Raw genomic sequence first — 140,207 nt, 5'->3', positions numbered from 1 at the left:
TGTAAATACTTTACAGTACTAAAGCACTGGATCAACTCCTATATTCCATGCATACATGAATGGTCCGAACATGACTAGCCTTTATACTTTACTTGGGTGACTGCCAACAGATTATCAAAGAAGTTAATAATATCCTCAAGTACTGGTCAGTTTTTCAAACAGGCACCAACTTTCCGAGCATTGCTCCGCGACAAACACAACATATTAAATGTGCAGGATGAAGTAACTTCCTCAAAACGTAGTGGTACTGTAGGTGAGGTGTGTGTGTTTGTCTGGAAGTGGGGGATGACAGAGGAGAGAGAAGATAAAGGAATCAGTCCCTTTATTTGACTTGGACGATCTCAGGGCTTGAGGCGTAACTATGGTCAATCCATGCTCTGTACCAGGCTGTGCAGAGGGGGGAGGGGTGTGTGTGTGATGTGGTTACAGGTCATTGTTGCCCCACAGATGAACTAAGTGACAATAATTGAGTTAAGAGGGGAAACAAATTATGTCATGAGCGCATGAAGTGGAAGGAGACGACTGATTTATTTTCCAAAACATTACATGCCAGAGCAAATCAGTTTCGTCTGTGGTAGGGGGACGGGACTGAGGTCTAACTGTACACTGAGGAGTCTCTTGCCCTTCTCAGTGAACTCAGAGGACTTGACTGTGCGTTTGCCAAATCGGAGCAGAACAAGACAAGTTTTCATCAGGAGGTGTTGTGAATTCGGTGACTCGACGGTTTGCTTGGTTCCTCGACTCCAACACTGTGTCATGTGTGGACTGTGCTGGACGATGACTCGTGCCTTTTGATCTGTGATGGAGAAGGTAACTCAACACGCCAATCAGATGTTACCATGACATCAAACAGCACAGGATGCTTCATGTATCACAATGCCAAATAGGTCACAGAGCCTCAAGTCAAATTTGCCCTCCGATCATAAAACCTTAACCAAAACCAAACGCTAAACCAAAGTGTTAATCTGCACCATGAGAATGCTACAAGATCTGTTAGTGGAAGTGAAACGTGTTGGTGGCTGTCCTCAATGTTGCTGTCGGTACAGTAAGAACACTGGCTATGTTCAGCCATCTTGTTTTCCTGGCTCATCTGCCTCAGTGTGACCTGGTACACACAGTTTGTGGTGCCAGTGGAAATAAAGCCACAAACGTAGTTGGTATTGATTATGTCACTTCCAGTGTGACACGGGAGAGGGGGGGGGGGGGGGGGGGCTGCAGTGGTGGGGGCTCATCACGGGACTACTTTATTAAAAGAGCTGAAGGACAATGTTATTGTTGACATTGTCGTTGACACACAACTGTTAGGTATTACTTTCCCATTTGGATGGCAAAAGACAAAAAAAAGACGCACGATTAAAGTAACAAAAGGTTCCATTTGCTCCTGTCCTTTATCCAATGGAGGACTTCAGAGAAGAGACTATAATTGCTCGGAGATGAAAGTGGACACAATTATTTCCCTGTGATGACACAGATGCACCCATTTCAAAGAGAGGCTGCAACTTCAGATGAAGTTTACTTGATTAAGCGTAAGTGGAGCAGGCACGAGTGTGGGTGTGTTTGTATATTTGTATGGGTGTGTGTGTATGTGTGTGTATGTATATGTGTGTGTATGTGTGTGTGTGTGTGAATAAGTATACATGTGCTAGCAACATAACGTATCATATTTATAAGGCAACACATGACTCCTCCTACTGGGTTTCTGCCGCCACCATCTGTCACTCCGACGGTCCGGTCAACCAATCAGCCGCTGCTTTAATTCGATCACCATTTGCTCGTCAGCTGTCAAGGAGCTTGATTTTCCCCTCGTCAAGTGTTTTTTTGAGGTCGGTCTCTTTCGTCGGCACATCTGTTTTACATAAGATGTCCTGTTGCACTGTGGGAAAGTGTCCCAGTTTTTACTGTATGGTGTGACTTGTGAAGACCGGGCTTGCTGAGGTTGTCATTTTACAGTTTTTAAAAAAAGTTTCCCTCTCTGTAGGTGTGTGGTTAACCAAGATTAACGTTTATATCTGTTCAGGATGAGTCATGAGGCTGGATGACTCATGTGGGGCTGGTTGAAGTTGTATTGATTGTTCAAAGTTCTGATTCCCACAGGTGAGAGAAGAATTGTGTTTTCTAATGCTCAGTTCTAGAGTTTGTTTTCAACCTTAACATTCCGTGGTCTTTGGAGCAGTGGTGTTCTGAGACTTTGCTGGGTTTGGCTCCCAGGCACAGAAATAAGAGAGGATGTTTAATATGCATTTACTGAAATACATTATGAAACTGGCTAAAGGGATATTGTAGCTGTGCATATCATTGCCAATGAAGTACATTGGATGTGGGCTTTGCCTTGAGCTAACCATAGAATTAGAATTCAATTTTCACTTTACTTTGACTAATGCATTTGGCTACATTAAAAAGTCCAAAATCTAATTTGAAAACTAGGCTGTGTTGTTGTAACTCAGAGCAGAGCTTCATACTTGAGTTGTGCAAAACAACACATTACCTGATGTTGACTATAACAGACAGTCAAAAGCATAGCATTGATAAAACTAACATTTGTGATTGCAAGACTCATACCATCAAGCCAGCTCAACACTTAGATTCCGTTCATGTTTTTCATTATACTGCAGTGCATTGTGGGAAGAGGATGGACTGACGTCCTGATTGCTTGTTATGGTAAGCATTTCTATTGTTCCCCGCAACCCAATTATAGAACAAAGGCATACCTATTGAAAGTGTTTGAGCTGGGGGGGAAAACACACGACCGAAAAGGAAACACAACAAAAACGTCTGCTGCATTTTCAATTGTGTTTGACCTGAGAGAACACATCTCCCTTCATATAACATGAGAGCACATATTGTGTATGTTTGCACTTTTGAAATACCTTTGGGAAAGTGCATTTTCTGGGTCACGGGCTAGGGAAATGCATAGCCTCCGATGAAGAAGTCATGCGTTTTAGTCACCAATAGACAGTAGCAGACATTTGCTTTGGAAGGCACGGGCTGCTTAAGGATGTAAGCTGGTGCTTTTATCTAGTTTGGTGGTTGTTTCTGGATACAGGCCTCCCTGAGACACACGTTGTGTAACGCTTCAGGCTCCCACTTCTGGTTTGCTGTGGTTGTTTTTACTGCATCAGAGAACCGATGCATTCCTCTGAATATTTCCTAACGTGCAATGGAGCCTCCAACAAACCCAGTACTATGCCTCGTATAACATAGACAAAGTAGAACATGTTTGTTCAGCAGAGACTTTTATCCTAAGGGACGTAGATGGGGGGGATTTGAACCTGCGACCTCTTGATCTGCAGTCAAATAATCCACTACTGAGCTACATCCTGCACTTACGCAGGCTTGGTATAATTTAATGTTTTGCAAAATATAATTTGGCTGAAACTCATGCTTTCTAGACATGTTTTCTATGTGGAAATGTGTTTAACTGTTGAGAGGAGGGGAGACGTAGGGTACCATAAAAATACTGTCTAGTATAGATACTCCGGTTTGAGACCCCTTTGTAATGGGTGTTTCATCTTCTGTTGGATTCCAAAGTCCTAATGCTACTTGAAAGAGATGATTCCACTGGTGTTTCTAGGTCAATGGCTTTCATCCAACGTAATGGGAACTGTAAATTATGAATGGAGAAGCACTCGAGGACGAGTGGACGAGGATGACGAGGATGACGAGGATTATTCTGGCTCGCCTTCATCCTCCGTTGGACGAGCGAAGGGATTTCACACCCGTGGATGAGGGCAGAATTAGCCACAAGTGGTAGATGAGCAGATTGTGGTTGTGGGCTCGTCCTACAAGAGACTGGATGCGTGGAGAAAGAGGGCGGTGACGGAAGGAAGGCAGAGGGCAATAATGATGATGATAAAAAATGACGTTGATGATGATGACGATGTGAAGATCTTGGAACCCTTTACGTGACACTGTGATTGCTTTATCAATCTTCGTAAGAGTGGCACCAATGACTTGCCGAGAAAAACTGTTGGTTCATACAAAGCCATGATAATGATGGTGGGGTGTGAATGGGATGTGGGGATTGTTGTTCTGGCTGGCTAATGGTGACCATCAGAGATGATGCTCCATAACTGTACAGGGGAAACTCTTAATTTGGTATAATCTTCCCTGTATGTATTTGCAGGATGTTGTTCAATCCAAGTTTCTCAGTTTCTAAGCTGTGGTTCCTTGATTGCTGAAAGGAATGGGAGGCTGTAGGAGTGAGCTGGGAGGAACAACAAACAACCCCTTCGATGGATCCTCCAGTTAGAGAATCAGTCTCCCTCTGTCTCGGGTCCATCACTGAACCAGCTCCATGTCTCAGATAGCTCAGCATGACCGGGCAGGGGAGGAACAAGGAGAAGGAGGAAGGAGGAGGGAGAGTAGAAAGGATGCTGAGAGGGGTCTACCTCCGGCATTAAAGTAAATTCAAATGCATAATTCATGTCCGTCTGTGTCAAAATATCATTTACGTGTGCTGTGTTGACTTTCGGCTCGTAAAATGAGAGGGACATGATAAAAAAACGAAGGAAAACGAAGGGGGGATAAACAAGTCAGGAGCTTTTCTCTTCATGGCCTGAAAAGGAGGGCTAGCCTATGACATGCCCCCTTCGACTTATTGGCTATCAATTATTTATTGTCAGAAATGCTATTCTTTATCTGTGTGTTAAGTAGGCTCCGTGTCAGTGAAATATCCCATCCATCTTCAAAGTCAGGTAGCTGTTAAAGGATTTGAAGGTGCCATTCACCATACCAGACGTATAAACGAAAGCATAATCTATTCTGAGAAAGAGAGTTCTCGGGCGTGTTCTGGTGTAGGTAAGATTGTTTTCTATCCTAATTATGCAGGGAAATACTGTTCTGTGGACATCTCAAAATCATCTCAAAAACCCTAACAATTATTTTAAATTGTAACGTAACGTTAGATACCATGTAGTTAATTTGCTTTTCAAAATACTTTATAAAGACTATCCTTTGATAATAAGCTTCACTGTCGGCGTGAAGCCTTCCAACTCTCCAGTTTGGGATTGGATGTCGTGATTGTCACATTAGCACAACAGCAGCCCCTAGTGGTTTGCTGAGGTAATGACTCTCCAACCTGGCCACATCCTTCTCTGTTTATATTCCTGAGGATCTGTGGTCTCTCCGTGTGTAGATAGTAATGGCTGATGAGGCCTTAAGGGCAACATCTTACACCGAGTCGGAGATATCCTCAGGGCAACATTTAGATGATGAAGCTTCTCTGGTCTCCTTGGACAGCACATTCATACACATTACATTAGCTGTAATTTAGGGTCAGAGGGAAGACATGCAGACATATTTTAGACTATTGCTGCGCAAATCTTCAAGGTAATTACATAAGTTCCCAAAAATATTTAAATGTCTGCATGTCTTTTCAGCCATTGGTTTATTCACACGTTGATTTTAAAACATGAACATGAATCGTACTACAGGGAGAACGCCATAATTTTTTTAATCCAGTATTTTTCAGTTTTAGAAGGAACCACCTTTCTTTTCATTTTTTTTTTGAATCTTTGTGCCATCAGAGGGCATGCTCTCGGATTTAGTAGTGTAATAGATAGGATCTTTCCCCAAAACTCCCTTCGTGTCTACACCCCATATCTGTATGCATAGAGAGAGGGGGAGGAGGAGGAGGAGGAGGAGGAGGAGGAGGAGGGGGAGAAGGCACATATGACCTGCTCCACTTTTATTTTGATTTATAGGGCTTGTGGAGAGCATCATCACAGAATCGCTTCATCTTCTCAGCTTTATTACACCACATTTGTTTTCATTGTACTCCCAAGGCCTGGACTGAATACATTAGAGATTTCCCAGGAGGCTTCTTGTCTCCCCATCAGCCGTCAAAGACAAAGGAATGATGTATTTTTTTTTTAGTTTTTTTTTTTTAAATTGTTCAAAAAGTATTAGATGCTACCATTATGGCCTTCCTAATATGTGATTACTGTACCATCATTAAGGAAGAATTGCTTGCCATGATGAATTGAGTTAATTTAACTATTCTGCTGGGAATAATGAAAAGCAAATGGAGAATGACTCAGTGACAAACAGTGGAAGTTCAACTGTCCAATAATAAGGAGATACACATTGAAATGCAAACACATCCCAAATACATTTGGCCGAACCATGACGACATCATCTTCCGTTAAATCTCACACTCGAGTCTCCCTCAACAACACCGTTCTTCACAACCCCAGAACTGGATTCCTTCTCTCTCTCTCTCTCTCTCTCTCTCTCTCTCTCTCTCTCTCTCTCTCTCTCTCTCTCTCTCTCTCTCTCTCTCTCTCTCTCTCTCTCTCTCTCTCTCTCTCCTCTCTCTCTCTCTCAAACCTGAACATCTCCTTCCAGGTGGCTCCCTCCCTCCTCGCTTCGCCAGCTTCTGGAGATTTATCTGACAAGGCCTTTACCCTTTCAAGTGCCTAACAGTCGTTTGGAAGAGCCTCGAGGCGATCTCGGCTCCAAAATCGGATTCCTTCTTTGCAAGATGACTAGGATCTGATCATCAGGCTGAAGATAAAGCCCCAATTGGGTTTAGCATAGAGGGGTCAGTGCAGGGGCAAGGTACAGTATCATCCATCACTGGCTAGGATGATTTGGAGTGGGATGGGGGTGGGGTCTGTTTTAAAAGTTCAAAGGTCAAATTGACAGACATGTTTTGGGGTTTGTCTGGACACAATGGGTCCATAAAGGAACCTATAAAACCAGAATGGTTTGAGCATTCGTCTTGATGCTATCAGAAGACTCAAGGATTCTGTCCCACAACATGGAAGGACTGTTGAAAATCCTGCACACACAGTACCTACATATGGTACATTCATAACAGGGTTTTTTATTTTTTGGGATGGAATTGCAGAACAGGGAAGATCAAGCAGCAAACCTCAGATGCGAATTTGCATTTAATCTCAGCTTGCAGATATTTTCTTTTATTGCTGTATCTTATCAACTATATTTCCACCACATTCTGATAGCGTAGTTATCGTACCACTCCTCTATTGTTTTCTGGCGTCTCTAAGGGCTGGCTGTTTAGATAGAGCTACCGTGAGGCTGAAAAGACCCTGATTGCTCTCATCGCAGATAACGATCTCATAAACTCCGCCAATCTTCACATTGTCGAACTCCTTTTAACTTTTACGTATTAATCTGCCTGAATTGTAATTGCCGTTGGCCCCTCACGTCGACCACCACACTGGGGAACGAACGTTTGTCCTTGTGCTATGCAAAAAATACTAAACATTCCACTCGTGTCCTGAACATCCAAAAGCTGAGTGTGAGAAAGCTATCATCTTACTTCAAGGACAGACATCCAGTTAGGCTTGCTCTGCTACAGTACATACATGCACTGGAGAAGGAGTCTCAGAGATACCCTGTGATTGAATTCCCAAGGACAGCGAAAAGAAGTGTGCGTGTAGGTGTGTGTGTGTGATAATATTGAAGGTAACAAAAGAAGAATGAAATGCTTTGCATACCATACTGTGATACCTAGTACTATGGTATACATACTGCACGGTTGAAGTGAATATAAATTATTGAAACTTTAGTGTGGTTGATAGACATCAGAAATAGAGGAGCCCATTCTGACAACATGCATGACGAGGATTCTTGGCATTGGATGTCTATGGTTTTTCTTGAACAGAAAGCCACCAGCTTTGTATTGGTCACTAATTGAGCTCAGCAACAATGCAGTCCTACATGTCCCTTTTAAATTACATGGTCTTTTCTTTCCTGGAGGTTGAATAATATCTCTCCCAGAACCCCCTGTATAATAATGCCCTGGATTCTCTATGGGGACCTGGGATATGTGTCAATCAAACTCAGCACAGACAGCATATATTTACATAGTCAACATCCAGACATATTGGGTTTCCTTTGAAATCTGCATGCTTATTTCACACAAAAAACGTAACAAACACAAAAGAAGTGTGTGATTCTCAACAACAAAAAAACTCGATATAAGAATTTTTCAATGAGTTGTCCTTATTTGGAGGGGCGCTTTTGTTTACGTAATTTGAGTTTAGTACTCCCAGGCGTAGTGGGAGAAGGTGAAGCCATGTTCCTGCTGGGGCTCCATGTTCAGGCAAAGAGCTCTCCCCGAAGGAAAGCCGTGGTACTACATGCCCAGATGCAACATCCAATATATTTATGCATTTCTATCAAAATGGAAATGCTACGTTTGATACAAGACAGGAGAGGAATAGACTCTGGCTAACATTATTGATTCTGCTTCTTTGTATGCTGTGTGCCTTGCGTTTGAGCGCAGTTCTGGACCTGTTTCACAGTGACACTGCATGAACACACTTAAAGATTAATATTTATATCCAATCAGGAGTGTCATACACTACATAATATGAAAAAGCACAGACAGACCTAAAGGAAAATGAAACAGGAAAATAAATAACTATCTGTATTTTATGTACAAATATGTTTTGATTATGGGCACAATCACTGTTATCTTATCATCTGTTATCTTAGTGTCAGTTGAAAACACAGTGTTTGTTCTAACATGGCATTTTAACAATAACTTCATGACAAGGTTAGGTGTATTCCCATTGTTCGAAATCCGTGCAGAAAGTGTGAACAAATGACAATATTGCTCTCTCTCTATCCCTATCTCAATCCCTCTCTCTCCCTTTTTCTCTCTGTCTCCCTCTCTCTCCCTTTTTCTCTCTGTCTCCCTCCCTCTCCTTCTCCCTCTTTCTCTCTCTCTCTCTCTCTCTCTCTCTCAGAAAGTGTGAACAAATGACAATATTGCTCTCTATCTATCCCTATCTCAATCCCTCTCTCTCCCTCTTTCTCTCTCTCCCTCCCTCTCCTTCTCTCTCTTTCTCTCTCTCTACAGCACTGAAAAAAGATATATTGTCTCTGTTTTCATAGCGCATGCATGTGATGCTAAGATGGAGGTTTCTCCATGGAGGGGGGCACCATGACAGAGTGCAGTAGATTGCCTCAGCAGGGTCTACTTTAAATCAAGATCAGAAGGGTGAATCAGAGAGACAGGCCAATCTCACCGCTAAGACTACCGGGCCCCACTCTCATCTGAAATCCAATATCATGCAAACCTGGTGTAATCCCTCACAGAGAAGTGACATCAGACCTCCATTTTATGTCGGGTAGGGGGTTCTCACAGGGGTATAAATGTTGTAGTTGTGTTGAATTTCTCTCCACACAGAAGATGTCACCACAGAGATGTTTACGCTGTTCAGAGGCTCCTCCCACATACAGTGGCAATTTGAATTTTATTTAGGGGAAACGTAAATTGCGGGATGGGATTTTGTGTTAGGGGTAAATTATTTGGTAAGCAATTTGAGATTCAAATGTGAAATGGAAGACACATTTGTCATTGTAGTTATAAAATCCGAACGTGTCTTTCTTTCTTTCTTTCTTCTGTTTGTGTCTACCATACATGGCTGATGAGTGTAAAGGTCAAGTGCGGACTAGAACACTGCAGTGGATGGAAGTCTGGCTGACCTAAAGTCTTATTATTCTGTAAGCAACTGGTACGTATCTGGTCTTATTGTGCTTGTGTGTTGAAAGTTATTTTCTGCTTTTTTGACTGTTTAAATGTGCATTGTAGACTAACATAGGACTTAATATAAAACAACTTATTGAACAGGACTTGGGTATAATTCTGATCATTTACAGTCAACATTAAGGAACACCGTAGAGCAAAGAGACAATCCCACAGATTTAGATACTCATACTGAAGTGTTATGCTGGCAGACCATGATTACAGTAACTGAATGTGACTTGAGGGGCGCGTGAAAGGGAAAGTAAAATGAGCGGCGCAGGGACCCAGCAAGCGCAGATGGGCCCTGTCGTAAGTGCGTGCACGCGCATCCTCGTTGTATTGGAATATTTGTCCAAACAAGTACAGTCTTGAGCCCGACGCGAGGACAGCATGGAGATGCATTCGTCAGCGATTTGTGGGGTTATTGTTGTGTTTTTAGCGTTTGTACATTTCAGTACTGTTTGTACCGCAGAATCCGAAATGAATTTTACAGGTGGGTTTTGCTAAGGCTGTAGCTAATTAGTACATGTTGTATACACGAAAGAAAGTTATTATCTTGATCATTATCAACTTTGAGGTAAGCCTAATTATTCATGTATTTTTTGTTTAATTATTGACAGATTTCTCTAGCGATCAAGATCTTGTGAAGCGTATCCAATGCTTAAATTAGGACAAAATAACTTAGTGTCTTAGACCAAGTGCTTCTAACAAACAATGTTTCTTTTGTTCTTTTTTTTGTCATTCTGTGATTCATATTTGTGATTGTCAACATGATTTCAGTTCGCCTGAGTTCACTAAAGAGATTCCTCTCTCTCTCTCTCTCTCTCTCTCTCTCTCTCTCTCTCTCTCTCTCTCTCTCTCTCTCTCTCTCTCTCTCTCTCTCTCTCTCACTCTCACTCTCACTCTCTGTCTCTGTCTCACACTGCCAGTGACTCTCCCCAAGGCTGGTCACTGTCCACGGCGTCTGAACGTGGTCCCATCTAAGAGGGCATGTGACTGTGACGACGATTGTCCAGGAGGCCACAAATGTTGCGTCTTCGACTGCGGTGCTGTTTGTGTCCCTCCTGTCTTCAGTAAGAAAGACAAACAATAAGCATGAATTTAATGGCTGCATAAAGCATGAAGTTATTTGGGGCTTTAGTGCGGAGGCAACATGCCTAAGATAATAGACCATAAAAAACTGCAATTGAATAAAAAAATGTTTAACAATTATTGCTCTCAAAATCCTAGTGTAATTTAACATTTTCTGAAAGTCTAGATGAAGCATTTAAATCTTAATGACCTGAGCTCACAGTATGATGTACCTGACACTGATGGTGGTACTGGTGCGCCTAAGAGATGGCCGGGCCGACGAGAGCTCCGCAAAAACCTAGCTTTTTGTTTGTCATTTTAGTGTTCGTTACTTGTCTTGTCAATGTTATATTGTCGTTTATTCAGTACGACCGGCAGACACTTCTGGACATTAAGTTGTCACTTGGCAAGGATTATTTTAAGGATTTGACTTGAACTGACACGTTGTGTGTTTCCAAAGGGAAGCCAGGAGTGTGTCCTCGCCGGAGATGGGGAGCAGGAATGTGTGCGGAGTTCTGCTCCGATGACAGTGACTGTCCCAACAACGAGAAATGCTGTCATAACGGCTGTGGGCATGAATGCATCGCCCCCTACACAGGTAAACATAAGGGGCTGAGGGGTTTGATGTGGGTGACACTGGGTAATTGCGCTTACCATGTAGGGTGAGGCCTTACAGCAGCTCCCCAGGTTTGAATCCGGCTCGCAACATTTCTGTAAGGCCCTCAAAGAATCCTTAAATAATCTTTTGTAAGAGAGGGTTTTGCCGGAACTTAGGATCTTCTCCCTGTTGCCATAGTGAAGCCAGGCCGCTGTGCCCAGCCCAAGGGGACACCCATGTGTGCAGAGTACTGTTACCACGACGGCCAGTGTCCAGAAGAGCAGAAGTGTTGCCGGACAACTTGTGGCCACTCCTGCAGCGAGCCATGCTGATTGGTTAGGAGGTCAAACATTCTGAGTTTGAGGTTTTTAAAGTACTGTATGTCGTTGGTTCATCTGAAAGCAAAGGAGTGCCTGATTTTATGAAGCAGGCTTACATGTTTTTGTAGGCTATGAGGTAGTGAATGTTTTTTATTGTTTGTACTGTTATCACCAAAATAAAACTTTCAACGTAAAACTTTCATTCCTCTTCTTGTTCCTGAGTGCGCTGCCAGAGACCCTGTCTGGTGTGCTTCCAGAGATGCATCTTAAATGGTCCGGCTTTGCTGCAAAAACAGATGATGAAACAATCCAAGAATGAGAACTGCTCAAGTACACGTTCTCCTGGAGATCTGGCCCAGACTTTGTCTGCCTCTAGTTGAGGCAGGGCTGAAATGTCCCACTGCTCTCACTCCTAACCTCACCCCCACTCCCTGCCCCACCCCAGCCTCACCTGCACTCCCTGATTCACCCCAGCCTCACCTCCACTCCTAACCTCACCTCCACACCTAGCCTCACCTCCACTCTCAGCCTCACCCCCATCCTCACTCCCACCCCCCCCCTCCTACTCCCAGCTCCATGCAAAGCTGTTATGTTTAGTCCAGCAGTTGTTCCCACATCCTTTCATAAACGGACAGTTAAGCTAACTGCTAGTCCGGACGTGGCCAGCGTTCATGTGGAATGTAGAGGGATCTTTTTTTCTTCTTCTTCTTGCTCCACAGTGCAGTGCCAAACACGTGCGAGAGAAAAAGGGGGGGATTGCTGACTCGCCAAAGAATGAAACCTCAGTTTCTTTCCAAACTTGGCAGGAATCAAGTTTGTTTACTGAGAAAAGTAGGTACTCACGCCTGGGATGTCCTTGGCTTAACACACACACACACTACAGCTGCCCTTATGTTAGTTTCCTCCAGGTTCACAATGACTCTTATTGAGAGACTTGTTGCTCTTAATGGTTAGTTTTAACGGATTTAAACTTTTGTACTTGCTGTGGAATATTTTACTGTTGATTGTTCTTCTACAGGTACACTCTTGCACTTTTTGGGTTTCATGTTGTTAAATTGTACTTGCACTTTTTTGAGTTTCATAATTGTAACTTGTTTAACTACATACTCTTATGGTTCTTCCCTTTGGCACTTATTTGGTTTTTCACAATGTATGCTTCATGTTTTGGCTGCTTGCAATGGTTGGGGCTACCTCGTTGTTATGATCAGGGACCTATGCTCTTTTGTAAAGCTCTCTCTTGGAAGTCGCTTTGGATGAAAGCGTCTGCTAAATGCATAAATGTAAATGAGTCAAGAGGGATTGAACTGATCCTACTCTGAGGAAACTTTGATCAAGTTCTCATACTGGACCGATAGAAATAACAAACAAGGTCATTCCCACCCACACAAAACACATAAAATGCACACATCTTGATATTGGCATGTGTAAACCAAACAACACGTGTTCTTTTTATATATTTATTGAAAAGACAATAATAAATATCCCATGTATCCCTCACATATTCACACATTCACCTTCCTCTTGGTACAATCCACTCATTATATAGACCAGAGTTTTACTACTGCAATAGTGTCTTGCACAGAAAACACAAGTGAAGACATCAAAGTTACCATTTGATGTAGTTGGTAGTTAGTAAGAATGTATGAAATGTCATAATCTTGAAGATAAGTGTTAATATAAATGCAATGCAATTTTCAATTTTCCCCAAAATCAGGGGCACTGTTTTCAACAAAAATGCATCAACTGGTTCTTTGAGTAACAAGTAGTTGAACCCCTTCCAACATTTTAAAAACAACCATGTTTCAACTATTTATGAAACATTGTGTCAGTCAGTGCATCAAACATTTCAACATGCATTTATCGATAGAATTAAAAATACTTTTTGTTTATATACAGGAGAAGGAAATGAGACAATCATTCATACTGAATTATATCAGTTACAGTTAATGATAGTGACTATAGGCTAACCATATGGATTAATTGGCAGGCATTTCACCATAGATCAATCCAACTCTACTGGGGTAATATAGAAATTGCTCGAATCAGAATAAGAGAACACAAAATAACAGAACACTGAAAAGCTCATGTGCGCCCCCATGTGGACAGAAATGGAATGGCTTGAAGAGGACTACATCATCATCCTAAGTAAGGTTTATGGTGAGAGGTTAACTTCCATACTAGGCCAATTAAGTATCCAGGAAACTGTCTATTTGTGGCTAGAAAAAGCTCAATAAGAATGATTAAACATAAACTTAGCTGCAAGTGATGCGTGGGCATCATCTCGCAGTTTCTTCTTTCTTTTCTCTGCTCCTGACTCCTGCTGTCTTTTCGAGGACATTTCCCCCAAAAATTTGACTTTTAGCCTAGTCAAACTTGTCAAATGTCGTCAGGCGCAATCCAACAGATCATAGGGAAGGGTACCCATGAGGAGCTTGGGAAGTTGAGTGTGTTTGGGTTAGTTACTTTCTTTAATGGGGAGTCAGCTGGCTCAGCGGTTAGGGAATCGGGTTAGTAATCAGAAGGTTCCCGGATCGATTCCTGTCTGTGCCAAATGGCGTTGTGTCCTTGGGCAAGGCACTTCACCCTACTTGCCTCGGGGGCATGTCCCTGTACTTACTGTAAGTCGCTCTGAATAAGAGCGTCTGCTAAATGACTAAATGTAAATACATCTCTTTAATATATCTCATGTTCTGGCTGTATTGTGATATACATGCCTAAAAAGTGCATAATATTTCAATACTGAAACAACATCGGCATTATAATTATTATGACTATGATGATTTTTCATTAGGATATTTTGGGTTCCCCTCTCAGCACTTGGTGCCCCACGCAGAGTGTGATGCGCCTGGTGGTAGCGGCCAGTGGCGTGTTCAGGGAGTGGCCTAGGGTGGCACGGGCCACCCCTGAAATCTGATTGGCCACCCCAATATCTTAAAATATGATTGGCTATATGCCCAGTCAGAGGCGGGCCAACCCTGGTGCCACACCTATCAAAAATGTCTGGACACGCCCCTGGTAGCAGCGGCACTGTTCAGTAGGCTATAATGCAAGAGTGTATGGCTGCAGCCTGCAGCCTCCCGCGACGGTTGAGGTTAGGATTAGTTTAAGGCCAGGAGTCGTAGCAGAGGTCGAGATTAAGGTTGGGCACAACCACGACGGTTGGGGGACAATGATGGTCGGTACAGCACACCGTGCATTTTGTCATCTGCGGTGTGTTCTTTTTTTTAAAGACACTGATGTGTACCTTAAGGAAAATCCCAAAAAGAAACCATCAAAGTCTGCAACCATAAATTGCTCTAGGTAACGTTAGCTAATATTCGCTAACAAATGTCAGCATAAAACGCTGAAGCAGTCATTGCAGGTTTCATTAAATATACGTTAACATCAGTGAAAACATCCAGAAATCAGCAAACTATATGGATAAAAAAGTAACATTTTAAGTTTTTCAATTTATTGCAACAAACGTGCTCACAAATTTACCTTTAATTCCATCCGTACAATATTTCGCGATTTTGTATTTTTGACCCTCTGCATTTGCCGTTGGACAGCTTGGGCATGAGACGGGAGGGCATGAGACGGGAGGCTGCAGGCTGCAGCCATACCCGTCTCCTATAATGTGCAGACACACGTATGTGATTTCCTTCTCTGCTGACTCCAGCAGGCCCCGCATTCACAATCTAATGAAGTCACCAGAGGCGTTTTCAGACATAACACTCTACTGGGGCACAGGTCCCTAATCTATATCCCTTTTTTTCTATCAAACTTGCTGCACACAATTCAATATAGAAACTCCCCTTGCTTAAAGTCCATATGGCAGGTTAATTTATCCAACGAATTCGCGCCATTTGCTTGTTGGTAATAAATAAACTGTTATCCATTGTATTTGATGTTGTTGGCTGTCACAAAACGCAATATAATACTTTATATATGTAATATAATCTTTCCCCCACAATGCATTGCATGACGTCACGTTGGGGAGACAACAGACAAGTCTGCTTTGAAAGCTGACCATTGAAATCGATTAGAAAAAACAGTAGGCTAGTACCAGAGAATGTCTAATATGGGCTCTGCTAGTACCATCAAAACTTGGGACATCTAATTGGAAAGGTTTTTACGTTGTCGGGGAAAATATTTAATTTGGGAGGATCTAGGGGGGATTTTACAGGTGGGACTGGCAAGTTAGCCCATAGCTAGCCCCTAGCATGATGTCTTCTAGATCTAGATAGAGCTACGTTTACCCGGTAGTCTATCTGAACTACAACGACATGATTGTCCGGGACAAGTGGATTTGTAGGGCAAGTGGAAGAGAATGTACTTGCCCCACTGGACAAGTTTAAACTCAAACAAAATAAAATGGCATGTTACTTGCACTGGCCAGCTTACAAATACTTAGGATAGCCTACCGAAGTTGAGTTAGCCAATGTTGTTAGCGATGCTAGCTAACGTTAGTTTGCTAGCTGTATATAACATTTCACATTTCACTTGCAGCTGTTTGATTGACTGCAATTATTAATCAGGGCTCTCAGGTGTCACGCATTGAGAGTGACAGTCACTCATTTCGGTCTTTTGTCACGCCCTCCCGCCACACATTGGCTGTTTATCAATCCACATTTTTTTCCGTTCTTGTGTTCTTGCGAACTCGTTTGACGTAATCTTTTATTGCCCAAGTACGGTTCCAATCCAAAGAACACAAGTCACCAAGAACGCCAAAAATACCCGGAAATGTTCCTGATCCGCCCCTTTTATCGAGTATGCATCGGATGCATAGAGTTAATATAACTAGAGTAAGCTACTTTTGTCTTCCAAGATGGCGTCCCCATTCATTTCTATGAAAAGTGCTCAGTGGCGCAGTGAAGCAAGCGAGAGCGCGAGACTGGACACGGCTATCTTTCCACTTCCGTGTCTTCCTGTCTAGCTTTAAACAGTGGCTCTTTTTTTCCCTAGCTCCAAGAGCTCATGTAAATCGGCTATCGGCCAATGTGAACTTTTGTGCTCGTGCCCTGTTAGTATACGCGGGCACATTTGCAGGCAACTTTCATTGACTAAGGAAATAAATGGGTTGCTAGTTTACCCATTTCGGATTGGTTTCAAACCTAGCAAAAATTGGGAAAAATAAACAAAAAGTAATGTCAGGCACTGAATGATCACTAGATATAAAGAATACGTTAACTTCCACTCGGTGCTATTCACCGACAGTAAAAATTAATTGTATATGTGCACTGCTGTTCGTAAACAAGCTCTAGAGGTCGTTGCTGCGTTGCTAAATTATAGCAACTCACCAGGAAGACACTTCATCAACTCTCCACTCATTCTCCGAGTCCTCGGTACAATGAACCGTTTAATAAATAAATCATTTAATAAATGATATATGAATCATTTATTTGGCTTTGACGGCCGGCTGCGGGCCATCATATGCATAAGTGGTTCTTGCCACCTCTTCTTCATCCCGGTCAGTCGCCATAGTTCTAGTACTAGACTGAGGCTACTCTGCTCCACGACTCCCCAACGAGACGTCATCATCAAATTGCGCTGATATGCTAATGCTAACACAAAAAATGACAAAAACTGGTCTTAAACACCATTTTGAGACACCATTTGGAGATTTCTTGTATAATATACATATATTGAGTGCTTTATGTACCTTTATGTGTGGGAGTCAGATGGCTGACCGGTGAGGGAGTCGGGCTAGTAATCAGAAGGTTGCCGGATCGATTCCTCGCCATGCAAAATGACGCTGTGTCCTTGGGCAAGGCACTTCACCCTACTTGCCTCGGGGGGAATGTCCCTGTACTTACTGTAAGTCGCTCTGGATAAGAGCGTCTGCTAAATGACTAAATGTAAATGTAAATGTACCCATTAATCGACAGTGGTGGTTAACCTGCCATATGGATTTTTTTTTTTTTTTCATTTGAACTCAACTTTGTTCTGATGTGTTCATGAAGCCGTTCCCCCTGTGCTGCTACCTTGTCGTGGTGGGGAATTGTCGTCTCTGTGACCCGGATAGCTATACCGACGGGGGCTAGCCCCCAGCAGGTTCAACCATGTCGGGCAGGTATTCCCGACATGGGTCCAGACAAAAAACAGCACCTGGTCCTCCAGGTTGGGGGTTGGGCGTGGGGTCAACAACCCCACCCTGTAAAAAGACATAATGTTACGGAAACTTCTACGAATACTACTACCACGGACCTCGCAGTAGACTCAAGCCAACCTATTGGCAGTATGACCGCCCCTGATGAAAGCCTCCAGCAGGAAGTCAGGAGCGCGATAGGTAGCCTACTGGGGCCCAAAACTACCATCCGCCTGGGTGCATGGAATGTCCGCACTATGTTCGAGACATCCAAAACAGCCCAAGTCACGAATGAAATGAGAAGATGCAGGCTGGACATCCTGGGAATAAGCGAATGCCGATGGACCGGTTCTGGACGCCAGGCGATGAGCGATGGCACAGTTATCCTGCACTCTGGGCACTACGATCAACTGATGCGCGGCGTGGCCCTCATAGTCTCAAAGGAAAAGGGCAACACCCTGCTGGACTGGAAACCCCTCGGTGACAGGCTGATCAGAGCCCGCTTCAACTCCATGCACTGCAAGCTCACCATCATTCAGTGCTATGCACCAACTAATGAAGCGAAGCAGGAGGAAAAAGACCAGTGGTATGAGGAGCTACAACAGGCAGTCTCTAAAGTTCCCCAGCATGACATGATAGTGATCATGGGTGACATCAATGCCAAGGTGGGAGCTGATAACACAGACTGTGAGAAAGCTATGGGGAAGCACGGGTGCGGTGTGATGAACGACAATGGTGAGCGTCTTGATGACTTCTGCCTTATCAACAACTATGTCATCGGTGGCACCATCTTTTCACACAAATCAATCCATAAACTCACATGGAAGTCACCTGACGTTTCCACCACCAACCAGATCAATCACATCTTGATCAACGGAAAGTGGCGCAGGTCTCTCCAAGATGTTCGAGTTTACCGTTTACCACTACCTCGTAACAGCCATTATCAAGCTGAAACTAAGGAAAGTGGAAAAACTGAGTCAACATAGGAAACATCTTGATGTAGCCAAACTAAGATACCCTAAAACCAACAAAGAGTTCTGCCTGGAACTAAGGAACCGCTTCAGCGCTCTGGCCAACCCTGCGGACAAAGACTTGGATACCCAAGACAAGTGGGAGAACATCAAATAGTCCTTCGTAGGGGCAGCCACCAAAGTATTGGGCTATAGAAAGAGGGGTTATAAAGAATAGTTAACACCTGGCACCTGGGAAAGAATAGAAGAAAGGAAAAAGCTGAAAGCCAAGATGCTTAGCACCAAATCGCCCAGGCTCCATGAGCAGGTCCACAAAGCCTGCAAGGAAAAGGATAGAGAGGTAAAGAAGAGTGCGAGGAGTGACAAGAGGGCCTTTGTCGAGGACTTGGCAGAGAAAGCTGAACGTGCAGCTGCGCAGGGCGAGTTGAGTACAATTTATAAGATCACAAAGCAACTCACAGGCAAGTACACCAGCCAGCCGGCCCCTGTCAAAGACAAGCAAGGCAACATCCTCACCACTGAGAGTGACCAGATTGCGAGATGGGTTGAGCATTTCCGTAAGGTACTCAACTGCCCAGAGCCAGACGACCTTGCCAACCCTCCACCAGCAGAAACTGTCCTTGACATCAAAACCAGCCCCCCAAGTAAGGAAGAGGTCAAACTCGCCATCAAAGCCTTGAAGAATGGGATAGCCGCCGGCATAGACTCTGTCCATGCAGAGATGCTGAAAGCTGACCTTAACACCTCGGTCAGGGTGCTTACTGATCTCTTTAAAGACATCTGGGAGAGGGAAGTAATACCCCAAGACTGGGACAAGGGCCTGATTGTCAAACTCCCCAAGAAAGGAAACCTCCAAAATTGTGACAACTGGAGGGGCATCACCCTGCTGTCAGTACCATCTAAGGCCTTCTGCAGGATTCTACTGGACAGAATTGACGCCGCTATTGACCGGACGCTACGGCAAGAACAGGCAGGGTTCAGGAGAGGAAGGGGCTGCATAGACCAGATCTTTGCTCTGAGGAACATTATTGAGCAGTGCGTAGAATGGAACACCCCACTGCACATCAATTTCATCGACTTTCGCAAAACCTTTGACAGCCTACATCGTGACACCCTATGGAAGATTGTTAGGGCCTATGGAGTCCCCCCAAAACTGGTCACTCTCATAGGGCTGTTCTATCGTCACTTTGAATGCAGCGTCATTGTTAGTGGTGAGCCATCCACATGGTTCACTGTGGAGTCTGGTGTGCGGCAAGGGTGTACTATTTCCCCCATTCTCTTCCTGATTGCCATAGACTGGGTCATGCGGAATACACTTGACAGACCCAGGGGTATCCAGTGGGATTTGTTCTCCAAACTTGAAGACCTAGATTTTGCCGATGATCTTGCTGTCCTTGCACCAAAGCACATTCACCTGCAGGAGAAAACTGAAAGACTGAACAAATTTGCCCAACAGGTAGGGCTGAACATAAATGCACCCAAAACCCAAGTGATGTGCATCAATGCCACCCCAGATGCACCAATCACAGTGAACGGGCACGCTCTTGACTATGCTGAGGAATTTACATACTTGGGAAGCCTCGTCAGCAAAGACAAGTCTGCACAAAAAGATATTAGAGCAAGACTCGGAAAGGCACAGGGTGCTTTTGCTAGGCTACACTCCATCTGGAATCTAAGCAATACAGCTTAAGAACAAAGGTCCGACTCTACAACAGTAACGTAAAATCTGTGTTGTTGTACGGCTCGGAATGCTGGCGAGTAGCATCTTACGACATGAAAAAAGTCGAAGCCTTCCATAATGGATGCCTCAGGAAACTTTGTCGAATCTTCTGGCCTGAGAAAATAACCAATGCACATCTATACAAGAAGACTAAGTGCAACAGTGTGGTGCTAGAGATCAAACGCCGCCGACTCAAATGGCTCGGACACATTCTCAGGATGGACCAGGACCGCATCCCCAAGATCGCCCTACGATGGACTCCACCTGGGAAAAGGAAGCAAGGCCGGCCTAAGAACACCTGGGGGCGAACGGTGACAGCGGAGCTGAAGGAGATGAACCTAACCTGGAGCGAGGCACAGCATGCGGCACAAGACAGGTCCAGATGAAGGCAGATCGTCGAAGCCTTATTTCCCATTAGGGAATAAGAGGATTAGTAGTAGTAGTAGTTCATGAAGCCCTAGGCCTTGTTTAAGAAAATTGACCTTTGATGTCAGACATGCCAAGACTTCCGAAAGTTGGTATATTTCTACATATATAAAAAAAAAAAAGATCCCTCCAACAACAACAAAAAGATCCCTCTGCATTCCACATGAACGCAGGCCACGTCGGGACTAGCAGCTAGCTTAACTGTCCGTTTATGATAGGATGTGGGAACAACTGCTGGCCTAAACATAACAGCTTTGCATGGAGCTGGGAGTAGGAGGGGGGGGGTGGGAGTGAGGATGGGGGTGAGGCTGAGAGTGGAGATTGGGGTGAGGCTGGAAGTGGAGGTGAGGCTGGGGTGAGGTTAGGAGTGAGAGCAGTGGGACATTGCAGCCCTGTCTCAACCAGAGGCAGACAGACAGAGTTTGCGTTTTTGCTGCAACGCCGGACCATATAAGGTGCATCTCTGGAAGCACACCAGACAGGGTCTCTGGCAGCGGACTCAGGAACAAGAAGAGGAATGAAAGTTTTACGTTGAAAGTTTTATTTTGGTTAGAACAGTACATAGGCAGTATTAAATCAGGCACTCCTTTGCATTCAGATGAACCAACGACTTACAGTACTATAAAAACCTCAACCTCAGAATGTTTGACATCCTAACCAATCAGCATGGCTCGCTGCAGGAGTGGCCACAGGTTGTCCGGCAGCACTTCTGCTCTCCTGGACACTGGCCGTCCAGGACAAAACTCCTCAGTTCATGACAGGGCAGATGCAATGGTGCCCACAGCCGTTAGAACAGCATCTCTCGTTGTTGGGACAGTCACAGTCACTGTAGCACAACTCCAAGCACATCCCTGCTCCGAACATCCTGCGAGGACACACTCCTGGCTTCCCTTTGGAAACACACATATCAGGTACATCATACTGTGAGCTCAGAGGGGTATTCCAGAAAGCAGGTTATGCAACATAAGCAGGTAAATTAACCCAACAGCTGTTTCACAATGTTGCAGCAACCTACTGGAAATGTTGCTACAACGCTAGGTGTCAGCTGGGGAGTTAACTTACCCGGGTATGTCACATAACCTGCTTTTTGATCTGGAATACCCCCCAGGTCATGAACGCTTCATCTAGACCAGGGGTGTCAAACATACGGCCCGCGGGCCGGAACCGGCCCCCAAGGAGGTTCGATCAGGCCCGCAGGATAATTTGAAAGTGGAAAAAATGCATAAAAGACATGGAATTAATATTTTTAAATCGCTGTAATTCATGGATTTTCCGCTAAGGGGCGCACTCTTTCCATCAGAGTAGAAGACAAGCCGCATCACTGAGACAGACTGAAAACAGCAGACGGTATCAATTAATACCTTGGTCTCTACTAGGGATGGGCGAACGATGCCTTGTGAAGCTTTGGTGGTTTCTTCCGGATTGTGCCGGCCCAAAGAGCCGAACTATCGGCGCTTTGAAAATGAACAGCGTCATCTAGCAGCCGTTTAAACTGGCTGAATGAGGCGTAGTGGTTGTCTCCGACGGTAGACTACCCTACGTTATTCAATATTTAATTAAGGCTACATGTGTTCATTTTGATCTGATATTAGTGCTCACACATTAAAATGTTGTGATACATCCGTAGGCCTTTAGAATTATGTCATTTTCTCACAGTAAAAGTTAAAGAATATCGTACGAGATTCACTGGACTGGGGCGCGAACTTGGGATCCCAGATTCGTATTAACAATATGTAACCGTACAACGCTTTAACCAACTACACCACCGAAGAGATCATTACTTGTTAAAGCGGTTGGACGGACTTTATACGATATGGTCTTTATATCAATTAAACTAGATAACACAGAAGAAAGACATGATATTTTGGTTATTTATAGCAGAGTATGGTATAATTTTAATGGTCCGGCCCACTTGACATCTCCCTAGGCCGTATGTGGCCCACGATGCGAAATGAGTTTGACACCCCTGATCTAGACTCTCAGAAAACGTAAGATTACACTAGGATTTTGAGAGCAATAATTGTTAAAAAATGTTGAATTCAATGGCAGTTTTTTCATGGTCAATTATCTTAAGGATTCTTTGGGGGGCTTTTCTTAACAGTTGAGATTGACAGGAGAATCAAAGGAGAGAAAACATGTAGAACTGTTGCGAGCCGGATTCAAACCTGGGGAGCTGCTGTAAGGCTCACCCTACATGGTAAGCGCAATTACCCAGTGTAATTTTACATTAAACCCCTCAGCTCCTGATGTTTACCTTTGTAGGGGGCGATGCATTGATGCCCACAGCCGTTAGAACAGCATTTCAGGTTGGTGGGACAGTCGCTGTCACAGGAGCAGAACTTCACACACATCCCTGCTGGCCGTTCTCCCCATCGCCCGCAAGGACACACTCCTGGCTTTTCTTTGGAAACAAACATATCAGGTACATCATACTGTGAGCTCAGGGGGGTATTCCAGGAAGCAGGTTATGCAACATAAATGGGTATGTTAACCCACCAGCTGATTCACAATGTTGCAGCAACCTACTGGAAATGTTGCTACAAAACTGGGTGTCAGCTGGGGAGTTAACATACCCGGATATGTCACATAACCTAATTTCTGGAATACCCCATGAAAGCTTAATCTAGACTGTCAGAAAACGTAAGATTACACTAAGATTTTGAGAGCAATAATTGTTAAAAAATTGTTACTTCAATGGCAGTTTTTTAATGGTCTATTAAGGGTTCCTTGGGGGGATTTTCTTAACAGTTGAGATTGACAGGAGATTCACAGGAGAATCAAAGGGGGGAAAACATGTAGAAATGTTGTGAGCCGGATTCAAACCTGGGGAGCTGCTGTAAGGCCTCACCCTACATGGTAAGCACAATTACCCAGTGTAATTTTACATTAAACCCCTCAACCCCTGATGTTTACCTTTGTAAGGGGCGATGCATTGATGCCCACAGCCGCTAGAACAGCATTTATCGTTGTTGGGACAGTCGCAGTCACGGGAGCAGGAATCCTTACACAACCCAATTGGCTGTGTTCCCCATTTTATGCAAGGGCACACTCCTGGCTTCTCTTTGGAAACAAACATATCAGGTACATCATACTGTGACCTCAGGGGGGTATTCCAGGAAGCAGGTTATGCAACATAAGCGGGTAAGTTAACCCACCAGCTGATTCACAATGTTGCAGCAACCTAGTAGAAATGTTGCTACAACGCTGGGTGTCAGCTGGGGAGTTAACTTACCCGGATATGTCACATAACCTGCTTTCTGGAATACCCCATGAACGCTTCATCTAGACTTTCAGAAAACGTAAGATTACACTAAGATTTTGAGAGCAATAATTGTTTACAAAATGTTACTTCAGTGGCAGTTTTTTTATGGTCATTAAGGATTCCTTGGGGGGATTTTCTTAACAGTTGAGATTGACAGGAGATTCGCGGGAGAATCAAAGGGGGGAAAACATGTAGAAATGTTGTGAGCCGGATTCAAACCTGGGGAGCTGCTGTAAGGCCTCACCCTACATGGTAAGCGCAATTACCCAGTGTAATTTTACATTAAACCCCTCAGCCCCTGATGTTTACCTTTGTAGGGGGCGATGCATTGATGCCCACAGCTGCTAGAACAGCATTTATCGTTGTTGGGACAGTCGCAGTCACGGGAGCAGGAATCCTTACACAACCCAATTGGCCGTGGTCCCCATTTTATGCAAGGGCACACTCCTGGCTTCTCTTTGGAAACAAACATATCAGGTACATCTTACTGTGAGCTCAGGGGGGTATTCCAGGAAGCAGGTTATGCAACATAAGCGGGTAAGTTAACCCACCAGCTCATTCACAATGTTGCAGCAACCTAGTGGAAATGTTGTTACAACGCTGGGTGTCAGCTGGGGAGTTAACATACCCGGATATGTCACATAACCTGCTTTCTGGAATACCCCATAAACGCTTCATCTAGACTTTCAGAAAACGTAAGATTATACTAGGATTTTGAGAGCAATAATTGTTTAAAAAATGTTACTTCAATGGCAGTTTTTTAATGGTCAATTAAGGATTCCTTGGGGGGATTTTCTTAACAGTTGAGATTGACAGGAGATTCACGGGACAATCAAAGGAGAAAAAACATGTAGAAATGTTGTGAGCCGGATTCAAACCTAGGGAACTGCTGTAAGGCCTCACCCTACATGGTAAGCGCAATTACCCAGTGTAATTTAACATTAAACCCCTCAGCTCCTGATGTTTACCTGTGTAGGGGGCGATGCATTGACGCCCACAGCTGGTAGAACAGCATTTATCGTTGTTGGGACAGTCGCAGTCACGGGAGCAGGAATCCTTACACAACCCAATTGGCCGTGGTCCCCATTTCATGCAAGGGCACACTCCTAGCTTCCCTTTGGAAACAAACGTATCAGGTACATCATACTGTGAGCTCAGGGGGGTATTCCAGAAAGCAGGTTATGCAACATAAGTGGGTAAGTTAACCCACCAGTTGATTCACAATGTTGCAGCAACCTAGTGGAAATGTTGCTACAATGCTGGGTGTCAGCTGGGGAGTTAACTTACCCGGGTATGTCACATAACCTGCTTTCTGGTCTGGAATACCCCCCAGGTCATGAAGGTTTCATCTAGATTTTCAGAAAACGTAAGATTACACTAGGATTTTGAGAGCAATAATTGTTTAAAAATGTTACTTCAATGGCAGTGTTTTCATGGTCAATTATCTTTAGGATTCTTTGGGGGGATTTTTTAACAGTTGAGATTGACAGGAGATTCAGGGGAGAATCAAAGGGGGGAAGACATGTAGAAATGTTGTGAGCCGGATTCAAACCTGGGGAGCTGCTGTAAGGCTTCACCCTACATGGTAAGCGCAATTACCCAGTGTAATTTTACATTAAACCCCTCAGCTTCTGATGTTTACCTGTGTAGGGGGCGACGCATTGATGCCCACAGCTGGTAGAACAGCATTTGTGGTTGTCGGGACAGTCGCAGTCACGGGAGCATAACTCCCCACATGGCCGTGGTCCCCATCCAATGCAAGGACACACTCCTGGCTTCTCTTTGGAAACAAACATATCAGGTACATCATACTGTGAGCTCAGGGGGGTATTCCAGAAAGCAGGTTATGCAACATAAACGGGTAAGTTAACCCACCAGCTGATTCACAATGTTGCAGCAACCTACTGGCAATGTTGCTACAACGCTGGGTGTCAGCTGGGGAGTTAACTTACCCGGATATGTCACATAACCTGCTTTCTGGAATACCCCATGAACGCTTCATCTAGACTTTCAGAAAACGTAAGATTACACTAAGATTTTGAGAGCAATAATGGTTTAAAAATTTTTACTTTAATGGCAGTTTTTTAATGGTCAATTAAGGATTCCTTGGGGGGATTTTCTTAACAGTTGAGATTGACAGGAGATTCACGGGAGAATCAAAGGAGAAAAAACATGTAGAAATGTTGTGAGCCGGATTCAAACCTGGGGAGCTGCTGTAAGGCCTCACCCTACATGGTAAGCGCAATTACCCAGTGTAATTTTACATTAAACCCCTCAGCCCCCGATGTTTACCTTTGTAGGGGGCGATGCATTGACGCCCACAGCCGCTAGAACAGCATTTATCGTTGTTGAGACAGTCGCTGTCACAGGAGCAGGAATCCTTACACAACCCAATTGGGGGTGGTCCCCATTTTATGCAAGGGCACACTCCTGGCTTCTCTTTGGAAACAAACATATCAGGTACATCTTCCTGTGAGCTCAGGGGGGTATTCCAGAAAGCAGGTTATGCAACAGAAACGGGTAAGTTAACCCACCAGCTGATACATAATGTTGCAGCAACCTACTGGAAATGTTGCTACAATACTGGGTGTCAGCTGGGGAGTTAACATACCCGGGTATGTCACATAACCTGCTTTCTGGAATACCCCATGAAGGCTTCATCTAGACTTTCAGAAATTGTAAGATTACACTAGGATTTTGAGAGCAATAATTGTTTAAAAATGTTACTTCAATGGCAGTGTTTTCATGGTCAATTATCTTAAGGATTCTTTGGGGGGATTTTTTTAACAGTTGAGATTGACAGGAGATTCAGGGGAGAATCAAAGGAGAGAAAACATGTAGAAATGTTGTGAGCCGGATTCAAACCTGGGGAGCTGCTGTAAGGCCTCTCCCTACATGGTAAGCGCAATTACCCAGTGTAATTTAACATTAAACCCCTCAGCTTCTGATGTTTACCTGTGTAGGGAGCGATGCATTGATGCCCACAGCTGGTAGAACAGCATTTATCGTTGTCGGGACAGTCGCAGTCACGGGAGCATAACTCCCCACATGGCCGTGGTCCCCATCCAATGCAAGGGCACACTCCTGGCTTCTTTTTGGAAACAAACATATCAGGTACATCTTACTGTGAGCTCAGGGGGGTATTCCAGAAAGCAGGTTATGCAACATAAACGGGTATGTTAACCCACCAGCTGATTCACAATGTTGCAGCAACCTACTGGCAATGTTGCTACAACACTGGGTGTCAGCTGGGGAGTTAACATACCCGGGTATGTCACATAACCTGCTTTCTGGAATACCCCATGAAAGCTTCATCTAAACTCTCAGAAAACGTAAAATTACACTAGGATTTTGAGAGCAATAATTGTTTAAAAAATGTTACTTAAGTGGCAGTTTTTTAATGGTCAATTAAGGATTCCTTGGGGGGATTCTCTTAACAGTCGAGATTGACAGGAGATTCACGGGAGAATCAAAGGGGGGAAAACATGTAGAAATGTTGTGAGCCGGATTCAAACCTGGGGAGCTGCTGTAAGGCCTCACCCTACATGGTAAGCACAATTACCCAGTGTAATTTTACATTAAACCCCTCAGCCCCTGATGTTTACCTGTGTAGGGGGCGATGCATTGATGCCCACAGCTGGTAGAACAGCATTTGTGGTTGTCGGGACAGTCGCAGTCACGGGAGCAGGAATCCTTACACAACCCAATTGGGGGTGGTCCCCAATTTAAGCAAGGGCACACTCCTGGCTTCTCTTTGGAAACAAACATATCAGGTACATCATACTGTGAGCTCAGGGGGGTATTCCAGAAAGCAGGTTATGCAACATAAGCGGGTAAGTTAACCCACCAGTCGATTCACAATGTTGCAGCAACCTAGTGGAAATGTTGCTACAACGCTGGGTGTCAGCTGGGGAGTTAACTTACCCGGATATGTCACATAACCTGCTTTCTGGAATACCCCATGAACGCTTCATTTAGACTTTCAGAAAACGTAAGATTACATTAAGATTTTGAGAGCAATAATTGTTTAACAAATGTTACTTCAGTGGCAGTTATTTCATGGTCAATTAAGGATTCCTTGGGGGGATTTTCTTAACAGTTGAGATTGACAGGAGATTCACAGGAGAATCAAAGGGGGGAAGACATGTAGAAATGTTGCGAGCCGGATTCAAACCTGGGGAGCTGCTGTAAGGCCTCACCCTACATGGTAAGCACAATTACCCAGTGTAATTTTACATTAAACCCCTCAGCCCCTGATGTTTACCTGTGTAGGGGGCGACGCATTGATGCCCACAGCTGGTAGAACAGCATTTGTGGTTGTCGGGACAGTCGCAGTCACGGGAGCAGGAATCCTTACACAACCCAATTGGCCGTGGTCCCCAATTTAAGCAAGGGCACACTCCTGGCTTCTCTTTGGAAACAAACATATCAGGTACATCTTACTGTGAGCTCAGGGGGGTATTCCAGGAAGCAGGTTATGCAACATAAGCGGGTAAGTTAACCCACCAGCTCATTCACAATGTTGCAGCAACCTAGTGGAAATGTTGTTACAACGCTGGGTGTCAGCTGGGGAGTTAACATACCCGGATATGTCACATAACCTGCTTTCTGGAATACCCCATAAACGCTTCATCTAGACTTTCAGAAAACGTAAGATTATACTAGGATTTTGAGAGCAATAATTGTTTAAAATGTTACTTCAATGGCAGTGTTTTCATGGTCAATTATCTTAAGGATTCTTTGGGGGGATTTTTTTAACAGTTGAGATTGACAGGAGATTCAGGGGAGAATCAAAGGAGAGAAAACATGTAGAAATGTTGTGAGCCGGATTCAAACCTGGGGAGCTGCTGTAAGGCCTCACCCTACATGGTAAGCACAATTACCCAGTGTAATTTTACATTAAACCCCTCAGCTACTATCGTTTACCTTTGTAGGGGGCGATGCATTGATGCCCACAGCTGGTAGAACAGCATTTATGGTTGTCGGGACAGTCGCAGTCACGGGAGCATAACTCCCCACAATGCCGTGGTCCCCATCCAATGCAAGGACACACTCCTGGCTTCTCTTTGGAAACAAACATATCAGGTACATCATACTGTGAGCTCGGGGGGATATTCCAGGAAGCAGGTTATGCAACATAAGCGGGTAAGTTAACCCACCAGCTGATACATAATGTTGCAGCAACCTACTGGAAATGTTACTACAACGCTGGGTGTCAGTTGGGGAGTTAACTTACCCGGGTATGTCACATAACCTGCTTTCTGGAATACCCCATGAAGGCTTCATCTAGACTTTCAGAAATTGTAAGATTACACTAGGATTTTGAGAGCAATAATTGTTTAAAATGTTACTTCAATGGCAGTGTTTTCATGGTCAATTATCTTAAGGATTCTTTGGGGGGATTTTTTTAACAGTTGAGATTGACAGGAGATTCAGGGGAGAATCAAAGGAGAGAAAACATGTAGAAATGTCGTGAGCCGGATTCAAACCTGGGGAGCTGCTGTAAGGCCTCACCCTACATGGTAAGCGCAATTACCCAGTGTAATTTAACATTAAACCCCTCAGCCCCTGATGTTTACCTGTGTAGGGGGCGATGCATTGACGCCAACGGCCGTCAGAACAGCATTTCAGGTTGGTGGGACAGTCGCTGTCACGGGAGCAGAACTTCACACACTTCCCTACTGGAGGTTCTCCCAATAGCCCGCAAGGACACACTCCTGGCTTCTCTTTGGAAACAAACATATCAGGTACATCATACTGTGAGCTCAGGGGGGTATTCCAGAAAGCAGGTTATGCAACATAAGCGGGTAAGTTAACCCACCAGCTGATACATAATGTTGCAGCAACCTACTGGAAATGTTGCTACAACGCTGGGTGTCAGCTGGGGAGTTAACTTACCCGGATATGTCACATAACCTGCTTTCTGGAATACCCCATAAACGCTTCATCTAGACTTTCAGAAAACGTAAAATTACACTAAGATTTTGAGAGCAATAATTGTTTAAAAAATGTTAATTCAATGGCAGTTTTTTAATGGTCAATTATCGTAGGAATGTGGCCTCTGCACAAAAGCCCCAAATAACTTCATGCTTACAGTAATGCAGCAATCAAGTTCATGCGTATTGGGTTTTTTTCTTAGAGAGAGAGAGAGAGAGAAAGAGAGAGAGAGAGAGAGAGAGAGAGAGAGAGAGAGAGAGAGAGAGAGAGAGAGAGAGAGAGAGAGAGAGAGAGAGATCCATTAAGTGAACTTAGGCGAACTGAATCACAAATGTCAATCACAGAATGACAATTAAAAAGACATTGTTTGCAAAAAGAACCTGGTCTAAGAAACTAAGTCTGTTTGTCCTCATTTAAGCATTAAATACTATTTATACGATGTTGATCGCTAGAGAAATTCAACCAAAAAAAGTAAGCAATTCAACAAAAAATACATGAATAATTAGATTTACCTCAAAGTAAACAATGATGAAGATAATAACATTCTTTTGTGTATAAAACGTGTACTAATTAGCAACAGCCTATGCAAAACTCACCTTTAATAGGTATGTTGTTTTTTGCGGTACAAGTACTGAAATCTACAAACGTTAAAAATAGAATAAACCCCCAAATCGCGGACGAATGCATCTCCATGCTGTCTTCGCATCGGGCTCAAGACTGTAATTGTTCGGACAAGTATTCCGTATTCCAATATAAAGAGGGAGCGCGTGCACGCACTCACGCACGGGGCCATCTCTGCTCTTGCTGGTTCCCTGCGCCGCTCAATTTACATTCCCGTTCACGCGCCCCTCAGGTCATATTTAGTAACCGTAATCATGGCCTGCCAGTTTCCAGATTGTCTTTGGTGCAAGAAGTCAGCTTGTCACAATATTCAGTGCAGATTGATTTAAGACGGTAAGGGAAGCTGGGCTTCCGCTAAAATGTCAACAAATGAATGGTCAAATATTTACTATTGTGTCAACATTTTAAATGCGTTACTTAGAACACGTTCATCTCGAAGTCGAGTTCGTTCAGAATCAGCCACACATAGCAGGTCGACTCAGAGGCTTTGTTAGACATAAAACTCGACTGTGGCACAGGCCCCTACTCATATCCCTTTTTCTTACATGCTCGCTGCGCATAATGCACTAGGCCCACTCCAAAAAATGTGAGCGTCAGTATTTGGAGAGTTACAGTTTTTTACAATCGCTATGACAGTTTTTTCAATAGGCTACCAAGTTTTCTAAACTCTTAACGCTAGGGTGACCAGACGTCCTCTTTTACCCGGACATGTCCTCTTTTTGAGACCTAAACAATGCGTCCGGCAGGGATTCCAAAATCGTCCGGTATTTTGCCTCGTTGGATATTTGTGTTTCTCTGGGTCTTTCACAAACTAATGATTACGCCCGGCCTTACAAGTTTTGGAAGGGTATCTCCCTTACGTTCCCCCTTCTTGCCCAAGCTCTGACCGTATGAACTGTCATTGGTCAACCTTTTCAGTGTTGCCAGAAGCACGATAATCTCCAAATACGTTGATTGTGAGCCTTTGGTATGATACCATTTCCAATCTGGCAACAATGTGAGCACCTTGTAGCAACCGATAATGTAATAACGGCCAATAATGGAATAACGGCCAATAACGTAATAATTTAAATGTAATACTTGTAACAATAACGTAATAAATTGCCAATAATGTAATAAAGTTGTTGAGCCAATAACTTAATAACGTTTTGCCAATAATGAAATAACTTATTACTTGGTTATTACGTTATTGGCCTTGCATTAGAAAAAAAACGTTGAAATTGTAATAACACAGCCAAAAATGTAATAACTGAGATATCAGGAAAGAAAGTGTCACTCTTAGCTTTAATATTGCATCTTGCAACACTTTAAATATCTGACCTTACAGATGCCCCTCCACCCTCAAACCCTTCTCCACAGGAGGCCTTAAAGGAGCAATTAAGTGTCCATTTGGATTTATATCTCACTCTTAGGGTTCCATTATAGTACTCTGTGTATCCAACTCTTTGACCATGCAAGCACTTTGATGGAATCGTGAGTCTTTCTAAGTTCTGTGTTGCAGTTTTCAGTATGGTTTTGCAATTCACCGCCGGAGCGCTAGGGGCTGCGGGAAAGAGTCGTTATCTGACCAATGACAGCCCCACGGTCTCCATAGGTATCAGTCGCCTCGACTGGTAAAATTTTTTGGAGGTACTTTTACTCTGGGATTCTTGAATCGGCCAAAACAGTGTTAGGGCCAGTCTGATCTACAAAGCAACATTCAATTGCTTGCAGATTTGGCTGAAAATGAAATAACTGAGACGATAATGTATAATATGTAAATATGACTGCAGCCCCCTCATTCAATAATGCAATATCATACTGCTTTAATCACCGGTATTTAAAAGATAAATGTTTTTCTGATGCATATAATCTAGATGCTGCTCCTAAACTGATTTAATGCACTCATTCATCCACATATGCAAAACCATGCGGTTCTTGAATTAAAGAAATCCGTGAATTCCATAAAGATTATTTCACTGTAATGTACCGGGCACCTCTCTCTTTCTTAGGGCTAGCTTATTTGTATTTTATCATTTGGGTCTTAAGTCATTACAATTCTTACAGATATTGTTGTATAAATAGACAGTTGCTCATAATGGTGTATGTATGTAAAGCCACAGTTATTCTTCACAGTTATGTTTTTCAACTTTGAACACAGGATATTATAAGTTGTGGGGTATACTACAAAGAGAGATTAGTGGGTTAGCGAAGTATGTTGTGCTCAAAGCAAGGGTATGTGGTGACACAAAAGTGGCTTTTTAACCTGGCTTTCATTTTTTCATGCTGCAAACTTAACCTGGAACAGGTTATGTCTGAGGTTAGAGCGCAAAACATGTAATAGAACGGCCTACTGACCAATCTTGAAGTTACTTCATGTGAGAAATGTATAAGGGGAGCTCCTCCTATCCAAACATTTAATGTACCTAGATGTGTAGAGTGCTAACATGTGCAGATATGAATGCCTGCTGTGTTTGGCCCTTGAGGGCCTCAAAATGGGAGAAAAAATGTGTTTGATCAAACATTCAGGCAACAATCTCATACTCATTTTAAATGAACCAGTATATTACACATAGTTCTGAATGGCCTGGTTTGACAGGTAAATATACTATGAACTCAAACCTTCAGGGTTTGCAGAGCTAACTCAAAGATTTCCAAGTGTCACTTTCTTTGTAATATACCCCACTGGCATATATAACTGAGAATTTTTAATTAATAGCAATACACAGTCAATATTCTATTGCAAAACATGCTGAATAACTCAGAAGGTTAGTTCATATTATTCTCTAATCAGTTATTTTGTCATTAAGTTTAATTTTGATATCAGGCTTAGCTAACACAATTAAATTCCTTAATCTACACTGTTATGGAGCTAAATCAGGGCCAAATGTTTTGTTCATTCGAAAAAAAAATATTTAGTCGAAAAACTACAGTTAAACATTGAAAATGTACGTTTTGGTCGAAAACTTGAAAAATAAACTATGTATTCAAAGAAAAAATAAGTGTACCAATTTTTTTTCCAGGTTGAATAAAATGTCGATAAGATTTTTGAACAATTTTGAATAAGTTATTAATTTTCTCCCAATTTTCTCTGAAGCAATGGAACTCAGAGTCTGATGCAAAGGTTTATTCCAACACATGGTAAAAAAGTGAGTGAGCTCCGAAGAGCAGACTGGCAAGTTCTCAACATCCTCTTATATACTGTATTTTCTGCCTATTATTTGTGTCATTTTTTGCTATTGGTACAACACTGTTGGTCACAGATACATTATGCATCCTCACATTATTGGTACCTTTCTGTTGATGACTTTTTCTACGCTTTGTCACCCAATTGGCCCCTATACTAGGGTTTCTGATTACAGAAGCTGTGTCACGTTGGCATCTCTATCCTTACATAAATCTGACCATGTCCAGGCTCGTGTTGGGTGCACACACATCTTAGACTTTCTTCTAGTTGGTATGGGATGCTTGTGCTTTATAAACATAGGAAACCCCTAGACACAGACCTAGGCCTGACCTGGGTGACAGCTTCAGACTTGGTTTGCAGGAGTTTTCGGACATATATATACGTTCTAATTTACGGCTAGGCCTCTGCATTCCTTTGAGTGGTACTTCCCCATCCTCCTTTGCTAAAACCAATGTCTCACACTTCTATTGTTTTTACTCAGTCACAGCTTAGCATCAAATTTCCCATAATACAACTTAGAGTATAATATAAGGAATAACTGAGATGTTCACTTTTCCTATAGTCCCCAAGGAGATGATTGTGGACTATAGGAGGCGGCGGGAGGAGGAGCATGCACCCCTATTCATCAATTGATCGGAAGTGGAGAAGGTCAGCTGCTTCAAGTTCCTCGGGGTGAACATCAGCAATGACCTCACCTGGTCTGTTCACACGGGCAAGGTGGTCAAAGCGGCCCGTAAGCGCCTCTTCTTCCTGAGGAGACTGAAGAAGTTTGGTATAGACTCAGTCATCCTCACTAACTTTTACAGATGCACTATAGAGAGCATTCTGACTGGTTGTTTCACAGTGTGGTATGGGAGCTGCACAGACCGGGACCGCAAGGCCCTACAAAGTGTGGTACGTTCTGCTGAGTTCATCATCGGCAGGAAGCTCCCAGCCCTACAGGACACCTACCACACACATTGCCTAAGGAAAGCCATCAGGATTCTAAGAGACTGTTCCCACCCATCCTTCAGTCTCTTTACCCCGTTGCCTTCTGGCAGGCGTTACCGCAGCATCCGGTCGCGCACACGCAGACTAGACAACAGTTTCTACCCAAGGGTCATCAGGCTTCTCAATGGACACTGATATGGACATTTTTACTGCACACTAGTCACTTATACACTGTCACTTTCAGCTACTGGTTGCTCTTTCAGTAACATTGCACTACTGTACCTCACTGTACCTCGCCACCAGGCTCCTGTTTGGTCATTGACATAGTCACTGATCTGCAAATTTGCACTATTGCACTGTACTCCACTTAGGTTAGAATAGGTTATAGGGTTGAAACAGGTTTTTTGTGCATTAGGGTTTGTGCATTAGGGTTAGTATATAGTAATATATTTCAGCAGGGTGACGTAATGTTCTTCATCATCTTCCTCTTCCTCTCCCTTGTCCTGGTACTTGTCTTCCTCTCCCTCTCCCTTGTCCCACTCCTCTCCCTTGTCCTGGTACTTGTCTTCCTCTTCCTTGTGCAGGCATAACTGTATTCTTACTGTCTTCGTGTTGCTCTATATTGTTCTTTTTCCACACAAGATCAGTCCAGAGGTTGTCTTTACTGTCTTTACCATTTGGTCATGTGATTGAAAGAGCCTCAACATCTGAGTGTTTCCTAGTTGGGAATAAGCTGTGATTTACAGTGTTTGCATAACTTCAACCAGCTTTTTCTTAGTAGCAATAGAATAAAATACAGGGGATATATCTGTGTTTCATTTCTCAATATGAACAGCTGTTCACTTTGACTTTAGCCAATAAGTTAGGTTTTGACATGATGTTATCTGTTCTGACACATAGTGTGAAAGCATTGGTAAATGAGTCCCTAAAAATCGATTGTTTTGGTCTTGGTTGAGCTTGTGTGTAAAAGAAGTTCAAGCATTTTAAATTAGTGTTTACTCTATGCATTTTGTGTCAAAGCAACAAGAAATGTGTTAATTATATCAGGGCCGGTGCCACCACCGGCCCAAGGCATAAGAGAACTAAGCGGCTGCTTGAGGCCCCCATCGCGACCAGGGGGCCCCCAAGAGCACATTAAGATACAGCTTAATTTTAAAATTATATAATGTCAATGGTATCTATACAAATTTGCAATAAACTCAATATTATGTTGACTGGCTGGCAAGGAAGATAATAGCATACTACTACTGGTTTAATAAATTATCTTGGGGGCCTGCCTTTGTCAGCACCCATACAGCAACAACGTTGTCAATTGTTCGAGAACAGAAAAGATCAGTCGGCAATCGCAATCTGACACGGCAAAAAGCAATGTCACAAAAAAGGACATATTTCTCTGGTGCACAGAAAATCAGGGGAAAAGACAAAACAGCAAGATCAAGGTATGTTTGCATGATTAATTACAATTACACCTAGGCGAATGCATACTAGCCAAATATATTTCAAAATATATTTCGATTGCCATTGAACTTTGCTGTAAGGTAGGTTTGCTAACTAGGCTACATTGTGAGCTAACATAAGCTGGCTAGTTGACAGTTAAGCTCGCTAACAAAGCTAGCCTAGAGTAGCTTGCTTAGATCCTACCCTTTTGGGGTAATTGTTATAATATTCTAATATCATTATGCCTCAATTTGCTAGTTCTAGATTAGGAGTTGTGGTTTCAAGTGTACATATGGCTTGCTGCTGTGTAAAATAATTTAAGTTGTTAAATTAATATTCTGATCCGTCTATTATGTACTCATATGAATCTTTCCTAGGAGCACTGTTAAAATATTTTGGAGCTGGGTCACAACCAATGCCTCCTGCCCCAAGTGCAAGTGCTACAGTTGATGATACAGCAGGTCCGTTTTCAACAATCCCAGATCAGTATATATTGTAGGTATTTAATTTAATATCAGTTTTGTAAGTAATACGAAAATACTGTTTATCTAAGTTATTTGGAGTTTAATGTTTTGCACTTTTGCACATTGCTAGTTAAAACCATAAGCTATTAAAGTGGTTAACTTTTGTACAATAGATGCATTGTCTGGTTTGTTTAGCTACTTTTCATTACACCAAATTAAGTACACCACTTACCACTGTAAGACTTTAATACTTAAAAGTTCAAATCATCACCTGACCAATCTTGTTGGTTTGCTTCTGTTAAAATTATAAACTGTATAAGGGTGAAATCAATTTTATGATGTAAGCAACGCAACTAATAACATTGCTAATTAGTGCATTAGATTAATAGTGTGTAATTAATAGCAAGCAAATAATAATTAATTAATAAGTAATATTAATTAATTAATTAATAAAAAAATAAAGAAATAATCAATAATATTTGCGTCACAGGGGGGCCCCTAAATCAATTCTGCTTAAGGCCCCACAAAGGCTTGGGCAAGCTCTGAATTGTATAGCCAACACAGGCGGATGTTGTGCTAACTGTGTCAAGAGTTTAGTCAAACTTGATAAAGGTATTGAAAAAAGTGTCATAGCGATTGTTAAAAACTGTAACTTACCCAATGTCGGTTATGTCACATAACCTGTTCTCTGGAATACCCTTCTTGGGTGTCCTTGGCTTAACCCTTGTGCTGCCTTTGGGTCACAATAACCGAAAGGTTCACAATGACCCATCGTTGTTTTGCGACAACTGTACCCAATACAAAAACAAAGTGGAGCATTTTCTGTTAACCTTCGCACTGTGGGGCGTTCTGAGACAGCGCAACGCTGAAAAGAAAAAGCTTCACTTTGCTTTTGTATTGGGTAAAGTTGACGCAACACGACGGTGGGTCACAATAACTGAAGGGTCACAATGATCTTAAGGTTACACACACAGACACACACAGCTGAGTCAATAGAAATTGAACTGATCCTTCTCTTAGGAAACTGTGATAAAGTTCTCATACTGGACAAATAATTTAACATACAAGGTCATTCTTGCCCACACAACACATAATATGCACACATCTTGATAATGGCATGTGTAAACCAAACAACAAATATGTGTTGTTATTATATATTTATTGAAAAGACAATAATAAATATCCCAGGTATCCCTCACATATTCACACATTCACCTTCCTCTTGGTACAATCCACTCATTATATCAGGGACGGACTGGGAGTAAAAATAGGCCCTGGACTTTGATTCCAGACCAGCCTACCAGAACCGGTCCCATATACGCCACCACAGCGAGCGCCCTGCTAATGCATGCACATTCTGTGCCTGGTGTGATGCTTTAGGACTTCCACGCTTAATGCGAGCGCGCGAGCGAATTATTTTGGCTGATTTGAGCGAAAAGTAGTTTTTTGAGCTTGATGTAAAACAAACAAACATAGCCGTTTGTCCAATTGGTAAAACATTGTCTAGTGAAGGTAATTACGTTTACGTTTCTTAACCTGGTTTTCCATCTTTATATTGTCTCTATACTTTCGAACTGTCAGTGTCACTGTTAAGCGGCACTAAGGGCTGCATAGACAATCATTTGGAATAGACCAACCGGCCTGGGGGAAAGGGGCCGGCAAACCGTGTTGCTCAATCTTCTTCCAACATTTTTATTAGTAGTAAAACATTATGGGTCGGAGGGCCGGCGGCCCTCCCAGCGGCCCACCGGCCCAAAAGTGCTTCGGCCCATCGGGAATTCTCCCGATTCTCCCGATGGCCAGTCCGCTACTGCATTATATAGACCAGAGTTTTACTACTGCAATAGAGGATTTTCATCCACGTCACGTGGGTGAAACGTGGTAACTCCGATGCGCGGCCATATTGGAGGCACTCGGTGTAAACAACTAAACGGAGTACAACCAAAGAACGTATATTCTATACTCTTTGGTTACAACTGTAGCCATGTCTAAACGACCGAAATGGTCATCAAAACGCGTCCAAGATCCAAAGGCATACAGGGAAGGACTTGGGCCACAAGAAAAGGGTCGATATTTTGAGAAATTAGGATTTATTGGCGGTGCAGATCCCTACCAGTTAGCTCCATCTAACCTAGCGTCACTGTGTCCAATCCCGACCGCTGTAAACTACTATTGTCAAAAACCGAACAGTTTCCTGTCTTTTTGCCACCATTTTCTTTTGCAATCGCTAACAAAGTGTAAGTAATATTATTTTAAGCATACCAAACAATCTACGTGTCAAATTTCATAAACATATATGGACGTTTACATATCTAAATAATTTAGGAAAGTTACATTGATGAGAGAAAGCCGAAAGACCACTCAGGCGACGCTCGGGCGACGTTCTCTACTCTGACATGAGAAGAGTTCAACAAAACATCCAGCAGGTGGTGGTAAACAGTCAAATTGAGATTTTATCGCATAGTTTTGAGATGTTGAAGCGTGATATCTTATTGTCCCCGGATATATTGACAGCATTATGGTCAGTTTGGTGACCCTGGATCAAGTTAATATCCCCGTAAAAACAGCAGCAGCGAGTGTTTACTACAAGTATAAGTGTAGTCGGGTTTGGACAAGGGTAGCGCACGGCTAATTTACCGGCGCCAGCGTCTTTCTACCGGCTCTAGTAAAGGATAAGCTAACTCTATTTTTTTTTACAATATTTAGCTCGAAAGGTAGGAAGTTAAAGCTTAACGTGAAATCAGTAAATCAGCTGAAAACGTGATACAATCATTTTTATCAATATTTGAAGTGGCATTTTCTCAGAATGTTAGCTAATAACCGGTCGGGATTGGACACAGTGACGTTACTTAGATCCGTGACGACCCGGTGATTCTGCCTTCAGTTGGATATCTCGATATTGTTAACTACCTGGTTTTCTCGCCGAACCCATACATTTGCAGTAGTTTGATATGAATTATATTATGTCAACGTCAGCTTTACAGTAAAATAAGCGCACAGTAAAAACAATAAAAGCAGTAATTGTTTTTACTATTTACTATTAAAAATATTATCATTACAATAGAAAATTTGTTTTGAGCCGCTGAAATAAACATTTCACAATACCTGACAAGAAATGTGCCAAACAAATCCGTATGTTGTCCAGATTTTTCCCTCGTAGATCTTGGTTGAGCTATGCCAACCAAGCGCCCCCTTTCCTCTGACAATCTCTGGCATTCCTTTCCCTGGTTTTTACTAACTTTTGGAAGTCGATAATATACCAAATGTTTTTCACGATCTGTCCTATTTGTACAACCTGAAACACGGCAATAATTCAAAAATTTCCTTGACGACGTTCGGGGTATACCTACTTCAGTGCCAGTGCTTTGTTGTGATGCGGAGTGCCTCCAAGATGGCGACTTTCGGTCTGATGACACGTCGGTGAAAACCCTTTATAGTGTCTTGCACAGAAAACACAAGTGAAGACATCAAAGTTACCATTTGATGTAGTTGGTAGTTAGTAAAAATGTATGAAATGTCATAATACTTTATCTTGAAGATAAGTGTTTACATAAATGCAATGCAATTTTTCAGGGGCATAGTTTTCAACAAAAATGCATCAACTGGTTCTTTGAGTAACAAGTAATTGAACCCCTTCCAAACCAACCAAAGGCAAATATTTATGATGTGTCAGTCATTGCATCAAACATTTAAACATGCATTCATCGATTGAATTAAAAAGCTCAGATACTGTAGAAGAAAATGAAACAATCATTCATACTGAATTATATCAGTTACAGTTAATGATAGTGACTATAGGCTAACCATATGGATTAATTGGCAGGCATTTCACCATAGATAAATCCAACTCTACTGGGGTAATATAGAAATTGCTCGAATCAGAATAACAGAACACTGATAAGCTCGTGTGCGCCCCCATGTGGACAGAGATGGAATGGCTTGAAGAGGACTACATGATTTAGTACGGTCTTCTCTGGGAAGGTTTTCATGGTGAGATGTTAACTTCCATACTAAGCCAATTAAGTATCCAGGAAACTGCGTTTCGTGGCTAGAAAAAGCTCAATAAGAATGATTAAACATAGACTTAGCTGCAAGTGATGCGTGGGCATCATCTCGCAGTTTCTTCTTCTGTCTTTTCTCTGCTCCTGACTCCTGCTGTCTTTTCGAGGACATTTCCCCCCCAAAATTGACTTATAGCCTAGTCAAAGCCCCAGGCAGAGCTTGATGTGCCAGGTGGAGTGGCGGCACTGTTCACTAGGGTTATGATTTGCAGACACACGTATGTGATTTCCCTCTCTGCTGATTCCAGCAGGCCCCGCATTCACAATCTAATGAAGTCACCAGAGGCGTTTTTAGACATAACACTCTACTGGGGCACAGGCCCCTAATTTATATCCCTTTTTTTTCTTTCAAGCTTGCTGCACAAAATTCAATAATAATTCCCCTTGTTTAACCCTCTATATAACAGGTCAGGGACTCAAGTTTAATACCAGCTTTGGAAGGGACATCGATAGTCAAAATAAGACGATCGGTAGGCCTATCATATAGAAACTATCTTTAGTTTTCTTATGTTTTCTTAGCCTACCTAGCCTAAGTTAACTCCCCAGCTGACACCTGACATTGCAACATTGTGAATCAGCTGGTGGGTTAACTGAACTGGTTATGTTGCATATAGGTTATAACCTGCTTTCTGGACAACCCCCTTGGACTGCTGTTTCGGTGCTGCAGTGGCTATTTGGCAAGCTCAGATGAGCGTGCTAACATGGAATTCTGCGTGCATGTAGGTTTGGGTTTTTGCTTAAACACTTTTACAAGCGCTAATTGGGATTAACTGCGTTAATTTTCCGGGATTATCAATCTAAAAGAATGCACTGACTCAGGGGCGGTTTTAGGCACAGGCAGACTGGGGAATTGGCATATTGGCGCCCCCTTCAGGCAGCTGCAGGCACCCCTGCTTGCTGAGACGGTGCTGCTTGGGCGTCGCCGCAATGTAACTTGGGGGGGGTCAGGTCCCCCCCACTTAAAAAAAAGTTGTTTGGACCCCCCCACATTTGCGATCAAAATATTAGTGCATGACTGGTCTACTAGTCCAGCGATCTTTCCATTGCTTCACAATCAAATCCGTTCCACTTTAGCTCCATCTTGTGACTCCACTAATAAGCTAATACCAATCACTTGTGTAAGTGACTGAGTGGGCGCGTGTCTGTGTGGTTGCCATGGCGCAGCTGTGACGAGCTGGGCAGAGAGAATAACAGAAATTTGTATTTCTATATTTTCCGAGACCCAAAACTCTGCCGAAAGCGGAGATATTCTTTATATGTCTGTGCGGTCAGAAATATAACTTTCTGCTTTCTCTGAGAAATTTGTCACCAGATTTGCATTGGTCTCTATGAGGAGAGAGTTGGACTTTGTCTCGCTCTTGTGGGGCTCTGATCAAATGTGCAAGTCTGTTGGATTCCACAGACAACTGTCTACAACATTTCGTATCTATTAATCCAAAAACGAAGCATGAAGAGTGAAAATTGTGGCAATTCTGGCAAACTACAAATATTTCAACGAGATTCCGAAGCTCCTTCACTCTAAGCATTTCAGTCAGCACTCTAGGCTCTCATATACACATATACATACACTCTAGGCTCTCATATATATATATATATATATATATATATATATATATATATATATACAGTGCCCTCCAAAAGTATTGGAACAGTGAGGCCAATTCCTTTATTTTTGCTGTAGACTGAAAACATTTGGGCTTGACATCAAACGATGAATGTGAAACCAGAGATCAACGTTTCAGCTTTTATTTCCAGGTATTTACATCAGGATCTGATGCACAAATTAGAAAATATCACCTTTTTGTTCGAACCCACCCATTTGTCACGTGAGCAAAAGTATTGGAACATATGACTGACAGGTGTGTTTTGTTGCCCAGGTGTGTCCTATTACATACATTATTCAATCAATAAATACCACTGAATGTCTACACTCAGGTTCAGATTGGGTAAGATAGGTTTTGTCTATGCAGACTGTATTCAGAGGTGAAAACAACATGAAAACCGGAGCGCTGTCTTTGGGTGAAAAACAAGCAATTGTGAGTTTTAGAGAAGATGGAAAATCAATCAGAGCCATTGCAGAAACATTGGCCATAGCCAGTACAACCATTTGGAATGTCCTGAAGAAGAAGAAAACTACTGGTGTACTAAGTAACAGACGTCGAACAGGTAGACCAAGGAAAACATCAGCAGTTGATGACAGAAACATTGTGAGAGCTGTAAAGAAAGACCCTAAAACAACTGTTAGTGAGATCAGCAACAACCTCCAGATGGCAGGAGTGAAGGTATCACTATCTACTGTTCGCAGAAGACTTCATGAACAAAAGTACAAGGGCTACACCAGAAGATGCAAACCACTCATTAGCAAGAAGAATAGGAAGGCCAGGCTGGAATTTGCCAAAAAGTACAGAGATGAACCTCAAAAATTCTGGGACAAAGTTTTATGGACTGATGAGACAAAGATTAACTTTTACCAAAGTGATGGAAAGGCTAAAGTTTGGAGAAAGAAAGGAACTGCTCATGATCCCAAACACACAAGCTCATCTGTGAAACACGGTGGAGGTAATGTCATGGCTTGGGCTTGCATGGCTTCTTCTAGGACGGGCTCATTAATCTTCATTGAGGATGTAACACATGATGGCAGCAGCAAAATGAACTCGGAAGTCTACAGAAACATTTTGTCTGCCAATTTAAGGAAAGATGCAACCAAACTGATTGGCAGAGCCTTCATCATGCAGCAAGATAACGACCCAAAACACACTGCCAAAACAACAAAGGAGTTCATCAGGGGCAAGAAATGGAAGGTATTAGACTGGCCAAGTCAATCTCCAGACTTAAACCCTATAGAGCATGCATTTTACCTGCTTAAGAGGAGACTGAAGGGAGGAACCCCACAAAACAAACAACAACTGAAAGAGGCTGCAGTGAAAGCCTGGGAAAGCATCAAAAAGGAAGAATGCAAAAGTTTGGTGACGTCAATGGGTCACAGACTTGCTGCAGTTATTGAAAGCAAAGGATTTGCAACTAAATATTAAGTCTTATTCACTTAAATATGTTTTAAGTATATCTGTTCCAATACTTTTGCTCACATGACAAATGGGTGGATTCAAACAAAATGTGATATTTTCTTAGTTGTGCATCAGATCCTGATGTAAATACCTGGAAATAAAAGCTGAAACGTTGATCTCTGGTCTCACGTTCATTATTTGATGTCAAGCCCAAATGTTTTCAGTCTACAGCAAAAATAAAGGAATTCGCCTCACTGTTCCAATACTTTTGGAGGGCACTGTATATATATATATATATACATACATACACACCCATGTAAATCTCAGAAACGGTTTGAAAAACTCATGAAACATAATCAGTGATATTGAAAAAAGTTTAATAGATATCAAAAAGCTGAATTTTCTCAAATAGTTTAGGGTTTTGTTAAAATTTTGAAGTTTAAATGGTAGCCATTTAAACCATAGGGGATTTCGTTGCTACATGTTAGGCTTAGTCTGTAACATGAAGGCAAAACTGATTCAACCATTAAAACCATATATCATCAGAAAGCTTATACCCTCAGGATGTTATCTAATGAGACAAGAGACACGTCCTTCTCTCCATATTAATATGCTGCCCATGCATAATAAATTGGGTATTGGTAAATAGAGTAGGGGAGAATGGAGTGATTTGTGCCAGCGGGGAAGTTGTGCCACCCCCCGTTTCTAGGGAACCACAAAAGAAATTGGTCATGTGGCCACACATTTTTGAAGAGTCATTTTACTCATCCTGTAAAGAACAGAGCCTCATTGCATGAGAGATAAACACATTTAAGTTAAAAAAAAATGTTTTGCCTTCCAAAGTAAAATTTATATGATCAAGGTTATAGACAAGTTTGAAAACATTTCACACGTGTTTTAGTGCTTTAGTAAGCTACACAATGAGTCTATTTGGGACAGTTGCATGATTTTAGCTCAAAACTGCTGGATGATGCATTTTTTTCCAAAAACGTGGGATTGGGGTGATTTGTGCCAAAGGGCCTGGGGTAAATTGTGCCAGATCTGTGAAGAGAATTGCAGTAAATTTAGTCTTCATTTGAATTTCATTTTGTTCTGAACATGTGTTTATGTAAATTGCCTTTAAATAGAATAGTTTTTTTTCTCCATTTGAACTCAACTTTGTTCTGTTCTGATTTGTTCATGAACCCCTAGGTCTTGTTTAAGAAAATTGACCATTGATGTCAGACATTCCAAGTCTCCCGGAAGTTGGTATATTTCTACATATTTCTACCAACAAAAATAAAGACCCCTCTGCATTCCACATGAACGCTGGTCACGTCCGGACTAGCAGCAAGCTTAACTGTCCGTTTATGAAAGGATGCGGGAACAACTGCTGGACTAAACATAACAGCTTTGCATGGAGCTGGGAGTGGGGAGTGAGGATGGGGGTGAGGCTGAGAGTGGAGGTGAGGCTAGGTGTGGAGGTGAGGTTAGGAGTGGGGAGTGAGGATGGGGGTGAGGCTGAGAGTGGAGGTGAGGCTAGGTGTGGAGGTGAGGTTAGGAGTGGGGAGTGAGGATGGGGGTGAGGCTGAGAGTGGAGGTGAGGCTAGGTGTGGAGGTGAGGTTAGGAGTGGGGAGTGAGGATGGGGGTGAGGCTGAGAGTGGAGGTGAGGCTAGGTGTGGAGGTGAGGTTAGGAGTGGGGAGTGAGGATGGGGGTGAGGCTGAGAGTGGAGGTGAGGCTAGGTGTGGAGGTGAGGTTAGGAGTGGGGAGTGAGGACGGGGGTGAGGCTGAGAGTGGAGGTGAGGCTAGGTGTGGAGGTGAGGTTAGGAGTGGAGGTGAGGCTGGGGTGAATCAGGGAGTGCAGGTGAGGCTGGGGTGGGGCAGGGAGTGGGGGTGAGGTTAGGAGTGAGAGCAGTGGGACATTTCAGCCCTGCCTCAACTAGAGGCAGACAAAGTCTGGGCCAGATCTCCAGGAGAACGTGTACTTGAGCAGTTCTCATTCTTGGATTGTTTCATCATCTGTTTTTGCAGCAAAGCCGGACCATTTAAGATGCATCTCTGGAAGCACACCAGACAGGGTCTCTGGCAGCGCACTCAGGAACAAGAAGAGGAATGAAAGTTTTACGTTGAAAGTTTTATTTTGGTTAGAACAGTACATACATAGTATTAAATCAGGCACTCCTTTGCCTTCAGATGAACCAATGACATACAGTACTTTAAAAACCTCAACCTCAGAATGTTTGACATCCTAACCAATCAGCATGGCTCGCTGCAGGAGTGGCCACAGGTTGTCCGGCAGCACTTCTAGTCTCCTAGACACAAGATGCAATGGTGCCCACAGCCGTTAGAACAGCATCTCTCGTTGTTGGGACAGTCGCAGTCACTGGAGCACAACTCCACGCAAGACCCTGCTCCGACCCTCGTGCGAGGACAAATGCCTGGCTTCCCTTTGGAAACACACATATCAGGTATATCATATGTGAGCCCAGAGGGGTATTCCAGAAAGCAGGTTATGCAGCATAAGCAGGTAAGTTAACCGACCAGCTGTTTCACAATGTTGCAGCAACCTATTGGAAATGTTGCTACAACGCATAACCTGTATGTCACATAACCTTCTTTCTGGTCTGGAATACCCCCCAGGTCATGAACGCTTCATCTAGACTGTCAGAAAACGTAAGATTACACTAGGAATTTGAGAGCAATAATTGTTAAAATTGGCAGTTTTCTCATGGTCAATTATCTTAAGGATTCTTTGGGGGGCTTTTCTTAACAGTTGAGATTGACAGGAGAATCAAAGGGGGGAAGACATGTAGAAATGTTGTGAGCCGGATTCAAACCTGGGGAGCTGCTGTAAGGCCTCACCCTACATGGTAAGCACAATTACCCAGTGTAATTTAACATTAAACCCCTCAGCCCCTGATGTTTACCTTTGTAGGGGGCGATGCATTGACGCCCACAGCGGCTAGAACAGCATTTATCGTTGTTGGGACAGTCGCAGTCACGGGAGCAGGAATCCTTACACAACCCAATTGGCCGTGGTCCCCATCCAATGCAAGGGCACACTCCTGGCTTCTCTTTGGAAACAAACATATCAGGTACATCATACTGTGAGCTCAGGGGGGTATTCCAGAAAGCAGGTTATGCAACATAAGCGGGTAAGTTAACCCACCAGCTGATACATAATGTTGCAGCAACCTAGTGGAAATGTTGCTACAACGCTGGGTGTCAACTGGGGAGTTAACATACCCGGATATGTCACATAACCTGCTTTCTGGAATACCCCATAAACGCTTCATTTAGACTTTCAGAAAACGTAAGATAACACTAAGATTTTGAAAGCAATAATTGTTTAACAAATGTTACTTCAGTGGCAGTTATTTCATGGTCAATTAAGGATTCCTTGGGGGGATTTTCTTAACAGTTGAGATTGACAGGAGATTCACAGGAGAATCAAAGGGGGGAAGACATGTAGAAATGTTGCGAGCCGGATTCAAACCTGGGGAGCTGCTGTAAGGCCTCACCCTACATGGTAAGCACAATTACCCAGTGTAATTTTACATTAAACCCCTCAGCTACTATCGTTTACCTTTGTAGGGGGCGATGCATTGATGCCCACAGCTGGTAGAACAGCATTTGTGGTTGTCGGGACAGTCGCAGTCACGGGAGCATAACTCCCCACAATGCCGTGGTCCCCATCCAATGCAAGGGCACACTCCTGGCTTCTCTTTGGAAACAAACATATCAGGTACATCATACTGTGAGCTCGGGGGGATATTCCAGGAAGCAGGTTATGCAACATAAGCGGGTAAGTTAACCCACCAGCTGATTCACAATGTTGCAGCAACCTACTGGAAATGTTGCTACAACGCTGGGTGTCAGCTGGGGAGTTAACTTACCCGGGTATGTCACATAACCTGCTTTCTGGAATACCCCATGAACGCTTCATCTAGACTCACAGAAAACGTAAGATTACACTAAGATTTTGAGAGCAATAATTGTTTAAAAATGTTACGTCAATGGCAGTGTTTTCATGGTCAATTATCTTAAGGATTCCTTGGGGGGATTTTTTTAACAGTTGAGATTGACAGGAGATTCACAGGAGAATCAAAGGGGGGAAGACATGTAGAAATGTTGCGAGCCGGATTCAAACCTGGGGAGCTGCTGTAAGGCCTCACCCTACATGGTAAGCACAATTACCCAGTGTAATTTTACATTAAACCCCTCAGCCCCTGATGTTTACCTGTGTAGGGGGCGATGCATTGATGCCCACAGCGGCTAGAACAGCATTTGTGGTTGTCGGGACAGTCGCAGTCACGGGAGCAGGAATCCTTACACAACCCAATTGGCCGTGGTCCCCAATTTAAGCAAGGGCACACTCCTGGCTTCTCTTTGGAAACAAACATATCAGGTACATCATACTGTGAGCTCAGGGGGGTATTCCAGAAAGCAGGTTATGCAACATAAGCGGGTAAGTTAACCCACCAGTTGATTCACAATGTTGCAGCAACCTAGTGGAAATGTTGCTACAACGCTGGGTGTCAGCTGGGGAGTTAACTTACCCGGATATGTCACATAACCTGCTTTCTGGAATACCCCATGAACGCTTCATTTAGACTTTCAGAAAACGTAAGATTACATTAAGATTTTGAGAGCAATAATTGTTTAACAAATGTTACTTCAGTGGCAGTTATTTCATGGTCAATTAAGGGTTCCTTGGGGGGATTTTCTTAACAGTTGAGATTGACAGGAGATTCACAGGAGAATCAAAGGGGGGAAGACATGTAGAAATGTTGCGAGCCGGATTCAAACCTGGGGAGCTGCTGTAAGGCCTCACCCTACATGGTAAGCGCAATTACCCAGTGTAATTTTACATTAAACCCCTCAGCCCCTGATGTTTACCTGTGTAGGGGGCGATGCATTGATGCCCACAGCTGGTAGAACAGCATTTGTGGTTGTCGGGACAGTCGCAGTCACGGGAGCAGGAATCCTTACACAACCCAATTGGCCGTGGTCCCCAATTTAAGCAAGGGCACACTCCTGGCTTCTCTTTGGAAACAAACATATCAGGTACATCATACTGTGAGCTCGGGGGGATATTCCAGGAAGCAGGTTATGCAACATAAGCGGGTAAGTTAACCCACCAGTTGATTCACAATGTTGCAGCAACCTACTGGCAATGTTACTACAACGCTGGGTGTCAGCTGGGGAGTTAACATACCCGGGTATGTCACACAACCTGCTTTCTGGAATACCCCATGAAAGCTTCATCTAGACTCACAGAAAACGTAAAATTACACTAGGATTTTGAGAGCAATAATTGTTTAAAAATGTTACGTCAATGGCAGTGTTTTCATGGTCAATTATCTTAAGGATTCTTTGGGGGGATTTTTTTAACAGTTGAGATTGACAGGAGATTCACGGGAGAATCAAAGGGGGGAAGACATGTAGAAATGTTGCGAGCCGGATTCAAACCTGGGGAGCTGCTGTAAGGCCTCACCCTACATGGTAAGCGCAATTACCCAGTGTAATTTAACATTAAACCCCTCAGCCCCTGATGTTTACCTGTGTAGGGGGCGATGCATTGACGCCCACAGCGGCTAGAACAGCATTTATCGTTGTTGGGACAGTCGCAGTCACGGGAGCAGGAATCCTTACACAACCCAATTGGCCGTGGTCCCCATCCAATGCAAGGGCACACTCCTGGCTTCTCTTTGGAAACAAACATATCAGGTACATCATACTGTGAGCTCAGGGGGGTATTCCAGAAAGCAGGTTATGCAACATAAGCGGGTAAGTTAACCCACCAGTTGATTCACAATGTTGCAGCAACCTACTGGAAATGTTGCTACAACGCTGGGTGTCAGCTGGGGAGTTAACTTACCCGGATATGTCACATAACCTGCTTTCTGGAATACCCCATGAACGCTTCATTTAGACTTTCAGAAAACGTAAGATTACATTAAGATTTTGAGAGCAATAATTGTTTAACAAATGTTACTTCAGTGGCAGTTATTTCATGGTCAATTAAGGATTCCTTGGGGGGATTTTCTTAACAGTTGAGATTGACAGGAGATTCACAGGAGAATCAAAGGGGGGAAGACATGTAGAAATGTTGCGAGCCGGATTCAAACCTGGGGAGCTGCTGTAAGGCCTCACCCTACATGGTAAGCGCAATTACCCAGTGTAATTTTACATTAAACCCCTCAGCTACTATCGTTTACCTTTGTAGGGGGCGATGCATTGATGCCCACAGCTGGTAGAACAGCATTTGTGGTTGTCGGGACAGTCGCAGTCACGGGAGCAGGAATCCTTACACAACCCAATTGGGGGTGGTCCCCATCCAATGCAAGGGCACACTCCTGGCTTCTCTTTGGAAACAAACATATCAGGTACATCATACTGTGAGCTCGGGGGGATATTCCAGGAAGCAGGTTATGCAACATAAGCGGGTAAGTTAACCCACCAGCTGATTCACAATGTTGCAGCAACCTACTGGAAATGTTGCTACAACGCTGGGTGTCAGCTGGGGAGTTAACTTACCCGGGTATGTCACATAACCTGCTTTCTGGAATACCCCATGAACGCTTCATCTAGACTCACAGAAAACGTAAGATTACACTAAGATTTTGAGAGCAATAATTGTTTAAAAATGTTACGTCAATGGCAGTGTTTTCATGGTCAATTATCTTAAGGATTCTTTGGGGGGATTTTTTTAACAGTTGAGATTGACAGGAGATTCACGGGAGAATCAAAGGGGGGAAGACATGTAGAAATGTTGCGAGCCGGATTCAAACCTGGGGAGCTGCTGTAAGGCCTCACCCTACATGGTAAGCGCAATTACCCAGTGTAATTTAACATTAAACCCCTCAGCCCCTGATGTTTACCTTTGTAGGGGGCGATGCATTGATGCCCACATCTGGTAGAACAGCATTTGTGGTTGTCGGGACAGTCGCAGTCACGGGAGCAGGAATCCTTACACAACCCAATTGGGGGTGGTCCCCATCCAATGCAAGGGCACACTCCTGGCTTCTCTTTGGAAACAAACACATCAGGTACATCATACTGTGAGCTCAGGGGGGTATTCCAGAAAGCAGGTTATGCAACATAAGCGGGTAAGTTAACCCACCAGTTGATTCACAATGTTGCAGCAACCTAGTGGAAATGTTGCTACAAAACTGGGTGTCAGCTGGGGAGTTAACATACCCGGGTATGTCACATAACCTGCTTTCTGGAATACCCCATGAAAGCTTCATCTAGACTCTCAGAAAACGTAAAATTACACTAGGATTTTGAGAGCAATAATTGTTTAAAAATGTTACGTCAATGGCAGTGTTTTCATGGTCAATTATCTTAAGGATTCTTTGGGGGGATTTTTTTAACAGTTGAGATTGACAGGAGATTCACGGGAGAATCAAAGGGGGGAAGACATGTAGAAATGTTGCGAGCCGGATTCAAACCTGGGGAGCTGCTGTAAGGCCTCACCCTACATGGTAAGCGCAATTACCCAGTGTAATTTAACATTAAACCCCTCAGCCCCTGATGTTTACCTTTGTAGGGGGCGATGCATTGATGCCCACATCTGGTAGAACAGCATTTGTGGTTGTCGGGACAGTCGCAGTCACGGGAGCAGGAATCCTTACACAACCCAATTGGGGGTGGTCCCCATCCAATGCAAGGGCACACTCCTGGCTTCTCTTTGGAAACAAACACATCAGGTACATCATACTGTGAGCTCAGGGGGGTATTCCAGAAAGCAGGTTATGCAACATAAGCGGGTAAGTTAACCCACCAGTTGATTCACAATGTTGCAGCAACCTAGTGGAAATGTTGCTACAAAACTGGGTGTCAGCTGGGGAGTTAACATACCCGGGTATGTCACATAACCTGCTTTCTGGAATACCCCATGAAAGCTTCATCTAGACTCTCAGAAAACGTAAAATTACACTAGGATTTTGAGAGCAATAATTGTTTAAAAATGTTACGTCAATGGCAGTGTTTTCATGGTCAATTATCTTAAGGATTCTTTGGGGGGATTTTTTTAACAGTTGAGATTGACAGGAGATTCAGGGGAGAATCAAAGGAGAGAAAACATGTAGAAATGTTGTGAGCCGGATTCAAACCTGGGGAGCTGCTGTAAGGCTTCACCCTACATGGTAAGCGCAATTACCCAGTGTAATTTTACATTAAACCCCTCAGCTTCTGATGTTTACCTGTGTAGGGGGCGACGCATTGATGCCCACAGCTGGTAGAACAGCATTTGTGGTTGTCGGGACAGTCGCAGTCACGGGAGCATAACTCCCCACATGGCCGTGGTCCCCATCCAATGCAAGGACACACTCCTGGCTTCTCTTTGGAAACAAACATATCAGGTACATCATACTGTGAGCTCAGGGGGGTATTCCAGAAAGCAGGTTATGCAACATAAGCGGGTAAGTTAACCCACCAGTTGATTCACAATGTTGCAGCAACCTAGTGGAAATGTTGCTACAACGCTGGGTGTCAGCTGGGGAGTTAACTTACCCGGATATGTCACATAACCTGCTTTCTGGAATACCCCATGAACGCTTCATTTAGACTTTCAGAAAACGTAAGATTACATTAAGATTTTGAGAGCAATAATTGTTTAACAAATGTTACTTCAGTGGCAGTTATTTCATGGTCAATTAAGGGTTCCTTGGGGGGATTTTCTTAACAGTTGAGATTGACAGGAGATTCACAGGAGAATCAAAGGGGGGAAGACATGTAGAAATGTTGCGAGCCGGATTCAAACCTGGGGAGCTGCTGTAAGGCCTCACCCTACATGGTAAGCGCAATTACCCAGTGTAATTTTACATTAAACCCCTCAGCCCCTGATGTTTACCTGTGTAGGGGGCGATGCATTGATGCCCACAGCTGGTGGAACAGCATTTGTGGTTGTCGGGACAGTCGCAGTCACGGGAGCAGGAATCCTTACACAACCCAATTGGCCGTGGTCCCCAATTTAAGCAAGGGCACACTCCTGGCTTCTCTTTGGAAACAAACATATCAGGTACATCATACTGTGAGCTCGGGGGGATATTCCAGGAAGCAGGTTATGCAACATAAGCGGGTAAGTTAACCCACCAGTTGATTCACAATGTTGCAGCAACCTACTGGCAATGTTGCTACAACGCTGGGTGTCAGCTGGGGAGTTAACATACCCGGGTATGTCACACAACCTGCTTTCTGGAATACCCCATGAAAGCTTCATCTAGACTCACAGAAAACGTAAAATTACACTAGGATTTTGAGAGCAATAATTGTTTAAAAATGTTACGTCAATGGCAGTGTTTTCATGGTCAATTATCTTAAGGATTCTTTGGGGGGATTTTTTTAACAGTTGAGATTGACAGGAGATTCACGGGAGAATCAAAGGGGGGAAGACATGTAGAAATGTTGCGAGCTGGATTCAAACCTGGGGAGCTGCTGTAAGGCCTCACCCTACATGGTAAGCGCAATTACCCAGTGTAATTTAACATTAAACCCCTCAGCCCCTGATGTTTACCTGTGTAGGGGGCGATGCATTGACGCCCACAGCCGCTAGAACAGCATTTATGGTTGTTGGGACAGTCGCAGTCACGGGAGCAGGAATCCTTACACAACCCAATTGGGGGTGGTCCCCATTTTATGCAAGGGCACACTCCTGGCTTCTCTTTGGAAACAAACATATCAGGTACATCTTCCTGTGAGCTCAGGGGGGTATTCCAGGAAGCAGGTTATGCAACATAAGCGGGTAAGTTTACCCACCAGTTGATTCACAATGTTGCAGCAACCTACTGGCAATGTTGCTACAACGCTGGGTGTCAGCTGGGGAGTTAACATACCCAGGTATGTCACATAACCTGCTTTCTGGAATACCCCATGAAAGCTGATGACTCTCAGAAAACGTAAAATTACACTAGGATTTTGAGAGCAATAATTGTTTAAAAATGTTACGTCAATGGCAGTGTTTTCATGGTCAATTATCTTAGTAATGGGGCCTTTGCACAAAAGCCCCAAATAACTTCATGCTTACAGTAATGCAGCAATCAAGTTCATGCATATTGTTAGAGAGAGAGAGAGAGAGAGAGAGAGAGAGAGAGAGAGAGAGAGAGAGAGAGAGAGAGAGAGAGAGAGAGAGAGAGAGAGAATATATTAAGTGAACTTAGGCGAAATGAAATCATGTTGACAATCACAAATGTCAATCACAGAATGACAATACATTGACTTTAAAGAGAGCTTCTTGCAAACATTGTTTGCAGGAAGCACCTGGTCTAAGAAACTAAGTCGGTTTGTCCTAATTGAAGCATTAAATACTTTTTACAAGATGTTGATCGCTAGAGAAATTCAACAAAAAAAAGTAATCAATTCAACAAACAATACATGAATAAATATAGCTGCAAGCAGCGATGCGGGTTCCTCCGCAAAACGGCATAATATCATAAACTTGCATACTGCAGAAGATCGAGGCTTGGACAACACGAGAGCAAAACGACTTCATGTTTGTCCAAAATCAATTCCAGACTCTGTCATTGCACAACAAACTAAAGTCACGTGGGAAACTGGGCTAGTGCGGCGTTCATCTTCAGCTCCTTGCAAGAAAAGCCTGTGAGGTTTGGCAGCCGACTCTCTCGTCCCATTAAACTACACAACATGCACAATCAGGGTGACCAACAAGATTATATTAACTAACCAACAATAACATTACAAACATCTAACTGAACGAACACAACAACTGAAATCCCTCGCAAGGCTGTTGTAACCAAACTATTTTCCACAAGTCTTTGCGTAATTGGACATGCCGCACTGCATGCTGGGTACCCAAGGGTGCTGACGCTGATTATCTAGCAGTGCTCCGACTGCGTGATATGAGTATTAGTTTTTTCTCAGCTTTGGGACAAAGGTTAAGAAACGGTTGACATTTCAAGGTTAAATTGCATGAAATTGTGCATGGTATTTCAGAATGATGTCTGCCTGTTTAACTAAACGAGTAATCAAAATCATGACAGGCCAAAAGACTGTGCCTGGATTTGAACCTGTGACCTTATGCTTTACAGTACAACGTTTCAACCCATTGAGCTACCCGTAAAGCTGAGAAATTCTTGTCAGTTTCTGTAAAAAAAAAAAAGATGTATATCCTGTAGCATGGCTTGTTCGATTCGGCCAAAGCTTAAACAGCTCAAATTCAATGATCTTTTGACATATCAAGGTGAAATTGCGCATGGTATTTCAAAACAATGTCATCCTGTTTAACTAAACATATATTCAAATTTAAGACAGACTCAGTGAGGCTGGATTTGAACCTACGACCTTACACTTTGCAGGTCACCCTTCCAGCTCGTTGAGCTATTATGGGTGTTGAGTATTATCATGTTCAGTTACTCTACAAAAAAAAAGCTTTTTCTCCAATGGTGAGCATTGTCAGATTTGGTCCAAGTTCAAACAGCTGTAATTCAGTCATATTTTGACATATCAAGGTGAAATTGTTATGGTTCTTCAGAGGCATGTCACCTTAAAGTCTATTAGGTTTGAAAACCTATCATTCAAAATGACATTTGATTTAGTGACACAAACATATTGAGGCAATGTGGACATTTATATAAATACACCCCTTTCAGCCATTTTGTATTTTATTCAATTGCTATAAGTAACGTTTTTAAATATGTCAATGATACATATCTGTACAAAATCTCAAGTTAATTTGACCTTTGGTTCAAGAGAAGAGGTATTTTGAAGGTTCTCCCAAATTATCATTGTACAGGAAAATAGATCAGGCGGACCTTATGGTTCCTTGAGGCTTTTTTGGTAGCCATGAGAAATAAGACATGCACACCAGGTTTCAGAAGAATTGGAGCAATGGGGTGGAAATGCTATCACTTTGAAAATCAGACTTTTGGGCGTTTCCTGTGGTGCCCCCTATGGTCTGATGTGGGCCAGTTTGTGTTTGGGCCGTAGTTGTGGCATGTTGTATCAATATGCCAAATTTCAAAACTTTTTACCAATGTGTTCATGAGATAAATTACTAGAATAATAATAATAATAATACCAACAAACACAATAGGGTCCTCCTGACGGAGGAACCCTAATTAGATTTAACTCAAAGTTGACTATGATCAAGATAATAACATTCTTTCGTGTATAAAACGTGTACTAATTAGCACCAGCCAATGCAAAACTCACCTTTAATATGTTGCGTTTTTTCTTCGGTACAAGTAGGCCTACTGTAATCTACAAACGTTAAAAATACAAGAATAAACCCCCAAATCGCTGACGAATGCATCTCCATGCTTTCTTTCTCATCAGACTCAAGACTGTAATTGTAGTATTCCAATATAAAGAGGGAGCGCGTGCACGCACTCACGCACGGGGCCATCTCCGCTCTTGCTGGGTCCCTGTGCCGCTCAATTTACATTCCCGTTCACGTGCCCCTCAGGTCACATTTAGTAACTGTAATCATGGCCTGCCAGTTTCCAGATTGACTTCAGTGCAAGAAGTCAGCTTGTCACAATATTCAGTGCAGATTGATTTAAGACGGTAAGGGAAGCTCGGCTTCCGCTAAAAATGTCAACAAATGAATGGTCAAATATTTACTATTGTGTCAACATTTTAAATGCGTTACTTAGAACACGTTGATCTCGAAGTCAGGTTCGTTCAGAATCAGCCACACATAGGAGGTCGACTCAGAGGCTTTGTTAGACATAAAACTCGACTGGGGTACAAGCCCCTACTCATTTCCCTTTTTCTTATTGCTGCGCATATTGCACTAGGCCCACTCCAAAAAATCTTTTTTGAGTGTCAGTATTTGGGGAGTTACAGTTTTTTACAATCGCTATGACAGTTTTTACGCACTAAAACAATTGGCAAAACCGTTAATTTCAAAATCACCCATTGTAAACTAAACTCAAACACTAATTGTCATAACACAAAAATACACATGACACCATGTGTACCAAACACTAACACACGTTCTCTTTTCACAGTAACATTTAATCGATCATAGCACAATGTCATAAAAAAACACTAACATCAGATGGAATTAGAGAAACTGTATTCATTTATGCAGGTATGTGTCAGGTCTCACAGTATATGGATTATAGATTGTGTTTGCAATGCAGTTTCTCTCTACATCTTTGTTTTGTTGGGTTTTGTAAATGCATGCATTTTGATTCTTTGCTGCAGAAATTCAGAACAAAAAATGAATTACCCATCTCAGAGTAGCTTTATAGAATGTACGGTTACTGTATTGAAAAAAAGAAGACATAAACATAAATGCTGCAGTAAAGGCTTCATTTGCAACAGGACATTACTGCAAGAAATATGCAATATAGCTGCCATTTACAGTATTACTCCTAGCTCTGGCCTTTCTCTGAGCGCCACCACACATTCTAACTCCTCTCCCTCTCCCTTGGCCTGGTACTTGTCTCCCTCTCCCTTGTCCTGGTACTTGTCTTCCTCTCCCTCTCCCTTGTCCCACTCCTCTCCCTTGTCCTGGTACTTGTCTTCCTCTCCCTCTCCCTTGTCCCACTCCTCTCCCTTGTCCTGGTACTTGTCTTCCTCTCCCTCTCCCTTGTCCCACTCCTCTCCCTTGTCCTGGTACTTGTCTTCCTCTCCCTCTCCCTTGTCCCACTCCTCTCCCTTGTCCTGGTACTTGTCTTCCTCTCCCTCTCCCTTGTCCCACTCCTCTCCCTTGTCCTGGTACTTGTCTTCCTCTCCCTCTCCCTTGTCCCACTCCTCTCCCTTGTCCTGGTACTTGTCTTCCTCTCCCTCTCCCTTGTCCCACTCCTCTCCCTTGTCCTGGTACTTGTCTTCCTCTCCCTCCTGCAGGCATAACTGTATTCTTACTGTCTTTGTGTTGCTCTATATTGTTCTTTTTCCACACAAGATCAGTCCAGAGGTTGTCTTTACTGTCTTTACCATTTGGTCATGTGGTTGAAAGAGCCTCAACATCTGAGTGTTTCCTAGTTGGGAATAAGCTGTGATTTACAGTGTTTGCATAACTTCAACCAGCTGTTTCTCAGTAGCAATAGAATAAAATACAGGGGATATATCTGTGTTTCATTTTTCAATATGAACAGCTGTTCACTTTGACTTTAGCCAATAAGTTAGGTTTTGAACATGATGTTATCTGTTCTGACACAGTGTGAAAGTATTGGTAAATTAGTCCCTAAAAATCGATTGTTTTGGTCTTGGTTGAGCTTGTGTGTAAAAGAAGTTCAAGCATTTTAAATTTGTGTTTACTCTATGCATTTTGTGTCAAAGCAACAAGAAATGTGTTAATTGTATAGCCAACACAGGCGGATGTTGTGCTAACTGTGTCAAGAGTTTAGTCAAACTTGATAAAGGTATTGAAAAAAGTGTCATAGCGATTGTTAAAAACTGTAACTTACCCAATGTCGGTTATGTCACATAACCTGTTCTCTGGAATACCCTTCTTGGGTGTCCTTGGCTTAACCCTTGTGCTGCCTTTGGGTCACAATAACCGAAAGGTTTACAATGACCCATCGTTGTTTTGCGACAACTGTACCCAATACAAAAACAAAGTGGAGCATTTTCTGTTAACCTTCGCACTGTGGGGCGTTCTGAGACAGCGCAACGCTGAAAAGAAAAAGCTTCACTTTGCTTTTGTATTGGGTAAAGTTGACGCAACACGACGGTGGGTCACAATAACTGAAGGGTCACAATGATCTTAAGGTTACACACACAGACACACACAGCTGAGTCAATAGAAATTGAACTGATCCTTCTCTTAGGAAACTGTGATAAAGTTCTCATACTGGACAAATAATTTAACATACAAGGTCATTCTTGCCCACACAACACATAATATGCACACATCTTGATAATGGCATGTGTAAACCAAACAACAAATATGTGTTGTTATTATATATTTATTGAAAAGACAATAATAAATATCCCAGGTATCCCTCACATATTCACACATTCACCTTCCTCTTGGTACAATCCACTCATTATATAGACCAGAGTTTTACTACTGCAATAGTATCTTACACAGAGAACACAAGTGAAGACATCGAAGTTACCATTTGATGTAGTTGGTAGCTAGTAAGAATGTATGAAATTTCATAATACTTTATCTTCAACATGAGTGCTAATATAAATGTAATTTTTTTAAGAGCACTGTTTCCAACAAAAATGCATCAACTGGTTCTTTGAGTAACAAGAAATGTAACCCCTTCCGACATTTTAAAAACCAACCAAAGGCAACTATTTATGAAACATTTTGTCAGTCAGTGCGTCAAACATTTCAACATGCATTCATCCATAGAATTAAAAAGACTTCTTTTGTTTAGATACTGTAGAAGTAAATGAAACAATCATTCATACTGAATTATATCAGTTACAGTTAATGATGGTGACTATAGGCTAACCATTTGGATTCATTGGCAGGCTTGTCAGCCAATAACGTAAAATAGGCTTTTAGTCATTTTTATTTCTACAGTCATAATTTTATAGTCTGAAGGATTGCTTTGTTACATCAAACAAGTCCCCCTGAAACACGGGCCACAGACTTTGGGTCCATCCACAGACATTAGCAAAGCCCTTCTAGGTCTCTCTAGACCCACATTAGTAGTGCACGGAGGAAGGAAAGACCATCTTCAAAGGCAAAACAAAAATGCCTTGAAAGTCCATTAGTGTTTAAAAAAAGACTTGGTTTTACTCCTTGGTTCTATTCCTTGATATAAAACTGTAAAAAGAAAAATAATAATTGCCACAAGTTTTCACAGAAGTACCTCCCTTAAAAGTCCCCGTCACATTTATTTAGTGGTCTTTCCCTTGGCCAGAACAAAAAAATAAATAAATCCAGTGCTTGTTCGTGTTGGCATTAGCGTTAGCATGGTGCCTCACAGCAGTGGCACCCCCCGAAGCCGACGTATGACGTTAGCTAGCTTCTTGGCCAGGCCTGGGCTAGGCTCCTCCACCTGGAAGGTGCGGGTCAGGAGGTTATAGAGAGATCCGTAACCCACGGCGATCACGGTACAGGTGAGGCAGATGACGTTGTAGGGCATGCTGAAGTCCGGAGTGGGCAAGTTAACCAGGAGGGGCTCCGTGTAGACTCTGATGAAGTAGCTGGATTCTTCCTTACAGGGGAAACTACAAGGGGGGGGGGGGGGGGAGGGGGGGGGACTAAGTTAGCCTGACAGAGATTTTTACTTTGAGATAAGTAGACTTCAGTCATTAGTTTTCAACATCAACAGAGAGTTTTGATCACAGTGATTGTGTTTTTTGTAACGACTTTCAACCTTTTAACTTTCAAAAGATTCTTTCAGTTGGAATCTCCCATATCCGTGGGCGACCGCTACATCATTACTCACAAGCTACTGAACAGAGGACGCTCCTGTGTAACGTTGGCATCCATGGCAACGACGCTGGGCACCAGAGCACTTATGACAGACGACCTGTTGAGCAAAACGGACAGAACAGTCTCCAATAAGAGAATACTGATAAGGTCCTAAGGCAGCATTAGAACAACAAGTGTGAAAATGCTACATGATCGAAGCTACTGGGAGCAAGAATTTGCGTTTAATCATGGGGAATGGGTATAGCTCAGTAGGGAAGGGTATAGTTCAGTCAGGATGGATATATTATAGCACAGTGGTAGTGGTTGTGTCAGGCCAAATAGTGTCCTAGGGCCAAATAGTTGCCTACCTGACGTCACAATGCCGTTCCGAAGCAAGGACGCGTCCGTCGCTTTGCCGACCTTAAATTCCTGAAATATCTACGAGTGCTAGCAGGAAACTGTCATGGTTGCTATACTGGTTACTAGGTAGGAAGTTTTGTATTTAGGCTTATTTAAACCAGTTTATTCTACGCTACTATTTAAAGTTTTCACTCGTTTGATAGCTGTTGCTAGCTGGCTAATTGTTTTCGTCAAAAGAATTCACTTATTTAGCATCAATTTTAACAGACAGGGAAGGCAACACGTATAGTATTCTACCTGCGCGCGTTGCTGTCTCAGGAATGTCGAACGAGTGAAAACTTTAAATAGTAGATTAGAATAAACTGGTTTAAATAAGCCTAAATACAAAACTTCCTACCTAGTTGCACTAAGAGATTCCGGGTTCAAATCACACCTGGTAAGTTTGCAAAGTGTCTGCTGTACATTTTTTTGCTATCATCAGCCTCATCAATAGCAAGCCTCTTCACCAGAAAGAGTCTGGGAGATTAGCAGGAGACAGCCACTTACCCGACGTAGAAGCCGTGGTTGGGGTCAGGGGTGTACTCGGTCCACTTGAGCAGGGCCCTCTCAAACTGCACCGTCACCTCGGTGACCGAGTTGGGGGGCAGCTGGAGCAGCATCTCGAGAAGGTGGGGCCTCAGGCGGTCCTTAGAGGGCTGGTAGTGGATGTAGCCTAGAGGGGGGGGGAGGGGGAGGAGGAAAGAAAAGAGGGTGACATATGAGGGGGGAGGGGGAAGGGGGAAGGAGAGAGTAGGGAAGAGGGAGGAAGGAGAGAGTGGTGTTGGGGGATGTTGGAAAGAGAGGGTGGTGAATGGGGAGGTATTTAGAATTTCACCATAGATCAATCTGATGGCTGAGCGGTGAGGGAGTCGGGCTAGTAATCAAAAGGTTGCCGTATCGATTCCCCGCCGTGCCAAATGACGTTGTGTCCTTGGGCAAGGCACTTCACCATACTTGCCTCGGGGGGAATGTCCCTGTACTTACTGTAAGTCGCTCTGGATAAGAGCGTCTGTTAAAAGACTAAATGTAATGTAATCAATCCAACTGTACTGGGGTAATATACTAATTGCTCGAATCATAATAACAAAACACTGAAAAGCTCATGTGCGCTCCCATGTGGACAAAGATGGAATGGCTTGAAGAGGACTACATTATTTAGTACGGTCTGTATGGGAAGGTTTTCATGGTGAGAGGTTAACTTCCATACTAGGCCAATTAAGTATCCAGGAAACTGTCTATTTGTGGCTAGAAAAAGTTACTGGCTACTTAAAAGAATTAAGTCAACAGATTATAAAAAGACAAGACTTGGCGAAATTCACATGGTGGATGCTCGTGCCAGACACTTCCACCCCCCCCCCCCTCCAAAGGCCAACACTTCCCCCCCCCCGCCGAGGCTCACACATCCCCCCTCAGGAAGGGCTAGCGGCTCTGTGCGTGCCTGGGCTCAGGGTGCACTCACTGGGCTTATTGGGGCGTCCCTTGCTGGTGACGGTGAGGGTGTGGATGTAGAGACGGAGGTACCAGGGCACCGTGTCCAGCAGCAGCACAGGGAAGGCCCGGTACGGGTGGTTGTTGTACATGAGGGTGTGGATCTCTCCGGTCTGCAGGCCGTAGCCCGCCACGTAGCGCTCGCTGTGGAGCAGGGGGCGCAGCATGTCGCCTGGACGACACGATCGACACGGTCAGTTAAAGGAAAATGGCGTTGAGTGTGTTTGTGAATGGGATGTGGAGCATGACTAGGGCAGAGTTTCCAGTTACTGAATGTAGTCAACTACTACAGAGTAACAACCAGTACAGATATGAAAACTTGCGCCTCTCATTAAAGTCAAGCCCCGCCCCCTCTCATTAAAGTCAAGCCCCACCCCCTCTCATTTAAAGTCAAGCCCCACCCCCTCTCATTAAAGTAAAGCCCCCCCCCTCTCATTAAAGTCAAGCCCCGCCCCCTCTCATTAAAGTCAAGCCCCGCCCCTTCTCATTAAAGTCAAGCGCCGCCCCCTCTCATTAAAGTCAAGCCCCGCCCCTGTCACCTCCATCTGAGCCCCTCCAGCGCAGCAGCATGTTGAGCGAGCGGAGGGTTCCGAAGGTGTCCTGGCTGGTGAGGTCGTACACGGCGTAGGTCCTCCGATCCCCCAGCACCACGGCCTGGCTCAGCAGGGGGGTGGCTGGGCTCAGCTCAAACAGCTCCCCCTGCAGGACATACACAGCAACAGCGGTTGGCGTCCAAGCTAGAGCTGAAGAATGTTTCAAAGATAAGGGCCGGGTTTCCCAGATTCTGAACGTTCGAAGGGCGCTCTAGAACGAATCTGAACGAACAAACTTCTTAACGAATCTGGGAAACCCGGCCAAGGTATGTCGTTGCAGTAGCTGTTGGCTGCTTTAAATGTGCTTTAAATGTATTAAATGTGCTTTAATAACGGTTGACTGGTAGTGGTTTATGTTATCTAATTTCAGAGGATTATCTTTTTTTCATGCAGTGAAATTAGGTTGTTCTGGTTGCTTCTGCTAAGTTCAAAAGTAAAAAAGCAGTGGACCTGAGGGTTGTCAGTGACGTCAATATAGACTTTGCTGGAGGAGGCCAGCGGGCAGGCTTCTGTCAGCGTGCGAGAGAACATCTTAAACAGCGACCAATCTGTGGGGAACAAGTTCAACAGAACACATTCAAGCATACTTAACCCGACGCAATCCAATTACATTTCATATCAAGATTTTGATTACCCGTATTACATAATACAGTACTAACGATGGAATCATAATATATTTAAGTGTTAGCTTGAAAGGCTCATTCTCGAATAGAATTAGCATAGGACACATGTAAGGGATGAAGGTCTATGTGTCTTCACCTCGTTTACCCTGACCGGAGGTGTGCAGGTCAAACACCACGCTCAGTGTCTGTCTTAGCTCCCACGCTGTGGACGTACACCTCCAGTCCTGCAGAGACGGCAGCCGTTACAAAACACCACATCCACACTAGTTACCATGTCAACACTAGTTACCATGTCAACACTAGCTACCATGTCAACACTAGCTACCATGTCAACAATGGATCCCACCTGGGTTCTACTTCAATACCTGAACGTCAAACTGAGATGGTAGTTTGACTCCGCCATCTTTCTTTACAAGTCTACCTCCTTGGGTGAAACTCTACACACGGTTTTTCTTGTTTTTGTTCATTGTGTGTGACTGAGTGTCAGAGCGACGACTCACCTGGCACACGGGTCTGATGTGCAGAGCCTGAGAGTGGAAGCTGCTGTGAAAGAGCTTCTCTGACTTCATCAGGACAGCAAGGCCCGCCTGCGGCACACGGAGAGAAGGAGGGGAGGGGCCACAGACATGGGGGTTATAGAGGGAACATGCAACACAGGCACACACACACACAGACACGCACACAGACACACGCACACACACACCTTTGATCCACATGGCAGCAGCTTCTTCCAGGGTGTAAGATTCTCCGTGCAGACGATCTCCCGAGGCAAAACAGCGTAGCGTAGAAAACGAGGGTCTGTCGCTGCACAAACAACACACAGACAGTTCACAACACAATACTGAATACACGTGGAGTCAAAATCTACGGTAAACGTAGAGAAGAGCAGAACAGAATTGTATTACTCCCTGGGAGAAAATTGCAGACGTGAATGTATTGACATTTCACGGCTCACAGTTCATTATGTACAGGCTGTGATTAAGGTAGCTTGATGCGCAAAGAGACTGTATGATGCTAGCTTGTTTGTCAGCGGGGGGAGTTTACCGTTGCCCACTCCTAGAGGTTTGAACGAAGCACTGGGCTGCACAGTGTTGGTGGAGTCGATGAAGTTGAGAGAGGCACAAAAGATCCCTGAGAGGACGTTGGTCAGCTCTTTCCAGGCTCCATCCACACTAGAAGAAAAGGTAGAAAAACAGACCAGAGGAGTTTTACAAACCATCCTAATGGATAGAAAAGTGTCGAGAGTAGACAGAGAGAGAGAGAGAGAGAGAGAGAGAGAGAGAGAGAGAGAGAGAGGGGGGGGGGGTGGATGAGACAAAACATAGTTGATCCCTGATGAAAAACAGCATTAAAACTACAGTTGTCATGGCAGCGGGAATGCCTGCAGTGGCCACCCTACTTACTCGGTGACCGAGTCCTGGAACCAAACCCACAGCTGGGCACCAGGGGGCGCTGGCAGGAAGGACTGGCCCCACTGCATGGTCCTCCAGTAGCCCTGCGTGAAGGAGATGTGCAGCTCCCGCACTGAGAACTTGGATATCACCTGGCCCAGGGACTTGGGGAACAGGCGATAGTGGGACACTGAAAAATAATTTACAGATTTTGAAAATACTTCATATGAACGCCGTGGTACTGTGTGTAGCTGGCACATCACATAGATTACAATTTTAGATAGGGTCTAGCTAAGAAGGCAGATTGGTTTTTACTTAGGACTGACACTAAAAGCAGCAGAGTGTCTCTAGAGACGCACTGTGTGAAGGGACCGATAAGTTAACGAGATTTCTAGAGAAGCAAAAACAATATTTTGTTTAACTTGTATCTTTTTTATGAAATGTCTTCGCCTGTACAGTTGCGTTAGGTGCGCGTACATACCTCTACTTCCTTGCACGAAGTCTGTATCCCAAAGAGTTGCGAACTGGAAACTAGCATAAATGTCACCAGAATGAAGCGGTCTTATCACTAATTCTTCCTGAAACGTATCTTTATCAGGCGGAGGTGGAGGAGGAGATTCTTCGGTGTCCGGGACGTCTTCATCGACACTTGGAGGATCCGACTGAGTCGTTCCCATCACTGTAGCTTCCCACTGCTGTCCCCCTGCGGCCTCTTCCTGGATTTGGTCCTCGCTTTCAACGGTTGTAGGCGTATTGTCTTCATGTTCGGTTTGTGCATCATCTATCACGACACTATCATCACCACTGACTGAGATTTTTTCTTGAATGTCTGCAAACACAAATGCAGTTAGCACACAAATAATGAACGCCAGCACAGTAAAACTGCACCTGCTCGCCATTTTTGCTGATTTACAATGACCACTTCCTCATTGACGCGTCATACACCATGTTGACCAATGGTGTGTAAGATTTGTAATCCTCCTGGACATTTATCGTTGCACTAGTTATGCGCATATATCATTGATCTTTTCTGGGTTTGTCTGATTTTGCGATGATCGTGTAAAAAAATTACAGTAGCCAATAAATATATTTTGTTACCAAGATATTTTTTTTTATTCATGCTTTGAGTGTTTTTTTTTAATCCAAATCACTGCAACTCAATTTGATGGAATTCAGACTAGCCATAATTTTTGTTAAAAAAAGACAACAAATTATGATTAGCGTGCCACACCTCAATACAATAAACAAAACTAAGAAAGAGGAAACATTATTCATCCAGCAGAATACATTTTTGGTATAATTCTAATAATAAGATTAGCCTTCCTCATAACTTCGCAAAGAATCTGTGACTTGACGCAAAGTTGAATTTTTTTGTAGCAGTCTCTCATTAGGAAAAAAAACGTTACAGTCTGGGCTTTGATGATTTGTTCGTGTGACATTGAACATTCAGTGCCGTAAGGAACCCATGCCACTGATTACAGTTTTGCAAGACGCGGACAGTGACAAAATAGACGCGGGCATCGGGCACATCCGTATCACCCCTCCCACCTCCACATACGCGCGCGTGCACAGCCCAGACACACGCGCGGTGAAAGATACTAGGAATTCTGCTTACCCATGGCGCTTTATTAGATGCTCAAAGCGGTTGTTGTCACAACAAATCATATCTGCACTACTGCTGCTTACTTCCGACCTTGCCTACTTCTGGTAGGGCTTTTTAATATTTTATTCAGAATTCTTGGGCTCTATCTCCATGGCTACATCAGATGGTATAGACGGCTGTCTCCTGCAACGAGGCAGATCTCAAAGTGACCCGAACATACTCACAGAGTCTGGCATCGATCTAGTGCACAGCACAGGTAAGAGAAATATTTTATTGTCTGTGTATTTTGGCATCTAATTTCGTCTGCAGGGGTTTCTCTGATCTATCCTTACTGCCCAATGGAGCACATCCACGCTGGAAAATGAGTGTAGGTTACCAGTAGCATGTGCTGCCATTTTTACAGCAAAACTGTGATAAATTAAGATTTTGGAAAGAATTATGAGAACTGTAATAATGATGACGTGTTTGCAATTTTCCACTGCCATTTTAATGAATGGATGCGAACACCAATGTGAGCGCGTAATTTTTTACGCCTTTTAGCCTCCTACTACACAATTAGTACATTTTAATGTATTTTTTTAATTAATGTAGTGTTGAATCTCGAGCATAGTCCGATATCATTGCACTCTGTTATTACATTTCATATGATGTAAATGAAATACGCTTCCGACTGATACGGAGAGCCCGAGGGATGGGGTCCATCATTTTAGGGTAAATGTCTAGACGGATTTCTCGCGCTGTGTTGTTATCGAACATTCAGCGGGCGTATTCTCCTCCGTGAGCACTCATCTTTCGTTTTTCGCACGGTTTCGGTTCCAAGTATGCCCGCGCTCATTCCACAGACCGTTGCCCATCGCTGCGGACCCAGGTGACGCGTATCGACAGCATCAATTGGTTCTCATGCTGTGCAGATCAAACAGTCCTATGATCAATGACCCCTTGGTCCACGTGATGTAAGAGCCCTAGTCCTCAAATTCCATGCAGGCCCCGGACACGTCGATTCACCCTGGCACGGAGCTCGCAGGTGCAGAGTCCCTGGACCCAACATGGACACCCTGCTTGCCGACCATTCATTCCTCAGTTGCCATGTGTTCACATGGACCTGGACGTGACTCATCTGTTCCCACATTTCATCAAAGTGCATCAGATCGATTAAGTGATATATCTTCTTCCTGGCACAATTCTTTACTGTACATATCACAACAATTCTGTAAATACAACTTATTTTTTTATCACACATTATCTCACAGAATCACAGCTTTGTAGTTCTTCCTGACCATGTACACTATTATTGTTTTGTGATTGTGACTCCTGCCCTGTATGGCATAGTGTGTCTCCGCATCAGCCTGAATGTCACTTTGAGACACGACCAGAGCGCAGACATGCTGCATGAGCATGTAGGCTAATCACTGTCCAAGCAGTCCATCTGCACAGTCACTCCTGTTCAGACCCGTCAACAGCCCACTGCACATCCGATTGACCGTCTCCACTAATAACTGAAGGAACCGACACATCCAGTACATATAGACCCACGGTTCCACAGAGGGCCCTTTTCACACAGCCGCTGGAGGGAAATAGCGCGTTGATGTACCAGGCGATCACAGACACTCATGCACATGAATGTCAAACATCTCAGAGGCTGGGATTCAGGCGTAGGAGGCATGAGGTGAGGGGTATCAACTGTGGTTGATGCCATGGGAAATTGATACGTGTAGACAGGTGTGAATCTGCCGTCATGTGCAGTGTGCTATGAATACACGCGTCATATCCATCTTGCATGCGTTGGTGTTCAAATCCATCGCCATAACACAAGCAAAGATAAAGCTTTCTGGAAGAAGACACAGTGTACTGTGAGCCTCTTTCAAGAGAACAGTAAACGTCTGTGTCTGGTGACCCAAAGTACACATTGTGGCCCTCTGTGTGTGTGTGTGTATGTGTGTGTGTGTGGGGGGGGGGGGGCATCTGTCTTTGCCAAGGGATTACTAAGCCTTTTTATACCACAGAGGCCCATACAACTGTGCAGTCTGACTGTGTTCATCTACTCAGTTAAGGCAAGGAGGACAAAGAGACAGCCTTCGCCATTCAGCGTCCCCGAGAACGTTGTGCCTGTGGACTGCAGCCTCCTGTCCTTGGTCCGATGCAGGATCTGCCTACATGGAATCCTGACCCTGTTTTCTTTCCAGCCTGACTGTTACCTGGGGAGGGTTTCCTTCACGTCGACCTTAATGTCGTCTTAGTGCATATTTTTTGCTGGCTGACGTGGCCATTGAGAAGTTACTGTATGGTGACATGTTTAATGGCGGCTTTGCTTAACTCCTGCTGTTCGGCTCATTTGTGCAGGAACCGTTAGCCACTCCTGCTAATGCAATGTCACTTTAGCTGAAAGTGTCAGTTCGGTCCTCCCCAGTGTCTGGTTCAGGTGATGGGGCTGTGGGCGGGACACCTCTCTGTCCTACTCGTGAGGACCGAGGAGGTTAGAGAAGGGCAAATCCCCCTCCCCCACCTACTACCAGTCACACACACACACACACACACACACACAGGGCCCAGAACACCTGGAACTGGACAGATTGGAGTCATGGAAACCAGTTGGAACCCTGGACTAATCTATCCAGCTTGCTGGGAGATATGATGAGCTGTTCTCAGAACTGTTACCATCCACAAGTCCAAATAATAACCTTCAATAGTGCCTTCCTCAGCTGATTCTAGATCAGCATCAACAAACAACTTTATCTCCGTTTTCTATTCTGTTGATAATGAGTGCGTGGTACTCCTTTTGGAAATACAGTTTTTTGAAGGATATATAGTGTGTGTCTGTGTATTTAAATTCAAATCCTGTCAAAGCCACTAATTTGATGGTTTGATGACTCATGTGTGCTCAAGGCCTTCTGGGTAATGTATTCTTTTCAGTCAGCTCGACTGTGTTCATGATGAATGGCAAGGGGAAGTTCTGACTCAGAATGTTCTCCTTGTCTCCTCATCACAAACAAGTGATTTCATGACTAATGTAGCAGGTTTGAGTCACATACATCTACAGCACAATCTGTATGTACGCCCATACAGACACGGGTACATGCACATCCAGTCACACACACACACTTCCCTCACCTTCTGGCACACACCCTACATTGTATTATCCAGCATTGAAGGACTCAAGTATTTACATTTACATTTTTACATTTTTAGTCATTTAGCAGACGCTCTTATCCAGAGCGACTTACAGTAAGTACAGGGACATTCCCCCCGAGGCAAGTAGGGTGAAGTGCCTTGCCCAAGGACACAACGTCATTTGGCACGGCGGGGAATCGATCCGGCAACCCTCTGATTACTAGCCCGACTCCCTCACCGCTCAGCCATCTGACTCCTTATTTGTACGGCGTCAACTCTGTCCTGTGCTCCTCAGCTCTCAGGCTGCCGTCTGCTCCTTGAGAAGACGAGCTGCCCTGAGTGGGGGCGAGAGAAAGAGTGATATAGAAAGAGATGAGTCAAGTGAATGAGGCCGATTCATGAGATTCTGACTCATGCCCGCAATTGAAGCCCGTGTCGTGGCTGCTTAATTAGTGATGTTCACACGGCTGTTAAGGTAGTAACTCAGTGTTTGCAGGAGCGCTTGGTGGTGTATTTAAAAGATGCGAAGAAGTAAAAGATTTTGTAGAATACTAGCGGGGGCAATGTGAGCAACGGAGATGTGTGACGTTAGGTACTTGTGTGAGGATGAAACGAAACACGCTGGAAATTAGGTTGTGATGGATCGCTTGAATACCGCATGTTGAAGGAAGCTTGTGAAATGGTAATGAAGCAGACCTGTGGAACTTCAGACGTCCTCATGCAAGCAGCAGGTACCTGGCTTGCTGGCTGGCTGCCTGGCTGGCTGGCTGGGTGGCTGGCTGGGTGGCTGGCTGGGTGGCTGGCTAACTGGCTGGGTGGCTGGCTGGCTAACTGGCTGGGTGGCTGGCTGGGTGGCTGGGTGGCTGGCTAACTGGCTGGGTGACTGACTGGGTGGCTGGGTGGCTGTGTGGGTGGCTGGGTGGGTGGCTGGCTGGATGGGTGGCTGGGTGGCTGGCTGGCTGGATGGCTGGCTGGCTGGGTGGGTGGCTGGCTGGGTGGCTGGCTGGCTGGGTGCGTGGGTGGGTGGCTGGGTGGGTGGGTGGCTGGCTGGCTGGCTGTGTGGGTGGCTGGGTGGCTGGCTGGCTGGGTGGCTGGCTGGCTGGCTGGCTGGCTGGGTGGGTGGCTGGGTGGCTGGCTGGCTGGGTGGATGGCTGGGTGGATGGCTGGGTGGATGGCTGGGTGGCTGGCTGGCTGGCTGGCTGGCTGGCTGGCTGGGTGGGTGGGTGGGTGGCTGGGTGGCTGGCTGGGTGGCTGGGTGGCTGGCTGGGTGGCTGGCTAACTGGCTGGGTGGCTGGGTGGCTGGGTGGGTGGCTGGCTGGCTGGGTGGCTGGGTGGCTGGCTAACTGGCTGGGTGGCTGGGTGGCTGGGTGGCTGGCTGGCTGGCTGGGTGGCTGGCTGGCTGGGTGGCTGGGTGGCTAACTGGCTGGCTGGCTGGCTGGCTGGCTGGCTGGGTGGATGGCTGGGTGGGTGGCTGGCTGGGAGGCTGGGTGGCTGGGTGGATGGCTGGCTGGCTGGCTGGCTGGATGGGTGGCTGGCTGGGTGGCTGGCTGGGTGGCTGGATGGGTGGCTGGCTGGCTGGCTGGATGGATGGATGGATGGATGGATGGCTGGCTGGGTGGGTGGCTGGCTAACTGGCTGGCTGGCTGGCTGGCTGGCTGGCTGGCTGGGTGGGTGGGTGGCTGGGTGGGTGGCTGGGTGGCTGGCTGACTGGCTGGCTGGCTGGCTAACTGGCTGGCTGGCTGGCTGGCTGGCTGGCTGGGTGGCTGGCTGGGTGGCTGGGTTTGTGTGCTCTGTTTCTCTTCTCCCTCCAGCTGTCTGCTAACAGAGTGCAGAGCAGAGAAGAGCAGAACACACATCTGACAGACCAAGTGAAAGTGAAAAAGAATTCACGCTCATTCGAGGCCCCCTGTGACGCCAGTTTCTCTGTCAGCTACTGTTTTCCTACATCGTTTCCTCTCTCTTCTCTCTCATATCCCCTCATTCATAATCTCTCTCACACACACTAAACTCAGCAGTTCCGGTTGTGGTGACTGCTCTGAAGGATAAAGTATGTGCTGCCATTTTACAATATTACAAGAATCAAATTGGGTTGGCAACATAAAATGCTGTGTGAGCAATGCCAAACTGCCCCACTCGCCAGAGCTCTCTCTCTAGCTCTCACACACACACTCTCTCTTTCTCTCTCTCTCATTGGTTGATTCATCAACACTGTCGTTGTCCTTATTGCTTTTGGCATCCCTTCTCTCTCCCCTCATTGGTTGCTGCGTCCCTCCTCTCTCCCCTCATTGGTTGTAGCCTGCAGGTCCGGTGTCTCACTTGGCGTTCCGCCCACCTCGCCACCCATTAGCGAAGGGTGACCCACACTCTTCCTCCTCGCCGTGTCAGGGTAATTGATGTGCCACTAGCAGGATGTGAGTCATCACTGGAGTGGCACTTTCCCTGGCTGGTGAAGAGAGCGCAGGGACGGAGGGGGAGGGACCGAAGGGCCTGGTCAATTCCCTCCGCCTCACCTAGATCCAGCAGCACAGAGGGAGGAGAGAGAGGGACAGGAAGAGAAAAAAGGGAAACAGAATAGAGAGAGAAAAAGACAGAAAGAAAGAGGGATGGAGAAAAAGAGAAAGAGAGAGGTACAGGTGTATCTGTACAGTCGATCAAATAAGAATCCACTCATACCTTCAGCACATCAGAGTAAACTTACTACAGCCGCACAAAAAAAAAATGCTGTGAAATCCATCCGTCATCCTGCAGCTGTTTAGGGTTAATTCAGACATGAAGCTGTGGTTCGTCACCACGCTGTCAGGTCCCGACTCTGTCGTCACGGTGATCAGGATGCTGGCCAGGCTGGTCCGCCTGTGAGAGGAGGAGAGAGCAGCTCCAGCAGGTCCCTGGACTGGGAGCAACAAGCTGGACGGAGCTCACATTCCCAACCACACATTGCTTTGTCACGTTAAACTAGTATTTTATTTGCCATTTTTCATGGCTTTATTGGACAGTTTGTAAGTGAGGTGTGACAGGAAAGGCAGGGAGAGAAAGAGAGAGAGAGAGAGATAGATAGAGAGGGGAATACATCCAGTAAACGGCCGGACTCGAACCCAGGCCACTGCTGTAAGGCCATTACAACACTTAAACCACAACAGTATGCATTGATTCTGGTGGCTGTGGTTTGAAGACACTGTTTTCTAACTGTGAGTGAAGTTAAGGCTACCGCCAACTAAAGTGAGTATACGAAAACACAGGGCTTAGGAGTATAATAGTACTGTTTCCAGTAGTAACACAGCTTAAATCCAAGTAGTGAATGAATGAGATTGGACCCTGTGGATTAGGATCAGCAGGCTTTAGGATCGAGGTTTGCCACCGTGCGTGATAATGGAACAACATCTACAAGCCTTGTGCCTGTTTTCTACAGATGGCTTACACACTCGACACTGTGTGAACCGAGTGTGTGAACTGTGTGTGTGTGTGTGAACCACGTGTGCTTTGTGTGCATGCAGGCCTGCATGCTGTGTGTAAGACTGCATAAGCAATTCTGTCAGCCAGCTTGTCTGAGGTCTCAGTTTTTTGTCCGTGTTCAGGCCTGTGCACTCGTGCGTGTGTGTTCTGTGTTTACGTGCTAGGGGACTGGCAGGGAAGCACAGTTGTGTGTTGAGCTGGGTTATGGGTTGGGCGGGGGGGGGGGGGGGGAGGGAGGGAGGGGGGCAGTCAAGGACTGCAGTTGAGCTGACTGGCCCTGGGAGACTGAGAGGCTGAAACACAACTGGCTTGGCTGTCACTAGGCCGGCACTTCAGGGACACGGTAATGGAGCTGAAGAAGAAGGTTAACAGGAGTTCAGGAGGCCAGGCTGGTAGGAGAGAAACCAGAAGAGAGAGTAACACACCGAGGGTTAGAGCAAAGGAGAGGAGGAGAGAGGGGCGAAGAGAAATTCAAGATACTGTCGTTTAGCCCAACTGACCGTACTCCATAAACCTTCCCTCTGATAGTTTGGCGGAAAGAAGAAGCACCCGACTGTGTTCTCTGACCTCAGACATCACCTGTCCCCTCCGGTAGAGCAGGAGGAGGAGAGACCAGGAGGATTGTCACAGCACCAAAGCTCGTCAGCCCTCTCCACACCCGCTCTTATCCTCCTGTCAGAGCGTCGCACTCTGCAGACGAGGAAGGGCTGTCAGAGGGGGAGGATGAAGGGAGAGGAGACTCCCAAGGCCTGCCTCCAAGGAACGACCGTGTCTGGGATAGAAGCATGGGGAAGGAGGAGGGAGGGAGGGATGAGAGAGCGGGGGGGGGGGAGAGAAAGAGAGTAACGTTAAAAGGTTAGGAGGGAGAGAGAGAGCGGGGGGGGGGGATGGGAAAGCGGGGGAAAAGGCAGTCAGCCAACGGCAGACAAGGTAGAGACAGAGGTAGACTGTCTCCTCAGCGCTCAGGGGAGGTCTGGATGCAGTCATGACAGAGAGCGGGAGGGAGGGAGAGAGAGAAGAGGGGCGGAGGAGAAGAAAGAGAGAGAGAGGGCTTCCTCTCGGAGTGACTGCTAGCTTCAGCAGCACTCGCAGTTCGGCAGCAGGGCTGCTCTTCTCAGTCCGTCTCCAGAGATGGTAAATTAAATACACAGCCAGATCAGATGACGCTAATAGAAGGAATACAGTAGTAAAGGGAAATGAATGGGCCTATTCATTGTCTGGCCAGACTGTTTGGAGGGTGTGTGGGAGTGTGTGTGGGTGGCCACGCAAGGAGCACCTGTTTGTGTCTCGGTGATACTGTATGGTGTCTGTGTGTCTGGGTGTTTGTGTGTGTCTGCGTCCATGTGTGTTTGAGGTTTTTAGTAGGACTGTATGGCTGGCTGGCAGTCGGTGGAACTTCAGCACCATGGACAGCTACTCTCTCTCTTTCTGCTCTCCTGTTCATAGATTCCTGTGAGCGTTCTGTGAACAGACACACGCAAGCACACACAGGTCCCTGCAGGTGTAGATGGATTCCAGACCAAGGACGTTCAACAGAAAGACTTGGGTCGTGACTGTCGTTTTTCTAAAAACATACCTTGTAACCTTGGTTACCTGTTTGTGTTTGCATACAGGTAGCACAGTCAGTCGCAAAGTTGATTCATTCCACACACTCATTCCACACGGTGACGATGTCACACAATGTTGTGACGTCACCACCACACTGTTGCGACACATAAGTTTGTTGTTCCTTTTTAAACCCTCCCAGAAAACCTACCGAAAAAGATGGAAAATAATGAGGAAACCTTGGGAGGAGCCATGATGATCTGGGATCTATAAATGCCAGTGTGCTGTTAACAGTGGGTAAGGTATAGCTATGTGGTTAACTGCAGATCAAGAGGTCGCAGGTTCAAATCCCCTGTTCTGTACGACACTTTGGAGAACATCGTCAGCTAAACTAAGACATTATCGTTACATTCCCCTCCTCTGTGTGCCCTCCCTCTCTCTATCCTGCCCAGCGACCATGTAGGATGGAGCTACTCCCAGTAGAACAGCCTTTAGGGGGGCTGTCCAACTCTCATCTCTCCAGCTCTCTCTTGTCCTCTTCACCTCGCCTTTTCATTGCCCCTCCCTCCCTCTCTCACTCAAACACACCACATATACAGTAGAGTATGTGCTCGCGCTCACAAGAACACACACACTTGTGTTTTTATATAAATCAGGCGATGGAACTAAATCAGTGGAAAAGATGGAATACATCCCACTCGAGTGTTTCCCCACCTGATCCGGCTGCCTCGCTCGTACGGCAGCGGGATCGTTTACCAAGCGGAGCGCTGCACAAGCTACAATATGCTTTTCTGCGTTCAAACACTATGTTCTTGTACGCCGGTCTCTGTCTAGTTTTTATTTGTCCTGATCACAGAAGCACCCACGCTCGACTCCTTTCCCTCGACTCGACCGTGCAAACCTTCTGATTAGGTCTCACTGCTTGTGTTTTCTCAAATTAGCCGTGTTCCTTGGACAGCAGTGGGGGGGGGGGGGGGGTTGGGCTCCGAGGGCTCCCACATTCTGTGTGTGGAGAGATCCCAGCGGGGGTCTGGGAGGAGAGATCCCAGCGGGGGGTCCGGGAGGGAGTCGTGTCCCTGTGTCCTGTGAACAACAACTCTGGTCCCTGGGTCTGTGGTGTTGGCAGCAGACACACACGCCCCACTGGATGGTGTGTGTTTTTTATGTCTGTATATGTGCGTGTGTGTGTATTTGTACATGCCTGCGTGTTTGTATATGTGTGTGTTTCTGTATTTTTGTATATGCGTGTGTTTGTACTGTATATTGCATCCACAAGTGTTTCATCATTGCGTTGTTAGTTTGTGTGAATGAAGCAGAGTAGCAGGAGCAGTAGAAAACCTAAGCCTTTAAAACAGGAAGTGGTGTAAGACTGAACCGGCCCTGTGGGCTCCTCAGAGAACTGCTCTATTTGTACGCCCGCCCACCAACTGTCGTTCTTAACACCAACATATGGTAGCAAACAAAGCCCTCTGGCTCTTCCTATTGGCTGCTTTCCTTGCTGACATCACTCTCCTAATGCCAGAAGCCCACACAATGGTGCATCAAAGCCTTATCATTGATGTAGAATACTGTAAACATAGCTCCGTTTGACCCTCAGAGACACTCAGATAGTTTAGCCCAGCCACTGTATCGCCAGTTCCTGATTTTGTGTGATGGTATGGCTCGCAAAATGCTCGATGCTTCTCATCTGTTTAAGAACTGAAGAAAGTCTGGCCTCAACAGGATTTGAGCTGAAATCTGAAATGTACTAAAACATCCTAGAAATATCAATGTGCTCAAAACGATCATTTCTCTTCAATCCGTACAATAGGACCTTGTGAATTACAACTTGAATGAACTCGGTTTCAGTTATTTATTTGTCCGGTGTGTTTTGGCGGTCTGCGAGGCAGGAAGAACAGCTCTTCTCCCGGTCTGAAAGGGATCGTTCTAAAACACTGGGCCTCTCAGACGAGGCTGCAGGTGCCCTCTCCTCTCTTTCTCCTAAATCACGGGGCGGCTGACCAGCAGGGGGCACGGAGAGCACTCTCTCTTTCACTCTCCCTCTCCTCTCCATTTCTCTCCTTCCTTTCTATTCGATCTTTTCCATCTTTCTTCCTCCCTCTCGCGTCTTCCATGCTCGCTAGCTGTGTGTGCTGTGACTGGGAAGCCCATAGGCAGCGAGGCCGAGACAGATGGCAGCACAGTTGCTGTGCCAGGGGGGTAAGCGAGGAGGTTAGCTGGCATGGCATCGTGGACGAGGTAGGCTGTTCAAGGGAACACTGTGGGTCCCAGAACTGGAGGAGATGGAGGGGTGGGGGGTGGGGGGGTTAGACTGACCTCAGTCTCAGTAGGGGTGGGCGGATGGATAGGAGGTAGAGTGGGTGGATAGGTAGGAGGGTGGATGGATGGAGGGATGGATGGAGCTTTAGGGCCAGGATGGAGTGATATTTATAGAACAGATGAGGCCCCAGAGATCCACTAACTCTGACAGTTACAAAACAGTAGTACAATTTACGGCGCAGTTTCAGCAACATGTTTCGCAGTCGTGCATTATCCAGTACAATAACACTTTTACTGCCCTCAATCAATGGTTATTTACCAAGTAAGTGCATACTGAGGCAGAGTAACATCTCTGCATCCCATAACCTCCATCATCACATATTGTTGTTGCCTGGCAGTAAACATCTCACAGGTGCCTTACTTAAACAAAACAATGCATCATCAAACCAGCACACCATCTTTTCAAAGTTCTGAACTAGCGGATCGCTCAACGATTCTCTGGAAGAGAGAGTCTGTGTGCCAGAGTCAGATGGCTGAGCAGTTAGGGAATTGGGCTATTAATCAGAAGGTTGCTGGTTCGACTCCCGGCTGTGCGAAAATGACGTTGTGTCCTTGGGCAAGGCACTTCACCCTACTTGCCACCATAATTACCATTACATGGGGAATGTCCCTGTACTTACTGTAAGTCGCTCTGGATAAGAGTGTCTGCTAAATGACTAAATGTAAAATGTAATGTGTTAAACCGAGGCTGCTGGTTGCTGTCCTACGCTCCACAACAGTGGCAGTTGAAGAGTTCAGAGGAGCAGCGCGTGCTGGAGGGATGGAGCAGCCATGTCCTTGCTCTCGTCCTTGGTCAAGAGGAAGCAGGGCGTAACCGTAACAACACCGGCTCATCCGATCAACCGCACATCCAGGCCTCAGTGTTATAAAACCACCAGTCAGAGAAGTCGTTAGCGTTGTGTTTTGTACAGCACGTCTTGAACCGGCTGCGATGAAAGTTGGGTTTAAAACGTAACTGTCTGCGCGGTAGGAATCATAACTCGTTTGTTTTTCTGCTAGTTCTGTGACACCACAGAAACATTTGGTTATCGATGTTGTCCCTGATGCGTGGGTTCTAGTCAAGCACCTGAACTCCAGGTTGAAGTGGCTTTGATTCAAACGCTTTCATGTTTTTGGAGCTCCAAACCACGCTGACACACATTTGTTCAGACTATTATCCTTATTTTGCTACGTTCATCCATAGGTTCACAGTAAAGGTTTCACAAACTGTTGTAGCTTAACATTTTACGGTCTCTCTGCAGTGACAGTTGCATTGTGTTGGCTTTGCATCCCCACTGATTCAGTCTTGAAGGAGGGGGGGGGGGGTAGCTGAACGGAACGTTCTGGACTCAAACGTTGGGGCTCTGTGGATGTGCTGGCAGGGTGTCTAAACGGGGTGTGGTCCCTCGAGGTTCACAGCGACACTCCGTCCGGCCTCGGGCCTCTCATCATCTCTCACATCAGGGGAGAGAGAGCTGCTTTCACAGTGTTTCGCTGAAACTGTACGAGAAGGTTTTTAACTGTTTGTTTGAAGGTTTTTTTGTCTACAATGTCTCTGTATGTAATGTGTATCTAACTAAGTGTTATCCCCGGGTAATTTGTATTTGAATTTTAAATCTCCCCCTCAACAGAATATAATATTTCCGACCAACAATATTCTTATGCTTAGAACTTCCCTATTGGAGCATGAAAGCATTGAGTCTATCACGGTGTTAGATTTATGATGTTACTGCAAACAACCTAATGATGCATAAATCAAATACATGGCTTTGATTAATCCTATTATGATTAGCATAATAATTAGAATAATACAGTTCAACGCGCCATGAAGCCCAGTCATCTGACACACATTTACACACTCGTCCCTTAATACATTCAGTATGCTCAGCTTTCACCAAACCCCTCTTCCTCTCAATCTGACTCCACGTTTTACACCGCCTCTTCTTCTTTGAAAAATTGAGAAATACTTGATATACATTATGAATAGCTGCTCTCTTATTGGCCAGCTCAGATTCTGCTGCGAGCACTTCCGTGTGGCAACAGCCCCCCCCCCTCCACCCCTCCACTCCCCCCTCTCCTCTCCTTCCCCCTCCCCCTCCTTGTTTTACTCCGCTCAGACAGACCTCCCCCCTGCTTCACCCCCTACCCAGAATGCACTGGGGCAGCGGGAGCTCAGCCTTCGAGCGGGCTCCTCCTTCTCCTCCTCCTCCTCTCCATCCACCACGGCTGCTGCCGCAGCATCTGGATGTGGTCGCCATGGCAACTACGGCGGGGCCTGAACCCTCCCCCTTCCCCTCCTCCCTCTTCCCCCTCCTCCTTCTTCCCTCCCTCCGCTCTCCTAAGCCTTGCACTGTTTCTGTGCGCCTGTCGCCGCGTCTTCATTGCTGACCTGAATCCCCCTCCCATGGCTCTGGCTCTGGATCTGCCTGAGGTTGTAAGTGACGGCCATGCTGGCAGACATGCCCACGGTCAACCGACCTGTTTTTCTCCTGATTCAGGGTCAAACTCTGAGGCTGAAACCTCCACCCACCCACCCTTCCTCCTCCCACCTCCTCCCACCTCCTCCCCCTCCCCCTCCCCCTCCCCCTCCCCCTCCCCCTCCTCCTCCTCCTCCCCCTCCTCCTCCTCTCCCCAAGTCTCACATCCCCTAACTCCCTGCTCTGCTCCACTCTATCCCAACACACCCATAACCTCAGCAAGCAGAGATCTCAACCCTGCTTCCTTCTCCTGGCTTCCTTGTAAATACATCTGAACAGTGAACTCCTGCCCTCCTGGATGCTCTCGTAGTCATGGCGTTAGTCACAAGGACGTCTTTCCACTCTATGTAGTCTGTTTATGCTCTTTCATATTCATAGGACTCCATTTATATGGGACAGACACAACAGTGGAGTAGCTGTGTGTGTGTATGTGTGTACGTCTCTGTGTATGAATGTGTACGTGTGTGTGTGTGTGTGTGGGTGTGTGTGTGTGTGAGGGTGTGCAGGATGAAGCTGTTGTGTGCGCCGGTTGCAACCTCTGAGTCGTTCAGTGGAACTTGTATATCTCTTCTGAGGTGAAGAGGCTCTCTTCACAATTACAATGAAGTTGTTGAGTTGAAAACAAAGCACATGTCCTGTTTTCCCCTGTTTTTCTCTCTCTCTCTTTCTCACTCTATCTGACACACACACACGTGCACATGCAAAGCTGGAAAACATGCACACAAATTAAATGTCACAAACTCGATTGAAAGATAAACATGTGTTTCAGTTGTTTGTCCGGTTGTTTGTCCGATTCACAAAGCTGGGATGTTAAGTTCCTAAAACAGAATTCTTTTTTTGGCTCCAACGCTGACATTATGCTGCTATGTTGCTGACTAACAGAGTTTCAAAAGAAAATGTCTAAACAATGACAGATGAGAGGGTCTGATGTTCAGAGCTGGCTATGCTAATGTTCTCATCCGGGAGACTGTGGTGGGTAAAGTCACCTGTTTGTCTCCTGGGAGCTCTGATTTCAATTCTTTCGAGTCTCAGTCTTTGTCTTTAGGTGCGGCTCAGTGGTAGAGCCTTTGACTGCAGATTAGGTGCTGGCAGGTTATACGTCTGTACGTCTGTTTGGATAAAATTGTCTGGAAAATGACATTTGGGAAAATGTTGTTGCTCCTTTCTCCTGTAAGATTTTAGGAAATTAGGATAACTGTCAATCATTTCTCTCTCCTCCTATCTCTCTCTCTCTCTCTCTCTCCTCCTATCCCTCTCTCACTCCTTCCCTTCCTTGTATGTCAATTTGAATCAATTTGATTGAATAGTTAAATCAGTTCAATTCAATCAAATCATACATGCGCAGTGTGTGCCTCATAGTCAAAGCTAATCATATGAAATGTTGACCACAATCAATGGTAATATTTGCATATTTGCTATCCTAATGATTTCTCCCTTATTTCTTTCCTCTCCTCCTCATCTCCTTCCCTACCTCCCTCTGCTATTCTGTCCAATCCTCCTCATCCTTCCCTTTATCCAACGCTTCCTCACTCTCTTCCCCCTCCCCTCTTTCCTTCTCTTCCCTCCATTCTTCTGTGTGTGCGTGTGTGTACGTGTGTGTGTGTGTCTGGCTGCAGTGGAGGTGATGGACCAGCAGAGGGTGCTGAGGACTGGCTGCTTGGTGTCAGGGGTTCACACCCCTCCCATCCGCCGCAACAGCAAGCTGGCCAGTCTGGGACGCATCTTCAAACCCTGGAAGTGGAGAAAAAAGAAAAATGAGAAGCTCAAGCAAAGTTCCACTGGTAAGAGTGAGAGAGAGACAGAGAGAGAGAGAGAGAGAGAGAGAGAGAGAGAGAGAGAGAGAGAGAGAGAGAGAGAGAGAGAGACAGAGACAGAGACAGAGACAGAGACAGAGACAGAGATTTAGGGGTGGTAGGGGGAGGGAGCACTACACAATACTCCCACATTCCCTCCACACACACACATACACATAAATACACTTCTTTCACTGTCACTATTTTTGGTTAAGATCGAACCTTTCAGTAAAGATGAGAGACATTTCTCTGAGTAAAGTAAACCTGTCACACGTACATCCACACATGCTTTATTTTTTAATTGTATGTAATTCTCCCATTGGAGCCAGCTGGGTTAAATAGCATTGAGTGCTGAAATGAGAGTGTAGTGCAGCGTTGTGTGTAGAAGTGTGGTGGTGACGTTGGGGGTTTACCAAAAGAGTTTGTCTTATAATGGGGCCGAACAAGAAGCATACCACACGGCTTTTAAGATAATGGAAGCAGGTTATTGAACACCAGTGACTTTCAAGGAGAACCAGGTGCTTTTGTGGCATTTAGGGAAAAGGCGACAGTGTGAATTGTGTGTATTGTAATGGAACCCCTTCCGGTTGTGAACAGTAGGCTGTGAAGTTACCGGAATGATGGGAATTCTGCAGGTGGCGTAGAGAGACAGTTCTTGCATGAGTGAATTCATATAAAACTGATGTGTCACAGAAAGCTCAAGTCAAGTGGCTTTTCATTGTCATTTCAATCATATACCTGCAACAATACACAATGAAACAAAACAACCTTCCTCCAGGACCATGTAGCAACATAAAAGAGAAATACAGGAGACTACAAGCTAGAATATACCAGGAGACTACATGGGGTTAAAGCTATAGTATTATTACTGTAACACATGAACAGACTGAGTTCACAGGACCAGATGATCTGAGCGCTCTGTGATCCTGAGGGGTCTGTTCCTTTCACAGATGTCGCCCTGTGCAGCGGCCTCTACTGCCACGACCCCGGTTCCCCCCTACAAGGCTCCTCGGATGGGACCCTCCTTCTGGGGGGGTTTGGGGGTCCCCTCAACCCCATCCTCACAGTCAGCAGTGTGGAGTACCTGGGCCCTGAGGAGGAAAACCCCTCCACAGGTAGGACAGTTTGACTATGGTACCTCCCACTCCAAAACGACCAATCAATAGGCTTGTAACAACAAAACACATTGGATCTCTCTAAAGAAGGGATGGATTGGATGGAAGAGTTGATTATGATCTGTTTGGCTATAATAGACTGCTTCTATCTATTTTTTTTTTCTCTACATTTATTTGACTGTATAGATTAGTCAAGAGCTAAATTACATGAATATTCAATCAATAGTGCACATGATGTATACTGATAGACAGTAGGGAGTGAGGAAGGGACCTGCATTAATGTGGACATGATGTTTGAAATCATCTCCACCAGAATCCAACATCAAATACATTGAACATCTAAAAGGGACTCACTAAAAATGTATTTGGTTTTCTGTGAAGGTTGTGTTTTGACGGGAAGTTCAAGCAATCACAGCAGTATCCACTAGAGGGCGATATAGGTGTTCATAAAGGTCCTGTCTGGGTGATACTTTGACAGCCACGAGAGAGAAAGCATGAATTACGTAATTCAAAAATTAGGGTTAGGGTTCGGAAAACGTTTGACTTAAACCCTAAACCGACAACATGGTTACGATCAGGTGTGGTTGCAGAATCAGGATCAAGATTAGTTATAGCCATGACCCAATCCCTAAATTTAACCCTAACCCTAAATTCAAAATGAGGGTTAGGGAAACGGATTACTTTAACCCTACACCGACAACATGATTACAATCAGGTGTGGTTGCAGAATCAGGATCAAGATTAGTTATAGCCATGACCCAATCCCTAAGTCTAACCCTAACCCTAAATTCAAAATTAGGGTTAGGGTAATCGTTGACTTTAACCCTACACCGACAACATGGTTACGATCAGGTGTGGTTGCAGAATTAGGATCAAGATTAGTTATAGCCATGACCCAATCCCTAAGTCTAACCCTAACCCTAAATTCAAAATTAGGGTTAGGGTTAGGGAAATCGTTGACTTTAACCCTACACCGACAACATGATTACAATCAGGTGTGGTATCAGAGTCAGGATCAAGATTAGTTATAGCCATGACCCAATCCCTAAATCTAACCCTAAATTCAAAATTAGGGTTAGGGTTAGGGAAACTGATTACTTTAACCCTACACTGACAATATGGTTATAATCAGGTGTGGTAGCAGAGTCAGGATCAAGATTAGTTATAGCCATAACCCAATCCCTAAGTCTAACCCTAAACCCAAATGTAACCGATAGAATACCTTATTTAGTGAAAACACCAAGAAACAAATAACTGAAACAGGCCCAGGAGTTGCTGTTCATGACTGTTGGAGCGAAATCAATGATGTTGGCACAATGAGATCTGATGAACGTATTGGTTTAGCATTTTCATCCAATGTACTGGGAAAGATTTGAACCCCCACTTAACCGCGGTAAAATGCTCTAACCACTGAGCTATACTTATCGCTGAACCATGGAGTTTGTTTCTCAGTGACGTCCCCTGCAGAGGAGGGTGAGGTGGTGGAGGATGGAGCAGAGTACACCGAAGAGACAGAGGAGCAGGCGGAGGTGTCGCACCCCGGGGGGGACATGACGGAGGGGGTCCCAGAGGGCGGGGGCGAAGGGGAGGATGGACAGGAAGAGGAAGTGCCACCGGGTGGGATTCCACTTCCTCCTGGACATGGAAAAACGTTGCCTCAGCTGGTCTGTGGAGAAGGTGGGTTGGTGATGCGAATTGCGTTTCTCATACATTTTCGGATGTTTTTCATATTTTTCTTCCTTTGTTGTTTTGTTTTATTGATGTCATGTGATTTTAATTATAGTGTTGGTTGTTATTTTTGTGTGGATCCCAGGAAGACTTGCAAACACTTATTTTAGTAAGCTAATGGGGGATCCACACTGTCCTTTATGAGGGTTCAAGTATGCTTTTCTTTGGTCCTGCTATAGGTTTACCCTGTATTATGATTACGCACGCACACACCCATAATCAAACCCATCCCATAGAGGTAACACCACACCACCAGTGCTTGGCTGTATCAAACCAAATACAAAAACCACATTCACACCAGTAAAGAATAAACTGTCCTTTTTTCTATTCATCTCCCAATCAGACACAGGTCCAGCACCTGTACCCAACCACCTACCCACCTCCTTCCTGCCCAAGGAGCCCCCCAGGTGCCCCCCTGACAGCCTGGCTCCCATGGCCCTGCGAGGGCCCCTCTCAGGATCCCCTCACATAGGCAATATGATGCACCCTCCCATGCCCCCTAGCTGCATCATGGAAGAACTACAACGAGCCTTTGCCTCCAAAAACAGACAGGAGAGGTGAGAGCCGTGATCCCATCTAACCCACTGTACACCCCAACCCAACCCCAGCTCAGTTCCCCAGTCCAACATCCCCTGACTGTCTGTCAACTGGACTCAACCTGTCTCATTACCTCAAGTCCTTACAAACCCTTGCAGTGTTCCGTCTTCCAGGCCTTTTGTCAATCCATCCTGGTGAATGGGGTTAAAACAACATCATACACTACAGTCTAACCCCATCCCTTGTCTCCTATGTCAACAGACATGCTGACCTTCATTACCCCCCCCCTATCTCACAGTGTTAACTCTCCATGTCGCCCCCCTCCTCCTCCCACATCCTCCCCTTCAACCTCCCTCCCTCCCTCCTTCCCCAGCGTGCACGAAGGCTTGGAGCCAAGCTCGCTCCCCCGGAGGCGCACTGACGGGCGTCTCTCTCGCTCCTGCAGCTCAGAGAGGGAGGCGTCGGCGGCCGGGCCGGGGGACTGGGCCCAGCTGGTGGAGAGGAAGAAGGAGGCGGAGGAGAACAAGGAGAACATGAGGCTGGACCAGTGCTTCTCCAACACCTCGGGCCTCCCCAACGACATGGACGACTGGAACGACTCTGTCATCTCCGGTGGGTCCCTTCCGAGCTCCGCTATTGGCCCCAGGGGGACGACTGATTAATCTTAGTCATGTGAATGGTCATGTGACCAGTTCAGCCATTTTGGTTGTGTACAGTGCACAAACACTAGGTGCATTCGACTTCATGCAGCGCCGGCGTCGTCTGCAGCTGCCTGCAGCCCGGCTGACTTGAAGCAGCCAATGGCATTCTCAGCTGCAAGGCAGCCGCCTGCAGCCGGCTGCGGCGCTGCATGAAGTCAGCCCATGTCGAACGTGCCTAAAGTTACAGATAAGATATTTGGGGATAATTTCTGGGATTTGCACATCTGTTTACCATTAAAATAATTGTTTTCTTTAATCATGTTGCCCATTGGAATAACCAGTTTTATCATGAAAATTATGAAAACATGTCATTTATATGCCTGTATCTGCCATCACTGATTAATTGTGATTATAATAACTGATTATTGGCATCACTGATTATTATTAAACACACAATTGTGTGTTTGTGTGTATGTATGTGTGAGAACGTGTGTGGGTTTGTGCTTGTGTGTGTGTGTGTGTGTGTGTGTGTGTTTGTGCGCTTCTGTTGGTGTGTGGGCGCAGGCACGCTGCCTCGCAGGTTAAGGAAGGAGCTGCTGTCTGTGAAACTAAGAAACCGTCCCAGCAAACAAGAACTGGAAGACAGAAACATCTTCCCAGCTCGCAGTGACCAGGAACGCCAGGAAATACGTCAGCAGATCGAGATGAAGCTGGCCAAGTGAGTCTTGACCTTTTCATGAATCAACTACCTCTCCTCTACCTTTTAGTCTCATCCCTAATGCTGTGTCGTGACTAAGCCTCTCACAAGTTTTGGATGGGCTTAGACTTCCATATTATATATATATATTTTTTTTTTTACAGTGTTCACCGACCCTAAAATTTTGAGCTGTAGAACAACATGCTGTAGTAGATATAGGTACTAAAAAGTAGCCTTGAACACAAACTCCCACAGTAGCCCTGGGGAACGTACAGTACAGGACTGCTAATCAATAGGATATGTGGTTCATTTCGAGTGATTGGTTGGGGAGAGAAGACAACTGGCTTTCCAACAGCATCAGAGCTGTTGATAACAGTCTTGGGGTTATATAACATAGAAAGCACTAGTAAGGCTGGTGGAATTAGAGAGGAGGGGAGAAAGACAATCACATCTAAACAGGATTATCCGCTTGTATCACACTGGCCTGATTTGTGATGGTTGAGCTGGGTTTGTTGCCTATATCCAGTTTGCTGGGCCTAGCAATCTTGCTCATTGTGTGTGGGGGGTGTTTTATGCCACACAGCAGTTGAAGCAGCTGATATAACTTAACCGAGTTCCCTGATAAACCTCTCCCTTATTAGAGGAGGGACTCGGTGACCTGAGTGGTCCAACACCCTAGATCACGAAAAGAATGCCGTACAGCTTCTGCACACTGTAACGCATTGTTGTGGCAATATGCTCAGAGGGATTATCTCCAAGACACTGTACGTGAGGAAAAATTGCGGAAACTTTAACCAGGAGGGTTAGAAATACAAACAGAAGTTCCAGGACTAGACATGAACTGGACTGAGGGCAGGCTCCAGGGTCTGGTGATGTTTACACGCTAAAATCTTCCTTCGGCCAGGACGCGTAAGGAACATCTTGCCTTTTTGAATTCCGGCCACGTTGTTACTTTGTAACGCAACGTACAGTATTCTGGGTTCTCTCTTCATATTGACGTGTTGAGCTGGAGGTCACCATTGTGTTGCGTAACCCTCGGGGTCGTAACTCACGTGTGAGTGCTGCCCCGTATCCCGGAGAGAGAGATCTACGGCTGAGGCTGTCAAAGACTCCCAGGAATGATCACTTTGTGCCTGGACATTCTCTGTTCGGCTGGGACCTCAGGAGAGCAACGCCCCCCCCCCCCCCCCCCAGCGCCCCATGCCCAGTCTGGTGGTTTGTCAACAAGCAGCCATTCATTACAGACGCCTGTAAACAAACATCTTATGTAAAGCAAGGCAGACAGCATGACTCCAGCTTGTGTAAGAGAGTTATGGGGAGAGCGATGTGGAGGGGATTCTCCTCCTAGCACAGATCTGAGAAGTGGTTCTCATCAGGAGCTACAGAGGCTAGCAGTAAGGAGGATACCACGAAGACTGGTTCTCCTGAACTTCGGAGTCTTGGAAGCTAATAATAGGTTCTGTTGAGTTGGTGTGACTGAGAGGAGTTGGTGGTTCTGGTTGGATAAAAACCCCAGCAGAATTGATCCGCCCTTCATATTTCCTAGTTCTTGTTGTTATATTATGCAGAGGACAAATTGGCAGTTGCTTAGTCATAACCCAGTCAATAGGCAATTAAACAACTGAGAACTGGAGCCCTTGCTTTGTTTGGTTATTTATTATGTCAAGCGCTTCTAGACAGCAATTGTGATTATAATCCTCAGAGAATTCCCAGGTTTGTATCATATGACTCTAGGCTGGAAATGATATACAGTACATAGGGCATCCAGTGTTCCACAAATCGCCCTTATGCAACCGATGCAGCTTCTCCGAGCCACGGTTGTCTGCGGACAAATGCTACAGTCTGTCTGGGATGTTATGAACGTCAACATTTCCACTCCGATGTGAACAAATGAGGACTCCTGTGTCACAGCGCCAGCAGTAGTAGTAATAGTGTGCATGCCTGTTTGCCATGCTCTGCATTTTGGGGACACACTGCACTGTTTCTAGCGAAAAGGGAATGCCTGGCTATTTTTAGCCTGGAAAGATGGTGAGTAGGTGGGCAGCTTAGCGGAGGAGTGAAGCCCATTTCCCCTGGGTACCCTTACTGAATCACAAAACAGTCCATCACCCCCTCCCACCTTCCCAAGGAAGCCTTTCCGAAGCTTAAGATTGAATTTCTCTTCGTCCAGGCTCGTCCAGAGTGAAATCGCTGGTGTTGCTGCAGAGCAAGCAGAAGAAGGCACTCTGACCATTCACCGATAATGACACCTCGCCCGCCCGTTGTTAGCGCTGGGTAGAATGACCTATCTATCTATAGAGCTTTCTGCTGCCTGGGCGTTATTCGATTGCTATTCTTAGCCACAAAGACTGTTGAATAATACATTTTTGGTGCACTCCTCTCTCTCTCTCTCTCTCTCTCTCTCTCACTCACTCGGTTTTCGTCTACCCTCCTCCACACAATGTGTTGCGGGGGTGTTAGAGTAAAGGGGGAGAGGAGGGGCGAGGAAGGGAGGGATGGATGGAGAGGAAGGGAGGGAGGGGAGAGTTAAGAGAGGGTTAGAGATTTGGAGGAAGGGAGAAAAGGATGAAGAAAGGAAGGGAGGGAAGGAAGTAGAAAAGGAGGGAGTGAGGGATGGAGAGACGAAGGGAGGGATGGAAAGATAATGAGGGGAGGGATGGAGGGTGACAAGGATGCAGAGAGGAAGGGAGGGATGGAGAGGAAGGGAGGGATGGAGAGGAAGGTGGGAGGGATGCATAAAGGGAGGGGTGGAGAGAGGTAGGGAGTCTGTACAAGGCTATAGAAGGCTTCTCTGAGGAGCTTGCTGGGTTATCGTGACCGTTAGGGGCAGCGAGGTCTTTCTTCTTCTTTGTGTGGTGCTGCAGCTCGCGGGAGGAGAAGAAGAACGACGGAACACCCGCTGATGCCCACAAGAGCATCTCTCTTTCTTTTAAGGGTTGGATAACAATGTCCGGCTTTATCTTCATCCTGGTATAATTTTAGATAGAGAACACAGGAGAAAGTCTGCAGACAATGCTCTGCATCAGTGTCTAAACTGTAGGAAATACTGTTCAGTATACAAGAAAATTCATTTCTGCACATTACATTTCTGCAAAACTATCGTGCCAGAATTGTAGTTTAGTTTACATCTGCTCTCCATTTAAAATTTTGGACAGTGGAGACTGTGTGGGATATATAATCTAACCTTTAAAGTTAATAATAACATGCTAGCCTCTCACATTCACACAGCCACTGGTGATCTGCAACACTGGCTGTTGATTGGCTGGTGAGTACTGTAGTAAGGGACCCCGTGGAATATTCCATTGTCTTTCCAGGGGAGGAACTGTTGTTGCTAGGCAACTTGGCGACCAGGTCGATAATGTGGATGAAAACATTGATTCATGGGACTGATTCTATCATTTTATAAGCTCAAAACCAAACAACTCCCAGTTAAGAGTAAAGGAAATGTTTAGTGGAAAATTACGTGTTTTGGGTCATTTTGTTTTTGGTCATTATCAGGGAAGTATTTAAATCTCTAATGGCACAAAATGTCATATTTTGATCAGAGATGCCAGATTCTATCACATACTTTCAGTTAAATTGTATTTTTTTTTTTGTTGCATAATGCAGAAGAATCTTATTTAAAAAATGTAAATCGTAAAGTCATGTGTTCTGGACATGAAGCAACTGTCGATACTGGAGTGAGGCCAAGTGTTTTATCCCTTTGTTTCATTGATGAGAAAAATTCCTCTAGGGACATCCAGCTGTTGAATAATTCCAATGCTAGTTCTAGTCAAGCTTGTGTGCTAATTTGCCAGGGCTGCCTTCAGTCCCTTGTTTACTCTCTGTTTGTTATGGGTCGAAATGATGCAAGTTACACCTCTTTCAGTTTAATTACCAAGTTTCACTACATTGCTGTGGGCTTTGTTTTACAAGATATTCACTAACCGTCATGCAGTAATTATCCATGAAAAAGTTGGCTAATTTAAATATAAAGTAATTTAATATATTTATCATTTTTATTACAATAATTTACAACTACCTTTTCCAAGTAGCATACACCAAACTGTTGACGAAAATGGTGCATGCTACTCTTGCACTTTTCAATAATCGATAACGGTGTCTTAAAATAGACGTTTTGGTCAAAGCTTTGCCGTATGAATAAATAACATTTCAGAAAGGTTGGCACTGCCTGACTACCCAGCTGTGGGAATTGCCCATCATGCCCGACCCAGCTGGTCACACGTGCCTTACCGTTTTTGTCTGATGAGTTTAGTTGAGCTCTCCTCCGTGTCTGGGTCTTTGACTGTGACCTAACTTTAATCCCATCTATAGAGACTCCTGGGTGAGCTCGGGACTCTGATGTAGGGTGTAGGGCAGGAGGCATGCTGTGAGAGGTTGCATTCAACATTCCCATTTATCTTCTGGCCCGGACGGTTACAGCACGCGGTGTAGACCCTACGGTTAAGATCCGGGATGAGCCTGACATTTATAATCGATATCAGGACTTTGAAATGGTCACGTACCCTACACACGTAAGTCCTAAAGTGAACGGCATCTGATTTATCTGTACCTCTCCAACACGGTTTGATGTTCAGGGAACAGTATTGCTAAGAATAAAGCAAAGCATTGCAACAATAAACTCATTACACTCTCAAAGTACCTCGTTTTTCTCGAAAACCTAATTATCAAGGAACATACCGTAGCCTATCACAGGAAATGAGAACAGACTGGATTTGTAAACAATAATCTGAAATGTAAAAGTGATGATGCGACGTGAGAAATGTTATTGTCTTTGTAGCCAGAAGCATAACAAAATCGGGGATGCCTTCTCCGCCTTATTGGGAAACAAATGCACCGCCCACCTAATAAATTATGCATACAGGAGTGCTGTAGTTAGACGCGCCCAAGCTGGGAATCACGACTGTTCAAAAGCCTGTGTAGTGCACAGCGGACAGCAGACTAGAACGCAGACGCTGCAACGTATCAGGCTGCTGTTTACATCCTATGTTATGAAGTCTACCGCGGGTATTTTTCAAATTGAAAATTATTTAGTAAGTATTCTCCGAGGAGAATATTAGACGAAAAGGCATTCGAGACTCGTGTCTTTAAGTGACATCCAGATGTGTGGAGCGCCTCTACCGAAGCATCATAGTCGGGGTTTGGACGCGAGATGGAGACACTCGGGGTTTCCTTCTAGAACGAGCAAAGTGACGAGAATACAGTCGGTGTAAGAGTCATCTGGATACGAGAACAACTTGAATCCCAAAATGGTCCAAAACGTAGTTTTGGTGTTTTTTCGCAGGCGGCTTAGCCAGAGACCGAACGTTGAGGAGTTGGAAAGCCGGAATATCCTGAAACGTAAGTTTTGTCTCTTCATACGGTTGTCTCCATAACCGAAATATCCTGATCTAGATACTAATTTTTACTTGAATCATGAGAATGTATGTGCAACTACCAAACCAGTCTAACAGATAATGCATAAGTAATAGCCATACGGTAGCCTACTGAAACCTATATCCACTCATCTAGTCTAAGATTCAGAAGAGACTCATGAACGAACATTGTCTTGTGCCCCGTAACCAACTGGGACCTGCCTCACCGAAGGCTTTGTAAAACAGAGATACTGTCAACAATACAGATGACATACTTAGACAAGCAATAACACCCCCCCCCCCCAAAAAACATTAAAAAATAAATAAAAATTATAATAATTCTATAACATAATTAAATCTCCCAGTAAAATTGCTGAAGTCAAGTTATAATTTATGACTGCGTTCTGGAGACCAACTGAAAGGGTATGAATGAAAGCTCACCTTTATCTTTTACTAATTGTTTCCTTCTTTTTTATTTAGAGAGAAATGACCAGCTGGAGCAAGAGGAGAGACGAGAGATCAAACAAAGACTAAACAGAAAGGTACATCATCTTACCCAAGTTAATACAAAAAAAAAAATCACATACAAGATTCCAAAAACCTCCTGTCCCAAATATGACTGCATTGGTGTTGTCTGGCCCGGCCCAGCTGTGCATTTATGGTCCTGTTTGATCTTAAAACATGAATACCTCCGTACAGAAGTACTTATCCCTGTTTTTCACTGTGCTTTCCAGCTCAACCAGCGACCGACTGTGGATGAGCTGAGGGACAGGAAGATTCTGATCCGTTTCAGTGACTATGTGGAAGTCGCCAAGGCCCAGGACTACGACAGGAGGGCAGACAAGCCATGGACACGACTCTCTGCAGCCGACAAGGTGTGTGTGTGACTCCTATAGTGTGTGTGCGTGTGTTCAAGAAAGTGACAAAAAAGGTTTGTCATTAGAAGAAAAAAAAAATACTTTTACCCTGGAATGTGCAATGTTGAAATGTGCTTCCTGGGGATTTTGTGTCTGGGTGGAGCAGCACTCCTAAATGGACCCTCTAGGGCAGCAGATTTCAAAATGTGAATTCCTCACAAATTAAAATCAGAACCTGTCTTCAGTCATAGATTAGCATTGCTTCATACAAACAAATGGTTTGTGTTTACGTAACACAGGGAATTCCATAGCGGGTGGAGAGAGACTACCATCACCACCCATCTCAGTAGCATAATGTAAATGTCCCAGAAAATCCTCCTTCTCAGCCACATCTGGTCCTTTGTGTTCTCATCTTGGGATCAGAATCAGAGTGGGATTTATTCGCCATGAAAGTTTGCATGGACAAGGAATTTGGCAAGGAAGGTGCATACAATAAACATATAGGAACCTAAACTTTAAATATGTGGACTAACTATACTAAGGGTACATAAACTAGCAGTACTAAGTGAAATTAGAATTTTTGTAATTTTTTTTAAGACCTTGATGTAATTTCTGGGGCTGTTTACTTTGTGTCTTGCCGATGTCACCTTGCCGTCTGAAGGACGGTGAGTGTGTGCGTGCATGCGAGGGGGACTGTACAGTTAATGCTCTAACTCATGCTTTCCTTTCTCCCCCGTAGGCGGCCATCCGAAAAGAGCTGAACGAGTTCAAAAGCACCGAGATGGAGGTGCACGCTTCAAGCAAACACCTAACAAGGTCAGTGTCTTAGACTAGTATACGTGCCTGAAGAACGTGTGTGTGTGTGTGTGTGTGGGGTTGAGTGTGTGTGTGGGAAGTGCCCGTGCTTGCCTCCGTGCGTGTTTTTGAATGCGTGCTTCTATTCTGGGCTGCAGCATGCTATTTATAGCCCTCCTCGTTCACTGAAAAGAAGCCCAGCAGCCTTCTATTTATAGACGTTCCTAAAAGGAGGGGGAGAGTTTCTCCCCAGGAGATGTGACGTTGCCGGAGCGAAACGTAATAAAAGTCATGTTGTCATTGGTCTTAGCAAGGTCCTTAGGGGTGATTTGTAACGGTAACCCACAGATAAGAGTGGAGTCTTTTTTCACCCCTACCAACATGCTTCCACTGGCTGTGGCTAAAAATAGCCTTGCAGCACTGATGAATAGCAGCTATCATAACCGGTTGTGATTACAAAGGCACCTTTCTGCACACCAGTCCTCATCACCTCTCCTCCCCTCCTTTCCTCCCTCCTTTTTCTCTTTGTCTACAGGTTCCACCGGCCATAAAAGAAGGAGCTTCTTCTGTGAAGAAACGCTGAGGTGTACCGGCTGTGTTCGCGGCGGCAGAAGCTGCCTGGAGGAGAATATTCCAAGAACCCACAGCCGTTGTCTTTGTGAGGATGGGAGAGGGTGTGTGTGCGTGCGTGCGTGAGGGGGGCCCTTAAATCTTCCATCAGCCCCGATCATCATCGAGAGAGGAGGGCGACGGAGGGGAGAGGGGGGCGTCTGGAGGTGAATTCTGGAGGCTGTGTCTCTGCTGTGAGAACTGCCTGAAGGAGCAAGACTCGGACTGGATGAGCACTCTCTTCCTCTGTGGTTAAGAGAGGCGCTGCACGGAGGAGACGATGAAGAAAACTAAACAATCTTGTCAGTTGGTGTCGTTTTCTTTCATTTTTTTTGTTTGTTTAATGAACGGACTCCTTTTGGAAAAGGTGGTGAATCCATCTTTGGAGGGAGGGATGTTGTGCATGTGATTGGTCATGTGACCGGTTTCACTTTTCTTGTTTGAATCATTTGTCTCACGTGGGGCTATGACCCACGTAGTCTGGGCTTGGGGGGGAAGAATTTCATATCAACTGAACTGTCGATGTCTTAATTGAAAAGAGGAATCCTTTGTAAGCGCTACTTGTCTTCAAAATACAAGGTCTTTTTTAAAACTCCTTGCCTCCTCTTTTTGTGATATTCAAGATTTTGAAGCTGGATATGAATAACTCAATCTACAATATACAGGGAAACAGCAACAGGCTGGTTATGTTAGTCCACATGAACAATTATACATTGGGTGGAAACATCACTGAACTGTTTCTTTATATGTAATGTACTTTTAATATATTTATATATTATAAAATTGTTATTGTCTTCTGTTACCAGGTAAGAACTGTGTGCATCAGTGGCAAACTTTCATTTATTTGAAATTAAAAAGCACCGGGGAACGTGGTCATTTTAACAGTAACAACATTTTTCAAAACATAGTTATTAAATTCATTATTTATTTAAAAATATTACTCCATTACCAGAGATGGTTAAAAACTTACAAAAGGTATTGCAAAACATCAAGCCAATGGGGCCAATTAGTAACTTACAAATGAATAAATAACAAACATTTCCTAATATTGGAATAGTTAACATATATGTATATATATTATTACATACAGAGTCTATCCATGTATGTTTATTTAATTGACTTTAAGCTAACTCAGAAATGACCGAACTTGTCAGAACATGAACGTCTCATGAGCCTCATTCTGTGTGAGCTAAGGGTGTATGGTGAGAATAAGGAGACCTTGTAGGGGTCGTCCAGGGTCAAAACATGGGCCCCTCAGGCAGGAACAGAGCCTTCAGTCCTCTCCGGACACTCTGGATCTCCTCCTCCTGCTGCAAGGACAGACCAGGAAAAACACACCGCTTTTATAGCCCCTCATCACAACACCCTCAGGGCTGTATCTCAGATCTGTCAGATGGCTGAGCGGTTAAGGAATCGGGCTAGTAATCTGAAGGTTTACTAGCCCGATCGATTCCCGGCCGTGCCAAATGACGTTATGTCCTTGGTCAACGGACTTCACCCTACTTGCCTCGGGGGGAATGCCCCTGTACTTACTGTCCTTACTGTAAGTCGCTCCGGATAACAGCGTCTGCTAAATGACTAAATGTACCTGAGAGCTTTGTCTAGGCCTTTAGGGTTAGGACAGCAGTTTAGACATCAAGCGAATGAAGGAGGCCAGAAAGAACAGGTAAGCAGGCCCAAGTGGCCCCCTGATTGTTGGTGGTAGCTCAGCCCTGTGCTCGGGTCTGTCAGGCCGACTCACCATCTCCTTGACGAGACGATCCTGGACGGACTTCATGTCCTTTCTCATCAGACACATCTGGAAGGGAGAGGACATGACAAGGGTTTAAAGGTCGGATGACTCGGGATCGCAGCAGCATCAGGACAAACACTTCACAGGGGAGACACTAAGGTACCCCCAACACCGGTCATCAGATGAAATATAACTATGTCTGATTTCATCTTTACCAAAAGGGGTCTAATGTACATTTGCAAGCAGTTGAAATCATCTCGCACTGCATTGTTATTCATGGCCTACACTGAAGGGAAATATGTTACTTATCACATAATAGTTTGTATTTAAACTACCCACCTCTAGTCAATGGTATACATAGAGAACATAGTTTATAAACTATATTAATATTATTATTTCTTTATCTCATTTAAACCCTTGAGCCACAGAACGAGGCTCCCCCAAAACAGTTCCAAACTTTTCATGTTACTGTCTGCACCTGTGAGGTGAAGATGTGTTCCTCGTACTCCAGGCTGTGAGACGTTTTGGTCTGGAAAGCCGTCTTCAGGCTCTGCAGTCTGCCAGGCCCAGACGAGGAGGTCAGGGAGGAGGAGGTCAGGGAGGAGGGGGCCAGGGAGGAGGAGGTCAGGGAGGAGGGGGCCAGGGAGGAGGAGGTCAGGGAGGAGGTCAGGGAGGAGGCCAGGGAGAAGGAGGTCAGGGAGTAGGAGGTCAGGGAGGAGGTCAGGGAGGAGGAGGTCAGGGAGTAGGAGGTCAGGGAGGAGGAGGTCAGGGAGGAGGAGGTCAGGGAGGAGGAGGTCAGGGAGGAGGAGGTCAGGGAGGAGGAGGTCAGGGAGGAGGAGGTCAGGGAGGAGGTCAGGGAGGAGGAGGTCAGGGAGGAGGAGGTCAGGGAGTAGGAGGCCAGGGAGGAGGAGGTCAGGGAGGAGGTGGTCAGGGAGTAGGAGGTCAGGGAGGAGGGGGTCAGGGAGGAGGAGGTCAGGGAGGAGGAGGTCAGGGAGGAGGTCAGGGAGGAGGAGGTCAGGGAAGAGGAGGTCAGGGAGGAGGAGGTCAGGGAAGAGGAGGTCAGGCAGAGAGTCGAAGGCAAGCGGGAACAAGCAAACTTTTTAGAGGAAAGAATTAGGACAGACAGGACTTAGTTTAGTGGTTCCCAAGCTAGGGGTTGTGACCCCTACGAGGGGTGGCCTGAAATCGTAACGAGGTCGTGGGACAAGAAAGAACAAACAAACAAGCATGTCCCTGTATTTCAAAAACAAGCTGATCGAACTATCGGTTGATGATGCTGCAGAAACACAAACAGCCAACATGAAATCCAATTGAATCATTAAAGCCTAAATAGTTTGGGAAACCATGATTTAGTTTGAGTTACCAATACAAAGGTCTACACAACAAGTTATTTAGGTGACCCTAAACACAATCAAGTAACCTAGTTAACAGTCATTGTGGTTTAGGAGTTTAATTTGATCAAAAGATAAAAGGAGGCGACCCTATACAAAATCAAGTAACTAGGTAAGTAACCATGAAAGGAATCGGCCCTGTCATTAACCTGATTGTTCACACAGTCAAGTAAATGCTGTGTCATGTCACCAGTCCACAACAGGGCCACAACAGCCAGCCTGAGACAGTTGGCCTATTTCAGAGCATTAGGGACATTCTGCAGTGCCATCGCCCTCTCCACTGTTACCTAATCTAATCTGGGTAACAATGCATTGCATAATCCGATTTTTCTGAAATGTTGCCCCCCCCCAACCTTGTTTTGATAAGCGAGGGCTGTAACCAACAATCATGTGAATTGTTGTGCATCAGATCCTAGAGAACAGGAAGCGCAGATGACGACAGCTCAGAGGATAGTTGTGTTTGTTTGGTCTCACTCCCAAGTGGACAAAGTGCAGAGTGAGTTTCTCTGAGGACGGAGTCGAGGATGACTGGACAGTCGGGTCAAGTTCACGTGTGTGACGGTATGAATAGGTGGAACAACGTGTTCCTTTCAACACTCACAGGGCCAAACTGGGAAAGAGCTTGTGTGTGTGTGCTTCCTCTGGGGAGTGCGCACACACACACACACACACACACACACACACACACCCCCCCCCCCCTGCAGGCCTCACCTCCGGGTCTCTCTCTCCTGGCAGCAGTGGAAAGCTACAGACTGCTTCCTCCAGTATGTCTGACAGAGGAAAGAACAGATAACATGGATTCAATCAGCAACACACGTGTCTGGGGGAACCTTATCAACCAGCATCTGATTGACCCCTGAAAGCCTAACTCTCCAGGCTTTTTACAGCACGCAGCACTAACACCAGCGACATCCCAGTGGTTCTTCTGTCTTGTTGTATTGATACTGATTGGTAGCTGGGGTGTCAGTGAGGGTGAGAGGGGGAGGCCTACGGTCAGCTCCTTCTCCATGTTCTTCAGAGTCACGCTGTCCTTCTCCAGGTTGCCCATCTCCTCCAGCAGAACATTCCGGACCTGGTCAAGATTCTTGGACCTGGGAGCAAACACACACACACACACAAGCACCACACACATGCAACACACACACACAGCTAAAGATGTTCAACACGTTTAAACACACGGCCGGTGAAACATATCATCTCATTTAGCTCTAGCTTAAAATTCCATACACTATTAACAGTGTATTCACATTACAAGCGCTGCTATGTGTTATGCGCTGCTCCACGGTGTGAGGTCGCGCTTTGCCAATCAGTGGCCTCATGAGTAAACTAGCTAGTTACCAACTAACAGATTTTAGAAACCTTTTTATCAAAAACTTTTTTCCAACCTTTGAAACTTTTTTTTTTTTGTATAGTAAAAAAGGAGAATCCCCACCTGTGCTGGCTGACCTGCAGGCTGATAGACGAGACGTGTTGCTGCACGGTCTGCAGAGACTGTTTGGTGTACGTCTCCATCCTTCTGGACCGGCCCTGCGCACACACACACACACACACACCAGCACTCAGCTGCTTAGTCCTGTAGTCTACATGCAGCAGGTCAATGTTCCTGTATTTTTGCATTTTTGTACTTTTATATTTATTATTTTTTAATTGTATATTGTATATCATAGCTACTTAACTTACTATTTATTTTATTCTAAATTACAGCCCCTTAGTAGTAGTTAGACTTTGTACCATTAGTATAGTTAGACTTGTTCACCACTATTCTAGATTTATGATCCCTATATGTTGAATGTATGCAGCTTCCTGCCAAACTAAATTCCTTGTCTGTGCAAACTTTCATGGCGATTAAAACCCCTTTCTGATTGTGATTCTGTAGTCTACCAACCTGGAACTTCCTCTGGAGCTCTGAGCTAAACTGCCGACATATACCGGCCATATCAAGGGGGCTTGTGCTGTAGGGCAGGTCCATCTCCACCTCCACCTCCATCTCCCCCTCCTCCTCCTCCTCCACACTAGCCTCCCAACATCTGGACGTCACGGTGCGTGAGGATACCTGTCTACCCCCCTCCCCCTCTGGAGACACCTTTATGACTGTTAAAACACACACACACGGTACAGTATGAATGGGTGATGGGTCATTCAATCGATGATATCCACTAGCCAAAGCACAGCTGAACACCTGTTGATGTTAGAAGCCTCACTAAAGGAGTGTCTAGACCTGTCTGCCTCACAAAAGGAGTGTCTAGACCCGTCTGCCTCACTAAAGGAGTGTCTAGACCTGTCTGCCTCACTAAAGGAGTGTCTAGACCCGTCTGCCTCACTACACGAGTGTATAGGCCTGTCTGCCTCACTACAGGAGTGTCTAGACCCGTCTGCCTCACTAAAGGAGTGTCTAGACCCGTCTGCCTCACTACAGGAGTGTCTAGGCCTGTCTGTCTCACTAAAGGAGTGTCTAGGCCTGTCTGCCTCACTACACGAGTGTCTAGACCTGTCTGCCTCACTACATGAGTGTCTAGACCTGTCTGCCTCACTAAAGGAGTGTCTAGGCCTGTCTGCCTCACTACAGGAGTGTCTAGACCCGTCTGCCTCACTAAAGGAGTGTCTAGACCCGTCTGCCTCACTAAAGGAGTGTCTAGGCCTGTCTGCCTCACTACACGAGTGTCTAGACCTGTCTGCCTCACTACAGGAGTGTCTAGACCCGTCTGCCTCACTACAGGAGTGTCTAGACCTGTCTGCCTCACTACAGGAGTGTCTAGGCCTGTCTGCCTCACTACAGGAGTGTCTAGACCTATCTGCCTCACTAAAGGAGTGTCTAGACCCGTCTGCCTTACTAAAGGAGTGTCTAGACCTGTCTGCCTCACTAAAGGAGTGTCTAGGCCTGTCTGCCTCACTACAGGAGTGTCTAGACCTGTCTGCCTCACTACAGGAGTGTCTAGACCCGTCTGCCTCACTACACGAGTGTGTAGACCTGTCTGTCTCACTAAAGGAGTGTCTAGGCCCGTCTGCCTCACTACAGGAGTGTCTAGACCCGTCTGCCTCACTAAAGGAGTGTCTAGACCCGTCTGCCTCACTACACGAGTGTGTAGACCTGTCTGTCTCACTAAAGGAGTATCTAGGCCCGTCTGCCTCACTACAGGAGTGTCTAGACCTGTCTATCTCACTAAAGGAGTGTCTAGACCTGTCTGTCTCACTAAAGGAGTGTCTGGGCCTGTCTGCCTCACTACAGGAGTGTCTAGACCTATCTGCCTCACTAATGGAGTGTCTAAACCCGTCTGCCTCACTAAAGGAGTGTCTAGGCCTGTCTGCCTCACTACACGAGTGTCTAGACCTGTCTGCCTCACTACAGGAGTGTCTAGACCCGTCTGCCTCACTACAGGAGTGTCTAGACCCGTCTGCCTCACTACAGGAGTGTCTAGACCCGTCTGCCTCACTAAAGGAGTGTCTAGACCCGTCTGCCTCACTAAAGGAGTGTCTAGACCCGTCTTCCAGGCTAAGCCCCCCCCCCCCCCACGTCTCACCCGTGTCATGAGCCCTCTCGCTCTGAATGTGGCGGAAGCTTGTCTTGGTTGCCACGGGGACCACATCCTCCATGTTTTCTCCATCCTGGTCCTCTTCTCCGTCCTCCTCCTCGGAGCTGCTGTGCTCTCCCCAGCTCTGGGCTTGGCCTAGGAGGCGGGGCTTAGCCGCTGGGAGGCGGGGCTTAGCCGCTGGGAGGCGGGGCTTAGTCGCTGGGAGGTGGGGCTTAGCCGCTGGGAGGCGGGGCTTAGCCACTGGGAGAACGATCCGGAATGGGAAACCACAGAACACGGTGTTATTTGATCCCCACCCTCAAGATTGAATTTATTTTGCGATTCTTAAATCAAAATCTAATTTGCTTATAAAGAAGGGCAATACAAATCAATGTCACAGAGGGTTTGACATGTGCTATATCCATAGAACAGGACTGAGACCCTCAAGGTTTCTTAGAGAGTACAAATATAAGTTTAGATTTAGTTCAGTAAAAAGGCAGAGCAAACACAGATATGCATTTTTTTTGTCTCACATGACTTGAATAGTTTCCTGGGCCTGATCTTGGCAGCTTGATCTCTCATCTTACTCCTCTTTACTCCTTTCTCCTCCTCCTCCTCATTCTGGGGCTTGGAGTTGCGACGCTTACGGCTCGGTCCTGTGAAGACCAAAGCACACACAGACCAGATCTGACCAGATGACTTCCTACCAGCTATGATGTATCCCTGCATATCTCTGTGGAGAAATGTGTCAAGCCAGTTTAGTAGCAGAGGGATCACCTGAAACGTGATAGTGGTGTTGGTCTGGCTTGTGCTGCTGGTCAGATGATGGTGTTTTCTGTCAAGACACAGGGACACGTATGCACAACAGCCAGACTTCATCTTCTAATGAACATATTTGTATCGAACGATTATGAACTTCTTTGTTCATTAATGGAACAATATTCCTGTTCATGATTAGAACAATCATGGACAGGAAGTAAATAGTCATGATCGAGGATCTACTGTCGATATCTTCTGGTACGTTATTAGATTTAGAAAATATGGCTCTACCAAACAATGTCACACCTTTTGAGTTAAGGACTGAAAAGCACTACTACATATGAGACAAACACAGTTCATGCCTTCTGTCCCTCACTGGATCCCGTAGTCCCCAGTACTGTAAATACAGGAACCGCTAGACCACAATATCCCTACCTCCAGTTTGGTAGCCATGGCTACCGGCTTGATCTCCACTCTCGACACCGACACGACAGACCTTGATGAGGATTGGCTCAGCGTTACCCTGGAGACCAGCGACTCCTGGTCGAAGCCGAAATGGATGCCCTGGTTGAGAGTGTCTCCGGGGGCGAAGCAGGAGTCGAGGGGGGAGAGAGGGGGGGTCCTCTCCAAAGCTGTCGAGGTCAGGAGGGGCTCGGAGGACTGGGAGAGAGGGGACTGGGCAGGGGAGAGGGCCCGCTGAATGGGGCTCAGCTGGGGCTGATGGGGGGAAAGAGGGAAGGGAGGGAGAGAGAGAGGGGAAGAGACAGAGAGAGCGGGGAAGAGGGAGAGAGCGGGGAAGAGGGAGAGAGAGCGGGGAAGAGGGAGAGAGAGCATGGGAGAGACAGGAGGGGAGACGCAGAGAGAAGGTGAGGAAGACAAAGAAGAAGAAAGAGACAGACAGAACAGACAGACCGGACGGACACGGCAGAGAGCGGGAGAGAGAAAAGAGAGGCGGGAGAGAGAGAAAAGAAAGAGAGGCGAGAAAGAGAGGGCAGGGGAGAGAGACACAGCAAGGGAGAGAAAGCGCAGGAGAGATATGAATCTATCTTTAATCTACCTAAGGACCTAATCACTCTAATTGTTTGATGAGAACGACCGTGAGGACCGTGAGGGCATCCTCCACAACATCCTGACAGGCTGACCCTGGGAAACTAGCTCAATCCTGTCCTGTCTCTCACCTCCACAACACTGGGCCTCGGGGCTCGAAGGACCGGGCTCTGGCCGAGAGGGGTGAGGGGGCAGAGAGAAGGGAGGGGTGTGAGGGAGGGGAGAGGGGTGAGGGAGGGGAGAGGGCTGAGGGAGGGGAGAGGGGTTAGAGGAGGGAGAGAGGGCATCTTCACGGCCTTGCCGTCGCTCCTCCTCCGGGCGCTGTGGAAGGTGGAGGGTTTGGAGACTCCGTCGCCGCTGCGGGGGGGCTTAGGGAAGTCTGGGAGAGGCGAGGGGGGGGCGCCGCAGACGGGAGAGCCGGAGAGGGAGCCCAGAGGGGTGGGGGGGGATCCGGGCAGGACGGCCGTCCTCTCAGCAGCTGTGGGGGGGGGGGGGGGGGGGGGGGGGGGGTAAAGGCACAGATGTTGAGACAGCTGGACCTGGAGGAGAGGTCGATAGGAGGAGGGGGGTTGCTTTACATCGCACATCAGATCACTTTCCAGTCCCAAAGAGTCAAAGAGTGACTTTAGACGGGTCAGGACAGGACAGCTGGTCTCTTCCCAGCGTCACATCTGAGGAGACAAACAAAACTGGAACAGACACAGCGTGTCTCACCTAGACCACCAAGGCATGTCTACAGAGCTGGAACTCTGACCCCAGATGTAACAAGAGTTCACCAGGGGCTTTCTGGGCCAGCAGTGTGAACATTCCTTGCTCTACATCCCCGCACCCTCCAAACACACACACACACACACACCACCCGCCAACTCTGACCGACATGGGAACACCAATCCCAGCAGCTGGTTACGTGAGGTGGAGGTGAATGTGTGTGCTGAAGGTCTGATGTTGACCTATATGTGCCGTGTCGTACCCGTGCCTCTCATCCTCTCGATGGGGGGAGGAGAGAGAGAGAAGGAGGCCAGCCGGGACGCCCAGGAGGCCTTCACCACACTCGTCTGGTCCCTGGCCGAGGGAGGAGTCTTCTTTTTCCTCACCTCCTCGACAACTCTCTCGCTCTTTTTCTCCACCTGTCCGCCGAATGGCTTCTGTTGAACCGTGAGCAGAGAGATGGGGTGGTTTTGTGGATCTGGTTTGTGATTTAAAAGTTGTAACTACAGCACACTTGCTGTATCTTTGAGGACTTAGTGATAGCATCAACAGGGTGTTTTTCCAACACACAGAGGGAAGGACGGAGGGAGGGACAGGGGGAAGGAGGGAGAAAGAGAGAGACCACACCTTAGGATGAGGCGGCTGCTCTGTCTCTGATTGGCTGTTGTTGTCGTCGGGCGCTTTGAAAGTCTTGGTGCCGGCCGCAGTCTTGATCGTCTTCATCTTCTCCAGCTCCTGTTCCAGAGAAGCCTTCTGGTAGGGGCATCAACATTTAACAGGGTTACACATGCGCTCGGACATTACAACTGGTCGAATGAGAGGATGAAGGTGATTAAAAGGGTCTGTGTGTGTGGGGGGATATGGGGGAGGGAGGAGCCTGTGGAGGGGCAGAGGGGAGCCTTTGGAGGGGGAGAGGGGGGAGAGGAGCCTGTTCAGGGGGAGAGGGGAGCCTTTGGAGGGGGAGAGGGGAGAGAGGAGCCTGTTCAGGGGGAGAGGGGAGCCTTTGGAGGGGGAGAGGAGCCTGTTCAGGGGGAGAGGGGAGCCTTTGGAGGGGGAGAGGGGGGAGAGGAGCCTGTTGAGGGGGAGAGAGGACCCTGTGGAGGGGGAGAGGGGGAGAGAGGAGCCTGTGGAGGGGGAGAGGGGAGCCTGTGGAGGGGGAGAGGGGAGCCTGTGGAGGGGGAGAGGGGGAGAGAGGAGCCTGTGGAGGGGGAGAGGGGAGCCTGTGGAGGGGGAGAGAGGAGCCTGTGGAGGGGGAGAGGGGGAGAGAGGAGCCTGTGGAGGGGGAGAGAGGAGCCTGTGGAGGGGGAGAGGGGGAGAGAGGACCCTGTGGAGGGGGAGAGGGGGAGAGGGGAGCCTGTGGAGGGGGAGAGGGGAGCCTGTGGAGGGGGAGAGGGGGAGAGAGGAGCCTGTGGAGGGGGAGAGGGGAGCCTGTGGAGGGGGAGAGAGGAGCCTGTGGAGGGGGAGAGGGGAGCCTGTGGAGGGGGAGAGAGGAGCCTGTGGAGGGGGAGAGAGGGACAGAGGAGCCTGTGGAGGGGGAGAGAGGAGCCTGTGGAGGGGGAGAGAGGAGCCTGTGGAGAGGGAGAGGGGGAGAGAGGAGCCTGTGGAGGGGGAGAGAGGAGCCTGTGGAGGGGGAGAGAGGAGCCTGTGGAGGGGGAGAGGGGGAGAGAGGAGCCTGTGGAGGGGGAGAGGGGGACAGAGGAGCCTGTGGAGGGGGGGAGGGGGAGAAAGGAGCCTGTGGAGGGGGGGAGAGGAGCCTGTTGAGGGGGAGAGGGGAGCCTGTGGAGGGGGAGAGGGGGAGAGAGGTGAGCAGTGAAGAGAGATGCGCCGACCTTGGGCACGGAGGGCGGCTCCGTCTCTGATTGGCTGTCGCTGCCGTCGCTGTCGGGCTCCCTGTAGCTCTTGGCGGTAGCGGCGGCTCTCTGGGGCCTCCTGGTGGCTCTGCTGCGCCCTGCAGGCTCCTCTCTGGCCCCCAGACCACCTGCCTCCCTCACACCAGAGCCCTTCTGTTGAAACACAGCACGGCAGTGACACCTAGTGGGTGACTGGGGTACTGCACCACAACATCGCTGCACAGTACTGTGGGTGGTCGTAGTTGTATGTAGACGATGTTGTTATGGAAGCTGGGACAGTTTTGGGGGAAGATTTTACGAAGATTTTAGATTTTAAACTAAATGTTTCCTTTTGCTCGTTACTGTTCGTTTGGCGAGCAGATGTGGTGTAAAGCGGCAGATATTCACAATGTTAAATACTGAAAACGGCTCACATAGACCCAGGTGTTCCAAAACTAGTGTCTGGTCTCGGCAGTTGGTATTTAAATGAGGCTGGATGAGCAGTTGTGACTCTGATGGGTTCCTGGTGCTTAGTCTCACCTTCCTGGGCTTGGCAATCTCCTTCTCAGCTTTGGAGGATGCAGGGAGGAGGTCTGGGGAATCGACTATAACACAGAGGGGCTTAAACAAGAGACCTGCGCGTCCAGAAAATACATACAGGCTAAAATAACAGTCAAATATCACCATGATAACAGGCGGAACTACTTTGTGAAGCTGACCACTGGGCCAGGCAGGCGGAGGGTTACGTACGTGTGGTGTCCGGTGCGGGGGCCTTGGGTCTGGCTGCAGGCTGCCTGCTGTAATCGGTCACTTTGGGCTTGGCCTTCCTGCTGGACTCTCTCAGCCAGCTGAGCTCCGCCCCACCGCTGGTGTCTGTGTCACTGAACAGGTGCTTCTTCACGTGGTGCCTGGGCAGGGGCTGGGGCATGAACACACACAGAACACATACACACAAATGCACACCCAGACAAACACCCAGATATTCACACACACAGACACAAACAAACAACACAAAGGCAATGTTAAGTTTATACTGAGGTAACATAATCACACAGAGGAGTGAAAGTGACCCGTCAATACCACTTATGATAATAATCCCTTTAACAACTATAATACCTTTAAGAGCAGGCCCTTCTTGGTATTGCTGGGCAGAGCCCAGGAGTCGTACAGGGCACTGGAGACACATATCATGATGAAGGTCACACACACATTAGAAAGAGTTTAGCATCAGCAGAAGGGGACTGTGAGACCACAGGTGCAGAACAGCCCAGGTGCAGAACAGCCCAGGGGCAGAACAGCCCAAGTTCAGAACAGCACAGGTGCAGAACAGCCCAGGTGCAGAACAGCCCAGGTGCAGAACAGCTCAGGTGCAGAACAGCCCAGGTGCAGAACAGCCCAGGTATATTCTTACCTGCTGTCAGCGGCAGACGACTCATTGGACTTCACCTTGCGCTGAAGAGCAGAACAGGGACTTTCACAATTTGACTTTTTCGTTAGAAACCAGCTTTTTTTTTTGCCATAGATGTGTCCACTGGTATTCCTATTCAGTGCTGCTGTATCAAACAATCTTTTGAATACATCAGCACATAATCCCTCTCAGTAACAGAGTGCAGTGCAGTTGCGTACGTAATGACTAAGACCAGCTTTATTTACCCCGATACTCATTGGTGAGTCCATAGTGAATGCGAAGATGTCCTCTCTGCAGGCAGGGGAAGGAAAGGAAGTGATGTCACAGGAGTCCAGTCAGATCAGCTGTCCAGCTCACGCTCTCCTGGCTGAGACCACTTACCCGTTTCTCTCAAGGGCACTTTTCCTGCTGTTGCTGTAGGACTTCAGAAATCCAGAGGCTTGCTTCTGAGGATACTCAAGGGGTGAAATGCAGGGACAGAAGTTCATGTTTATAACTAAAACAAACAAAAGAGCAGTTCAGTAGTAGAAAACAGGGCTGCAGGACTGACCTTGGCCGGGGGCAGCCAGCTTTTCTCAAACAGAGATCTGACAGGACAACAGCAAAGCAGGGAGAAGTTTATACGCAGGAGTGATTCTATCAGAAATAAAATATTCAATCGAGTTCCACCTGTCTGCTACCTTTTGGGGGCCGGAGGGTTCTTGGGAGGAGAGGCGGGGTGTGCCGAGGTCTCGCGAGCAGAGATGGAGGGGGTGGGGAAATCGTAGCGGCTAGAGATGAGCTTCACGATGCCGTCTGCCACAACTGCATCCCTCTGGACGCACACCAGCAGACAGCGACACGTGAGCAGGACCCAGACAGTTCACTCACGTGTGAAGTACAGTGTAAAGTAGAGGGACATCAACATGATTCCATCTCCAGTGGCAGGTGCTTACCTTCTCTCTGCTGGAGTCTGGTCTTGAGGTTTTCACCTTGGGGTTGGGGGTCGGCCTCTCTTGCAGGCCCTTCTTGCTCTGGGTGAGGGAGGGCTTTACTGGAGCCTTGGCCAGGACAGGCTGCGGATCCTGGGGCTTCTGGCTCTTAGCCTTCCCTTTACCCTGGCTCTGCCTCCCTGTCAGCTGCTGGAAGTCTCTGATACCACACCCATCAGATCCACCTCTGTTCTGGGACCTTCCTCCATTCTCAGGCCCTTTCTCCCGAGATCCACCTCGCTCCTGGGGCCCTCCTCCCTCCTGGGGCCCACCTCCCTCCTGAGGCCCACCTCGTCCCTGAGGCCCACCTCGCTCCTGAGGCCCACCTCGTCCCTGAGGCCCACCTCGCTCCTGAGGCCCACCTCGCTCCCTAGGCCCTGTGTCCTGCTGCTTCCTCTCCCGGAGGACCTCCTGCAGGCGCTTGGTGAGCTGGGCATGGAGCTGCTTGTGGCTGGCAGGGCCTGAGCTCGGAGCCTGGGCTCTCTGGGCGGAGGAAGGCCGATCCTGCTGCCCCACGGTCGGCACAGACGCTGGCTCTGCATGGAGGAAGAGTGGATCAGGAAAGTTTCTGCACTTTGTGAACAACCTACCATTATAAAAGAATAAGGTAGACTACCTGATCCAAACCAAACAGGGGGAGTTTAAACAAGGTTGATCCTCTTTGTGTTTTAATCCAAGCTCGCCTATTCAGAGATGGCCTAAGAGATGAGAAGAGAGGTTGTCTTACTTACCGGGCTGGGGCAGAGCCCTGCTGAACCTCCTCTGTACTGGCTGCAGCGTGTCAGAGACCGATCTCTTGGTCCAGTGGGTGAATCTGTAGGGCCAATCACAGACCTTCACACCACCTGCACCGTCCTCGTGTGTGTGTAACCCTCATGACAGTGTCAGTGTCGCAAGTGCACGGCCGGGTACTTACATCGTCCTCTCCGTGGTCACGGCGGGCTGCGAGTCCGGAACAAAGCTGTGGTCTGAAGACGAGAGCAAAAGGGGAATGTGGATTTTTTTTTTACAAATTATATTTTTCAACCTTTCGAAACCTTTTCAAAAGTATTTTTTCAACCTTTCGAAACCTTTTCAAAAGTATTTTTTCCGCCTTTCAAAACCTTTTATGAAACTTTTTTCTCACACAGTGAAAGGAGAGGGGAGAGGAGGAGAAAAGAGAACCCTAAAACAGGGCAGTAGAGTACAGTAGAGTACAGTAGAGTCCTCATCAAGTACTTGTCAATGATGCAAACTTATTTTTTAAAATAAATCCCTAATATTTTTTCAACCTTTCAATACTTTTTGGGGAACATATTTTTCAAACTTTTAGAACTGTACAGATTACTTAAATAGTGTTGAAAATAACCTAGACCCATGTCAGAATGCAAAAACACAAGAATTTGCTCTTTGGGACAGTTCATTTTGCACTTTGGAAGGGTACTGGGACAATGAGGATTTTTTGTTGTTGTGAGCCCTGGTCTACGAGAGGTGTCTAACTGGAAATGTGTGGCTGAGGGCTAGGTGTTTGACAACAGTGAAAACCACAGGGAGGACACATTCAGGAGGGTGTTTTTCAGGAGGGTGTTTCAGGAGGGTGTTTTTCAGGAGGTGTTTCAGGAGGGTATTTTACCAAGAAGCTCCTCGTCACCCTGAACCATCTCCACCACTTTGTTCACTGGGATGTTCTGCAAGACAGCAGGAACACAGAGCACAACCCAAACTGGATGAACACACTACACCAGTTCACACTGCTCCAACACTAAGACTTGTCCTAAATTAAGACGAAAAACTCAATGAAAATCTTCATTGAGATGGTTTAGTGTAGGACTAGGCTTAATCCATGTCTGGGAAACGGGGACTCCAAGTTTTAAATGTTGGACGGGTGGTAGATGAGGATGAGACGCACCCTGCGGTACTGCTCAGACAGGCCTGCTGGACGGACTCTCTTGGAGGTGCTTTGGGGCAGAGCAGCATCCGCCTGGAGACAGAGACGGACCACAGGAGTCTCAATTCTGTCTGTTCGATTTGAGATCAGCCGTTTCACGTCTCACACATACACATTTATATATTATAGATCATCATATAAATCACAGCAACTAGCTCTCCGTTTCTGAGCTTCTGTGTGAGTGAATGTTGCCAGGATTAATGTAATCAGTTTTAATGTTCCCGGTATGATGGCTAGTACCTCTGTTGACGTGATGTTTCGATGCTGTGATGACTGTGCTTCTGGTGATATGGGTGAATGTGATCACTATAATCACTACACATTGTACCTCTGCAGCCATGGCACCTGTGGTGATGCTCTCCTGCTGGGCGTCTCCAGAGGGAGGCTGCAGCTCACCTGTGCTCTCCTGCTGGGCGTCTCCAGAGGGAGGCTGCAGCTCACCTGTGCTCTCCTGCTGGGCGTCTCCAGAGTCAGGCTGCAGCTCACCTGTGCTCTCCTGCTGAGTGTCTCCAGAGGGAGGCTGCAGCTCACCTGTGCTCTCCTGCTGGGCGTCTCCAGAGGGAGGCTGCAGCTCACCTGTGCTCTCCTGCTGGGCGTCTCCAGAGTCAGGCTGCAGCTCACCTGTGCTCTCCTGCTGAGTGTCTCCAGAGGGAGGCTGCAGCTCACCTGTGCTCTCCTGCTGGGCGTCTCCAGAGTCAGGCTGCAGCTCACCTGTGCTCTCCTGCTGAGTGTCTCCAGAGGGAGGCTGCAGCTCACCTGTGCTCTCCTGCTGGGCGTCTCCAGAGGGAGGCTGCAGCTCACCTGTGCTCTCCTGCTGGGCGTCTCCAGAGGCGGGGAGAGTCCGGGGGTCTTGCTCCTGCTCAGGTCAGCCAGGCTGGGCCGGGTCTGCTGCTCAGAGGAGTTCATCAGCTCCAGGGCTGGTTTCATCCTGGCCCTGCTGTTAGGAGTGGCTGGCAGGGAAGGAGGCGTAAGATGGAGGGTCAGCAGGGCAAAATGCTAGTTCAGACGTACACACACACACAAACGCAAGTCCAGACGTACACACAAAAACACTCACTCAAAACGCACACAGAATCAAGACAAAACCCGACCATATTTCTCCATATTTGCCAGCAACAGAAAGTCAGGCAGTTAGGAGGTGTGTCTTTACCCGTTGCCATGACGACAGTGAAAGGACTGCCGCCGTGGCCTCCTCTTCTTCCTCCGCTGCTGCTGATGAAGCTGCTGGACTCAGACGTTCTCCTCCTGGCTGGAGCCATCATCTGGAGGGTGGTGTGTGTGTGTGTGTGTGTGTGTGTGGTACACGTGTGTGTGGTGAACGTGTGTGTGTGTGTGGTGCGTGTTTATAAACTTATAAGCCTTTAATGACATTTGAATAGTGAAAGTACTTAGCTGTTACATTGACTATATATTTTAATATACCTGAAATGTGTAGCAGGTTTGATCTAAGAACACCAATCAGAATACTAACTAAACCACTAAGATTTGATAAGGAATCAGAATTTTACAGAACTTAGCTTGGACTGTCAACAAGAGCAGGACTTCCAATGTACTTGTCCTTACAAATGGCAAATAAACTTGACAAGTTTCAACCGTGCCCAAAAATCTCTGTGGCAGATCACCTTCAGGGGTGTGGAGCGAGGGGGCTGCAGCCAGGGGGCGCTGTTCTTCTCTCTGTCCAGACCACTGACGTGAGACGCATGCTTCTCAGTGGCCACAGTCTGTTTGGGGAGGAACGCCCAGAGCAAGCCTCACTGATTAACACCTAGCATGCAATGCTATCGCAACCAGGAAAACTAGCATTCATAAATAGCTCAGAGGGAATGGATATAGCTCAGTGAGGTCACAGGTTCAAATCCTGTCCTGTATGTTGCTTTGGATTAAAACAGTCTGCTAAATGAATACATTATTATATGAGACAATTATTAGCTGTGGATGAGGCTGTCTTACCTGGGAGTTGCTTTCATCCAGGATGATCTGGACTGTGGTCTTCACCACAGACGTGCCGGTCTTGCCCACAAAAGTCTGACAGGGAAAAAGAGGTTTGTGAACCTGTTCATTTTTAGGATGTATAAATGTGGAAATGCTTTAATGGACAGTTTTGAGTGAAGTGTGACAGAAAAGTCATGGAAAGAGAGAGGGGCAACCGCTGAACCCACGATTTTGTCTCATCTGCCATGGTCAACCATCTAGTGAATACTAGAAAGATGAGGAGTCTTAAAGAAGACAAACTAAAAGCATCCTTAAAACAGTCCGTCCTTCTAACTATCTATCTCCATCCATTTGAAACGGTCATAATTACATAGCCCTCTGTAACGATCTAGAACTCTCTTTGACAGGCCAGGTGTACCTTGTTCTTGTAAGGATCTAGAACTCTCTGACAGGCCAGGTGTACCTTGTTCTTGTAACGGTCTAGAAACTCTCTGACAGGCCAGGTGTACCTTGTTCTTGGCGTGGCCGTAGACGCTGCGTGCCGCCTGCAGGATGTCCAGGGAGGAGCTGAAGTGCAGGGAGAGGGAGGAGCCCTCCAGCCCGCTCACACACAGCGGCTCAGACAGCTTCAGTCTCAGCACACACCTCCGCCCTTCCTCTGGGGAGGGAGACAAGACACACACGTAAGAGGAGACACATGCACGTACAGACACAGACACATATACGCAAACACACACACGAATACACCCAAAGACACACACCAGGGGGCAGTCACACACTACTGGACAGGCCAAGTTATATGTTGTGCGATAAAAGTGTAAGTACTATAATGCTGACTGGCTACCTTTGATGTCGTAACTGTGGACTTCATTCTCTGGGACGCAGATCGTGTCCCACTGGCCTTCCTGTGAAACCACACAACCCAAAACACACAAACACTTGTGTAAGTCAGATGGCTAAGCGGTGAGGGAGTCGGGCTAGTAATCAGAAAGTTGCCGGATCGATTCCCCGCTGTGCCAAATGACGTTGTGTCCTTGGGCAAGGCACTTCACCCTACTTGCTTCGGGGGGAATGTCCCTGTACTTACTGTAAGTCGCTCTGGATAAGAGCGTCAGCTAAATGACTAAATTTAAATGTAATGTAATGTAATGTAAGGTGTGTGTGTGTGTGTGTGTGTGTGTGTGTGTGTGTGTGTGTGTGTGTGTGTGTGTGTGTGTGTGTGTGTGTGTGTGTGTGTGTGTGTGTGTGTGTGTGTGTGTGTGTGTGTGTGTGTGTGTGTGTGTGTGTGTGTGTGTGTGTGTGTGTGTGTGTGTGTGTTGCATGTACGCTGGGTGTGAGTGTGGCTGGGGACAGTGTGTATGTGTACCTGTGCGTTTTCATCAGCCAGAGAGAAGTAGAAGGAGATACTCTGGCTTCCCAGGTTGAAGTCGATCCAGAACTCTTCCAGTTTCTCGTCAGCGGGCATCAGCAGCTGGAAGCAAACAACATTCTCATCACCTCCTGCAACCACTAGGATCTACTCCTCATCACCTCCTGCTACCTAACCACCAGGATCCACTCACTTCATCACCTCCTGCTACCCAACCACCAGGATCCACTCCTCATCACCTCCTGCTACCCAACCACCAGGATCCACTCCTCATCACCTCCTGCTACCCAACCACCAGGATCCACTCCTCATCACCTCCTGCTACCCAACCACCAGGATCCACTCCCTTCATCACCTCCTGCTACCTAACCACCAGGATCCACTCCTCATCACCTCCTGCTACCCAACCACCAAGATCCATTCCCTTCATCACCTCCTGCTACCCAACCACCAGAATCCACTCCACCTGGAGCCCACTCCCTTCAGCAGCTTGCTGCTGGTGACTAGGCCTCGTCAACTGTCAAAACTGTTACGTTTCCTAGTTGTCAACTTCCGAAATGTAAGGTTTCTAAGCACTGTAAACCCTTCATATTAACAACCAGGGGTTCCCAGGGGGCACTGACCTCATGCTTGTCTAGAAAAACCTCCAGACAGGGGTAGGAGAACACTCTGTAGGGAAAAGACAGCACAGACAGTGACAGACCAATCACTGACTGAGAAATGACAGATGAACCCTTATAAAACCCTAATGTAATAATCAATTCAATGCTAAGAAGACATGAAGAGTTAATAAAAGCTCTGAAAAAGGCAAATATAAATAAATATAAAAACTGTATGGACAAATCCAAGAATGGCATAAAATAAAAGGGGATTTCATGGGACTGGAAGTACCTTCTACCATCTCCCTGCATCCCATTCACCAGGTTCAGAAACTTGCGGCAGTCCTGAGCAAACAAGAGAAACATTAACAATCCGAAACTGACTGAAATGGCCTCCTGTCCCCGTCTATAACACAGAGAATGTTCTCTGACAGCCCAGAGTCACCGTCTCAAACTCAGCGTCCTGGATCTTGTTGAAGGCGTTGGCTACGAAGCCCATGCTGAACCAGCGATCCGCCAGCTCCCTCCGCTGCCCCCTGGTGGTCATCCGACACAGCGCCTCCATCAGGGCAATCTGTAGGTCGTAGTCTACCGCATAGTGAGGGAGCGAGCAGGGGCGGAGATTTCATTATACACACGCACATTATTTTGAAAGTGGCAAATCTTCCCCTTCCACTTTTTATTAAGAAGGTCATATTTAACGGCTGCATCCTCAGTTATATATATATATATATATATAAATAAATAAAAAAAAAGCTGTCCCACCCATATCTTAAAACAAACCTACCATCCTATGTGTGTACATGTGTATGTACAGTAAGAGTGTGAGTTTAAGTGTGTGTGTGTGTGTTTGGTCTCCCAATGATTCAAGGCTGTTGTTTTAAACTACATCTGCGAGTCAGGTAGCTGAGCAGTTAGGGAATCGGGCTAGTAATCAGAAGGTTGCCGGATCGATTCCCGGCCGTGCCAAATGACGTTGTGTCCTTGGGCAAGGCACTTTACCCTACTTGCCTCGGGGGAATGTCCCCGTACTTACTGTAAGTCGCTCTGGATATGAGTCTGCTAAATGACTAAATGTAAATGGATCCCTGAGGGACCGGATCAAACCTACCTCCACCCACCAAGATCCTGCCAGCCAGGTTGGTCCTGAGGAGGTGACCATACATCAACGACAACACAACAAACGCTACACACTGGTGGTGGGAATACAATGTTACATTTCACAACCCCCGTGACGCAAACATGTATGGCATACATGATATCAGAGGCATCCTGAGACGACAAGATCTTCTTCTCTTTCTTGAGATCCACGGGCATCTTGTCAAGAATGATGTTCAGTTTCCGAATCGCCTGAAGTAATTCAACACAGATGTTTAGCAAGAGAGCAATGTTCGCTGGCACGGACGGTTAAACTTCAAGGACTTGGAAGAGGATGTTCTCCTCACCTCTTTCTGGATCATAATGTTCACCCGTGGGTCTGCGGCCAGTTGGCCAATAGGAAACAGCAGAGACTCAGTGATTTGATGTGTGCCTGTAAGAGTCAGGTTGAGTTCTCAGTTGGACACAGAGTAATTTCTTCCTTCATATTCACAGATTATCCATTTGCAAATCTATCTAAACCATAATACAACCTGTTAATTTGGTCAGTACAGCAGATAATCTAGGACCAGAAGCGCACAGTTCTAAAGAATCTGGGGTGAAAATAGTATGTTTGGTTTTAGTTATTTGACACATACCCTCTTTGCTTGCTTCGTGAACAACCTACAAGAGAGGGAGGAATAAAGAAATAAACAAATCGAAGAATACATAAATCATTCCGCCGCTATAAAATAGGAGTTGTGTATATTGTTTAAATAAGGAAATCGGTAAGACACGAACCTCCTTTATTTCCTTACTAAAGGTTAACTGTCTAAGAAGAGCAGTTGTTCTGCCCTTTGTGGGTTGGTGTTAACTCACCAAGAGAGCATCAAAAAAGTCTTCTGCAAGGTTGGTCAGGGCCTCAGTCCTCAGTGTCCCTGGCTCCATCCACAACAGCCTGGCTTTCTCATACCACTGCACCATGTGCACACGGACAATTTCCCATCAATCCATCGAACCAAACAAGAAATACAACGCGTGTAATACAGATTATAATTTGTCAGGTTTAGTTTATATTTGTCTACAAGACCTTGAGTTGCTGAATTATGCTATATGAGTTAGTGCTGTCGAAAAAAATACTTATCTTCTTGACCAGACCCTGGGAGACCATGCCAGATAACCCATTACCCCCTGGGGCAACCAGATTTTTCCCACACTTGTGCAGGATGCAAAGCCCCAAACAAGCATTCTTAAGGTTCCTTTGATCTAATTCCTACAAAAAAAAGAAAGAGAAAAGGACCCTTCACCCTTAGACATGCTATTTAGACCTCCGGGAATGGTAAGCCTAGTGATATTTCTTACTCTGCTGATTAATTTATCCAACTTGCTGACGAACTGTCTGGAACACTTTAGAGCCGTTTCCTCGCAGATTTCATCTTGTAAAAAGTCTTCCAACGCTTTGACATTGCTGCCTTTTAGAACATCATCCAACAATCTCTCAACCTAAATGCAAAAACAGATTCAAGCCTTTTCACCTATTAACTTTGGTCCGACTTTTGTTTACAAGTTAAGACACGACATCACAAAACAAATATGTTATATTATTATGTATATTATTTGTTATATTTAGCCAGGTAGCTGAGCTGGAAGTTTATTAACGTCTTCTTGCTTCAGTTCTGATCGTTAATAGCAGGACTGCGTTCTCACCTGTTGGTCCTGACGAGGCGTCATCATAAGCGTCACTCGCTTTTCACACCGAATCTTCCTCACGCTGTAACTAGCTAGCCTTCCCCGATCTTTTATCTCAATCGAAATATCTGTTGTCAGAAATAACAGAATCTACCATATTATATGTTGCACACATATATATAATTAAAAAGTCTACATCGGTTCATTAGTTCCCAATTGAGATATAATAGTAGCTGTTGGCTAGGTAGACTAGCTAGCTCTAGCTACAGTAAACCTCAACTGATTGCTCGCCGCCTCAAGTTAGACTAGCCAACTAGACTATGTCCTACTACTACTAGCTAGGAAGGTACACTAACACCGCGTACACTTTTAAACAGCACCCTTTGATATTTCAAGGGTACGTTGTTTAACTACTAACAAGTTACGCTCATATATATTTTTAAATCGACTAACGAAGAATAAACTTTCCACAAACGTGTACAATTTCCTCAGCGAGCGAGTGTATAGGCTTGCGGTCAAATCTAGTCTGTCAACAGAGCGCGCGAAAATGTTACGGCAATAAGAGTGCGCGTGTCCAACACCAACGCAACAAAGAAAACATTCAAAACTTTCATTCAAATTCATCGATCCAGTTTTACTCAAGTCTGTGTTTTACATTAGTACAAGTGAGGATCAGTGTATAACAGTGTATTTGCTAGGCTAACGATTCAGGGGCCTGATGTTAAACTTGCCCCATCATCAAATTATTTGCATAGTAGAATGTTTGGCAACAAATCTCGTTTCAGTATTGTAGCATACTACAAATCAGCAAGGGTTGTTTCACAATTAATCACCTAAAAACATGATTAAAATATAATAAAATAAAATAACACATCCAACCAGTAGAAAACTAACTGGTAAAAGTGCATAATTCAGTTAGAAAACACCTACAGAATTTCACAATAAAATGTGCTCAGTTTTAAGTTCAAAGTGCATTTGTTAAAACCAACATCCACTACAGGGAAACATGTGCCCCTTTACAAATACAAAACCCGTGCCTTCACACTGTGTTTTTGTGGCATTGATGTTTGGCAACCAAACTTTGTGTCTCAGTGAAGTATGTTGTATTTTCTTCTATGTTAAACTGCACTGAACTGCTGTCTAATGCTTGCTACAAAAAATCCAAAAGTGCCCATTGTATTTTTTTTATTCCTTTTATGTGCTTTTCTAAATAAAGTGCACCATGCTGTCCTCACACTCCTTGGGTACTGTTAGCTTGTAGCTATGGTTGATCAACTTATAGTTCTGTCCATTGTTGTTGTCCCAGAACTCAGTGCCACACACTTTGTAACGGATGGCAAACTCCAGCCCCGCCCCAGCCTGCAGAAAAGGGGGCACGGGCAAGTGGAAACGAAATGTGTCACAGCTGAGCTGGCCGTCATCTTCCTCCCGGGGCTTGGCGACAGTGGACACCCATGAAGCCTTGGTTTCTGTGAAGCTCTTCCATTCTGTGAAAGAGTAACGCACGCTGACCTCTTTCTGAAAGTCAAGGTTGACGACCTGGGTGATGCCAATGATGCCCAACTCGAAGCACAAAACCCGCTCCAGGCACACCTTCCGCTTCTGCAGACACGTGAGGAAGTCGGGGTCGTCTCCCGGCTGATGGGGGAACACTGGTTTCAGGTACGGCAGAGAAATCTCCAGGTTCTTTCCCCCCGCCAACTCCGCGCCCATCAACAGCCTGAATGTGACATGATGTGGCACAAAGGGGTCTTCTCCGGTTCTGAAAACCTTCACGTCCTCCAGATCCACACCCAGAGAGTCCACAAAATGCACCCTGGCACTGCGAGACTGCCGCCTCCTCTCGTTAGGGGAGGGCAGAGAACGAGAGCGGCCCCAGATGATGGGTTTGGGTGCTGGTTCACAGGAGACCCCCCGTCTGAACTCCAGTTCTTTGGCCCCTGGGGGCCTTGGGCCTGGGGGCCGGATTGCAACCGGCTTCCTCTCTGTGCCAGAACCGGACCGAAGCATTTCGGTAACGTTGATAGTGAGGCTGGGCATAGAGGCATTGCTGGGGGATAGTGGCACTCCAGGGTCTACTGTCTTGGGGGGAATCCTTTTATCCCCGATGGACCATGCTCCCGCCATGCTTTCTAATGAAGACACTCCTGCAAATCTAATGACAGGAAAATACAAGCAATATTATGGGGTCAGTACATTTTAGTATTTCGTTTGTAGGTGTCATGAAGAAAACACGTTCTGGTTCTTCGTTGGTTATTGTACTGTGTGGCAGCCAGTAATGCACATCACGTTTAAACAAAGCCTACTTCAAAACCAAAATGGTCAAATACATAGCAAAGAATAGCGTGTGAAATGAAACTCAACCCTACAGCTTACTTGTCAAGAAGCACAATTCAGTCCCTTCTCAATTAAAACCTATTCGTTAAAGGAATAGGAATGGATATACCTGCTTAAAATTGCAACTCTATTTCACTTTAGTGAAAGTGGGCGTAACTTTTCCAGTGTCTGAATAGCCTATGTCGTTAGTGCATATATTCATCTGTCTGCACCACCAGAAACGGTAGACTGACAGCAGGCTACTTAGAATGTCGTCTGTGTTTAATAGAACAAACTGAAATTATAACATTTAACGCTTACCAACAGTCATCAGGCTAAAACGATATTATCGAGCAACATTTACTTCGCAGGTTGAAGACGAAGCCTGGGCTTCCATTTGTAGCAACTATTTTACGAGAATGGCCCATTTCCGTGTGTCACTGCGCAGACAGACCATACATGATATACACTGTATGTGGCATAGCCTAAGTAGCGTCACAGACCCACCATCAAGAAAATGCCTCGTCAGAGATCAGCATTAATGCGCGCAGGTGCTGGATGTCTAAGAATTGGGAAATGCAGTTGTTGTAGAAAATGCAGAGGCGTGTGTGTGTTACATGGTAGCTTTGGTTACACATGTTTTCTTCCTCTAGATTAAAAGCGATATGAATATTTACAGGGTAGCATTTGAACAAAATTATAAGCTGTCTATTTTTTAAGTGAACGGTTTAGTGAAATATACCAAAGTACTACAATTCCCATCATGCTGCTGTCCACTGTGCGGAGGCAGTTGACAGCGCAAAGAGCTAGACAAACAGCAGCTGGTAAACAAACCCATTTCAAGACGGGACTGGAATGCGAACAAGAAGCGTCTACGTAGATTTAGATCTCATTTTAGTATCGCACTGAGGATATCGAAAATAGCACAACCCACACATGCCATTTTGTCTGGCGTTGGTTGTTAAATGAGGGCAAAACGCTAAGCTGCGGTAGATACCCTACGAAACGATACCTTGGAGATAGCGGTTCTATTATTACAGTAATTCACACTGTCGGGAATCGACACTCGAGGTCAGCGAATGATGCACTGCAGCACTTTCGAAAAAATGGACGGTTTTACCCTCATTCTATTTGTAGAGTACCTCATAAGGGATGTAGGTTGGTGTCTATAGCTAGAATATTTTCCCCTGCGCTGGACTGAAAGCATCAGCCCTCTGCAAAATCAACATCATGGGACCCATCATACAGGAACGCACAACCTCCACGACATTGAAAAGAGTGACGTCCAAAGAGAAAATTCGGGTGAAAAATGCTGAAAATAACGGGCCGATTAACCCCAGGTATAGTGACAAATACTTGAAATGTAAAAACATGTTCACTGATTGTATTGTTGCTGTGAGTTCTTGGTGTACAAACGTCGTGACAAGCTCCTTTTTTAACAGTTCAAAGAAAGTTAACAAGGTGAAGAAGGCAGGATCCCAACTGAAAAATGGGCTCCCATCTCCGGGTCACAATAAGGACACACAGCCAACTGCCCAGAAGGTGAGTGACGGCTTTGCCTGCTGCTGCTTTGCGAATCAATGAGACATCTACCGCCTGTCAAAACCTGCTTAGTCATTTAATTACATTAAGCACCTGCGGGCCAGAGATAATTGTAATACGAATAACGTTTTTTTTTTTGGTAATTAGACCACTCAATATAGAGGGAGCAGAGTCAAGTCTGACACTGCCCGAAACACAACCAAACTTTCAAGGTAAGTTTACTGTAGAATCCATCCAACATAAATCATATTAAAGTGTGTACATACTTTGTACTACGTATTAGGGCAGGCAATTTTCTGAACATCACATTTCTACTCAGCCCTCAAGAAGAAGGCGTCTTGAAGCCCAAACCACACAAGCTCTCTTTAGCCCCGAGGAAAGACGAGAGGCGCGAGATGCAGCGGACGTCCCCATGTTGCGCGGAGCTAGACCAGAACCGCGGAGCCATGAGCAGGAGTCGAAGGGCTCTCTCTCTCCCCCTGTCGTCTCCCATACCTGGGCTACGTCAAGGACCGACGCAGGCTCTGACCCACATCCACATCGGAGGCCCCACCCTGGAGTCCCTTAGACACTACGAGTCTAAGGAAGACGATACCGACAGCGCCAGCGACCTCTCGGACTCCGAGCGGCTGCCCGTCCTCCCCTCCCCCTGCACGCCCTGCACCCCTCCTCACCTCAACCTCCGCGCCGAGGTCATCAACTCCAACGACTTCCCCCCAGACTTCCCGGGGCCTTGCGGAGCCTCGGCGGAGGACAGCGGCGACGCTCCCAGCTACAGCTACCCCGAGTTCCTGCCTCCGCCCTTCAACACCTGGAGCCTGCGGCAGCTGGCGGTCTTCCTCCACACGGAGGGCCGCGGCGCCCCCAGGCCCAAGCCCGTGGGCCCCCTGGAGAAGTACCTGGAGAGGCTCCTGCAGCTGGAGTGGCTCCAGATCCAGACGCTGCAGATGGAGAGTGGCAGCAAACCCTCTGGCCTTCATCCCCGGCCCTTAGGCTTCCCCGCCGCCACCGCTACCCAGCCCCCTCGGCCCCACACGGCGCCCCCCACCCGCCTCAACTCCCCGAAGGGCCCTCGGCAGTCCCCCCGCACCTTCCCTTTCGCCCCCGTTATCAACCCCCCATCTCCGGCCTCCGCCCAGCAGTATTTCTCCCGTCTGCCGGTCTGCCCTCACTGTAACATCCGCTACCCGCTCTGCAACGGGAGCTGCTCCGCCTACGCCTACCAGCGCCACTCCCGGCTCAGCCCCCTGCTGGAGCGTAGGGCCCGACCCGGGGCCCCCGCCAAGAGGAGCAGCAGCGAGACTCGGGCTGCGTCCTCCGAGGGCAGGGCCCCAGGAAGCAGCCAAGGAGGCGCAGAAGGAGCAGCAGCAGGAGGGGGAGGAGCACATACCCCAGGAAGCCCCTCAGCAGGAAGGAGCCACATGAAACACATTCAGGCCGCAGGCAATGCCCGCAAGCCCTCCCAAGAGCCTGGCGCCAACGGCAACGGCAATGGTAAAGGTCAGGCGGGCACGAGGAAAGGTCGAGTCCGAACCAGCTCGGAAACGGAGCGGAGGAAAGAGCCGAGCGGGGTCAAAGGAGTCGTCGGCGCGGAGAAACGTGTCAACTCCGGGAGTAAACGGGAGGTCAACACCATCAAGAGAGCTGAGAGAGACTGTCAGAAGAGTGCTGATGTGGGAGGGGCTCAGGCAGCCAAGGCCAGCGTCAGAAAAACATCAAAGGAAATGTCCTCTCTCTCCAGGGCACCCATAGGAGACAAGCAGAATGTCAAAGCAAAAAACGTTGCAAAGTAAAAACCACTTATTTGTGGGTATAGTGGAGCTATAAGCTATGCTTGCTGTATGTGTAATTATCAGTGCTTTATTAACATCTGTAGAACTGTTTTACAGCAGTATAAATCAGTTGTGTGTAGCCTTAAAAAGGTTAAAATAATGACATCTGCTATTTTATTTATTTCATTCGTATTCCTTCATAAGAGACAGTCATCATAGATCAATGTAGTTCTCAAGCAATATGGTTGTAGAGCTTTTGGTGAACTGTTAGGAAACAAGTTAGAGCTGACCGTGCAAGGCTTATAGGCACACCAACCCCCTGGGCTCACAACACTTTGCACTGTACAGCCACTTCAGTTTGTACAAGTTTAAAACATAACTGGTAAGATTGTAACAGTATCTATTCAAGCCTTCTTCAACAATGGATTCATCATAAAGCACTTCCATTTAAGATCACTTGTAAACACGGGTCACTAATAGTATATTAGTGGAGTTGTTGTTTGGTGTTACAACATGTTACTTAATATTCACTCTGTTCCGTAGTTTGGTGTTGCTTGAAATTTTAATTGCTTTTGTTTTTTTGTGCCTAAAAGAAGTGCTTGGTATTTGGTTTAAGGTATCAGTTGGGATCAGTTGAAATGGAACTGAAAACAATACATTGTGCTATTTTAGTATGTTCAGATTGGTAGTTTGTTTTGGTGTACTGAATATGTGCAGTGGTTTTGAATTCTAAGGGCTTTTCTCTTGTTTGAAAATACTTTTCCTGAGTATGTTCAGATGTATTTGCATAGAGCTAAGCCTTTTGTTTGAAAGAGATGGTAATGTTTGCTACGAATGTAAATGCATATTTTTCCAGATTTTGTATGCCATAGTTCTATTTATGATATTGTGTTCCACACCGTTAAATTTGTCATCAAAGTTGTTTGTTTCACATTTCTGTGAGTAAGAAGAAATGTTTAGCTTCAAAGCTCAATTAACATTGTACATGTTTATCGTGCTGCTCCATCGATCGATTACAATACGGGGAAATGAAAATGGGCCTTAACTGTAGGGCTTGTTTTGGTCTTATTATTGCAAAAGGACAAAATGTACTAACATATCTCGCTGTAATGATAGTGTGCTTTAAACTGGAACATTGCACATATTATTCTGTGTTTTGTCTGTGGAATGTCTTGAAAACATAATTTGGTTAAATGATGCTTGTTCATATTACACATGTTATTTCATATTTATTAAATTTTCATGTAATGCATCGAAGCCATAGATCAGGGTCAGGGGCTGTGTAATAGTGGACATTGAAACACGCACGCTGGATGATTGTAGTACATATTTTCTGAATGTTGAATGCGGTTATTTGTAAGGCATAGAAATAAATATGTTTTGCACTCATGTTGTATTTTTTTGTGTTTCATTTTTAAACAGGACCTCAACATGCACAGATTATTTTTAAACCAGGAGCTCTCAGCACGTGTATAAAATGTCAGTCACACAAAAGGAATACTGGCTTCCTATCATATCCTCTTCTGGCCTGGAAAGGGCTTCAAAAGCTGACGGAGTTGTTTCGTTCTGTCATTCACGCACCCTGTGGCAAAGAAACACATTTGGATATGAACATCTTTGATACATGAGCAAACAAACTAAAGGTCTGTCAATCATTGTCCTTGTTTTGTTTTTTAAGTATAGGCGGGCCCCCCATAGCCACAGCCAACCTTGTTCAGTGTGTTAAAGCTAGAAGTAACCGACCACCAGTTCAGCCTCATTATATGGCCTGACGGTTACCCAAGTGTGTGTTGGCACTGAAAGAGGAGCTGCCAAGTGACTCCAGGTTTACATCCTCCCTGTAGACCGGCCCATCGTTCCACATGAGGTCATAGCCACCAACCCTCTTCTCTCTGCCTGTCAATCTAATGAGGAGAACCACAAAGCTCATTAGTTTCTTCACAGTAATGCCCCTCCCTGTATCATCTACACAGTGCCCCGGTCTTAGGTGAAAGGACCAGGTAGAATTTCACCGTATCGCTTTCACCTGACAGGTCTCAGAGCTCATTAACACAAATGTTACAAGTCTGTTTCCATATACGGGCCACTCGACCTTTCGTAACCCTAAACTTGTTCTCCTCCAGTCTCAGTTTCCAGGAAGGACCAGGCTCTCCTTTAGTATTTGTATTTTTAAATGTACTTTGCAGCTACAGTCTTGTAGGGCTGCTGACTGAGTGGATCGGAGCACCCTTGCCCTGGCTCTCCTACCTGCTCTCCATGTCCACTATGTGTAGGGTGTCTTCCAGTAGACAACACTTCATCTCGTAATCCTCCTGACTGCTGGCCGTGAGAGAGGGGGAGGCGTTCACCTCGATCAGCCACCTGCAGACACACACAGACTTCCCAGAGGATAACGGGATGGGGGCTAGAACCGCTCAGGGCCCTAGCACGGAGGCACCAAAGGTTGTGGGGTTGAGCATCTTTTCTCACGGTTTGAGGTCCTGGTCCAACAGGATGTCGTAGCCGTAGAGCTCGAAGCAGTGCTTGTCGTTGATGATGACCTTCTGAACGCTCTGCAGGCTGCGGACGAAGATGTTGTCGACGTCCTTGAACAGAGTCTCCACCGTGTCCGCTCCGTGCTTGGCTGTCAGGTACCTCCGCAGCTGCTGGATCTGCCACTTACAGCCCTGCGAGGAGAGAGAGACAGAGAGAGAGAAAGAGAGGGAGACAGCGAGAGAGAGGGAGAGACAGAGAGAAAGAGAGAGAGGGACAGAAAAAGAGAGGAGACAGCGAGAGAGAGGGAGAGAAATAGAGGGAGACAGCGAGAGAGAGGTATAGAAAGAGAGAGACAGAAAAAGAGAGAGGCACAAAGATTTTTTAAACGGAAAACGGTGGAATAGAAAGGGTTTTCTTATGTTTGTTAGGACAAAAGTTCAAAATGCTAATAATATTAATAAGTGAATAATTTATGTGTGCAACATTGGATACATTCTGAGCCTCTCATACACCTTCTCAGGGTCGTAATCTGGTGCTGTTTTCTGAACAGCGACGTTGGTGAGATGCACATCTTAAAAGAAGGATTAAGGGGAAATTAGGGAAACATGAGTAGGCGTTGCATTATCTTCTCCAGGGAAATTAGATGAAAGAGAAGCTTCCGGAACTAAAGACTACAAAGAGCAGAGCCAATTTGGGTCTTGTTCAAATATAGTCCAGGCTATTACATCAACAAACGCAAATGCAAAAATATATATTTTGATATAGATATATATGTTATTTATTAAATCGGTTTCAATTTGTGATTATTTAGGCCAAGAGCTAAGAATGCAATTTTCAAACTGGAACAGTTGAACAAACTGCACACCAACAAAAGCCTTGGTTGATGATGAAAAGGATACACTGGTCATCAATACTGCTGAGAGAGAATCTGGTGCTGGAGAAACGAGCAAAGCCATCTCGATATAACCAGGCCTTGAGTGGGATGTACTGAGAAGAAAAACCCAAATCGTGTGAACTGTTCTGAGTTCTGTTTTTGAAACCATTCTTGTTTACTGCACATATAATGAGTCATACATACTGTATACATACATTTATAAAATGATTTAACTTCTCATTCTTCTGACTGCATAAAATAGTTTCTGTTCATGCATTAATACTTACTGATGTCACCAACACGTACACTCTCAAATCAAATTTTCTGCCTACAAGAAAACATTTGCAAAGGCTAATTAAATACACATATTGAATATGTTATGAATATCATTATGTTAAACAGTATACACTAATATGCATAATATGTACATTGCTTAAAATAAAAGCTTCTGCTAAATGATTCATCATATTTAATATACTAATAGTAATGCAACCAGTTGTTCTGAATTAGTTAAATAAGGTAATAATTGTCCTGCACCACTAATTAGGTAGGGATTTTCTATGTAGCGCTGTGCAACATAGCTCTCTACTTGGGTCTCATCTTTCTGTTCCTCCGAACGGCTCCCATCCTGCACAAACAACAACACTATCAGTGTGTGTGTGTGTGAGAGACGTGTGTGTGCACCCATGAATGTTTACATTTGTGCTGGTGTATTCCTGTGTAGGGTTCAAAAGAAGCATCGCAAACAGCCTCATGTTTGGCACATTGTTACCTTTTTCCAGTCCATGATGTCTTTTAGCTTTCGAAACAGGAAAATGCCCTTCCCCTGGGATCTTGCTACCTGTACACAAATTGGCCAAGGAGGAACACAGGTCTTAAAAAAAAGCCCTGAGATCAGTCACGGTCATAACAAAAGGCACCTTCAGTCCAACCCTTTACAGAGCAGCCAAGGATGAAACTCAGCTGAAATGAACAGACATTTCCACTGCAGTCCACCTCACCGGTTTCATGATCCAGGTGCTGCCAGGGCTTCTTTTGAACTCCTCTACAAAGAGGTGGTATTCACTGGGCAGTTCAAAGGTGCGGGGGAAAAAGTCACATTTGGCTGCTTCCATACGACCAGCTTCTCTTTCCAGTGTTTTGCGATACCTTTTCAGGTTCTTTACCATGAGGTTTTTACGAGTTAGCTGCTCCATGAAGAAGAAAGGAAGTATAAGGTAATACGTCACACAATGCACACACCTCAGTCACACTAGAATAACAACAGAGTGGTTCTGTTGTTGTGATTGATGGCAGGAAGCCATTTTGCCCAGAGACTCACTCACCTCATAATGGTTGCGAAAATGACATATTTGAAATGTATTTAAAATGACAAATTTTCTCTCAGCCACCCAACGTCACACCAGTTAAAATCCCATTCTCCATCGCTGTATGTATGGAAGTTTGTTACGCACATACATTGGTACAACACACACAAGGTTCCATGTTGCACAACATTTGTTTGTCTAATCTTAATAATTCATTGTACTCACTCTTTGACTTCAACCCAACTCGGTCTTTGTCGAAGGACGTCCTGGATGGTGTTTGTAAGGCCACATTTGTAACGTACACAACTTCTCCCTTCTCTGTTAAGACAAGCAACATCACAAACAGTATGGGTACGACACAATCAAAGGCGACGGAGTAATGGAAGCAAATCAGTGGCATCATGTTTTGAATTTTAAAAGGCATTGAATACTTAACATTGAAATTAAAACACCACCGAATTTGTTGGTTTTGAATTCACCTCTTTAAAATTGAAATTTGAATTTATTTCAATGTAGAAAAACATCTGATCCAAAAATTAAAGGTTCAGAAATTCAGGTTGATCAAAATAGAACTGTAAATTTCAGTTCCGGCCCCACAAAAAAATTAAGCTTCAGAAATTCAAACAGACCAAAATTCCAATTCAGATCCCTAAAATTTCTGCAAAAAAATCTATATCGCACTAAATACATTTCGAATTCGAATGGTGAAATTCAGATACCAAAACTTATTTTTCAAAACAATTTCAATATTAAGTATTCAATGCCTTTTAAAATTCAAAACATGATGTGACGGATTTGCTTCCATAGATAGAGCAACCTCCACAGACTAACCATCTCATCTTTGATTGATTTTACTATCTGATCCATCCCGCAGACGGAGAAACTCACCCCTCTTTTCTCTTCTGATAGCCATAGGGCCCTTTGTACCCAGCAGTCTTAACATACAAAACGTAAGAAAGTTAGAATAGCCTAGCTACGTACTTGGGATAGTGCGTAGTCTACAGTAGTCTAGTAGCCAACTTCATTGACGATGTGCACAGTACACAGTACAGTAACCTACTACTAAACTACTTTTACTCACCTTTGTCTTTGACATACTTTCTCGAATTGAGAAAAAAACGTTTGCAATGCACAGCCAGCTTTAATTAATGTGGCTAAATTGAGATAATGGCATTATAGCCTAGATAGGCTAGACAGCAGCCAGCTAGGTTAGCTACACATCTTTGGTAACTTGAGTTTGACAACATGTGTTGCCATAGCAACTTGAAGTCGCTTGTTCTGAACGAACTCTAATCTTCGAGACTTTTCCACAGGATATGCTTTTGCCCCACTAGGCTACATCTGCTTATTTTACGAGGGATAGCATATTAAAGGTATGAGAACTAGAAACTCACTGTTCACGAAATAGTTTGAAGCCAATTCAAGATTGAGGGACATCATGTTAATATTTCCAATATTTCCATTTGCACATACACTGAACCACTGGGTGGCAACAAACGCCTAAACATGAACGGAGACATAATATTTATCTACCATGTGTTGGTCCATACTGCAAGAGGGCAGCATTTCCCATGGCCTGCGAATGTATTTGATACCTCATAGTGACATAAACTGAATGTGAAGGGAAGATAACTTTTTATTGCAATTTTGTCACACACAAACACATGTCTGGCCAACATCTAACCACTTGTTTTTTATCATATAGAGGCCTAGACCTAAATTAGCAAACCAACATGTCTCTTCCTATTAGAGAACCGAGGGAAATATTTCCACAATAATGTGAGACCATTTGCAATGACTTAGGTCACGGAATTCCATTTCACATTTGTGAGAAAAACATTTCTTCCAACTAACATGTTTTATTCTTTTTTGGGGGCTGGGGTGGTATTGGACTGGGAGTAGGTCCTTGAGAGTTTACCACACCATTTAAACAACCAATTTCATTTTTTTTTGTTTTGTTCCAAAACTCAAATGTGGTTTCAAGATTGGTCTAGTTTTAGTTTTCTCATTTAGTTTCTTTTCTGTAGCATAGCTACCGCTAAGGAAATCCAATACATTTCAATGTGTAATGGACACAGACAGGGCTGGACTGTGACCAAAAAAATTGCCCTGGCATTTTTGCTCAGACCGGCCCACCACAATTGGTGGGACACCACCCACCAGTACAACAAAAGAGTTAAGAGATGTGATTGGATTAGCTTAGTCAGTTTTATTCATATACGATAATAATAGGCCTATAGGCTATATTCTGCTTTCAAAATCTGGAAATTATATTGAGTGTCCTGACCTTTGACTGTCATGTTCGACCAAATAATGGGGAAATTTAGTCGGATATGTCCTAAAATATGACACGTCAAACGAACATTCTATTGAGGTGAGCAGTAAAGTCTAAGAAGGGCCTTATGCCACTTATCTAAACCATTGCTTAGCTACAGCAGCCTGGTCACATTTTATGCTCAGCGAGAGAGGGAGAGACAGGGTATTTCTAGACCATTTCAACGTTGAACTGTTAGAGGGGCCAGTTACATTAAACATTATTGTTGTCATAAATGTTTCTTCACTTCATTGTAGGCATTAACAGGCAAAATACCATGTTTATAATTACTCAGACTCTACATTTAAGGGGAACACAAGAATTTTCAGGCTTGTTGTCACAGGGGCACTGGCCCTTCCTGCAACCCCCCCCCCCCCCCCCCCCCCCCACACACACACACACTCAACCTACCCCTCCAAACCACCCCTGTAGAGAGAGAGAGAGAGAGAGAGAGAGAGAGAGAGAGAGAGAGAGAGAGAGAGAGAGAGAGAGAGAGAGAGAGAGAGGTATTGGACATAGTGTTGATTAGGCCCACCACATAGACTCCTGCTCTTCAAACTGTTGGATTGAAAGGGAATGCCTACAAAATGGGGCTAATCTACATAATATAAGGCCTAACCTCGAGGAGAACAAAACTGACTCAGCGGTAAATCCGTTTCTCCATAGGGAAAGTATTAGCCTTGGTCAAACCTACTGCTTTTAACAATTTAAGGCGGCCGGACAATTGGTTTTCCCTCACAATGTGAAGAATGCACTCGAAAACATTCTCGTTCTCTGGACCTTCACCAAACGTCTTGAGCTGAAGATCTGCGCTAAGCATTGTTGGATATGAGTTGGAATGCCGTCAGGGAGTAATTGTCTCTGACTGGGACGGTAGCCGTATCCTAGGGATATGGCGTGCTTTCCTGATCCCGACTGCATAACAGGCCAAACAGGGCAATATCCTGGCTGCACATATCCTTCCCATGACTTATCCAGGTTTGCGATTAGTGGTTTGTGTTCACGGGACACAATCGTGGTATGCTATACCAACCACATGCGTGTGTTTTGGTAGAGTGTAGGAAATAGGCGTGTGCGTGTTGGATCTGAAATTGTACAGTAATTGAAAATAAACACTCCATAAATATCATGGTGTGGTGAAGCGGTTACAGTGAGAAGTTATTCGGGCCATAAAACAATGCTTGTTTTCTTGGAAACTATGAAACAATTTATTTTATTATAATTTGTTATTGTTATCATTGTAAGCCTAAACTAAGATACCATAAACTCATTATGATAAAATATAGTTTCTTTTAACGGTTGTAGATTCTCACAGTGGTTAAGAATACCAGTTCAATCGTTGACACAGATTATCAAATAAAGCGTTCAACATTTGCAGTTTTTACTAAACTAAAAGGTCATCTTGAGGGGTCACCCACCATTCTGTGAGGGGAGGAGGAGGATTGGAGACCTGTTGTTGCAGCTCTGCCTGTCTAATCGTCAACATCTTCTGACTCTAAACTGGAACAGCTGCCAAAGAGGCTAAGATGTTCTTCACAGATCGGGTAGCGACAAATCCAAGCTGCCCTTTGTTACCTTGTTTACCATAACATGTCTGTCCCTGTGATGCTTTACGGTGCATCTTGTCAGCACTTTCAAAACGTTTGGTGCCTCAATCCTATAATAGCAAGCGGGCACTACCCCGGTGTCTACCGTGGAGCTCAATTGACATCCTGGCGGGAATTTGTTAGCTCACGACTGAGTCCCAGATGTATCTCATTAGCAAGTGACACTTTTAACCTTTTTATTTGAATGAGAGCCAGATGTTGAATTATTTAATTGAAGCACTTTGGGTCCATCTCCTCTTTACAATAGAAGGTGGCCCTATCATTATTAACAATTGAACAAAACTGGAGACAAATCGAATTTCATTACTCAACAGACGTTCTAAACCGTGTCCCGAAAAACACAGTTTTTGTTGACCTTACACTGTAACTCCAGAAAAATATACCTCACAAAATAAAATCAAAAGAGACATTCTGAGTCACGTCAAATGCTTTCTTAAAAAGCAGGACCACAGTGATTGGAACTCTGATAACTGCATGAGATACAAGAGTCATAAATGGTTGTCAGGGGAGTAGAAGGCTCCCGTGTCAGTCGCCCTTAATCACAGACAGACCTCAGGACAACCTCACTTCACCTTAGTCCAGGGGATCATGGGATGCAGCACAGCACATGGAATGTGACACCTTTGTTTTTGGCAGAGAACAGAGTTTCGTGAGACTCCTGTGCTTTGTCAACGGCACAGGACATCTTAATAGTCCATGAAAGATCTTCTCAACGGTCCCCATTAAGCCATTCATCAGTTCATTGATTTGCATTTATTTTTTTGCACGAGCAGATGGCTGCCTCATCATGGGGAGGTTCCATCAAGAGAACTTGTTATATAAAATACAGTCCCTGTGTGAGTGGCCTGAACTGCTGTTTTGACTTGTGCACCGCTGGTTTGAAGTTGATTAACAGCCACACAGGAAGCACACTGACATGACCATTAAAAGCAAAGGTCATGCCTTTCCATAGCATGAATGAAGACTTTTCAGAATGCAAGGCTGAACAGCACGTTGACAATGCAGCAGTGTCTGTTTGAACCAGGAAGTTGTGTCTCTGGCAGTGGAGACTAACCCAGGTGGAGGTGGGAGTGTCAGGGACACACTGTGTGTAGTAAAGTGTGTGTGTGTGTGTTCAAATGCCTCTTCCCTCTTCCCTCTTCCAAACACACAAACATGCAAAAATATGCCCAGTTATCATGACATAATACCGAAAGATACTATATGAAATGATAAATCAAATAACACCAGGTGGAACCATAAATATGATTCATTTGGCTCATCCAAAGTAAAAGCTTTTTGACCTTAGCAGTGACATGTTATGAAATAGATTTTTCCAGACACGTAGACAAAACAAAAAATATAATTGTCAGTCTGTATCGGTCTTGCTAGAGCAGCAAATAACCTCAATGTTTTCAGACAATCACAGCCATTAACTCATCAACAAGCAACTAATTTTTGAACTAGGACACAATGTACAAAAGGCATGTCCTTTTGATAAAGTGCCAAAGGCACTTATGGATGTTCATCCTGAACATATTCACTGACAGGTTTCTCTGTAAGCGCTGTGGGAAAGAAGTCTTGTTTCCGTAGCAGCTTTACTGGTGCTCACTTCAAAAGTTTGACATTAGACCCCAGGGTACTTTTGGAGACTTTGGGGGACATTCCAAAATAAAAGGTAGAATTTGGTTTCCAAAGAAATCCTTTTTGTTTCATTCCTGTTGAGCTAGGCTCAGTGCTCCCCTGGTAAACGGCAGATTGTTAAATGTGTATGAGGTAAAGACTTGCTTGGTACATTTTACACTAATACAAATTCAAAATCATTGGTCTTTTTGTCAGCTGTAAACAAGGTTGGAACAAGAGAAAACAAAGATGCGTGAGCAATAGTATTATGAATACCTTGTTTATTGCTTTTGAATAGTTACTTTGACTCGTTTTGCAGAAGTAAGGAAAAAACAGGCAAATATTTAATTACATTCCCTTATTTGTCAGTCATCTAAATTTCACCAAAACCACACACAGTACCAAGGCCAACTGTCACCTAAAAACAACAACTCTAGAGCCATCCCTGTGGTTGACCTGGTAGAACACATACCACATAGATGAAATTGAGTAATTTCCCTATGCTGGAAACAAACCTGCAGCTGCTTGGGTTTGTTTCCAGCCTGGGGAAATTACTCCATTTCATCCCCTCTCTCTCTCTCTCTACCTCTCCCCCTGCCTTTCATGTCCTCTCCACATACTGTAACTATCAAAATAATGCACAAATGCCCAAAAACGTATCTGAAAAAAAAACCTCTGCATATCAGCGATGTTCGAGTCTGGTGCTTTCTGTGTCTGTGAGCATTTTGAGTAGGACATTGTGTGTGTGATGTGTGTTCCTTGCCCAGTATGCCAAGGGTTTAATTGGCCAGTCAAAATGGACACTTTGAGACTATGAGACCTCCATTCTCGGTTTCGTTTTTGCAGCATATGTGGCATTAAGGATGAGCTATGAAACATAGCACAGTCTGTAAATCCGGAACTTTATAGTCTAAAATGGTAACTTAAAACACCAGGAAATACAATCTTGGAAAGGCATGTGAAATATGTGAACATAGTAATGCAAAGTAGATTAACATGGTTTATGTCACGTTGAAAAAGGGAGGTATATACCACTTCAGTTCTGTTTTTGAGGTTAGCAACTTAAGCAAGGCGTTTCAAAGGTTTCACTCTCTAGTTACTCAGACAAGTATGACTTCCTAACGTGTCTCATTTAACATGCAGCTTTTAGATGTGGCCAAGTTCTCCTGGATTTGCCAATATAATCATCATCAGTCATCTGAAACAGGAAGACCAGTCCAACATACTCAGCAACACAAAACCAAAATCTGCAAATACTACTACAGTAAATTATAAGGTAATTTCCTCTGGATATGAATATAAATATTGTGGTTATCTTATTTTATATCGCAAATTGACATTTTGGACCGTTCAACATGGATATACTGTACATTGCCATCTCACATACATATCCCTTTTTAAACTTATAACACATGCTGCTCAATATCAATACAAAAGTGTGTAAAAATGCATAACAAATAATTGAACATAAAAAAATCGTATTCCTTCGCAGGTCATTGATATACTGCAGATATATAGCTGTACTGTAGATATATTTTATCCACCGTTTTGAAAGCTTTGAAGTTTTCAAAAAATGAGCTTGAGGTCCATTTCCCCATGTCCTAGTGTCAGGAAAATGTAATCCGCCAGGAAACTGACTAACTGACTGACTGTCACCTGTCCTTAGTTAGAGGTTAGGAGCTGAATTATACGTCTCTGCATCCTTGATTTTCCAGAATGTTTTGATTGGGTTTTGGTTAACAGAAAAAGCCCTTCCCTGTGATTCAGCAAAAGTTCATTCAGGTAAAACAATAGTGCTCATGAAAACTCTTACCAGTGAATATATAATTAAGTGATTAAGCTCAGTGAGAGCTAGGTCATTGGTCTCCATGTTTTGATTCAATTTGACTGTGCGAGTTGCCTAAAATGTTGTATTTGTGAATGATGTAACCATTCAACCAGATGGTACAGAATGGGTTCCAGGAAACTGAAAATATGTTTCTCCCCTTGAAAATTCTGTTCATGATGAGCAGCTTGCACCCAAGGACAGAGCAGGATAAGGGGGTGGAGGGGATGGGAAGGTGGAGGGGATGGGAGGGTGGATGAGGTGAAGACGAATGAAAGTGAAGAGATCACTCATCGGCCCCTGGAAGTAGTCCTGTTTGGTGCTTTCTGTGGGGAACTGCTGCAAAACATGTTACAGATTAAATCAGCAAAAGAACAGTTTTTTTTACAGTACAGTTCATACACCTGTTTTGCTTCACGACGCATCTACCTCAGATGAAAGCCAGTTGGACTAGAGAGAAGCTTTCATTAAAACAAAACCTTTCATCTTTTATCAAACCATCTAACCACACATATCGTTGGAATGTGCCGACAGATGCCAATCCTTCATTTGTGAATACGGATGCCATACCTGGATTGGCAGAAGTCACTGCAATGACGGTCAACCCTTGGATTGGCACAAACACAACGCAGATATTCCACTTCTTCAGGGTCAGAGGGCAAACTATCAGCGGTACGCCTGATTCGCTGATGTCCTCTGTAGCTCGACATCCCATAGGGCACTGTACGTCTATGGAAAAACATGCAGTACAAAAAAAGTCATCAGAGCACAATCTAGATCAGCTATAACCAAACTTCACAAGATTTGATTGTGGATGACTTTTTAAACAAATGTTTTTCTCTCCAATATCCTGCGAAAAGAAGATGTGGTTGACTATATTTTAGTGCTGTCAGTTTAACGCGTTATTAACGGCGTTAACGCAAACCCAAATTAACGGCGTCAATTTTTTTATCGCGCGATTAACGCTCTTTTTGGCCTAGCAAACTTTGTAGTTTTTTTTCACATGCTGTTGCAACAACTACCGAAGTTAGAAAAACTACAACACCACACCGGATCTAGCTAGACCGGAAACAAAACAACAGGCACGCCACACACTTGTTTGGCTGGCGATCCGGCTAAAGCGTAGTAGCAGAGCCCGTTTACGGATATGAGACATTCTCTGGTAGTAGGTTAACGTTACGTTTTGAGTTGATGGCGAGCGCGAGACGCCGAAATGGATGCCAATAAGATTCTGAATGGAAAGTTTACTTTTAAAAAGTTGCCAAATGGTTCCATTGACAAGACCAAAGTGATCTGTGTGTTTTGTCGTTGTAAACTGAGCTATCATCGCAGCACATCCAGTCTGAAATACCACTTGATGGCCAAGCACACAGATGATGCAAATTCTCCGCCCCCTCGTCAAAGCCAGGCGATTGCAATGTTGTTTTCAATAACAAAAAATATTTGCACGAAGCAATCCGAACCACTTTTCCATGTTGATAAGAGCATTACAATTTGAAAAAAGAATGGGACAAAAAGAAATCAAGGGACATTTAGAATAGATAAAAATGTGCGATTAATTGTGATTAATCGCGAGTTAACTATGACATTAATGCGATTAATCGCGATTAAACATTTTAATCGTTTGACAGCACTACTATATTTAGTAAGAAGATTTGTAGTTTACCTGGAATAGGAAGTGTTTGAATTAGAGTTCAGGGACTCATTAGGATGTTTATATAAAGGGGTAACAGGTGAGAGACCAGTTTAACATTTCAAACTGAAAAAGTAGAAACCCATGTAGAAGATGTGGAGATGGATCCCAGTCTCATACACAAAGAATCCATTAAACCCATCTGTCAATAGTTTAGAGTTCAGAAGAAGCTTATGATGTAGTTTATACTGGTCTGCAGTTTCTGAACTTTTTCACTGAGTGATGCAGTGAGGTTTTTCTGTTCGTCTAAACATCACTATGAATCTGTCTTGTTACCAGTGCTAAGCTGCTACTCCTGCTGTTTACTGCACTATAAACCACAATCAGGTTTGTTATGATGTTGAGGCAGTTATGAGTTTGACCATTTGCAGGCATTTAATTGTTTTTTACTTCATCATCCATTTGAAATTCATAGATGTTAAGCAGGCATAAGCTGAAGGATGTGTGAAAGAATGTGTTGGTTTCCTCCAATGGCTTGCATTGCGCTTCGAAAATAATGGACAACATTGTTTTCTTTTGGCCTCTGAGCGTTTTATGGGGATGACAGGCATTGTATGACAGAAACATGAATCAATGCGAAGACTTTGAAACAGTCTTACCACATCAAGAAATAAACTATGCTGTACCCATTGTCATATGCTGAATCATTTCTTCTGAGACTTTAACCCCCTGATCAAAACCATCTAACCTAACCCCCCCTCGCTCCCTCCTCCCTATCAACATCCTTTGAGATTCGACCCAAAGGTCTCCTCTCACTCAAAAACAAAAAAAGTGTTTGTAGGTTTGGGGATGAAGAGAAACAGTTCAGATGCAAACCATGTGAGACTCTTTTATATTCCACAGGGTTTTAGTAGAACAATTTGTCTTCATTGGTAAAATTTTTCATGTCCCATTATATTCCGAGTAAGTACCTAGAATAAATGATCTTCAAAAGTATAGGGATTACCACAATCTACATTGTGAAATGTCAAAATTCCTACCCAAAACTCAAGGCAATGTGATTTATTAAACCCATTACTCAGAAAATGTGTATGATTATGATTACCACATGTTGGGCGACGTTAATAGACACTCTGTTCCAGCGGTGTTTTTTAACAAGCTTAGACAGGTCAGTCCTTATAACCCTAAGCCACGTGTGTTGGAGAACATATAAACTTCTGTAATGCCATAAAAACCACTTTATCTTTCATTAATCCACTTGTCTGAAGCTGTTTAGGCATGTCTGCATCACTCAAATAGACTATTAAAACGGATCGGTTTACCTAGACTGTGAATGAACAGACAGACAGGTTTCCTTCTAAATTTGTAGCTGAGCAGTTAATAGCGATGTTAACAAACAATAGAATGAGCTATGCAGACTCCTCTTGGTCTCACATATTCATGGGCTAAAGGACAAACAAAGTTTGCTTTGTTATTATTGAAAATGCTTCAAGTGACTTGATGGAGTGGAAGAATTTTCTCTGTCATCCAAAAAAAAAACCCTGACACGCATCTTTAACTCTCTCCAGGACTTAAGTGTTTTCCTTTTCCTCTTTGGTGACCACATGTTTGGCAAGAGGGACACTGTTACGCTAAAGAGATGTGCCTGCACACACTCACACACAGAGAACATCTTTTTTTATATACTCTGAACTCTATGCATATTTTGCATGTGCCACTAATTACAACTGCTGAATAACTCGGTGTATTAAAGCATTACAGCATCAAATTAGGGAGTTCTGTTTGTGATCACATTTCCCGCAAAATCTCCAGGGAACTTGCTAGCTATTTCAATATGGTACCATCACGCTCCTGTGCTGTAGTTACTCTGTCGTGAACTAGGACAGAATATAAACAGGTCCTGACCACACATGCGCTGAGACCCTGATCTCTCGATTGTTTGGAGAATTGCTCTGGTTGTATCATTTAGGCTTTCTAAATAAATAAAGACAATTTGTGTATAAAGTTGCCCAGCAGGCAGAGATCAAGTGTACCCAGTGTGGACCTCCTTCTGGAGATAGAAGTAGGGGATCTTGGCAAAACAAGAAAGAGTAGGAAAGAATGCTCTCTCTGGGTCTTGCCAGGCTGTTTTGTCAGTGAGGTGGTGGAACAAAAAAACATCCAGTAAATCAAGGGAGGGTCTGAAGTGTGCTCAGGGCGGTTATGATGAGGAGACATATCGAGGAGTGTGCCACATGCTCACCCAGACAGGCGAGAAGGTGTGATAGATGGGACCAAGGGGGTGAACATCCCAACAGCCTTTCCCTAATGCTCAGCCAACAACATTGATGTTCAATGCCAACAAACCATCCAGGCACAGCAAATGTGTAGATCCATAAATTTCGCTAACCAGGTGAGAATAAAGAGGCAATAAACAGGGATATAAGGATGACTCATGAATCCTAACACCACAGTACACTCCTTTTGTAGGTCAAAACCGGCATTGGACTTTTCTCTTTGTTCAAGTCGTAAAGTCACAATGCTTTCTGACGCTCTCTGCCCCTATAGGAGGACCAAACTAGGTAACTGAATTGAGCTCCTACTGTTAGTAACCCACTGAATCGAATATCTCTTGCTACCTGCGAGAGTTCACCTCTTTCAGACTGCCTTGACTAGCCATTCATAAAACTTAGCCTTTGTCAGTGACAATGGTCAGAGCTCTATGGTCTGGTTCATTATAGTGTCTACAGCTGTCTCATCTGTTTGGTATTAGCCAGCGATGTATCTCTGTCTAGCATTACCAAGCTCAAGCATTCTCTCTGATCTCCATCCACTCAACCTATAAGCATCTGTGGGCTAAGAACCCATGGTATTCCAGCTCACTGGGATCCATTAGTGATGTCTTCCGATGACAGCCCTTCTAGGACTTGAATGGCTTCAGACATCCACTGAGCCAGTAGGAGCTTCCCAATGCAAATCTAATTTGACACGTATCTCAGAGCCACTCTGTACAAGGTATGATTAAGAGGCTTTCAGCTATCCTCATGGTCTAGATAGTGTGAATAGACATCTAAATACTCAGGGGTATCAAGAGAAATATCTTGCTTGTGCATTTACAACACATGTTTCCATCGTCCTTACAGTTATTCTTTTAGACCAGTGGTTCTCAACCCTGGTCCTCAAGTACATTTACATTTACATGTATGCATTTAGCAGACGCTTTTATCCAAAGCGACTTCCAAAAGAGAGCTTTACCCCCTGTCCTGCATGTTTTAGATGTTTCCCTGCTCCAACACACCTGATTCAAATGAATGGCTCGTTATCTAGTTAGGCAGAAGCCTGTTAACGACCATTCATTTGAATCAGGTCTGTTGAAGCAGGGAAATATCTAAATGTGCAGGACAGGGGGTCCCTGAGGACCAGGGTTGAGAACCACTGCTCTAGACTGCCCTGGTTGTCAGACACACATGCAGGGATTAGTGGTTTAGTGTATGCCCTGCATGGTACCCAAGGAAACCATATGTTGTATCAGAACCATGGACAGTAACCAACATGGAACTATGTCCTTCACAGGGTCTAGTACAGGGTAGAGACACTACAGTCTGCAGACACAAATATCTGCTTTTGAAGACTTGTTTGGATAGATAGAGAGAAAGAGGAAGAGAGAAAGAGGGACAAAGAAAAAATGAAAAGGGGGTAGGTAGAGGATAGAGAAAAGAATGTGAGATGCAAGTTTTTGTTTTTGTGTGTGTGTGTGTGTGGGTGGGTGTGTGCGTGTTCACTTCAGTACATCCAGCAGTAACACACCCGACTCTGAATACCACTCTACTTGACTTGGCTGTGTAGACTCATTATTCTAGAGCATTATAGGCTTTTGATGACCTTAACTATGTAGTCAACGATTACACTGTACCTTGGGGAACCAATTACAGAACATGGATTGTTTATGGTTCAGCAGTGAACCATAACCGGTGGTGAGGTTATTTAAACCAGCCGCACATTCTGGAGCACATTTTTATTCCAGGCTAGACAGGTTATTAAACTGACATTTCCATGGCATGTTAACTGAGTTGGGTATTGATTGTAATTCCCATCGTTTAATGGAGATACTTAAAGATGGTTAGGAATCATCAATTGAATAGGCTATTGGCTGTGAAGTTGCATGATTCTTTTTTTGTGCATATCCCTCCGCCACTTTTTTTCCAACGTGCTTTAAATATCCTGATAAATACATGTGTTTCTCTTACTCAGGAGTGTTAATCCAGATGATATCCAGATGGCAGTAATAGACGCACTCCTTATCTTTGTAGGAGTAACATGTGCAGCGTTTCGATCTTGTCTTAGGGTTCGGGGTGGACAGTGGCCGCACGATGCGTCCCTCAAGAGCAAAGGCACCTCTCGGCTCCCCTTCTGGACTCGCCAGGGGGACCTCCAGTAGCGCCTCGGACTTGATCGCTGCGCCAAAGGACAAAGTACCTTTGATGAAATAAGAAACGCATAAGTGGAGTTGAATTTAGAATACATGTTGATGTAAATGGATCTCATTTCGTTGAAAGTCGATAAGGTCGCGGGTGGAATTAATAAATCAACCTACTACAGGCCTACTATATGGTGACTTACCTTTTGAGAGAATTGATGCCAGTACTAGCAAAAATCCTGATACGAAAAAAATCCTTGCCATGTCGCAATAATTCCAATTAAAAGTTATTTGAAGGAGTCAGATAACGATGATTACAAATCCATAAATTTGTCAGAATAAACAGAAGTCCATTTCATACGGTCCAGGTAGGATAACTCCACAAGCAGCCGGTGTCAGCCACGTCCTATCCATAACCACGTCCTGATGAAGGTTCTGTAGGAGTGCAGTAGATGAAAATAGCTTGTTTCTTTATGTAGGGGTGACTCATTCGTCGGCGTATGATATTAGTAAATTCTCACGATGAAGCGCGCGCCAGTGAGTCAATAATTCACTCCTCGCACAGTTGTCGGCGTTGGTTAAGGTCTCCTGCTAGTGACACGCCCACCTCCCCATCATCTGTCGCCTTCCCCAACTCATTGAGTGGGAGGCATGTAGCAGGGACACCGCATCTGGGTGACAGCCTTCAGTTTGACAATAAAATATATGTCAATGCATTCGGTATAGACATTTAATCATTAATAATTCATTTTTTTCATTTGAAAGTTCTCGATTTCACGATTAAGAATACTGCAAAGGTCAGACAAAGAATAACAAATTACAGGTCAAGATTTTCCAATTTAACGTTTTTTACAGTGTAATTGAGGCAATTTCCCGTGCCATTATTTAGGGAGGATTTTTCCCCACAACTCCTCAGTCTGTAATCACGTTGGAGATGTTGGAACCTGAATTTAATGTAGGCTACTTGTAATAAGAGAGGAAAAGAGAGAAGAAAACTAGTTCTGTGGAGAAAAACGCTTAAGAAAAAAATCTGATTCGTGGAAAGTTTTTTTTCTCTCGCGTGGCATATTTGTCACGTGGGAGGATGCTCATTTAGTATGATACTCTTGACTGACCGAGTGTGCTTTCTTTTTACATGTAGAAAGGGACTATTTTTGTGGGGTGGCTGTTAAATGGCTTGAAATAACAGAAACGATTCCCATGTTCATCGTTTTGTCTCATCGATAAGACAATGAGCTTGTTGTGACATTTTTGATCAGGTTACTGTATTCTTCAAACAAATTGGTCATTGGTCTTTTTTGTGAAGTCTCTGTGTCTGAGGTCTCTAACGCATGGTGGTGATTTTTCCTTCATTCCACGTCCTCTGTTTTCATTGCTCTTGTCCAGCTCTTCAGCTATTAGTTACTGAAGTATTTGCCCACAGGGGAAAACAATAGCTGTAGGTTGGAGTGCCATAGGATCGCAGCCCACACAGAAGCAACCCTGGGTAAGCAGCCACACGGTAAGCAGTCACATACTACGGTCTGTGAATGTGCAGACCAACTGACAGAATGGTTCTGCCTAGATACAGAAACATATCACCTACGCAGAGCAAAGCGGAAATAGCACATACCATACCAGATCACCAAGTGTTTTTGTCAGAGGAGATGCATCATCATGA

At 45.2% G+C, this 140,207-nt stretch overlaps 10 protein-coding genes and 1 long non-coding RNA gene across 12 annotated transcripts; 3 read left to right on the top strand and 8 right to left on the bottom strand.

Moving 5' to 3' along the window:
• The first annotated feature begins 9,846 nt into the window (after nucleotides 1-9,846).
• Nucleotides 9,847-11,687, top strand: wfdc2 (WAP four-disulfide core domain 2). Its single transcript, XM_047040192.1, has 4 exons — nucleotides 9,847-9,995; nucleotides 10,432-10,575; nucleotides 11,034-11,171; nucleotides 11,370-11,687. Exons 1-4 carry the CDS (start codon nucleotides 9,893-9,895, stop codon nucleotides 11,501-11,503), a joined length of 519 nt encoding a protein of 172 aa, XP_046896148.1. The 5' UTR covers nucleotides 9,847-9,892; the 3' UTR covers nucleotides 11,504-11,687.
• A 9,622-nt stretch (nucleotides 11,688-21,309) lies between these two features.
• Nucleotides 21,310-23,751, bottom strand: LOC124480190 (WAP four-disulfide core domain protein 2-like). The gene is made up of 3 exons (XM_047039291.1): nucleotides 23,589-23,751; nucleotides 22,930-23,076; nucleotides 21,310-21,565 (listed from the first exon to the last, which is right to left on the bottom strand). The coding sequence occupies exons 1-3, from the start codon at nucleotides 23,749-23,751 to the stop codon at nucleotides 21,423-21,425; spliced, it is 453 nt and encodes a 150-aa protein (XP_046895247.1). The 3' UTR covers nucleotides 21,310-21,422.
• A 21,913-nt stretch (nucleotides 23,752-45,664) lies between these two features.
• LOC124480189 (WAP four-disulfide core domain protein 3-like) lies at nucleotides 45,665-47,279 on the bottom strand. The gene is made up of 3 exons (XM_047039290.1): nucleotides 47,126-47,279; nucleotides 46,467-46,613; nucleotides 45,665-45,986 (listed from the first exon to the last, which is right to left on the bottom strand). The coding sequence occupies exons 1-3, from the start codon at nucleotides 47,277-47,279 to the stop codon at nucleotides 45,844-45,846; spliced, it is 444 nt and encodes a 147-aa protein (XP_046895246.1). The 3' UTR covers nucleotides 45,665-45,843.
• A 1,165-nt stretch (nucleotides 47,280-48,444) lies between these two features.
• LOC124480797 lies at nucleotides 48,445-49,895 on the bottom strand. Its single transcript, XR_006957580.1, has 3 exons — nucleotides 49,761-49,895; nucleotides 49,102-49,248; nucleotides 48,445-48,585 (listed from the first exon to the last, which is right to left on the bottom strand). It is a non-coding gene; the product is annotated as an uncharacterized LOC124480797 (long non-coding RNA).
• Nucleotides 49,896-58,376: 8,481 nt separating this feature from the next.
• On the bottom strand, nucleotides 58,377-65,247 carry pigt (phosphatidylinositol glycan anchor biosynthesis, class T). Its single transcript, XM_047040395.1, has 12 exons — nucleotides 64,812-65,247; nucleotides 64,343-64,520; nucleotides 63,984-64,111; nucleotides 63,643-63,743; nucleotides 63,440-63,526; nucleotides 63,076-63,163; nucleotides 62,767-62,864; nucleotides 62,263-62,422; nucleotides 61,695-61,895; nucleotides 60,743-60,908; nucleotides 59,871-59,954; nucleotides 58,377-59,649 (listed from the first exon to the last, which is right to left on the bottom strand). The coding sequence occupies exons 1-12, from the start codon at nucleotides 65,227-65,229 to the stop codon at nucleotides 59,400-59,402; spliced, it is 1,959 nt and encodes a 652-aa protein (XP_046896351.1). The 5' UTR covers nucleotides 65,230-65,247; the 3' UTR covers nucleotides 58,377-59,399.
• A 774-nt stretch (nucleotides 65,248-66,021) lies between these two features.
• Nucleotides 66,022-93,614, top strand: phactr3a (phosphatase and actin regulator 3a). The gene is made up of 12 exons (XM_047040396.1): nucleotides 66,022-66,189; nucleotides 80,428-80,592; nucleotides 81,555-81,719; nucleotides 83,172-83,396; nucleotides 83,791-84,004; nucleotides 84,358-84,596; nucleotides 85,190-85,343; nucleotides 90,607-90,662; nucleotides 91,157-91,218; nucleotides 91,411-91,551; nucleotides 92,273-92,349; nucleotides 92,864-93,614. Exons 1-12 carry the CDS (start codon nucleotides 66,084-66,086, stop codon nucleotides 92,877-92,879), a joined length of 1,620 nt encoding a protein of 539 aa, XP_046896352.1. The 5' UTR covers nucleotides 66,022-66,083; the 3' UTR covers nucleotides 92,880-93,614.
• Nucleotides 93,615-94,085: 471 nt separating this feature from the next.
• Nucleotides 94,086-114,926, bottom strand: sycp2 (synaptonemal complex protein 2). Its single transcript, XM_047039289.1, has 48 exons — nucleotides 114,903-114,926; nucleotides 114,558-114,698; nucleotides 114,340-114,468; nucleotides 114,075-114,179; nucleotides 113,855-113,879; nucleotides 113,564-113,649; nucleotides 113,374-113,468; nucleotides 113,230-113,264; nucleotides 112,564-112,706; nucleotides 112,411-112,463; nucleotides 112,143-112,188; nucleotides 111,517-111,621; nucleotides 110,995-111,055; nucleotides 110,660-110,808; nucleotides 110,124-110,243; nucleotides 109,841-109,885; nucleotides 109,369-109,480; nucleotides 109,020-109,168; nucleotides 108,547-108,939; nucleotides 108,180-108,251; nucleotides 107,904-107,958; nucleotides 107,208-107,259; nucleotides 107,023-107,105; nucleotides 106,256-106,827; nucleotides 106,001-106,134; nucleotides 105,871-105,907; nucleotides 105,702-105,766; nucleotides 105,566-105,611; nucleotides 105,324-105,364; nucleotides 105,029-105,086; nucleotides 104,663-104,831; nucleotides 104,453-104,517; nucleotides 103,913-104,086; nucleotides 102,711-102,836; nucleotides 102,346-102,520; nucleotides 101,642-101,853; nucleotides 101,507-101,587; nucleotides 100,764-101,045; nucleotides 100,347-100,404; nucleotides 100,103-100,225; nucleotides 99,579-99,830; nucleotides 97,946-98,151; nucleotides 97,493-97,587; nucleotides 97,052-97,151; nucleotides 96,772-96,830; nucleotides 95,148-95,226; nucleotides 94,679-94,735; nucleotides 94,086-94,247 (listed from the first exon to the last, which is right to left on the bottom strand). The coding sequence occupies exons 1-48, from the start codon at nucleotides 114,924-114,926 to the stop codon at nucleotides 94,176-94,178; spliced, it is 5,616 nt and encodes a 1,871-aa protein (XP_046895245.1). The 3' UTR covers nucleotides 94,086-94,175.
• Nucleotides 114,927-115,497: 571 nt separating this feature from the next.
• Nucleotides 115,498-117,649, bottom strand: ppp1r3da (protein phosphatase 1, regulatory subunit 3Da). Its single transcript, XM_047040092.1, has 2 exons — nucleotides 117,522-117,649; nucleotides 115,498-117,039 (listed from the first exon to the last, which is right to left on the bottom strand). The coding sequence occupies exon 2, from the start codon at nucleotides 117,009-117,011 to the stop codon at nucleotides 116,091-116,093; it is 921 nt and encodes a 306-aa protein (XP_046896048.1). The 5' UTR covers nucleotides 117,012-117,039; nucleotides 117,522-117,649; the 3' UTR covers nucleotides 115,498-116,090.
• Nucleotides 117,650-117,991: 342 nt separating this feature from the next.
• Nucleotides 117,992-121,903, top strand: fam217ba (family with sequence similarity 217 member Ba). Its single transcript, XM_047040863.1, has 4 exons — nucleotides 117,992-118,540; nucleotides 118,643-118,742; nucleotides 118,890-118,954; nucleotides 119,062-121,903. Exons 1-4 carry the CDS (start codon nucleotides 118,431-118,433, stop codon nucleotides 120,533-120,535), a joined length of 1,749 nt encoding a protein of 582 aa, XP_046896819.1. The 5' UTR covers nucleotides 117,992-118,430; the 3' UTR covers nucleotides 120,536-121,903.
• An 87-nt stretch (nucleotides 121,904-121,990) lies between these two features.
• On the bottom strand, nucleotides 121,991-126,388 carry ttll9 (tubulin tyrosine ligase-like family, member 9). The gene is given in 15 exon segments (XM_047040864.1): nucleotides 121,991-122,096; nucleotides 122,294-122,418; nucleotides 122,762-122,875; nucleotides 122,984-123,180; nucleotides 123,502-123,560; nucleotides 123,889-123,976; nucleotides 124,151-124,191; nucleotides 124,401-124,491; nucleotides 124,636-124,704; nucleotides 124,865-125,050; nucleotides 125,189-125,229; nucleotides 125,232-125,290; nucleotides 125,396-125,488; nucleotides 126,059-126,105; nucleotides 126,252-126,388. Coding segments are annotated over 15 exon segments (1,296 nt in total). The 5' UTR covers nucleotides 126,267-126,388; the 3' UTR covers nucleotides 121,991-122,025.
• Nucleotides 126,389-131,004: 4,616 nt separating this feature from the next.
• LOC124480772 (endothelin-3-like) lies at nucleotides 131,005-139,095 on the bottom strand. 2 transcript variants are annotated; one of them, XM_047040360.1, is made up of 4 exons: nucleotides 138,751-139,095; nucleotides 138,378-138,606; nucleotides 133,089-133,247; nucleotides 131,005-132,857 (listed from the first exon to the last, which is right to left on the bottom strand). In XM_047040360.1, exons 1-4 carry the CDS (start codon nucleotides 138,809-138,811, stop codon nucleotides 132,809-132,811), a joined length of 498 nt encoding a protein of 165 aa, XP_046896316.1. In that variant the 5' UTR covers nucleotides 138,812-139,095; the 3' UTR covers nucleotides 131,005-132,808. The 2 variants fall into 2 exon arrangements, with proteins under 2 accessions (XP_046896316.1, XP_046896317.1); XM_047040361.1 differs by having other exon boundaries at nucleotides 131,005-132,854.
• Between the last annotated feature and the right edge of the window lie 1,112 nt (nucleotides 139,096-140,207).

Source organism: Hypomesus transpacificus, chromosome 18, assembly GCF_021917145.1.
Source record: "Hypomesus transpacificus isolate Combined female chromosome 18, fHypTra1, whole genome shotgun sequence".
Lineage (NCBI taxonomy): Eukaryota > Metazoa > Chordata > Actinopteri > Osmeriformes > Osmeridae > Hypomesus > Hypomesus transpacificus.
The sequence above is the reverse complement of the archived record's forward strand: the minus strand, read 5'-3'. Positions and strand labels throughout refer to the sequence as shown.

What these genes read in the sequence shown, in the direction of transcription:
- wfdc2 (XM_047040192.1), top strand. Translation starts at nt 9,893, where the DNA reads ATGGAGATGCATTCGTCAGCGATTTGTGGGGTTATTGTTGTGTTTTTA. An exon ending in ATCCGAAATGAATTTTACAG is followed by an intron (nt 9,996 to 10,431) that starts GTGGGTTTTGCT and finishes TCACACTGCCAG; the next exon opens with TGACTCTCCCCAAGGCTGGT. An exon ending in TTGTGTCCCTCCTGTCTTCA is followed by an intron (nt 10,576 to 11,033) that starts GTAAGAAAGACA and finishes GTGTTTCCAAAG; the next exon opens with GGAAGCCAGGAGTGTGTCCT.
- LOC124480190 (XM_047039291.1), bottom strand. Translation starts at nt 23,751, where the DNA reads ATGTTTGTTTCCAAAGAGAAGCCAGGAGTGTGCCCTTGCATAAAATGG. An exon ending in ATGCATCGCCCCTTACAAAG is followed by an intron (nt 23,077 to 23,588) that starts GTAAACATCAGG and finishes TTGTTTCCAAAG; the next exon opens with AAAAGCCAGGAGTGTGTCCT. An exon ending in ATGCATCGCCCCCTACAAAG is followed by an intron (nt 21,566 to 22,929) that starts GTAAACATCAGG and finishes GTGTTTCCAAAG; the next exon opens with GGAAGCCAGGAGTGTGTCCT.
- LOC124480189 (XM_047039290.1), bottom strand. Translation starts at nt 47,279, where the DNA reads ATGTTTGTTTCCAAAGAGAAGCCAGGAGTGTGCCCTTGCATTGGATGG. An exon ending in ATGCATCGCCCCCTACAAAG is followed by an intron (nt 46,614 to 47,125) that starts GTAAACGATAGT and finishes TTGTTTCCAAAG; the next exon opens with AGAAGCCAGGAGTGTGCCCT. An exon ending in ATGCATCGCCCCCTACAAAG is followed by an intron (nt 45,987 to 46,466) that starts GTAAACATCAGG and finishes GTGTTTCCAAAG; the next exon opens with GGAAGCCAGGCATTTGTCCT.
- pigt (XM_047040395.1), bottom strand. Translation starts at nt 65,229, where the DNA reads ATGGCGAGCAGGTGCAGTTTTACTGTGCTGGCGTTCATTATTTGTGTG. An exon ending in TGCTGCCATGTGGATCAAAG is followed by an intron (nt 63,527 to 63,642) that starts GTGTGTGTGTGC and finishes CGTGTGCCGCAG; the next exon opens with GCGGGCCTTGCTGTCCTGAT. An exon ending in ACATCAGACCCGTGTGCCAG is followed by an intron (nt 63,164 to 63,439) that starts GTGAGTCGTCGC and finishes CCGTCTCTGCAG; the next exon opens with GACTGGAGGTGTACGTCCAC.
- phactr3a (XM_047040396.1), top strand. Translation starts at nt 66,084, where the DNA reads ATGGCTACATCAGATGGTATAGACGGCTGTCTCCTGCAACGAGGCAGA. An exon ending in GCTCAAGCAAAGTTCCACTG is followed by an intron (nt 80,593 to 81,554) that starts GTAAGAGTGAGA and finishes TTCCTTTCACAG; the next exon opens with ATGTCGCCCTGTGCAGCGGC. An exon ending in TCAGCTGGTCTGTGGAGAAG is followed by an intron (nt 83,397 to 83,790) that starts GTGGGTTGGTGA and finishes TCTCCCAATCAG; the next exon opens with ACACAGGTCCAGCACCTGTA.
- sycp2 (XM_047039289.1), bottom strand. Translation starts at nt 114,926, where the DNA reads ATGACGCCTCGTCAGGACCAACAG. An exon ending in CAGGATCTTGGTGGGTGGAG is followed by an intron (nt 112,707 to 113,229) that starts GTAGGTTTGATC and finishes ACTATGCGGTAG; the next exon opens with ACTACGACCTACAGATTGCC. An exon ending in AGCAGCCGCCTCATCCTAAG is followed by an intron (nt 102,521 to 102,710) that starts GTGTGGTCTCTC and finishes ACGGTTCAACAG; the next exon opens with AAGCCATTCGGCGGACAGGT.
- ppp1r3da (XM_047040092.1), bottom strand. Translation starts at nt 117,011, where the DNA reads ATGGCGGGAGCATGGTCCATCGGGGATAAAAGGATTCCCCCCAAGACA.
- fam217ba (XM_047040863.1), top strand. Translation starts at nt 118,431, where the DNA reads ATGGGACCCATCATACAGGAACGCACAACCTCCACGACATTGAAAAGA. An exon ending in AACGGGCCGATTAACCCCAG is followed by an intron (nt 118,541 to 118,642) that starts GTATAGTGACAA and finishes CTTTTTTAACAG; the next exon opens with TTCAAAGAAAGTTAACAAGG. An exon ending in AACACAACCAAACTTTCAAG is followed by an intron (nt 118,955 to 119,061) that starts GTAAGTTTACTG and finishes ATTTCTACTCAG; the next exon opens with CCCTCAAGAAGAAGGCGTCT.
- LOC124480772 (XM_047040360.1), bottom strand. Translation starts at nt 138,811, where the DNA reads ATGGCAAGGATTTTTTTCGTATCAGGATTTTTGCTAGTACTGGCATCA. An exon ending in GGCATCAATTCTCTCAAAAG is followed by an intron (nt 138,607 to 138,750) that starts GTAAGTCACCAT and finishes ATTTCATCAAAG; the next exon opens with GTACTTTGTCCTTTGGCGCA. An exon ending in ATCTGGATTAACACTCCTGA is followed by an intron (nt 133,248 to 138,377) that starts GTAAGAGAAACA and finishes GTTTTTCCATAG; the next exon opens with ACGTACAGTGCCCTATGGGA.